Source organism: Enoplosus armatus, chromosome 16 (genome assembly GCF_043641665.1).
Source record: "Enoplosus armatus isolate fEnoArm2 chromosome 16, fEnoArm2.hap1, whole genome shotgun sequence".
NCBI lineage: Eukaryota > Metazoa > Chordata > Actinopteri > Centrarchiformes > Enoplosidae > Enoplosus > Enoplosus armatus.
The window spans coordinates 1-138,657 of NC_092195.1; the positions used below are offsets into that span (position 1 = coordinate 1).

The 138,657-nt window shown below is 42.1% G+C and overlaps 4 protein-coding genes and 1 pseudogene across 4 annotated transcripts; all 5 read right to left on the reverse strand.

Annotated features, from left to right (window-relative positions):
• Positions 1–10,493: 10,493 nt before the first annotated feature.
• On the reverse strand, positions 10,494–26,149 carry LOC139299194 (interleukin-17 receptor D-like; annotated as a pseudogene).
• Positions 26,150–32,899: 6,750 nt separating this feature from the next.
• On the reverse strand, positions 32,900–47,927 carry LOC139299195 (interleukin-17 receptor D-like). The gene is made up of 11 exons (XM_070922097.1): positions 47,687–47,927; positions 41,272–41,430; positions 40,632–40,750; positions 38,119–38,242; positions 37,801–37,839; positions 36,920–37,065; positions 36,729–36,803; positions 36,170–36,236; positions 35,596–35,742; positions 35,234–35,406; positions 32,900–33,781 (listed from the first exon to the last, which is right to left on the reverse strand). Exons 1-11 carry the CDS (start codon positions 47,925–47,927, stop codon positions 33,236–33,238), a joined length of 1,836 nt encoding a protein of 611 aa, XP_070778198.1. The 3' UTR covers positions 32,900–33,235.
• A 6,754-nt stretch (positions 47,928–54,681) lies between these two features.
• LOC139299196 (interleukin-17 receptor D-like) lies at positions 54,682–69,707 on the reverse strand. The gene is made up of 11 exons (XM_070922098.1): positions 69,467–69,707; positions 63,050–63,208; positions 62,410–62,528; positions 59,901–60,024; positions 59,583–59,621; positions 58,702–58,847; positions 58,511–58,585; positions 57,952–58,018; positions 57,378–57,524; positions 57,016–57,188; positions 54,682–55,563 (listed from the first exon to the last, which is right to left on the reverse strand). The coding sequence occupies exons 1-11, from the start codon at positions 69,705–69,707 to the stop codon at positions 55,018–55,020; spliced, it is 1,836 nt and encodes a 611-aa protein (XP_070778199.1). The 3' UTR covers positions 54,682–55,017.
• A 6,752-nt stretch (positions 69,708–76,459) lies between these two features.
• LOC139299197 (interleukin-17 receptor D-like) lies at positions 76,460–91,485 on the reverse strand. The gene is made up of 11 exons (XM_070922099.1): positions 91,245–91,485; positions 84,832–84,990; positions 84,192–84,310; positions 81,679–81,802; positions 81,361–81,399; positions 80,480–80,625; positions 80,289–80,363; positions 79,730–79,796; positions 79,156–79,302; positions 78,794–78,966; positions 76,460–77,341 (listed from the first exon to the last, which is right to left on the reverse strand). Exons 1-11 carry the CDS (start codon positions 91,483–91,485, stop codon positions 76,796–76,798), a joined length of 1,836 nt encoding a protein of 611 aa, XP_070778200.1. The 3' UTR covers positions 76,460–76,795.
• Positions 91,486–106,676: 15,191 nt separating this feature from the next.
• Positions 106,677–122,304, reverse strand: LOC139299199 (interleukin-17 receptor D-like). The gene is made up of 11 exons (XM_070922100.1): positions 122,064–122,304; positions 115,637–115,795; positions 114,997–115,115; positions 112,482–112,605; positions 112,166–112,204; positions 111,285–111,430; positions 111,094–111,168; positions 110,535–110,601; positions 109,961–110,107; positions 109,599–109,771; positions 106,677–108,144 (listed from the first exon to the last, which is right to left on the reverse strand). The coding sequence occupies exons 1-11, from the start codon at positions 122,302–122,304 to the stop codon at positions 107,599–107,601; spliced, it is 1,836 nt and encodes a 611-aa protein (XP_070778201.1). The 3' UTR covers positions 106,677–107,598.
• Between the last annotated feature and the right edge of the window lie 16,353 nt (positions 122,305–138,657).

Below are 138,657 nucleotides of genomic sequence, written 5' to 3' on the forward strand. Positions count from 1 at the left end.
AGGTTCTTGGTCACCTCCCTGACTAAGGCCCTTCTCCCCCGATTACTCAGTTTAGATGGCCGGCCAGCTCTAGGAAGAGTCCTGGTGGTTCCGAACTTCTTCCACTTACGGATGATGGAGGCCACTGTGCTCATTGGGACCTTCAAAGCAGCAGAAATTTTTCTGTAACCTTCCCCAGATTTGTGCCTCGAGACAATCCTGTCTCGGAGGTCTACAGACAATTCCTTTGACTTCATGCTTGGTTTGTGCTCTGACATGCACTGTCAACTGTGGGACCTTATATAGACAGGTGTGTGCCTTTCCAAATCATGTCCATGTCGTGGGAATTTCAGGAAAAACAGAAGACTGGCAACAAGGGAGTAGTTCTTGTGGTTTTATTCACGTCTGCAGACGGACGGTCCCGACAGCAACTCAATTGTCCCTGCCCGGCTGACCGTACTGCACCTCAGAGTGGTCTGCTTTTATACAGAATATACAGCAAAGAATGTGAACACTTGCAAGACATACGTCACTCTCTTTGACAGTCATTACCTTGTAAGGATCAAGACCCCAATAAATGGTAATTATAGACAGCTGAAAATACACCAAGATCATTCAGAAAAGGCTATGGTTCCTTGCTAGAGTCAAGGCGGCACCACAGCAAATACCTGTGACCTAAAATAGACCTTTAAGGGTGTTAAAGGGATGTGTTGTATTTTCCCACTACACTCCACCCTTTTGAGCATTCAATACTCACAACAGCAAAAATACAACACCAAACAAGTTAAAACCTAACCTAAACATAATCATGCTAAATATGAATAATTGAGATCTCAGCACATAAAATAAGACATGTCTAAACATCCAATAGTCAAGTAGTCAAATAGTCTCCGTATCGGAAAAAGGTGGAACCCATCCTGATGTTGGAAACACATCGTCGTCATATAGCATCTTTAACTGAACATATTGTTGAAGGTGTCCTCCTACAACACTATCAACCCATTTATTAACAAGCATAAAGTCAAAAGGCATGTGCAGAAACAAAGACATATACCCAAAATAAACAACACCGGTATCAACAATTGCACCATCATTACACCCCATGGTCCTAATTTGTCATTCAACCACATACTAAAACTATATCCTGCAGATTTAGATGGTCCATAGGCATCCCTGATTTGCTGTAAAGCTTCTATAACATTAGTGATATTATCTGAATTGTCAGGAATCAAAGTTACACATGCTTCCCCTGTTAAATTCAGAGTTAAACATAGTCCCCCAGTTTTTGCCATGAGAAAGTCCAATGCCATCTCATGTTTTAGTAACGTAAGTCTATGTGAGTTATCATTAGCTGACAAAAATTCAAATCCTTTAATAGTTTCATTTGCAAATGCTGACATAGTATAAGTAATGTTGTCAATATGATCTGCAAGAAAAGTTACACCATACCATGGAAGAAGCCCAAGACCCCATTTCTCACCAAGAGAAATGCGCCAATGGTATGACTGTATGGTGTGAAACTGAGCCATGTCACGTTTCTGTCGACCTGAAAGAAGCTTTTTGCCTCTCAACATTAGAACATTATGCACTTTTAACTTTATCAAGTAACAACATCCATTCCACTTAGTTGGTAACATCTCATAAGTGTTATTACCACATTGCCAATAATTAGAATACAGAAACCCAATACCAAGCTCAACATGATACCTAAGACTATTATTTGCAATAACGTATGTGTCCCCAATTGTCAGTGTAATATTCTTATCAACTGTATTATCTACTGCTAATGACATTCCTCCTTGTGCATACATCTGGAGTATCATCTGGCCTGTTACATATGTGTGGCATTGTGATTGTCCCATGTATTGTCCCGTACCATTGTTACATACACATATGAGATTGTCCAATGCTGCTATTCGTGTTGGTGCTTCCACTGGTGTTACATTTACCAAGTTAAAAAATGGTTGTGGACTAAGACTTTCTTCACAAAGCATGTCCCAACACAAACAAGATTTCTCCGATGGGTTATTGAGGTATGTTGCACTCAAATATGCCTTTGCAAATAACCTACAACCCTCTTTAGATAATACCCCCTTACGTCGTTCTCTAGGCTTTTTGATGTTGACATGTCCTGTAAATTCAACTGCTTCCCGAGTACAGCCTTCATCTTCCGCCGTCAAGTTGAATAACGGATTCCACTGTCTCAGAGGTTGGTACAGCACCAACATAGGCCCTGTACCTGGTGCCCCTCTGCTCAGAAATTCTAAGAATGACCACCATGAATTGTGTTGGATTGGATTGTCATCTTTCAGACCATCAGCATCGAAACCCCATGGTTTCCATTGGGTATGGTCAAACAATTCTCTCTTACGATGATGGAGCCCAGTCGTTGTGTATTCATCATCCTCTGGTGTGAACAATGATGGTCTCTCTTCATTGTCATCACTCCATCCTTCCAACCCCCACAGAATTGGAAGCACTATTATCACGCTGATGAGCACTAAACAACAAAGTCCCCTGCCTGGGCCGCACCCAAGTCGTCCAAACGGATGCCAGGGTGTAGACGACATTTCTTCTCCGCACCTGGTTACAGATAACAAACGCCTGCCCTAAAAGGTGCTGGGTTAGTTGATTTCTTCACCAGGTTTGAGACGAAGGTACCTAGTGTACAAACCCCTTTGTAGCCCGGACTTTCCCCAAACACCACAGTTTGGCAGTTGTTTGATACTGCTCCCCTTAGGTGACTTACTGAGGCTTTACTGTCGAATGGTCGTCTCTTAGATTAGGTATCTTCTTACAATGACTTGCATGTATCCAAGTAGCCCTCTCTGCAACCTTCACTGCTGATGCTGTCGTCAAGAGCACCTGGTATGGTCCTACCCATTTGGGAACTTTCCAGCCCTTCCTTCTGAAGTTCTTCACTACGATCCAATCACCGGGTTTCAGGCTATGTAGTTGTCCTTCAGCCTCCTGTGGCAAAGCGTCTTTCACCTGTCTGTGAATATCACAAAGCACAGTAGAAAGAGCAGCACAATAACGCAACATTTCATCTTCACAAGTTTCTGTAGATGGCAATTGTCGTTTCTGTGGTCCTATACCAGTATGCAACGGTCTTCCAAACAATATTTCATACGGGCTGAAACCATATTTATTTCTCACTCTTCCTCTCATATACATCAACACCAAAGGTAAAGCTTTTATCCAAGTCAATCCTGTTTCTTCACAACACTTTACCAGTTTATTCTTCAATGTACCATTTTCTCTTTCCACTGCTCCACCACTTGCAGGATGGTAAGCACAATGTGTTTTCATATTAATACCCAAATATTCACCTACTATCTTCAAAGCATTATTGACGAATGTGCTCCATTATCACTACTAATTTTCCTTGGAATTCCCCATCTTGGAATAATTTCTCTCGCCAAACTTCTAGCCACCGTACTCGCATCTGCCTTGGACGCTGGAAATGCTTCTACCCATTTACTAAACATATCCACAATCACAAGACAATATTTCTTCCCTTCACTTAATGTTAACTCAATAAAATCCATCTGTAAATGGTCAAAAGGCATCTCCGGTGGTGGGTGTGCACTCATAGGCATTTGCTGACCTCTTCCTGCATTATGTACAGCACAGACAAGACACTTTTGACAATAATTTTGTGCATATACCGAAAATCCCTTTGTAAACCAATGTCTGTTTATGTCTGCCTGCATCTGCCCCTTTGACGCATGGTCCAAGCCATGCGACAACTTAGCATAAACAGGATACAGATACTTAGGCAAACACGGTTTACCATCAGGCCCAAACCAAACGCCATCCCGAACATAAGCCTGTAATTTCTTCCACAAGGCCCGTTCCTCCGTCGTCGCTCTTTCCTGTAATTCACACAAATCAGCTGTAACTGTCACCCCAACGTCCTGAGGAACAGTAACAAGTTGTGATATAGCAAGAGATGATCGCGCTGCCCTCTTTGCTGCCGCATCTGCTTTGGCATTTCCCTGTGAAATAGGATCAACATTATTAGAATGAGCATCACATTTACAAATAGCAACCTGTTTAGGTAACAGAACAGCCTCCAGTAGTTCAGACACCAACTGATGATGCGCAATTGGCTTACCAGTAGATGTAAGAAATTGCCTATGTTTCCAAATTGCTCCAAAATCAAAAGCTACGCCAAAGGCGTATCGGCTATCCGTATAAATGTTAACAGTCTTCCCTGCCGCATATTTACATGCCTCAGTCAGAGCCATAAGTTCTGCTGCTTGTGCAGAGAAACTTGAAGAAAGTGGTTCTGCCAATATCGTCTCATATTGTGTCACTACAGCAAATCCTGCTAACACTTTGCCTGTGTCTGGGTCACGTGAGGCTGATCCGTCCACAAACAATTCCAACTCAGCATTGGGAAGAGGCGTATCCTGAAGGTCTGGTCTAGAAGAACAAATTTCATTTATTACTGCAACACAATCATGTGGTTCTCCCTCTTCCGCTGTAGGAAGAAGAGTCGCCGGATTAAGAACTGTACAACGTTTCATCGTAATGTTAGGCATCTCAAGCAAAACAGTATGGTATCTCAACCATCTTGCTGTCGACAAATGAGCTGTCTTCTGCTCCAACAGAATAACTGAAACTGCATGTGGTACTAAAAGGGTTAAATCTTGATAACCAACCAAATCCCGCGATGCAAGTACAGCCTTTTCTGCAGCTGCCACTGCTCTAAGACACCTTGGAAGTCCAACTGCCACTGTATCTAATTTCGAAGAAAAATAAGCTACTGGCCTTCGTTTACCTCCATGTTCCTGTAACAAAACTGATGTCATATAACCATTCTTTTCGTCAACCGTCTGTGTAAACGGCTTTGTCATGTCTGGCAGTCCCAAAGTTGGTGTGGTCTGTAAAGCCACTTTTAAATTTACAAAAGCTGCCACAGCGTCGTCAGTCCAAGTCACTTTTTGGTGCGCAGTCAGGCCTTTACCATGTATCATTGTTGAAAGTGGAGCCTCCATTTCCGCATAATTAGGTATCCACTGTCGACAATATGACGTCATTCCTAAAAAAGACAAAAGTTGTTTTTTCGTCAATGGTTTTGGAATATTTTGAATAGCAGCTACACGCTTGGGAGAAAGGGATTTGCCCTCTACTGTGATCACATGTCCCAAAAAAGTCACCTTTGGTTGAACCCATTGTAATTTATTAAAACTAACCTTGTGACCATTATCTGCTAAATGTTGCAACAACAATTTTGTATCTGTTTCACAAGCTTGTTTCGTTGGTGAACAAATCATCAAATCATCGACATACTGTAATAACGCACTTCCACCGCGTAATGTTAGTTTCTCCAAATTCTCTTTTAGTGCTGCATTATAAATGGCAGGACTCTCACAAAATCCCATAGGTAATCGCGTCCAAGTCCAAGTTTTACCTTTAAAGGAAAATGCAAACCAATATTGTGAGTCTTTATGCACCGGAACACTAAAGAATGCATTTGCCAAATCAACAACTGAAAACCATGTACTTTCTGGTGGAACTTGCGATAAAATAGTATGTGGATTCGGCACGTTTGGTACTCGTGCATGCACTGCTGAATTTACTGCCTGCAGGTCTTGTACAAATCTCCATTCCTCCGGCTGGCCAGCATCTCTAACCTTCCTGATTGGAAAGATAGGCGTACGCACTGGCGAAGTTTCGCATGGAACAATAATTTTAGCTTTTAACAGTGACTCAAATACAGGTGTTATTCCTTGCACTGCTTCTTGTTTTAATGGATATTGTTCCTTACAAGGGCGAAAACAAGATTTTGGCATCACCTCCACGGGAGCCACTCCTTCAATTAATCCCACATCGTACTTACTTTTAGCCCAAAGAGTATGTGGAATTCCTGCAAACTCAGGTGAATCTGGGGTACACCCTGCTTGCACAAAGATGTCAATCTCCTCTTTGGCCAATATTCTAACGCTCCTTTGAGCATTACAACACACCGACAAACGACACTTATACACATTCAGACTCGTATTATAATACACTCCTTCTTCTACTTCTCGCCACCGGTGGTCTTCTTTACACGTCCTCATCCACGGCCCAGTTTCACTCCCCTTCGCATGTTGAGTTTTACCTACTAAAATATGCGGACTTGAGTCATGAACCTGAAAAAACCTTCTTTGCACTTCCTGTGACAATATTACATTTGTAGCACACACATCCTTATTCCAATATACCCAATCTGTTGTCAAAACATCCGTCTCTTCCCCTTCTCCAAACCACACCGACTCATACTCAAAATCTGGTCCTAATGAAACATATGCTGTGCAGTAGAATTCAGGATTCTCCTCAATCTGTATGTGTTTATTAATCTGTTGTAACAAATATCTATTTGTAAAAACTGATCCCTTTGGAACAAACTTCCACTGGTACACATATAGCCATTCCTTTAACTGACACTGTACTAATTGCAGATCTTCTTTTTGTCTGAGAAGTTCCACCCCTGCTTCACTAGCAGCCAAAGTGAGTCCCAGTGCACACATAAGGTCACGTCCTAATAAATTTATTGGACAACAGGATGAAAGAAGAAATGAATGTTCAAAAGTACCATGTACCTCATCTTCAACTGTTAACGGAACTGTGTATTCTTCTTTCACGGTATTCCCCGTTACTCCCACAGCTTTCATAATTTTCCCATTCATTTTTGGTTTTGGTCTTAATTCTTTTTCCATTATTACCGACTCTGTTGCCCCTGAATCTACCAAAAAGGAGATTTGTTGGTTTGCGACCTTTAGTTTTAGCATAGGCATCACTTTGTATGCATCATGTGTCAACATAGCGTATGTCCCTCGTGCATTATTCAAACATCTCTGTTCTCTAATTTTAGGTGTTAGTGTTTGTATAGTGGTGTTCTCACGTGTCTGCAGATCGGTGCTTGTCCCCGGCTCCACCACCAGTCAGTCGGAACCCCCATATCTCATTTGTCGATGAGGACAGTCTTTGATCCAGTGATCAAATGCTCCACAATTGTAGCAGCCATCACTGCGTCCTCTACCTCTGCCCCTCATGCCTCTAGTGCGTCCTCTACCTCTTCCTCCTCCTCGGCCTCTCTGCCATCCTTCATAAAGTTGGAGCTGGGCCATCACAAGTCTGTCACTGGCATCTTCTTTCTTCTTATCCGCTTGCCTCTGTTTCTCTTTCTTCATCCCTTCTGCGTGGGCAGCATATTTCTCCACATCTAGTAGTCTGGCGGTTTCATAGCCAACACAATGTCTCTTCACATGTTCTTGAATATCAGGGAGCAAGCCTTGAATGAATCTGTCTCTTAGGTGTGCTTCCCATGGGCTCATGGGGATTTCTCCTCTACCGTCAGGCTGTGCCGGTGGTATCCCGCTGTTGTCATCATGGACTTTAGTTAATCTGGTCAAATAATCAACCACTGATTCATCAGGTAGTTGTTTGCAAGCTGCAATCTTCCCCAAGTCCATCCTGCGCTTGAATTTTGCTTCTATTCTGTCCATCAGAGTCTCAACACTCACTCTGTACTGACTTCCATGAGTCCAGTTATAATAAATGTCAACTATGGGCCATCCTGGTTCAACAAGACTCCACTTCAAACCCATCTGGATTCCCAACAAACGCTTGATTTCGTTTGTGGTCGGACGGAACTGTCCAATCAATTGTAGAAGTTGGATCGCATACTCTTCTCCTCCAACCTCATTCACATGTGGGAGACCTTGTGCCACCTCCTTTATGTCAGACACAGTCCATGGTCTGTACACATCTTGTATGCCCCCATAGCCATTTGCCACTTCTACCAGTGGAAACTGTAGGGTGCTGTCATGAGCAAGTTGAACTATCTGCTCTCTTCCTTCTGTATGCTGCCGATATCGCCGTATGCTGTTAATACTGTCTTGAATTTCTTGCAGTATTTGGCTGGTGTCGATGCTCTGACCTCCAACCTCAGGAGTTCTAGTCTGCTGTAGCTCACTGCCACCAGCTGTTATCGTCACTGATCTTGGACTCAGTGTATAAGATGGCGGTGGTAGCACTGAAGACATAGAAAAGGAAGGTTGTGCCGGTGGTGATGAAGGGGACGCTGGATACAAATCTGGATTGGCCATTGCCGGACTGGAGGGAATCTCACGTGAGGAACCTGTACTTGGTGTTGAGGCTTCTTGCTGGTGGTGTCTCATAAATCTGGGGCCAGTTGGTGGAGCCGAGTCCAAGTCTGCATCTGTATATTTAAGACACTGCACAGATTGATTAGGTTTTGCTAGCCCTGCCTGAGTTTTCCTTTCCCTATGTTTAGCTTCATCCAACCATTTTTCATATGCCTTCCATTCTGGTTTAAAGGGTGTATACTTTCTTTTTTGTTGTTTTGACATTGCATTATACTTTAATTCATCTATCGTTTCCTTGTCTTTTAACTTTCTTTTGAGCTCTCTGAGCTCTTTTATGCTGAAGCTGCCTCCAGCAGGGAACCCGCATTCTGTAACCCATACCAACAGCTGAACACAACTCTCAGTCCCATAATTTCTCAACATGTACATCACATTGGGGGCGCCTCTATTAGGCTCTGGCACCTGGATAGGATCGCGCAGTACTGTCTCTTTACTTTTACTGGTACCCATTTCAGGCGATTCTCTAGCGGTCCCGGACCTGCCCTAGTAACCCGTCGGTTATACAGAACCCCTCTTATTTCCGACCCTGATCTCTTCTCCCGAACCAGCCTATATTTGCTCGCAATTCTGGGAGTCACAGTGGAATTTCTCTTACCAGAAGAACATCTCTCTCGAACCTTCCCTCTAGTTTTCCACCTCGATTCCTGCCGTGAGCCGACCCCGGCTCAGACCTGCCAGGTCCCACGTCTCTACCCTGGTTTTCTGGGGAGGTTTTTGGGGGTGCACTCTTCCTCGCAGCACTGAGCCCGCTGTCGTCTCACGCCCAAGGAATCCCACTTCTGACACCAAAATTGTCGTGGGAATTTCAGGAAAAACAGAAGACTGGCAACAAGGGAGTAGTTCTTGTGGTTTTATTCACGTCTGCAGACGGACGGTCCCGACAGCAACTCAATTGTCCCTGCCCGGCTGACCGTCCTGCACCTCAGAGTGGTCTGCTTTTATACAGAATATACAGCAAAGAATGTGAACACTTGCAAGACATACGTCACTCTCTTTGACAGTCATTACCTTGTAAGGATCAAGACCCCAATAAATGGTAATTATAGACAGCTGAAAATACACCAAGATCATTCAGAAAAGGCTATGGTTCCTTGCTAGAGTCAAGGCGGCACCACAGCAAATACCTGTGACCTAAAATAGACCTTTAAGGGTGTTAAAGGGATGTGTTGTATTTTCCCACTACAGTCCAATCAACTGAATTTACCACAGGTGGACTCCAATTAAGCTGCAGAAACATCTCAAGGATGATCAGTGGAAACAGGATGCACCTGAGCTCAATTTTGAGTTTCATGGCAAAGGCTGTGAATACTTATGTACATGTGATTTCTTAGTTTTTTATTTTTAATAAATTTGCAAAAATTTCAAAAAAACTTTTTTCACATTGTCATTATGGGGTGTTGTGTGTAGAATTTTGAGGAAAAAAATTAATTTAATCCATTTTGGAATAAGGGTGTAACATAACAAAATGTGGAAAAAGTGAAGCGCCGTGAATACTTTCCGGATGCACTGTACATATGTATATATATATATATATATATATATATACACATACATACATATACATTGCTATTGTATATATTTTTTACTTTTATTTTTCATATTTGAAAATATTGTAAATGTGTATATTTTTATTTTCTATTTCTCATTTTTATATTTTTTACATACTTTCATTTCTAATTTATGCTGCTTTCTACTCTTGAATGGGAGCACCGGTACTGTACAATTTCCCCCTGGGGATCAATAAAGTATTTCTGATTCTGAATCTGATTCTGATATCCAATGTTATCCACATTCCTTTCAGTCCATTCTCTTTTCTGCTCCACAAGTGGCAAGTCCACATTGGGATGAAAATTACCCCACACAATATTTAGCCCATAATCTAACCCATTTAAACCATATTCGACTGCTACTGTATCAATATTCCAACCAAGTCCTTTACGTTGTTGTGAATATTCCCAACAACCACACAGCACATTTGTTGCAGGTTGTTCCTCATCAGATCCCTTTAACTTAACCCAATATGCTTTAAACAGTCTATGGCTCACAACGATGCCTCCTCCAACCGGGTTGCCAGACCTTGTTGCTCAAGTCACTAAACTGTAATTACAATTTGAATTGTTAATTATATATACACGCGAAAGGTTCATAATTAACAAACCAATCCTTCACTTAAAAACTAAAATGGCATCTAATCAACTGTATTCAGACATGGTTGATTACCAAAATTATTCTAGACAGATAGAGGTTTTTCTGCAGCCTGGCAACCTACAGCATCGACAATACCTCCCATTCAGTCATACACAAATGTCATGAATAAGCCATATATGACATATTTGATGAGCCAAAGAAAACTTGTTTTAATCTTATTTTATTAGATGATTAGATGCATAAAAGAAAATCTAAATTTCACAAAAATACAACACAAAATGCAAGACAACTCACATTTATCCACGTCACCTTACATCAGCATAACATTACAAATGATGGGACCTATTAATCCATTCTTGAATATATGAGATATGCACATGTATACATAAACTATAAGCATGACTGTAAACATACATGTATACAATGTTCAGTATGTACTTCAAGGCAAACATTCTCAAACGATAACTTCAATAACTCGCGTATGAGATTAATTGTTTATTTATGTACAATGCTTGTATTACAAGTTTTTCATTTCATAATAACTTCACATGACACTGCAAGAAAACAAACAGAAAATGTCTTTTGTAAGACTAAGATAGCTTTTTTGACCATTACACACATTACTGGACGTTCTTTTAACAAATCCTTCCTGTACACACACACACACACACACATATACCATGTTAACACATTTTAGAGGTCAAAGTGCACTGCTGCTGCCATTGCAGCACAACTGAGGCAGAGGTGATTAGTTGGTCAATTATTTAAGGGAACCGTTAAGTTTGTGGCCATCATCAGTGTCTATCTTCAGGTAGTCTGACTCACCGGATGTAGGCTGTTGGGATAAGACTGCCATTGGCCAACTATTTCAGTCTGCGTGTTACCGTTTTGCAAGGGCACAGTCACTGCATCCTGGGCTTAGCGCTGTCCAAGACGATTGTGATTGGTTTAAAGAAATACAAACAAGCCAGAGCGTTTTTTTCTCCTGTCCCAGAATGATAATGGGTTGAGCTAGACCTTTCTCCGAAGTGTGGAGATAGGTCTGGCTATGTAAGCCAACTATTCTCCTATACTGGGCTGAGGACCACCATTAAGTTAGGGCGTATTGGATTGCTTTTTTTAGTGTTTAGTTCCCTCCCTCCACAGAGTGATACCTTTTTGCCCTCATTGCCATCCCAGCCTCGTAGATTGCTAACTGCAGAGCTGCTCCGGCTGGTGACTTAGAAAAGCCCTCCTCTGAGATGTAGTTTATCTTCAGGTAACCCCCCGGCCTATGCAGAGCCACTCCATGGAGGTGGGAGAAGAGCAGCGGTAAGTCACTTGTCAGCGTGTAGTGAGATACCAGCCTCAGCTCAGTGGGAATGTCTGTTTCCTCAGAGTACTCAAAAATGGCCGCCATGTATTTGGACATGTCCTGGCCCCTGGCTTTGGCTCGTCCCACCTCCTCTCCGACAAGTCTGATGGCTACATCAGAGCTGAAGGCGTTGGACCCAAAGTCCAGCCCTCTGTCTGCCTCATCTTTGTTGTCACCCTCTGGCTCTGGCTTAGGTCTGCGATTGAAGCCCCAAGAACAGATCACCAAGATAAAGTCGCTCTCCCGGATCTGACGGCAGTGCCAGGCCATACTGCCCTCCTCAGCCACGCTCAGAGAGTCCCACAGGTCCAAGCACACCTGGGAAGAACAAAGGAGAACACTGTCACGACAAAGTGTTCTAATAACACATTTTACACACCCCTATTTCATATTAAAGAAAAGATTGAAACACAGAAATTGTCAATATAATAATTAGCTTTGTAAGATGACAGTTATCCTTTTTTGTATTTCCGTCCTAGCCTTGTGGACAGTGGACCCTTGGGGGCTTACTGGGGTGGGGGGTGGGGTTTCCCATCCAGTCTACATGTGTTTTGTGGACTTGGAGAAGGCTTATGACCGTGTCCCCGGGGGGTCCTGTGAGGGGTACTGTGGGAGTATGGGGTCATCGGGGCCGTTGCTACAAGCCACCTGGTCCTTATATGTATATGTGTATATATATATATATATATATACTGTATATATATATATATATAGTGCAAGCTGTATCTGTATATTCTGCACAAAAGTCAAATACGTTTTCGATGGGTGTCCCTTGTCACAGATTCTGTTTGTGATATTCATGGACAGGATCTCAAGGCACAGCCGGGAGAGGAGAGTGTTTGGTTTGGGGACTTCAGAATTGCTTCTCTGCTCTCTGCAGATGATGTGGCTCTGTTGGCTTCATCAGATTGTGACCCACAGCATGCACTGGGGCGGTTTGCAGCCGAGTGCAAAGTGGTCGTGATGAGAGTCAGCATCTCCAAGTCCGAGGACATGGTTCTCTCCTGGAAAAAGGTGGATTGCTCCCTGCCTGAGCAATCTGAGTTACTGCCTCAAGCAGGGAGTTCAAGTATCTCGGGGTCTTGTTCACGAGTGAGAGTAAAATAGAGCGTGAGATCGACCAGCGGATTGATGCGGTGTCAGCACTAATGCAGGTGTTGTATTGAACTGTTGTGGTGAAGAGGGAGCTAAGCCGGAAGGCAAAGCTTTTGATTTACCACTCGATCTACCTTCCAACCCCTAGCTATGGTCATGAGCTTTGGGTAAGGACCGAAAGAATGAGATTGGGTATACAAGCGACCGAAATGAGTTTCCTCATCAAGGTGGCTGGGGTCAGCCTTAGAGATAGGGGGAGGACCTCAAAAGGGATCCGAAGGGAGCTCGGAGTAGAGCCGCTGCTCCTTTGCATCGAAAGGAGCCAGTTGAGGTGGTTCGGGCATCTGATCAGGATGAATCCTGAGCGCCTTCCTTTGGAGGATTTCTGGACATGTCCAACTGGTAGGAGACCCCGGGTTAGACCCAGAACACGTTGGAGGGATTACATATCTCATCTGGCCTGGGAACGCCTCGAGATCTCCCTAGAAAACATTGCTAGGGAGAGGGATGTCTGGACCACCTTGGTTAGCCTGCTGCCACCGCGTGCCCGGCCCCGGATAAGCAGTAGAAAATGAATGGATGGATGTATTCATAATTTGTTTCTGCCTGTCCGATTCCACTGAATCAGCACACCTGTAGGAAAAGGCATTAGAGCCACGACATGTCATGTCCACTACCTGAGTGGCCATGTGTTGTTGTATGAAGGCCCCTAACTGCATGACAGCTTTGACATGAGCGGGCCCATCATAACTGCTGTAGCAAATCAGAAGACGAGGAGGGGTCAGCCTGTTTCTGGGCAATGCCATCACTTCCTCCTGAGTCCCGCTTTCTTGATGCTGCTTGATAACATCTGAATGGATGAAAATAAGAAATCTGGTTGTATTTCACATCATGCCAGTAATGGAAAAGACAGAACAGAGGTACAAGAAAGGTTCTCTGTCAAATGGTGTAAAATGGATTATTATCATGACTTATTTTGATTAGCTTTCATGAAATGCAAGCAGTGATTTTACATGAAGTATTTGGTTTGTCTTCGCACCTGGTTTTATGTCAAGTTTCTTCATCTGCAGCTTGGGCCTCCTCCTGGTGAGAGCAGCCAGTAAGACTACAAGTATGGCTACCACAGCCAGGCCCAGTGGAAGCATCAAAGCCCAGGAGAGAGTGACAGAGAGTTGCAAGGCACCTTCTGAGGAGTGGGGAGTTGTGATTACATGATAATTCAGTGACAGACCTTAAAGAAGTAGTTTGACATTTTGGAAAATGCGTTACTAATTACTGCCGAGAGTTAAAATGAGATGATTGATACCACTGTCATGCCTGTGTGCTAATTATGGAGCTAGAGCTGGGAGTAGATTATTTTAGTTTAGCATAAAGACTGGAAGCATAATAAGAATATTTCCCCAAATTCCAAAGTATTACTTAAAGGGATGAAAGACTGATGGGATTGATCACACATGTATTAAATATACACAGACTGTATTCATGGTCCAACAGACACTTAAATATTATATCACTTATATCTCCACAACAAAATGAAAAGAGAGGTTTGCATAGCACCTACTATGATGCATAGTGATTGTGTGGATCAGCAGCAATAAAACAACCTCCCCCACCTTTTTGAATGTGCATGACTTGAACACTGAATGTTTTCCTCACTGCATCCACTTCGTTAGCTGCAATCTGTGAAACAAGAAATGTTGAGCATGACAGTTCATTCTTGACCTTGTAGATTGACAAAATAAACTTCTTTTGGGGGCCACTTGGGGGCAGCGCAACAAGCTGTAAACAAAACACTGACACATCACCTTATAAAGTTGATATATCGACTGTGTTGGCTAACAGCCTATTTATCCAGAAGACATGGAGCAACATTAGCATTAATTTGGGGTTGTGATGATGAATGCAAGTCCAATATTCACTCTCCTTTTATCTCTGTTTTGCTCTCCACCAGCTCTTGAGGGGAAATATCTGGCTAAATGCTAAATGCCGATGGTTGAAAATTAATGCATAAAATATATAGATAGTCCATATAATACATATTTTTTGAGACTGGTATTTCAATATAATTTATTAAACACAAAGCCCCTGAGATTAGGTTGAAAACAGTTGTAGTTTTATATATTATGCAATCAGTGTTAAGGATAGAATAGTTATAATCCACTTTTATTTTACCTCACAAGTGTAATTGGTTCCTTCTTGAAGGCCATTCAGCTGATAGCTGTGATGAGTTTTGTTGTTGGTGGAATTCTAAGGAAATTAAATACAAGTATTCAGTTCACTTAATTATCAAATAGTTCCGTAATACACATAATAGAAGCAAGGCATTGGCAAAATATAAAGCTGCAGAAGTTGAAACAACTCACAGGTGTTATGTCTGTGTATTTCATTATGCCGTTTGCGTAACACAGTGAGAAGTAGCTTCTGATGCCCAGGTTCGGGGGAGCCAGGTTAAAGGTCACTATGATGGCAGTCCCTTCATGTTGGACCTCAATATATTTGGGATACCAGTCTACAACCAGACCATAAAATATTGACATGATGTCAAGCTGATCATAAGAAGAAACGGTAACGCTTCATTTTACAGGTCCGCAAATTTCATGATAAGTAGGTGATAATTACATGCATACATACATTTCAAGGAAAGTAATACGAAGTTAACTGATATCTAGATAGTTCCTACTAGCTAAACCCTGTTCCGTTGCCATCTCATCTGTCTCCGGTTCTGGTGCCCATTCCGGCGCCACTCCCCCACTGGGTCCCCCCACCCCGGACTTGAAAACCTTCTCCTCCTGCAGGGCCAAAGCTCCTGTGCTAGCTTCCAGACCCTTGTCGGTAGCACAGGGAAGACTTTGTTTTCCTCCTGGGCAGATCGACTTCAGGGCTAACCCCCTTCACTTTTACCCAACAGCTGGGAAGCAAAACGCAGGAATTTCTTGGTTATTGAAGAGCTGCAGCATTTATTCATGGATTGATAGATTTTCAGCAAGTTTAACTTTTGTGAAAAATCGAACCGCAACTGCTTATTAGGAAAGAGCACAATATAATTCTTAAATAATTTTGCAGTAATTTTGGACACATTTAGGGGTAATTTGGGGATAATTTCAAAGAAATTTCAAATACGTAACTTGCTAATTATCACCTACTTTCCATGAAATTTGTGGACCTGTAAATTGAAGCATTACCGAAGAAGGAAAACATTTATTGTTATACCAGACTTTATTTGGGAACTATGAGAAATTCTCACCTTTTTTGCACTGCTCAAGACCGTTCTTCTCTGCACATGCTGCAAAACCAGCGCATATTACTATAAATTCACCATTGTTTTGACAATAGTCTTACTGAAAGATATATGATGAAAAGGGCAAAGTTTAGAGAGCAGAGAGCTTTCTGGGGACAGAGCAGGAGATGTCATTATATGTACAGTAAATAAGCCAAGAGAAGGAGGGATTTAGATTTTGAAGGTTACCCTGAAGCAACCACAAAGTTCACTGAAACTGTGTGTGTGTGTGTGTGTGTGCTTTATGAGATAATATCTAGTCTAGAGCTTAAAGTAGTCTTACAGCGTGTGGAAAAGATCTTGCTGTGGTAGAACCTCTCCCACTCCTCAGGCACTGGCAGAGCCATGACGGTAACAGCATACTGGGACCCAAGGGAGAGGCCGGGGAAAGGGTCTGACTTGTACACCTGCAGAATTCAGTGGCAATTATGACTTCAAACACACTGCACACTTATCTGATAAGCTGAGATAAGAGTTTTTGACATATTCTTTATTAGTGGTTAAATAGAACGGCTTTCTCATACAAAGTCTCATATATATTGCTGTTATATATTATATATATTCATCCATCTATTTGCTATACCCACTTATCCTTGAGAGTCACAGGGGGGCTACAGCCAATCCCAGCTGACATATGTTTATCAACACTTTCCCCAAAGAATTGTTGAGTCGAGTTGCCATTTTATGTGATGTGACGTTGTGTGTTTTTGATTGAATTTGAACTTTTTACTTACTTTTTTGTAGGATGATTTGATTTGAGCATATGCAGATTTGGATATGAGACTTGGACTTGGTTATGGTCAGATTTGCCTCCCAGAGTACCAGAATACTAGTACAGAGTGGTCATTGCAGCCTGTAGCTCTGGTACTAACTTGTGGTTCTTTCATGAAACATTTACCATTAAATAGATATCACGTTTTTTAAAACATGATCCCTGTCTTTCATAGGCAACAATATGGTGTTTATGCATTGCAGTTCTTAAAAGTCACTTGTTGGTTTAACACTTGCTACACTTTAACAATTTCACACTTTTCTTTATTGTATGATGACGCCTCAAGGACATGTATGGATGTGTTAATGACCTTTGGTATGGTCCAGAATACTTAAATAATCTGTTGATTTCATGAGTCTGTTCTTAAAGCTGTGTTATTATTGGTTCTGTTAGTTAAATTATAAAGCTTGTATGTAAGGTGAAGCATGCTTTAGTGAAGTAATGCTAGATTAAAGCTGCATTTCATGTGTGATTTGTGCTATTTTCCAATGCTTTATGCGAATACATATTTCATATACATATTCTATAGGTGAGTTCAAATGCTCACCTATAGGACTCCATTAGAGATTGTCATTAAGTTGAGTTAAAAGGGTTAAAAAGTGGTATTTGAGTATAAATGATAGTAATGCTAATTCATTTTCAATCTAAAGCATATAATCCAAGGAAAATTGTAAAGCTATTGTGACATATTCCATCAGGATGTTAAAGTAAATGGACTCAAATGGTCTCACATATATAGTGCTTTTCAACCTTCATGGTTCCCACAGTTTTGGAGCTACAGCACTGTGTGTCATCTATAAAGGTTTTGTGAAGAGTTAGACCATCATTCAGCCAGGGATGCTATAGGACATAGTTTTTACATGTAAAACAATTAACACAATATACGTTATATTAACGTACATCACCCCTGTCCCCACTGCGTTACATTAACGCACCCACCCCCTACTGGACACTTTATCTGGACACTTTACTTTATTCTGGTCACTGCACTGTTGTTATTTATCTTATCTTATTTTTTATTTTTATTTTTATTCTTATTCTTATTTTAGCTTTTATATTCTACTTATTTGTTATCAAAACAATAGCACCTTCAGACCACAGCAAATTCCTTGTAATGTATGTTACTTGGCAATAAACAGTTTCTGATTCTGATTCTGATTCTGATTACAGAAACCGAAATGAAGCAGGTGGATAGCAACTTGTTGCCTAGTAATGGGCAAATTGCACTAATCTGTTTCTAATATGTCAGACATAAAATGCATCGTCGTGGGACATAGTGACGCAAATATCTCTTCTTTGAAACTGGCAGATTACATATAAAATTAGACAGATGAGTTGTGTACACAGGGTTGAGCAAAAATGATTTGTTTCAAAAACAAAATCAGCCCCATACAACCTATAGTTATCAAAATAAGGGTTATTAGAAACCTCACCGTTTTCATCGTTTACCAAGTCAAACACAGTAATGTGTGTTCCTTTCATTGGATTAAGTGTTAATGTGGTTTAAATGTATGCATGTGGAGTTCCCACCGTTGTGAGCATGTCCAATGGTGTATGGTGTCATAGTCCTTCAGGACATTCTCATAACAAAAGGCTAAATAACAGACTTCCTGTGACGTTGCCTCTCGTGTGATAATTACAGCTTTTGAATGATCTTGATGAGCTTGATAAAATCATAAGGGCATATTTTCAGTTTTTCTGAAGGATGATGTCACTGTTATCCCACCCAAAATATAACATAATTTCATAAACACCAGGTCATAATGTGAGAGTATGTCCAGAAGCTAAAAGATACTGGCTGCTGGTGTGTCTTCCCAGGGGAAAGTCTTTGGTCTTTGGGGTGGGAAAGATTTAAGATCCACTCCCTGATGAAATAATCTGTAATCAAAATGTAAATGTATTTATATTCAAAGTATTGCTTAGTTGTTTGTTGTTGAGAACTGCTTTTAACAAGAATTTGCGTTAAAAGTGGCATTCTAGGCAGAAAAAGAAGCACAGACCAAAGCGAGCGGGGCCCTTCCTACCCTTTAAGCATGTGAAGCCGGGATGGAGAGGTTACGGTGGAAGAGAAAGAGCTGACAGGCAACACCAGACCCTCCCAAAGCCTGGAGGGACACCTGAAAGCCTCGCAGGAAGGCGATGCCTGCAGCAAACATAAAAGGACAGCGTGAAGTCAGTGTCACGGACTCGGCAAGCCATCATCTAAGTTGCATACAAACTCCAAAGTCAAATGCATGTGTGTGCTGCTTGTGTTACACCAGTTCAGTGCATGCTCAATTAAACTTTTAACAAGAAAGTCTGTTATACTGTCACCTGTCAAAGCCTGGAATAATTCAACGAGCTGTCTCTCATACCTGTACTTAGAAGCATTCTCATAATGCAAGGCATAATTTTCGCCTTTCAAAAATAATTCACTGTATGTCACCTGAAGTAAATCTTCTTTATGTCAAACCCTGATATGACAAATTATTTGGGGGACGTAACTCCTGCCTGACATGGTATTTTAATTTCAAAACTGGCTACAGTCTTAAAAACTGACCAAACAACTGTATGACTTTCGCCCCAATTTAAAGACATGCTATGTATCCTTATCACAACCGCATACAGAAATTGGCTTTAGAATATAGGATGAGAGTATTTCGTTGTCAATCTGTATCAACATACCATAGTAACTGGGCTTCCAGGAGACAACCATTGTGTCATATTTGGGGTTTGGCTCATGTACAAACTCAATCTTCACATCATTTGGTGCTTGGACATAGTGCTGACAGATTTTAGGGTCTCCTTCTCCTAGCAACTCAAAACATGGCCATGGAATACAACCTGAGGAGAAATAACAATGACACATAGAATATCAAAGTGTTTTGCTGCAAAAGACATTCTCAGTACATGATGATTTCTTGACAGTGCACAAGTCAGCAATCAATACATTTCTGGATATCTAATATGAAAGGAAACAGGATGTTTTAGCAAGACCGGGCTACAGTCATGCTAACGGCTATGAGGTTGTACTTGTTAGCATGCATGGATAAGCGTAAATACAGTAAGATTGTTATTCACGTCGGCGGTAATGACTCCCGGTTACGCCAATCGGAGGTCACTAAAATTAACGTGGAGTCGGTGTGTTCGTTTGCAAAAACTATGTCGGACTCCGTAGTTTTCTCTGGGCCCCTTCCCAATTTGACCAGTGATGACATGTTTAGCCGCATGTCATCATTCAACCGCTGGCTGTCGAGGTGGTGTCCAGCAAACGATGTGGGCTTCGTAGATAATTGGCGGACTTTCTGGAGGAGACCTGGTCTGATGAGGAGAGACGGCATTCATCCCACTTTGGATGGAGCGGCTCTCATATCTAGAAATCTGACCGACTTTATTAGTGAACCAAAACCGTGACAACCCAGAGTCCAGACCAGGATGCAGAGTCGCAGTCCTACACGCTTCTCTGCGCTTCCATTAGAGCAGTTACCCACCCAAAACCCCATAATGACTGTGTCTCCCCCCCGACCACTTAAATTAATTCAATCAAAATTAAACAGGAGAGCAGTCATTAATAAAAACCTAATAAAAATTAAGACCACCACTGCTATAGGACAAAACAATAGGAAAATTAAGTGTGGACTGTTAAATATCAGATCTCTGTCATCTAAAGCTGTATTAGTAAACAAGCTAATATCAGATAATCATTTTGATCTACTGTGCTATTATTACAGCTATTATTACAGCTGTAACTACTATCATCAGTCATATTTCCATTATTATTATAATTATAGCTGCTATTTCTACTGCTAGTCCGTCTGTCGGTCTGTCTATCTGTGTCTTTATGTCTATCTCTCTCTCTGTCTCTTTCTGTCTGTCTGTCTGTCTCTCCCCCTCTCTCTTTCTCCCTCCCTCTCTATGTCTCTCTCTCTCTCCCTCTCTCTCTCTTTCTCAAACCCAACCGGTCAAAGCAGATGACCGCCCACCTAGAGTCTGGTTCTGCTTGAGGTTTCTGCCTCTTAAAAGGAAGTTTTTCCTTGCCATTGTCGCCAAAGTGCTTGCTCATGGTGGGAACTGTTGGGTCTCTGTAATAACATTATATTATTATTATTATCAAAGTGTTTTTATTGAATTTTCTGTTCAAACAACAAACATCCCATTCAAAAAAAAAAAATAAATAAAATAAAAAAAATAAAATAAAATAAAATAAAAAAATAAATTAAAAAAAAGACAGCAGGACTCAAAACATACATCTCAAATACAGGTCTAAACCACAGACAAAACAGTAACAAGACATACCATACTAATATCAGACATCAGACATACCCATCACCCATGTGGGAAGGGAAGGGAAGGAGGGGGGGGGGGTCAAAAGCTGCCATCTATGTTGGGGCTAATTAGAACTCATGTTCAAAGTAGGAAATAAAAGGCTGCCAGACCGTAGAGTACTTCTTAGTGTTGCCCTGCAAGGTGAATCTAATATGTTCTAATTTAAGGTGTGCCATCACCTCTTCTACCCATCGTTTATGGGATGGCGGTGTCGCCTTTATCCAGTTAAGTAGGATCAATCTCCTAGCCAGCAATGAAGAGAATGCTATTGTTTTCCTTTGAGAGATTGTTAGTGGCGCTTCCCTTGGTGTCACACCAAAGATGGCTGTCAGAGGGCCGGGCTCTATATCTTTGTTATAGATTGACGAGAAAGTTCTAAAAATTCTGGCCCAGAACTCTTTCAGCTTGGGACAGGACCAGAACATATGACCTATATTGGCTGGCACCTGTTTACATCTAGGGCAAGTCGGATCAGCCCCCTGATACATTCTTGCCAGTTTGTCCCTTGAGAAATGAAGTCTGTGTAAGACCTTAAACTGTATCAATCCATGTCTAACACATACAGAAGAAGAGTGTATTAGTTCCACTGCCCGTCTCCAGTCAACATCTGATATGTCCAATTCTAACTCTTCCTCCCACTTCCTTTGTAAGATATCAAGGGATGGGGAAGCCACCTTCTGGATGCTCACATAGAGCGTGGAAACCGTCCCTTTAAGAGTTGGATTCATGTCTAGCAGCCCATCTATCCATCCACTCCGCGGCAACTCAAGGGATGAGGCGAATGTCTTTTTCACAAAATCTCGAACCTGAAAATATCTTAAGTAATTCGTCTTTGAGGGGATTCCATATTCCTTCTCCAACTGAGCAGCAGACATGAAAACACCACCTTTAAAAAGATTTTTGACGCATTCCACCCCAGCTCTATACCATTCCCTAAATGCTGTTCCCCCAAGGGCCGGGGAGAATAAGTGATTGCCATAGACGGGAGCAGACAGGAGGGCGTTTCTATTTTTAAAATGTGTTCTGAATTGGACCCAGATTTTGATAGAGTCACATACAACAGGGTTGTTTGTGTAAAGGTGTTTGCTTAAGGGCAGAGGAGCGCAGACCAGGGAGCATAGGGACACCGGGCTAGATGCATATCTTTCCATATGTACCCACACTGGAGTTTCATCGTCATCCAACTTTGAGACCCAAAACAACACCTTATGTATATTAGCAGCCCAATAATAGTGCATATAATTTGGTAGGGCCAGGCCTCCCTCTTCCCTCTGTCTCTCAAGGAACTCCCTTCTTATCCGGGGGACTTTTTTTTCCCAGATAATGGTGGATGTACATTTATTCAGTTCTTTAAAAAATGACTTCGGTATGAAAATTGGTACCGTCTGGAATAAATAGAGGAACCGTGGCATTATGTTCATTTTAACAGAATTTATCTTCCCTGCTAATGATAGGGGGAGGGATGACCACCTTTCCATATCTAATTTTGCCGTATCCAATGTTACTTTAAAATTATGATTAAATAAATCTTTATACCTCCTTGTTACATTGATACCTAAATAGGTAAACTTATCCTTATTTGTTGTAAAGGGATAGGCCTGGAATGAAAGTTTCCTCGCCTGTTTATTAATTGGGAAAAGGACACTTTTTCCCAGGTTAATTGTATAACCCGACACCCTCCCATAGTCTTCGATAATACCAAGAGCTACCGGGATGTTCGTGACAGGATTCGACAGGAAGAGGAGGAGGTCATCAGCGTATAAAGACAACTTATGAATTTGCGTGCCCCTGTGTATTCCCCCGAGCTCAGCAGCATGCCTCAGCATTATTGCGAGGGGCTCAATTGCCACATCAAAGAGCATGGGCGACAAGGGGCAACCCTGCCTTGTCCCCCGAAACAGAGGAAAAGGTTCAGATATTATATTGTTTGTTCTTACCATAGCCTGGGGGTTCGCATAAATTATCTCAATCCACGAGCGAAATTTAGGACCGAATCCGAATCTCTCGAGGGCCGTGAACAGATAGAAATACTCTATTCTATCAAAGGCTTTGTGGGCATCCAGGGAGATCACAATCTCAGGCTCAATGTTATCTTCAGCAGTGTATATCACATTAAACAAGCGACGGAGATTACTGGAAAGTTGTCTACCAGCAACAAACCCTGTCTGGTCAGGATGAATTATTTTACTTATAACAAGCTCAATCCTAGCCGCCAATATTTTGGCCAATATCTTATAATCACAGCCAAGTAGACTCACTGGGCGGTATGATTCACATTTAAGTGGGTCTTTATTTTTCTTAAGGAGTACAGAGATCAAAGCCTGTGACATTGTTTGAGGCAAAGCTTTTTTATCAAGGACCTCCCTATATACTCCACAAAGCAGGGGTATCAGTTTAGAAGCGAATGTTTTATAAAACTCACTTGGGAACCCATCAGGGCCCGGCGCTTTGCCTGTCTTCATATTCCGAATCGCATTCTCTATCTCCCTAGCCGTCATGGGTCCCTCTAATATATCCCTATCTGCGTCATCTAGGGATGGTATTTCCAGATTTTCAAAAAAATTTTTCACTCGTTCCTTGTCATCTGTTTCTGAAGTATACAGATCCTTATAAAAAGATTTAAATTGGTCGTTAATACCCTTCTGATCTATAATTTTGTTTCCCAGGTTATCTCCTATCTGTACTATCCTGCCAGCAGCTGCTGATTGCTTCAACTGGTAGCTCAGGAGCTTACCCGCACGCTCACCATGCTCATAGAGATCCTGTCTTGACCTAAGATATAGATCCTCCTCACATTGACTTATCAAGACATCATATTCAGTTTGGAGCAAAATCCGCTTTCTATGTAGCTCCTCAGAGGGAGTCATAGAATTTGCCAGGTCAACTTCTTTTATTGCTTTTATTAATTCCGTGGTACGTTTCATCTTTCTCTTCCTTTCACCAGCACTGTATGAAATTATTTGTCCTCGTAAATAAGCTTTTAAGGATTCCCACAGAGTGCCATTACTTATATCAGGGGTATCATTAAGTTCTAAGAAAAAGACTATTTGCGAGTTTATGAATTTTGTAAAATCATCATCTGCCAATAGCCTGCTATTAAGGCGCCACATTCTCTGAGGTGGCGTATTCTCAGGAAAGTGAAGTTTCAACATGACCGGGCTGTGATCAGATATTACTATACCAGTGTATTCTACATCTGTTACTATAGAAGTCAGTTTATTATCTAATAAGAAATAGTCAATTCTAGTATATGTTTGATGTGGTGGGGAGTAAAAGGAGTACTGTCTGGAGGTTGGGTTTATGAATCTCCATGGATCAAACACACCATATGCTTTACAAAAAGAGTTAATGCATTGTGCTGATTTACTTAATACATTGGATGTTGGGCTAGAGCGGTCCAAGGTTGAGTCTAGGACACAGTTTAGGTCTCCCCCTAGAATCAGATTATGAGCGTCCAAATTAGGCAGTAATGAGAATAAGTCCTTAAAAAATTGAACATTATCCCAATTGGGTGCGTATATGTTTGCCAACACCACTGGCATATTGAATAATTTTCCAACCACAATAACATATCGACCATGTTTATCTTTTATAGTAGTTGTTTCTACGAATTGTACATTCCTGTGTATAAGGATGGCCACTCCTCGACTCTTACTATTGAAATTTGAGTGATAAATCTGATTGAATCCCCCCCTACAAAGCTTGAGGTGGTCCTTGTTCAACAAATGCGTCTCCTGTAAGTAAACTATCTCCGCTCCCTGGTCTCTCAAATGCGAAAATATCTTACTCCGTTTAGCCGGCTTATTGATCGCCCTTACGTTCCAGCTCATCAATTTTGTGTCCATTCTGCTCGCATCCATGTTTGGTGCCATGTCAGGAGTCCGCAGCCCGGAATCACCATTGCACCCCTATGATACCCACTTTCCGGATCACACCTTGAAGATTTGGCAGCAAAAACAAAAAGGTTAAAAGGAGAGGGTCTGGGGAGGGAGGGGGGGGTGTCACACACACAGACACAGCTAACACATAACACATTACATATATGAACGCTAACACAGTGCTCTTTAACGAGCTCTCTCGTGGCCAACCGGTCCATCATCCTCCTACACACCAAGCCTACCGTGTGCGGCTCCGTGTATATCACCCCCTAACCTTAAAAGTATAACATCACCCCTTTGACTTAATCACCTCATGGGAAAAACAAACAGAGGGAGCTCTCAAGAGCAAGATCCTAAATAATGTAAAATATTAAAAATAGAAATAAAAGGCAATACCATAGGCAGTAGGCAACAATAGCCAAGGGGGAAAAATCAATTCTTAAACCTTGAATAAGACAAAACAATAATATGACAGGGCAACCGTAGCTCCTAGGATGGGATGAGAATTATATATCTATATACAAAGAAAAAAAAAAAAAAAAAAAAAATATATATATATATATATATATATATACACATACACCCAGCAATATATGTGAGTGCATGTGCATATCCCCACTTAAATACACACTGAAACAAATATTTCTTTGTCAATATTGTCAAATCTAGTCAACAAAATCCTGCTTGCAGTAGTCATCCCATTTCAACAGTGTAAGCATGTGTACATTTCTACTTAGCCAAGCTGAAACCAGTCTATATGCTTCACCCAGGGTTCAGTTTCTTCTTGATGTAATCCACGGCGTCTTTTGGGCTCTCGAAGATTTTCGTTTGCCCTCCTTCTGGCGTAATCACCAGGGTTGCCGGGTAACGCAGCCCATATCTGATCCCCGTGCAGGCCCGCAGGAGGCTTCTTGCTTCTTTGAAGGCTGCTCTCTTACTGTTTACCTCCTGGGTGTAGTCCGGGAAGATGTGAATCTGTCCGCTCCGACCCTCCGGTGTTCTCTCCATTTCTCTCGCCTTCTTCATTATCTCCTCTTTCTCTGTAAAGTAGTGACATCTCACGACGAACGCTCTCGGCGGAACTCCGTTCCCGTCTCGTCTCGCGCCGAGTGTCCGGTGTGCTCGATCAAGCGTCGGTGTTACTGCTAGTCCCAACTTGTCTTTCAGCAAGCCCGCCATAAAGTCTGACGGCTTTTTGCCCGTCTCGGCCCCTTCTCTTACCCCCACGACACGTATGTTGTTGCGTCGTGATCGTGCCTCGAGGTCTTCACTCCGTCCCCTCAGCTTCAGTACCTCCTTCTCCATTTCTTTCAGTTTTGTCTCAATGTTGGTTATGCTGTCAGACTGACCATTCAATATTTCATCCACCTCTTTTTTCCGTTCGTCCATCCTATTAGCCAAACTGCTAGTATGATCGCTAATCAGCCTCACCTCCCCACGTAGCAACTCAAACTGAGCTTTAGCATTCTCTTCCACGCTCCTAGCCCATTTTTCCATCTCGGCCTTCGTCTCTTTCCTTCCTTTCTCTACTTCTTCTTTGCACCTCACGATCTCGGTCTTTGTCTCCTCCCTGTATTTCGTATTCTCAACGTTGCCGTTTTTAATCTCGGACATCATATCCTTAGCCCACTGAGGCATGTCGTCGGCACGTGTTAGGCTAATATCACCCTTGCTAGCCGAGGAGGTCAAGTTGCTAACCACCGGCGGCTTTTCTCCGCCCGTTCGAGTCGATCTGGAGGTCATTTTCGGTCGTAAACTGCACTGAGAACGCACTCGTTCACTCCCAAAACAGAATCTTATTCGTCCAGCCCCCCCAAAATGATACAAATATGGCGATATTAATATTTTTGACTACTTTTACACGGAGCCTCCGCACACACGTCTTCACACGGCAAAGCACATCCGGAAGTCTTCCTGTAATAACATTATAAAGAGTCGGTCTAGACCTGCTCTATTTGTAAAGTGTCATGAGATGACTTTTGTTGTGATTTGGCGCTATATAAATAAAATTGAATTGAATTGAATTGAAAAGAAATATTTCATTAAGAATATCTGTCCTAAATGATGATCTGCCAGATCTCATGCTTGTTAGTGCTGCAAAGCTGTCAGATGCAATAACAGTGTTATTTATTTCCTTCTCTTCTATCCACTGCAAGGCCAATAATATTGCCAATAGCTCTGAGGTATACTGACAAGTGGTCTGACACTCTTTTCCTAATATATGATTCAGTCACTCGGATATAAGCTGCTGCACCTGCACACCCTGTAACAGGATCTTTGGAGCCATCTGTGAATATGAACACAGAGTCTGAAAAATGCTGATCAAACTTTGCGGCATACTGAAAGTTGCTTTGACTTGTCCTTCAATTGCTGCTGTATATTGAGGTCTATACTTGGCAAGGAGAACAACCAGGGAAGAATGGAAGAAATTGAAACTGTGGGGCTGTACTGTAATTGATGGCCTTTGCATCACCAATCCACCCAAAACTTTTGTCTCATTATGTTCCCAGCATTCTGTTAAAACACTTTTGGCAGGATGTGTCATGTCTCGTCATTTACGTTAAGTTACCGTTTTTGTCTCGTTTAGTCATGTTGTCTTGTCATTTCCTGTTTTATTTTGTAGTATTGTGTGCCCTCTCGTTTCAGAACATTTTACTTCCTGCCCTCGTGTTTCCCGCCTTTGTGATTGTCAGTCCCCCTGATTGTTTCCACCTGTGTTCACTCACCTCATGTTTAAATAGTCTGCGTCTCCCTTTGTCTTGTGGCAGTTTGTCTTGTCCTCAGTGCCATGATAACCAGCGGTAATTCCATGTCAAGATTTCCTGTTAGTCCCTGTGTGAGTTGTTTCAGTGTTCTTGTTAATTTGTTCACTTTACTGTCTTGTTTTTCCTAGTTTTGTTCCTCCACTTTTTGGGAGTGATTTTCTGTTGTTAACTTTGTAGATATCTCTTGCTTTGTCAAGCTTCATATTTTGTTATAAATAAATACTCTTTATTATATATTTGTACTTTGTTTGAGTCGTGTGTGTGGGTTCATTTTTTGCCTTGCTCAGTCGTGACAAGATGCATATCAGAATCAGAAACTGTTTATTACTAAGTAACATACATTACAAGGAATTTGCCGTGGTCTGAAGGTGCTATTGTTTTGACAACAAATATGTAGAATATAAAAGGTAAAATAAAAATAAGATAAGATAAATAACAAACAGTGTAGTGACCAAAATAAAGTGTCCAGTAGGGGGTGGGTGCGTTAATGTAACGCAGGGGGGACAGGGGTGATGTACGTTAATATAACGTATAACTTGTGTTTGTGTTCGGGGGGGGGTCAATGTAAGTTCGTCAGGTTGACTGCAGAGGGGAAGAAACTGTTTTTGTGGTGGGAGGTTTTGGTCTTGATGGACCGCAGCCTCCTGCCAGAGGGGAGGGGGTCGAACAGATGGTGTCCAGGGTGGGAGGGGTCAGCAGCGATCTTCCCTGCTCTCCTCAGGGTCCTGGAGGAGTACAGGTCCTGAAGAGATGATGTTCAGCTCCCTCAGGAGCTTGACGGAGCTTGACGGACTGGTGACTGGAGGTGCAGCTGTTGGTGTACAGGGAGAAGAGTAGAGGAGAAAGAACACAGCCTTGAGGGGAGCCGATGCTGATCGTCCGCGAGTCTGAGACGTGTTTCCCCAGCTTCACGTGCTGCTTCCTGTCAGACAGGAAATCTGTGATCCACCTGCAGGTGGGGTCAGGCACGTTCAGCTGGGAGAGCTTGTCCTGAAGAAGAGCCGGGACGATCGTGTTGAAGGCAGAGCTGAAGTCCACGAACAGGATCCTGGCATAGGATCCTGCGGAGTCCAGGTGCTGGAGGATGAAGTGTAGGGCCAAGTTGACGGCGTCGTCTACAGACCTGTTGGCTCTGTAGGCGAACTGCAGGGGGTCCAGCAGAGGGTCGGTGATGGATTTGAGGTGGGACAAAACCAGGCGTTCAAATGATTTCATGACCACAGAGGTCAGGGCGACGGGTGTGTAGTCATTTAATCCTGTGGGCCCTGGTTTTTTGGGGACGGAGATGATGGTGGAGGCCTTGAAGCAGGCTGGCACGTGGCATGTCTCCAGTGAGGTGTTGAAGAGGCTCTTGGCTTGTAGTTGGTGATCTGTCTGAGCCCCCTCCACACAGAAGCAGAGTCGTTGGAGGAGAACTGGTCTTGTAGTCTCTCTGAGTACAGTCGTTTAGCTTCCCTCACCGCCTTGCTAAACTTGTACTTGGCTTCCTTAAACTCTGCTCTGTTGCCACTCTTAAACGCCTCTTCCTTTTCCAACCTCAGCTGTCGCAGTCTTTCTGTGAACCAGGGTTTGTCGTTGTTATAACTCACCCTGGTCCGAGTTGGTACGCAGCAGTCCTCACAGAAGCTGATATATGAAGTCACAACCTCTGTGTACTCATCCAGACTGTTGGTAGCAGTCCTGAAAACATCCCAGTCAGTACAGTCCAAACACGCCTTCAGGTCCTCTGCAGCTTCACTGGTCCACTTCTTCGAAGTTCTCGCAACAGACTTAGAAAGTTTTAATTTCTGCCTGTATGCAGGAATCAGGTGGACTATGTCATGGTCAGAGTGTCCCAATGCAGCGCGGGTGACGGCGTGAAAAGCGTTAATGACTGTGGTGTAACAGTGATCCAGAGTCCAAATATACAACTGAGCGCCACAGGAAATCATTCCTGCCTGTGGCCATCAAACTGTTCAACTCCTCCCTCAGAGTGTCAGACACTCAGAAGAAACAGACTGGAAATCTGGACCTGCTTCTACATATACTACCTCACTATTACTTATTCTTAAATGTCAGTGCAATACATATATGGTCAAACACAATAGTGCAATACATACAGTGCATCCGGAAAGTATTCACAGCGCTTCACTTTTTCCACATTTTGTTATGTTGCAGCCTTATACCAAAATGGATTAAATTCATTTTTTTCCTCAAAATTCTACACACAACACCCCATAATGACAACGTGAAAAAAGTTTATTTGAGATTTTTGCAAATTTATTAAAAATAAAAAACCTGAGAAATCACATGTACATAAGTATTCACAGCCTTTGCTCAATACTTTGTTGATGCACCTTTGGCAGCAATTACAGCCTCAAGTCTTTTTGAATATGATGCCACAAGCTTGGCACACCTATCTTTGGGCAGTTTCACCCATTCCTCTTTGCAGCACCTCTCAAGCTCCATCAGGTTGGATGGGAAGCGTCGGTGCACAGCCATTTTCAGATCTCTCCAGAGATGTTCAATCGGATTCAAGTCTGGGCTCTGGCTGGGCCACTCAAGGACATTCACAGAGTTGTCCTGAAGCCACTCCTTTGATATCTTGGCTGTGTGCTTAGGGTCGTTGTCCTGCTGAAAGATAAACCGTCGCCCCAGTCTGAGGTCAAGAGCGCTCTGGAGCAGGTTTTCATCCAGGATGTCTCTGTACTTTGCTGCATTCATCTTTCCCTCTATCCTGACTAGTCTCCCAGTTCCTGCCGCTGAAAAACATCCCCACAGCATGATGCTGCCACCACCATGCTTCACTGTAGGGATGGTATTGGCCTGGTGATGAGCGGTGCCTGGTTTCCTCCAAACGTGACGCCTGGCATTCACACCAAAGAGTTCAATCTTTGTCTCATCAGACCAGAGAATTTTGTTTCTCATGGTCTGAGAGTCCTTCAGGTGCCTTTTGGCAAACTCCAGGTGGGCTGCTATGTGCCTTTTACTAAGGAGTGGCTTCCGTCTGGCCACTCTACCATACAGGCCTGATTGGTGGATTGCTGCAGAGATGGTTGTCCTTCTGGAAGGTTCTCCTCTCTCCACAGAGGAACTCTGGAGCTCTGACAGAGTGACCATCAGGTTCTTGGTCACCTCCCTGACTAAGGCCCTTCTCCCCCGATTACTCAGTTTAGATGGCCGGCCAGCTCTAGGAAGAGTCCTGGTGGTTCCGAACTTCTTCCACTTACGGATGATGGAGGCCACTGTGCTCATTGGGACCTTCAAAGCAGCAGAAATTTTTCTGTAACCTTCCCCAGATTTGTGCCTCGAGACAATCCTGTCTCGGAGGTCTACAGACAATTCCTTTGACTTCATGCTTGGTTTGTGCTCTGACATGCACTGTCAACTGTGGGACCTTATATAGACAGGTGTGTGCCTTTCCAAATCATGTCCAATCAACTGAATTTACCACAGGTGGACTCCAATTAAGCTGCAGAAACATCTCAAGGATGATCAGTGGAAACAGGATGCACCTGAGCTCAATTTTGAGCTTCATGGCAAAGGCTGTGAATACTTATGTACATGTGATTTCTTAGTTTTTTATTTTTAATAAATTTGCAAAAATTTCAAAAAAACTTTTTTCACATTGTCATTATGGGGTGTTGTGTGTAGAATTTTGAGGAAAAAAATTAATTTAATCCATTTTGGAATAAGGGTGTAACATAACAAAATGTGGAAAAAGTGAAGCGCCGTGAATACTTTCCGGATGCACTGTACATATGTATATATATATATATATATATATATATATATATACACATACATACATATACATTGCTATTGTATATATTTTTTACTTTTATTTTTCATATTTGAAAATATTGTAAATGTGTATATTTTTATTTTCTATTTCTCATTTTTATATTTTTTACATACTTTCATTTCTAATTTATGCTGCTTTCTACTCTTGAATGGGAGCACCGGTACTGTACAATTTCCCCCTGGGGATCAATAAAGTATTTCTGATTCTGAATCTGATTCTGATATCCAATGTTATCCACATTCCTTTCAGTCCATTCTCTTTTCTGCTCCACAAGTGGCAAGTCCACATTGGGATGAAAATTACCCCACACAATATTTAGCCCATAATCTAACCCATTTAAACCATATTCGACTGCTACTGTATCAATATTCCAACCAAGTCCTTTACGTTGTTGTGAATATTCCCAACAACCACACAGCACATTTGTTGCAGGTTGTTCCTCATCAGATCCCTTTAACTTAACCCAATATGCTTTAAACAGTCTATGGCTCACAACGATGCCTCCTCCAACCGGGTTGCCAGACCTTGTTGCTCAAGTCACTAAACTGTAATTACAATTTGAATTGTTAATTATATATACACGCGAAAGGTTCATAATTAACAAACCAATCCTTCACTTAAAAACTAAAATGGCATCTAATCAACTGTATTCAGACATGGTTGATTACCAAAATTATTCTAGACAGATAGAGGTTTTTCTGCAGCCTGGCAACCTACAGCATCGACAATACCTCCCATTCAGTCATACACAAATGTCATGAATAAGCCATATATGACATATTTGATGAGCCAAAGAAAACTTGTTTTAATCTTATTTTATTAGATGATTAGATGCATAAAAGAAAATCTAAATTTCACAAAAATACAACACAAAATGCAAGACAACTCACATTTATCCACGTCACCTTACATCAGCATAACATTACAAATGATGGGACCTATTAATCCATTCTTGAATATATGAGATATGCACATGTATACATAAACTATAAGCATGACTGTAAACATACATGTATACAATGTTCAGTATGTACTTCAAGGCAAACATTCTCAAACGATAACTTCAATAACTCGCGTATGAGATTAATTGTTTATTTATGTACAATGCTTGTATTACAAGTTTTTCATTTCATAATAACTTCACATGACACTGCAAGAAAACAAACAGAAAATGTCTTTTGTAAGACTAAGATAGCTTTTTTGACCATTACACACATTACTGGACGTTCTTTTAACAAATCCTTCCTGTACACACACACACACATATACCATGTTAACACATTTTAGAGGTCAAAGTGCACTGCTGCTGCCATTGCAGCACAACTGAGGCAGAGGTGATTAGTTGGTCAATTATTTAAGGGAACCGTTAAGTTTGTGGCCATCATCAGTGTCTATCTTCAGGTAGTCTGACTCACCGGATGTAGGCTGTTGGGATAAGACTGCCATTGGCCAACTATTTCAGTCTGCGTGTTACCGTTTTGCAAGGGCACAGTCACTGCATCCTGGGCTTAGCGCTGTCCAAGACGATTGTGATTGGTTTAAAGAAATACAAACAAGCCAGAGCGTTTTTTTCTCCTGTCCCAGAATGATAATGGGTTGAGCTAGACCTTTCTCCGAAGTGTGGAGATAGGTCTGGCTATGTAAGCCAACTATTCTCCTATACTGGGCTGAGGACCACCATTAAGTTAGGGCGTATTGGATTGCTTTTTTTAGTGTTTAGTTCCCTCCCTCCACAGAGTGATACCTTTTTGCCCTCATTGCCATCCCAGCCTCGTAGATTGCTAACTGCAGAGCTGCTCCGGCTGGTGACTTAGAAAAGCCCTCCTCTGAGATGTAGTTTATCTTCAGGTAACCCCCCGGCCTATGCAGAGCCACTCCATGGAGGTGGGAGAAGAGCAGCGGTAAGTCACTTGTCAGCGTGTAGTGAGATACCAGCCTCAGCTCAGTGGGAATGTCTGTTTCCTCAGAGTACTCAAAAATGGCCGCCATGTATTTGGACATGTCCTGGCCCCTGGCTTTGGCTCGTCCCACCTCCTCTCCGACAAGTCTGATGGCTACATCAGAGCTGAAGGCGTTGGACCCAAAGTCCAGCCCTCTGTCTGCCTCATCTTTGTTGTCACCCTCTGGCTCTGGCTTAGGTCTGCGATTGAAGCCCCAAGAACAGATCACCAAGATAAAGTCGCTCTCCCGGATCTGACGGCAGTGCCAGGCCATACTGCCCTCCTCAGCCACGCTCAGAGAGTCCCACAGGTCCAAGCACACCTGGGAAGAACAAAGGAGAACACTGTCACGACAAAGTGTTCTAATAACACATTTTACACACCCCTATTTCATATTAAAGAAAAGATTGAAACACAGAAATTGTCAATATAATAATTAGCTTTGTAAGATGACAGTTATCCTTTTTTGTATTTCCGTCCTAGCCTTGTGGACAGTGGACCCTTGGGGGCTTACTGGGGTGGGGGGTGGGGTTTCCCATCCAGTCTACATGTGTTTTGTGGACTTGGAGAAGGCTTATGACCGTGTCCCCGGGGGGTCCTGTGAGGGGTACTGTGGGAGTATGGGGTCATCGGGGCCGTTGCTACAAGCCACCTGGTCCTTATATGTATATGTGTATATATATATATATATATACTGTATATATATATATATATAGTGCAAGCTGTATCTGTATATTCTGCACAAAAGTCAAATACGTTTTCGATGGGTGTCCCTTGTCACAGATTCTGTTTGTGATATTCATGGACAGGATCTCAAGGCACAGCCGGGAGAGGAGAGTGTTTGGTTTGGGGACTTCAGAATTGCTTCTCTGCTCTCTGCAGATGATGTGGCTCTGTTGGCTTCATCAGATTGTGACCCACAGCATGCACTGGGGCGGTTTGCAGCCGAGTGCAAAGTGGTCGTGATGAGAGTCAGCATCTCCAAGTCCGAGGACATGGTTCTCTCCTGGAAAAAGGTGGATTGCTCCCTGCCTGAGCAATCTGAGTTACTGCCTCAAGCAGGGAGTTCAAGTATCTCGGGGTCTTGTTCACAAGTGAGAGTAAAATAGAGCGTGAGATCGACCAGCGGATTGATGCGGTGTCAGCACTAATGCAGGTGTTGTATTGAACTGTTGTGGTGAAGAGGGAGCTAAGCCGGAAGGCAAAGCTTTTGATTTACCACTCGATCTACCTTCCAACCCCTAGCTATGGTCATGAGCTTTGGGTAAGGACCGAAAGAATGAGATTGGGTATACAAGCGACCGAAATGAGTTTCCTCATCAAGGTGGCTGGGGTCAGCCTTAGAGATAGGGGGAGGACCTCAAAAGGGATCCGAAGGGAGCTCGGAGTAGAGCCGCTGCTCCTTTGCATCGAAAGGAGCCAGTTGAGGTGGTTCGGGCATCTGATCAGGATGAATCCTGAGCGCCTTCCTTTGGAGGATTTCTGGACATGTCCAACTGGTAGGAGACCCCGGGTTAGACCCAGAACACGTTGGAGGGATTACATATCTCATCTGGCCTGGGAACGCCTCGAGATCTCCCTAGAAAACATTGCTAGGGAGAGGGATGTCTGGACCACCTTGGTTAGCCTGCTGCCACCGCGTGCCCGGCCCCGGATAAGCAGTAGAAAATGAATGGATGGATGTATTCATAATTTGTTTCTGCCTGTCCGATTCCACTGAATCAGCACACCTGTAGGAAAAGGCATTAGAGCCACGACATGTCATGTCCACTACCTGAGTGGCCATGTGTTGTTGTATGAAGGCCCCTAACTGCATGACAGCTTTGACATGAGCGGGCCCATCATAACTGCTGTAGCAAATCAGAAGACGAGGAGGGGTCAGCCTGTTTCTGGGCAATGCCATCACTTCCTCCTGAGTCCCGCTTTCTTGATGCTGCTTGATAACATCTGAATGGATGAAAATAAGAAATCTGGTTGTATTTCACATCATGCCAGTAATGGAAAAGACAGAACAGAGGTACAAGAAAGGTTCTCTGTCAAATGGTGTAAAATGGATTATTATCATGACTTATTTTGATTAGCTTTCATGAAATGCAAGCAGTGATTTTACATGAAGTATTTGGTTTGTCTTCGCACCTGGTTTTATGTCAAGTTTCTTCATCTGCAGCTTGGGCCTCCTCCTGGTGAGAGCAGCCAGTAAGACTACAAGTATGGCTACCACAGCCAGGCCCAGTGGAAGCATCAAAGCCCAGGAGAGAGTGACAGAGAGTTGCAAGGCACCTTCTGAGGAGTGGGGAGTTGTGATTACATGATAATTCAGTGACAGACCTTAAAGAAGTAGTTTGACATTTTGGAAAATGCGTTACTAATTACTGCCGAGAGTTAAAATGAGATGATTGATACCACTGTCATGCCTGTGTGCTAATTATGGAGCTAGAGCTGGGAGTAGATTATTTTAGTTTAGCATAAAGACTGGAAGCATAATAAGAATATTTCCCCAAATTCCAAAGTATTACTTAAAGGGATGAAAGACTGATGGGATTGATCACACATGTATTAAATATACACAGACTGTATTCATGGTCCAACAGACACTTAAATATTATATCACTTATATCTCCACAACAAAATGAAAAGAGAGGTTTGCATAGCACCTACTATGATGCATAGTGATTGTGTGGATCAGCAGCAATAAAACAACCTCCCCCACCTTTTTGAATGTGCATGACTTGAACACTGAATGTTTTCCTCACTGCATCCACTTCGTTAGCTGCAATCTGTGAAACAAGAAATGTTGAGCATGACAGTTCATTCTTGACCTTGTAGATTGACAAAATAAACTTCTTTTGGGGGCCACTTGGGGGCAGCGCAACAAGCTGTAAACAAAACACTGACACATCACCTTATAAAGTTGATATATCGACTGTGTTGGCTAACAGCCTATTTATCCAGAAGACATGGAGCAACATTAGCATTAATTTGGGGTTGTGATGATGAATGCAAGTCCAATATTCACTCTCCTTTTATCTCTGTTTTGCTCTCCACCAGCTCTTGAGGGGAAATATCTGGCTAAATGCTAAATGCCGATGGTTGAAAATTAATGCATAAAATATATAGATAGTCCATATAATACATATTTTTTGAGACTGGTATTTCAATATAATTTATTAAACACAAAGCCCCTGAGATTAGGTTGAAAACAGTTGTAGTTTTATATATTATGCAATCAGTGTTAAGGATAGAATAGTTATAATCCACTTTTATTTTACCTCACAAGTGTAATTGGTTCCTTCTTGAAGGCCATTCAGCTGATAGCTGTGATGAGTTTTGTTGTTGGTGGAATTCTAAGGAAATTAAATACAAGTATTCAGTTCACTTAATTATCAAATAGTTCCGTAATACACATAATAGAAGCAAGGCATTGGCAAAATATAAAGCTGCAGAAGTTGAAACAACTCACAGGTGTTATGTCTGTGTATTTCATTATGCCGTTTGCGTAACACAGTGAGAAGTAGCTTCTGATGCCCAGGTTCGGGGGAGCCAGGTTAAAGGTCACTATGATGGCAGTCCCTTCATGTTGGACCTCAATATATTTGGGATACCAGTCTACAACCAGACCATAAAATATTGACATGATGTCAAGCTGATCATAAGAAGAAATGGTAACGCTTCATTTTACAGGTCCGCAAATTTCATGATAAGTAGGTGATAATTACATGCATACATACATTTCAAGGAAAGTAATACGAAGTTAACTGATATCTAGATAGTTCCTACTAGCTAAACCCTGTTCCGTTGCCATCTCATCTGTCTCCGGTTCTGGTGCCCATTCCGGCGCCACTCCCCCACTGGGTCCCCCCACCCCGGACTTGAAAACCTTCTCCTCCTGCAGGGCCAAAGCTCCTGTGCTAGCTTCCAGACCCTTGTCGGTAGCACAGGGAAGACTTTGTTTTCCTCCTGGGCAGATCGACTTCAGGGCTAACCCCCTTCACTTTTACCCAACAGCTGGGAAGCAAAACGCAGGAATTTCTTGGTTATTGAAGAGCTGCAGCATTTATTCATGGATTGATAGATTTTCAGCAAGTTTAACTTTTGTGAAAAATCGAACCGCAACTGCTTATTAGGAAAGAGCACAATATAATTCTTAAATAATTTTGCAGTAATTTTGGACACATTTAGGGGTAATTTGGGGATAATTTCAAAGAAATTTCAAATACGTAACTTGCTAATTATCACCTACTTTCCATGAAATTTGTGGACCTGTAAATTGAAGCATTACCGAAGAAGGAAAACATTTATTGTTATACCAGACTTTATTTGGGAACTATGAGAAATTCTCACCTTTTTTGCACTGCTCAAGACCGTTCTTCTCTGCACATGCTGCAAAACCAGCGCATATTACTATAAATTCACCATTGTTTTGACAATAGTCTTACTGAAAGATATATGATGAAAAGGGCAAAGTTTAGAGAGCAGAGAGCTTTCTGGGGACAGAGCAGGAGATGTCATTATATGTACAGTAAATAAGCCAAGAGAAGGAGGGATTTAGATTTTGAAGGTTACCCTGAAGCAACCACAAAGTTCACTGAAACTGTGTGTGTGTGTGTGTGTGTGTGCTTTATGAGATAATATCTAGTCTAGAGCTTAAAGTAGTCTTACAGCGTGTGGAAAAGATCTTGCTGTGGTAGAACCTCTCCCACTCCTCAGGCACTGGCAGAGCCATGACGGTAACAGCATACTGGGACCCAAGGGAGAGGCCGGGGAAAGGGTCTGACTTGTACACCTGCAGAATTCAGTGGCAATTATGACTTCAAACACACTGCACACTTATCTGATAAGCTGAGATAAGAGTTTTTGACATATTCTTTATTAGTGGTTAAATAGAACGGCTTTCTCATACAAAGTCTCATATATATTGCTGTTATATATTATATATATTCATCCATCTATTTGCTATACCCACTTATCCTTGAGAGTCACAGGGGGGCTACAGCCAATCCCAGCTGACATATGTTTATCAACACTTTCCCCAAAGAATTGTTGAGTCGAGTTGCCATTTTATGTGATGTGACGTTGTGTGTTTTTGATTGAATTTGAACTTTTTACTTACTTTTTTGTAGGATGATTTGATTTGAGCATATGCAGATTTGGATATGAGACTTGGACTTGGTTATGGTCAGATTTGCCTCCCAGAGTACCAGAATACTAGTACAGAGTGGTCATTGCAGCCTGTAGCTCTGGTACTAACTTGTGGTTCTTTCATGAAACATTTACCATTAAATAGATATCACGTTTTTTAAAACATGATCCCTGTCTTTCATAGGCAACAATATGGTGTTTATGCATTGCAGTTCTTAAAAGTCACTTGTTGGTTTAACACTTGCTACACTTTAACAATTTCACACTTTTCTTTATTGTATGATGACGCCTCAAGGACATGTATGGATGTGTTAATGACCTTTGGTATGGTCCAGAATACTTAAATAATCTGTTGATTTCATGAGTCTGTTCTTAAAGCTGTGTTATTATTGGTTCTGTTAGTTAAATTATAAAGCTTGTATGTAAGGTGAAGCATGCTTTAGTGAAGTAATGCTAGATTAAAGCTGCATTTCATGTGTGATTTGTGCTATTTTCCAATGCTTTATGCGAATACATATTTCATATACATATTCTATAGGTGAGTTCAAATGCTCACCTATAGGACTCCATTAGAGATTGTCATTAAGTTGAGTTAAAAGGGTTAAAAAGTGGTATTTGAGTATAAATGATAGTAATGCTAATTCATTTTCAATCTAAAGCATATAATCCAAGGAAAATTGTAAAGCTATTGTGACATATTCCATCAGGATGTTAAAGTAAATGGACTCAAATGGTCTCACATATATAGTGCTTTTCAACCTTCATGGTTCCCACAGTTTTGGAGCTACAGCACTGTGTGTCATCTATAAAGGTTTTGTGAAGAGTTAGACCATCATTCAGCCAGGGATGCTATAGGACATAGTTTTTACATGTAAAACAATTAACACAATATACGTTATATTAACGTACATCACCCCTGTCCCCACTGCGTTACATTAACGCACCCACCCCCTACTGGACACTTTATCTGGACACTTTACTTTATTCTGGTCACTGCACTGTTGTTATTTATCTTATCTTATTTTTTATTTTTATTTTTATTCTTATTCTTATTTTAGCTTTTATATTCTACTTATTTGTTATCAAAACAATAGCACCTTCAGACCACAGCAAATTCCTTGTAATGTATGTTACTTGGCAATAAACAGTTTCTGATTCTGATTCTGATTCTGATTACAGAAACCGAAATGAAGCAGGTGGATAGCAACTTGTTGCCTAGTAATGGGCAAATTGCACTAATCTGTTTCTAATATGTCAGACATAAAATGCATCGTCGTGGGACATAGTGACGCAAATATCTCTTCTTTGAAACTGGCAGATTACATATAAAATTAGACAGATGAGTTGTGTACACAGGGTTGAGCAAAAATGATTTGTTTCAAAAACAAAATCAGCCCCATACAACCTATAGTTATCAAAATAAGGGTTATTAGAAACCTCACCGTTTTCATCGTTTACCAAGTCAAACACAGTAATGTGTGTTCCTTTCATTGGATTAAGTGTTAATGTGGTTTAAATGTATGCATGTGGAGTTCCCACCGTTGTGAGCATGTCCAATGGTGTATGGTGTCATAGTCCTTCAGGACATTCTCATAACAAAAGGCTAAATAACAGACTTCCTGTGACGTTGCCTCTCGTGTGATAATTACAGCTTTTGAATGATCTTGATGAGCTTGATAAAATCATAAGGGCATATTTTCAGTTTTTCTGAAGGATGATGTCACTGTTATCCCACCCAAAATATAACATAATTTCATAAACACCAGGTCATAATGTGAGAGTATGTCCAGAAGCTAAAAGATACTGGCTGCTGGTGTGTCTTCCCAGGGGAAAGTCTTTGGTCTTTGGGGTGGGAAAGATTTAAGATCCACTCCCTGATGAAATAATCTGTAATCAAAATGTAAATGTATTTATATTCAAAGTATTGCTTAGTTGTTTGTTGTTGAGAACTGCTTTTAACAAGAATTTGCGTTAAAAGTGGCATTCTAGGCAGAAAAAGAAGCACAGACCAAAGCGAGCGGGGCCCTTCCTACCCTTTGAGCATGTGAAGCCGGGATGGAGAGGTTACGGTGGAAGAGAAAGAGCTGACAGGCAACACCAGACCCTCCCAAAGCCTGGAGGGACACCTGAAAGCCTCGCAGGAAGGCGATGCCTGCAGCAAACACAAAAGGACAGCGTGAAGTCAGTGTCACGGACTCGGCAAGCCATCATCTAAGTTGCATACAAACTCCAAAGTCAAATGCATGTGTGTGCTGCTTGTGTTACACCAGTTCAGTGCATGCTCAATTAAACTTTTAACAAGAAAGTCTGTTATACTGTCACCTGTCAAAGCCTGGAATAATTCAACGAGCTGTCTCTCATACCTGTACTTAGAAGCATTCTCATAATGCAAGGCATAATTTTCGCCTTTCAAAAATAATTCACTGTATGTCACCTGAAGTAAATCTTCTTTATGTCAAACCCTGATATGACAAATTATTTGGGGGACGTAACTCCTGCCTGACATGGTATTTTAATTTCAAAACTGGCTACAGTCTTAAAAACTGACCAAACAACTGTATGACTTTCGCCCCAATTTAAAGACATGCTATGTATCCTTATCACAACCGCATACAGAAATTGGCTTTAGAATATAGGATGAGAGTATTTCGTTGTCAATCTGTATCAACATACCATAGTAACAGGGCTTCCAGGAGACAACCATTGTGTCATATTTGGGGTTTGGCTCATGTACAAACTCAATCTTCACATCATTTGGTGCTTGGACATAGTGCTGACAGATTTTAGGGTCTCCTTCTCCTAGCAACTCAAAACATGGCCATGGAATACAACCTGAGGAGAAATAACAATGACACATAGAATATCAAAGTGTTTTGCTGCAAAAGACATTCTCAGTACATGATGATTTCTTGACAGTGCACAAGTCAGCAATCAATACATTTCTGGATATCTAATATGAAAGGAAACAGGATGTTTTAGCAAGACCGGGCTACAGTCATGCTAACGGCTATGAGGTTGTACTTGTTAGCATGCATGGATAAGCGTAAATACAGTAAGATTGTTATTCACGTCGGCGGTAATGACTCCCGGTTACGCCAATCGGAGGTCACTAAAATTAACGTGGAGTCGGTGTGTTCGTTTGCAAAAACTATGTCGGACTCCGTAGTTTTCTCTGGGCCCCTTCCCAATTTGACCAGTGATGACATGTTTAGCCGCATGTCATCATTCAACCGCTGGCTGTCGAGGTGGTGTCCAGCAAACGATGTGGGCTTCGTAGATAATTGGCGGACTTTCTGGAGGAGACCTGGTCTGATGAGGAGAGACGGCATTCATCCCACTTTGGATGGAGCGGCTCTCATATCTAGAAATCTGACCGACTTTATTAGTGAACCAAAACCGTGACAACCCAGAGTCCAGACCAGGATGCAGAGTCGCAGTCCTACACGCTTCTCTGCGCTTCCATTAGAGCAGTTACCCACCCAAAACCCCATAATGACTGTGTCTCCCCCCCGACCACTTAAATTAATTCAATCAAAATTAAACAGGAGAGCAGTCATTAATAAAAACCTAATAAAAATTAAGACCACCACTGCTATAGGACAAAACAATAGGAAAATTAAGTGTGGACTGTTAAATATCAGATCTCTGTCATCTAAAGCTGTATTAGTAAACAAGCTAATATCAGATAATCATTTTGATCTACTGTGCTATTATTACAGCTATTATTACAGCTGTAACTACTATCATCAGTCATATTTCCATTATTATTATAATTATAGCTGCTATTTCTACTGCTAGTCCGTCTGTCGGTCTGTCTATCTGTGTCTTTATGTCTATCTCTCTCTCTGTCTCTTTCTGTCTGTCTGTCTGTCTCTCCCCCTCTCTCTTTCTCCCTCCCTCTCTATGTCTCTCTCTCTCTCCCTCTCTCTCTCTTTCTCAAACCCAACCGGTCAAAGCAGATGACCGCCCACCTAGAGTCTGGTTCTGCTTGAGGTTTCTGCCTCTTAAAAGGAAGTTTTTCCTTGCCATTGTCGCCAAAGTGCTTGCTCATGGTGGGAACTGTTGGGTCTCTGTAATAACATTATATTATTATTATTATCAAAGTGTTTTTATTGAATTTTCTGTTCAAACAACAAACATCCCATTCAAAAAAAAAAAATAAATAAAATAAAAAAAATAAAATAAAATAAAATAAAAAAAAGACAGCAGGACTCAAAACATACATCTCAAATACAGGTCTAAACCACAGACAAAACAGTAACAAGACATACCATACTAATATCAGACATCAGACATACCCATCACCCATGTGGGAAGGGAAGGGAAGGAGGGGGGGGGGGGTCAAAAGCTGCCATCTATGTTGGGGCTAATTAGAACTCATGTTCAAAGTAGGAAATAAAAGGCTGCCAGACCGTAGAGTACTTCTTAGTGTTGCCCTGCAAGGTGAATCTAATATGTTCTAATTTAAGGTGTGCCATCACCTCTTCTACCCATCGTTTATGGGATGGCGGTGTCGCCTTTATCCAGTTAAGTAGGATCAATCTCCTAGCCAGCAATGAAGAGAATGCTATTGTTTTCCTTTGAGAGATTGTTAGTGGCGCTTCCCTTGGTGTCACACCAAAGATGGCTGTCAGAGGGCCGGGCTCTATATCTTTGTTATAGATTGACGAGAAAGTTCTAAAAATTCTGGCCCAGAACTCTTTCAGCTTGGGACAGGACCAGAACATATGACCTATATTGGCTGGCACCTGTTTACATCTAGGGCAAGTCGGATCAGCCCCCTGATACATTCTTGCCAGTTTGTCCCTTGAGAAATGAAGTCTGTGTAAGACCTTAAACTGTATCAATCCATGTCTAACACATACAGAAGAAGAGTGTATTAGTTCCACTGCCCGTCTCCAGTCAACATCTGATATGTCCAATTCTAACTCTTCCTCCCACTTCCTTTGTAAGATATCAAGGGATGGGGAAGCCACCTTCTGGATGCTCACATAGAGCGTGGAAACCGTCCCTTTAAGAGTTGGATTCATGTCTAGCAGCCCATCTATCCATCCACTCCGCGGCAACTCAAGGGATGAGGCGAATGTCTTTTTCACAAAATCTCGAACCTGAAAATATCTTAAGTAATTCGTCTTTGAGGGGATTCCATATTCCTTCTCCAACTGAGCAGCAGACATGAAAACACCACCTTTAAAAAGATTTTTGACGCATTCCACCCCAGCTCTATACCATTCCCTAAATGCTGTTCCCCCAAGGGCCGGGGAGAATAAGTGATTGCCATAGACGGGAGCAGACAGGAGGGCGTTTCTATTTTTAAAATGTGTTCTGAATTGGACCCAGATTTTGATAGAGTCACATACAACAGGGTTGTTTGTGTAAAGGTGTTTGCTTAAGGGCAGAGGAGCGCAGACCAGGGAGCATAGGGACACCGGGCTAGATGCATATCTTTCCATATGTACCCACACTGGAGTTTCATCGTCATCCAACTTTGAGACCCAAAACAACACCTTATGTATATTAGCAGCCCAATAATAGTGCATATAATTTGGTAGGGCCAGGCCTCCCTCTTCCCTCTGTCTCTCAAGGAACTCCCTTCTTATCCGGGGGACTTTTTTTTCCCAGATAAAGGTGGATGTACATTTATTCAGTTCTTTAAAAAATGACTTCGGTATGAAAATTGGTACCGTCTGGAATAAATAGAGGAACCGTGGCATTATGTTCATTTTAACAGAATTTATCTTCCCTGCTAATGATAGGGGGAGGGATGACCACCTTTCCATATCTAATTTTGCCGTATCCAATGTTACTTTAAAATTATGATTAAATAAATCTTTATACCTCCTTGTTACATTGATACCTAAATAGGTAAACTTATCCTTATTTGTTGTAAAGGGATAGGCCTGGAATGAAAGTTTCCTCGCCTGTTTATTAATTGGGAAAAGGACACTTTTTCCCAGGTTAATTTTATAACCCGACACCCTCCCATAGTCTTCGATAATACCAAGAGCTACCGGGATGTTCGTGACAGGATTCGACAGGAAGAGGAGGAGGTCATCAGCGTATAAAGACAACTTATGAATTTGCGTGCCCCTGTGTATTCCCCCGAGCTCAGCAGCATGCCTCAGCATTATTGCGAGGGGCTCAATTGCCACATCAAAGAGCATGGGCGACAAGGGGCAACCCTGCCTTGTCCCCCGAAACAGAGGAAAAGGTTCAGATATTATATTGTTTGTTCTTACCATAGCCTGGGGGTTCGCATAAATTATCTCAATCCACGAGCGAAATTTAGGACCGAATCCGAATCTCTCGAGGGCCGTGAACAGATAGAAATACTCTATTCTATCAAAGGCTTTGTGGGCATCCAGGGAGATCACAATCTCAGGCTCAATGTTATCTTCAGCAGTGTATATCACATTAAACAAGCGACGGAGATTACTGGAAAGTTGTCTACCAGCAACAAACCCTGTCTGGTCAGGATGAATTATTTTACTTATAACAAGCTCAATCCTAGCCGCCAATATTTTGGCCAATATCTTATAATCACAGCCAAGTAGACTCACTGGGCGGTATGATTCACATTTAAGTGGGTCTTTATTTTTCTTAAGGAGTACAGAGATCAAAGCCTGTGACATTGTTTGAGGCAAAGCTTTTTTATCAAGGACCTCCCTATATACTCCACAAAGCAGGGGTATCAGTTTAGAAGCGAATGTTTTATAAAACTCACTTGGGAACCCATCAGGGCCCGGCGCTTTGCCTGTCTTCATATTCCGAATCGCATTCTCTATCTCCCTAGCCGTCATGGGTCCCTCTAATCTATCCCTATCTGCGTCATCTAGGGATGGTATTTCCAGATTTTCAAAAAAATTTTTCACTCGTTCCTTGTCATCTGTTTCTGAAGTATACAGATCCTTATAAAAAGATTTAAATTGGTCGTTAATACCCTTCTGATCTATAATTTTGTTTCCCAGGTTATCTCCTATCTGTACTATCCTGCCAGCAGCTGCTGATTGCTTCAACTGGTAGCTCAGGAGCTTACCCGCACGCTCACCATGCTCATAGAGATCCTGTCTTGACCTAAGATATAGATCCTCCTCACATTGACTTATCAAGACATCATATTCAGTTTGGAGCAAAATCCGCTTTCTATGTAGCTCCTCAGAGGGAGTCATAGAATTTGCCAGGTCAACTTCTTTTATTGCTTTTATTAATTCCGTGGTACGTTTCATCTTTCTCTTCCTTTCACCAGCACTGTATGAAATTATTTGTCCTCGTAAATAAGCTTTTAAGGATTCCCACAGAGTGCCATTACTTATATCAGGGGTATCATTAAGTTCTAAGAAAAAGACTATTTGCGAGTTTATGAATTTTGTAAAATCATCATCTGCCAATAGCCTGCTATTAAGGCGCCACATTCTCTGAGGTGGCGTATTCTCAGGAAAGTGAAGTTTCAACATGACCGGGCTGTGATCAGATATTACTATACCAGTGTATTCTACATCTGTTACTATAGAAGTCAGTTTATTATCTAATAAGAAATAGTCAATTCTAGTATATGTTTGATGTGGTGGGGAGTAAAAGGAGTACTGTCTGGAGGTTGGGTTTATGAATCTCCATGGATCAAACACACCATATGCTTTACAAAAAGAGTTAATGCATTGTGCTGATTTACTTAATACATTGGATGTTGGGCTAGAGCGGTCCAAGGTTGAGTCTAGGACACAGTTTAGGTCTCCCCCTAGAATCAGATTATGAGCGTCCAAATTAGGCAGTAATGAGAATAAGTCCTTAAAAAATTGAACATTATCCCAATTGGGTGCGTATATGTTTGCCAACACCACTGGCATATTGAATAATTTTCCAACCACAATAACATATCGACCATGTTTATCTTTTATAGTAGTTGTTTCTACGAATTGTACATTCCTGTGTATAAGGATGGCCACTCCTCGACTCTTACTATTGAAATTTGAGTGATAAATCTGATTGAATCCCCCCCTACAAAGCTTGAGGTGGTCCTTGTTCAACAAATGCGTCTCCTGTAAGTAAACTATCTCCGCTCCCTGGTCTCTCAAATGCGAAAATATCTTACTCCGTTTAGCCGGCTTATTGATCGCCCTTACGTTCCAGCTCATCAATTTTGTGTCCATTCTGCTCGCATCCATGTTTGGTGCCATGTCAGGAGTCCGCAGCCCGGAATCACCATTGCACCCCTATGATACCCACTTTCCGGATCACACCTTGAAGATTTGGCAGCAAAAACAAAAAGGTTAAAAGGAGAGGGTCTGGGGAGGGAGGGGGGGGTGTCACACACACAGACACAGCTAACACATAACACATTACATATATGAACGCTAACACAGTGCTCTTTAACGAGCTCTCTCGTGGCCAACCGGTCCATCATCCTCCTACACACCAAGCCTACCGTGTGCGGCTCCGTGTATATCACCCCCTAACCTTAAAAGTATAACATCACCCCTTTGACTTAATCACCTCATGGGAAAAACAAACAGAGGGAGCTCTCAAGAGCAAGATCCTAAATAATGTAAAATATTAAAAATAGAAATAAAAGGCAATACCATAGGCAGTAGGCAACAATAGCCAAGGGGGAAAAATCAATTCTTAAACCTTGAATAAGACAAAACAATAATATGACAGGGCAACCGTAGCTCCTAGGATGGGATGAGAATTATATATCTATATACAAAGAAAAAAAAAATATATATATACATACACCCAGCAATATATGTGAGTGCATGTGCATATCCCCACTTAAATACACACTGAAACAAATATTTCTTTGTCAATATTGTCAAATCTAGTCAACAAAATCCTGCTTGCAGTAGTCATCCCATTTCAACAGTGTAAGCATGTGTACATTTCTACTTAGCCAAGCTGAAACCAGTCTATATGCTTCACCCAGGGTTCAGTTTCTTCTTGATGTAATCCACGGCGTCTTTTGGGCTCTCGAAGATTTTCGTTTGCCCTCCTTCTGGCGTAATCACCAGGGTTGCCGGGTAACGCAGCCCATATCTGATCCCCGTGCAGGCCCGCAGGAGGCTTCTTGCTTCTTTGAAGGCTGCTCTCTTACTGTTTACCTCCTGGGTGTAGTCCGGGAAGATGTGAATCTGTCCGCTCCGACCCTCCGGTGTTCTCTCCATTTCTCTCGCCTTCTTCATTATCTCCTCTTTCTCTGTAAAGTAGTGACATCTCACGACGAACGCTCTCGGCGGAACTCCGTTCCCGTCTCGTCTCGCGCCGAGTGTCCGGTGTGCTCGATCAAGCGTCGGTGTTACTGCTAGTCCCAACTTGTCTTTCAGCAAGCCCGCCATAAAGTCTGACGGCTTTTTGCCCGTCTCGGCCCCTTCTCTTACCCCCACGACACGTATGTTGTTGCGTCGTGATCGTGCCTCGAGGTCTTCACTCCGTCCCCTCAGCTTCAGTACCTCCTTCTCCATTTCTTTCAGTTTTGTCTCAATGTTGGTTATGCTGTCAGACTGACCATTCAATATTTCATCCACCTCTTTTTTCCGTTCGTCCATCCTATTAGCCAAACTGCTAGTATGATCGCTAATCAGCCTCACCTCCCCACGTAGCAACTCAAACTGAGCTTTAGCATTCTCTTCCACGCTCCTAGCCCATTTTTCCATCTCGGCCTTCGTCTCTTTCCTTCCTTTCTCTACTTCTTCTTTGCACCTCACGATCTCGGTCTTTGTCTCCTCCCTGTATTTCGTATTCTCAACGTTGCCGTTTTTAATCTCGGACATCATATCCTTAGCCCACTGAGGCATGTCGTCGGCACGTGTTAGGCTAATATCACCCTTGCTAGCCGAGGAGGTCAAGTTGCTAACCACCGGCGGCTTTTCTCCGCCCGTTCGAGTCGATCTGGAGGTCATTTTCGGTCGTAAACTGCACTGAGAACGCACTCGTTCACTCCCAAAACAGAATCTTATTCGTCCAGCCCCCCCAAAATGATACAAATATGGCGATATTAATATTTTTGACTACTTTTACACGGAGCCTCCGCACACACGTCTTCACACGGCAAAGCACATCCGGAAGTCTTCCTGTAATAACATTATAAAGAGTCGGTCTAGACCTGCTCTATTTGTAAAGTGTCATGAGATGACTTTTGTTGTGATTTGGCGCTATATAAATAAAATTGAATTGAATTGAATTGAAAAGAAATATTTCATTAAGAATATCTGTCCTAAATGATGATCTGCCAGATCTCATGCTTGTTAGTGCTGCAAAGCTGTCAGATGCAATAACAGTGTTATTTATTTCCTTCTCTTCTATCCACTGCAAGGCCAATAATATTGCCAATAGCTCTGAGGTATATACTGACAAGTGGTCTGACACTCTTTTCCTAATATATGATTCAGTCACTCGGATATAAGCTGCTGCACCTGCACACCCTGTAACAGGATCTTTGGAGCCATCTGTGAATATGAACACAGAGTCTGAAAAATGCTGATCAAACTTTGCGGCATACTGAAAGTTGCTTTGACTTGTCCTTCAATTGCTGCTGTATATTGAGGTCTATACTTGGCAAGGAGAACAACCAGGGAAGAATGGAAGAAATTGAAACTGTGGGGCTGTACTGTAATTGATGGCCTTTGCATCACCAATCCACCCAAAACTTTTGTCTCATTATGTTCCCAGCATTCTGTTAAAACACTTTTGGCAGGATGTGTCATGTCTCGTCATTTACGTTAAGTTACCGTTTTTGTCTCGTTTAGTCATGTTGTCTTGTCATTTCCTGTTTTATTTTGTAGTATTGTGTGCCCTCTCGTTTCAGAACATTTTACTTCCTGCCCTCGTGTTTCCCGCCTTTGTGATTGTCAGTCCCCCTGATTGTTTCCACCTGTGTTCACTCACCTCATGTTTAAATAGTCTGCGTCTCCCTTTGTCTTGTGGCAGTTTGTCTTGTCCTCAGTGCCATGATAACCAGCGGTAATTCCATGTCAAGATTTCCTGTTAGTCCCTGTGTGAGTTGTTTCAGTGTTCTTGTTAATTTGTTCACTTTACTGTCTTGTTTTTCCTAGTTTTGTTCCTCCACTTTTTGGGAGTGATTTTCTGTTGTTAACTTTGTAGATATCTCTTGCTTTGTCAAGCTTCATATTTTGTTATAAATAAATACTCTTTATTATATATTTGTACTTTGTTTGAGTCGTGTGTGTGGGTTCATTTTTTGCCTTGCTCAGTCGTGACAAGATGCATATCAGAATCAGAAACTGTTTATTACTAAGTAACATACATTACAAGGAATTTGCCGTGGTCTGAAGGTGCTATTGTTTTGACAACAAATATGTAGAATATAAAAGGTAAAATAAAAATAAGATAAGATAAATAACAAACAGTGTAGTGACCAAAATAAAGTGTCCAGTAGGGGGTGGGTGCGTTAATGTAACGCAGGGGGGACAGGGGTGATGTACGTTAATATAACGTATAACTTGTGTTTGTGTTCGGGGGGGGGTCAATGTAAGTTCGTCAGGTTGACTGCAGAGGGGAAGAAACTGTTTTTGTGGTGGGAGGTTTTGGTCTTGATGGACCGCAGCCTCCTGCCAGAGGGGAGGGGGTCGAACAGATGGTGTCCAGGGTGGGAGGGGTCAGCAGCGATCTTCCCTGCTCTCCTCAGGGTCCTGGAGGAGTACAGGTCCTGAAGAGATGATGTTCAGCTCCCTCAGGAGCTTGACGGAGCTTGACGGACTGGTGACTGGAGGTGCAGCTGTTGGTGTACAGGGAGAAGAGTAGAGGAGAAAGAACACAGCCTTGAGGGGAGCCGATGCTGATCGTCCGCGAGTCTGAGACGTGTTTCCCCAGCTTCACGTGCTGCTTCCTGTCAGACAGGAAATCTGTGATCCACCTGCAGGTGGGGTCAGGCACGTTCAGCTGGGAGAGCTTGTCCTGAAGAAGAGCCGGGACGATCGTGTTGAAGGCAGAGCTGAAGTCCACGAACAGGATCCTGGCATAGGATCCTGCGGAGTCCAGGTGCTGGAGGATGAAGTGTAGGGCCAAGTTGACGGCGTCGTCTACAGACCTGTTGGCTCTGTAGGCGAACTGCAGGGGGTCCAGCAGAGGGTCGGTGATGGATTTGAGGTGGGACAAAACCAGGCGTTCAAATGATTTCATGACCACAGAGGTCAGGGCGACGGGTGTGTAGTCATTTAATCCTGTGGGCCCTGGTTTTTTGGGGACGGAGATGATGGTGGAGGCCTTGAAGCAGGCTGGCACGTGGCATGTCTCCAGTGAGGTGTTGAAGAGGCTCTTGGCTTGTAGTTGGTGATCTGTCTGAGCCCCCTCCACACAGAAGCAGAGTCGTTGGAGGAGAACTGGTCTTGTAGTCTCTCTGAGTACAGTCGTTTAGCTTCCCTCACCGCCTTGCTAAACTTGTACTTGGCTTCCTTAAACTCTGCTCTGTTGCCACTCTTAAACGCCTCTTCCTTTTCCAACCTCAGCTGTCGCAGTCTTTCTGTGAACCAGGGTTTGTCGTTGTTATAACTCACCCTGGTCCGAGTTGGTACGCAGCAGTCCTCACAGAAGCTGATATATGAAGTCACAACCTCTGTGTACTCATCCAGACTGTTGGTAGCAGTCCTGAAAACATCCCAGTCAGTACAGTCCAAACACGCCTTCAGGTCCTCTGCAGCTTCACTGGTCCACTTCTTCGAAGTTCTCGCAACAGACTTAGAAAGTTTTAATTTCTGCCTGTATGCAGGAATCAGGTGGACTATGTCATGGTCAGAGTGTCCCAATGCAGCGCGGGTGACGGCGTGAAAAGCGTTAATGACTGTGGTGTAACAGTGATCCAGAGTCCAAATATACAACTGAGCGCCACAGGAAATCATTCCTGCCTGTGGCCATCAAACTGTTCAACTCCTCCCTCAGAGTGTCAGACACTCAGAAGAAACAGACTGGAAATCTGGACCTGCTTCTACATATACTACCTCACTATTACTTATTCTTAAATGTCAGTGCAATACATATATGGTCAAACACAATAGTGCAATACATACAGTGCATCCGGAAAGTATTCACAGCGCTTCACTTTTTCCACATTTTGTTATGTTGCAGCCTTATACCAAAATGGATTAAATTCATTTTTTTCCTCAAAATTCTACACACAACACCCCATAATGACAACGTGAAAAAAGTTTATTTGAGATTTTTGCAAATTTATTAAAAATAAAAAACCTGAGAAATCACATGTACATAAGTATTCACAGCCTTTGCTCAATACTTTGTTGATGCACCTTTGGCAGCAATTACAGCCTCAAGTCTTTTTGAATATGATGCCACAAGCTTGGCACACCTATCTTTGGGCAGTTTCACCCATTCCTCTTTGCAGCACCTCTCAAGCTCCATCAGGTTGGATGGGAAGCGTCGGTGCACAGCCATTTTCAGATCTCTCCAGAGATGTTCAATCGGATTCAAGTCTGGGCTCTGGCTGGGCCACTCAAGGACATTCACAGAGTTGTCCTGAAGCCACTCCTTTGATATCTTGGCTGTGTGCTTAGGGTCGTTGTCCTGCTGAAAGATAAACCGTCGCCCCAGTCTGAGGTCAAGAGCGCTCTGGAGCAGGTTTTCATCCAGGATGTCTCTGTACTTTGCTGCATTCATCTTTCCCTCTATCCTGACTAGTCTCCCAGTTCCTGCCGCTGAAAAACATCCCCACAGCATGATGCTGCCACCACCATGCTTCACTGTAGGGATGGTATTGGCCTGGTGATGAGCGGTGCCTGGTTTCCTCCAAACGTGACGCCTGGCATTCACACCAAAGAGTTCAATCTTTGTCTCATCAGACCAGAGAATTTTGTTTCTCATGGTCTGAGAGTCCTTCAGGTGCCTTTTGGCAAACTCCAGGTGGGCTGCTATGTGCCTTTTACTAAGGAGTGGCTTCCGTCTGGCCACTCTACCATACAGGCCTGATTGGTGGATTGCTGCAGAGATGGTTGTCCTTCTGGAAGGTTCTCCTCTCTCCACAGAGGAACTCTGGAGCTCTGACAGAGTGACCATCAGGTTCTTGGTCACCTCCCTGACTAAGGCCCTTCTCCCCCGATTACTCAGTTTAGATGGCCGGCCAGCTCTAGGAAGAGTCCTGGTGGTTCCGAACTTCTTCCACTTACGGATGATGGAGGCCACTGTGCTCATTGGGACCTTCAAAGCAGCAGAAATTTTTCTGTAACCTTCCCCAGATTTGTGCCTCGAGACAATCCTGTCTCGGAGGTCTACAGACAATTCCTTTGACTTCATGCTTGGTTTGTGCTCTGACATGCACTGTCAACTGTGGGACCTTATATAGACAGGTGTGTGCCTTTCCAAATCATGTCCAATCAACTGAATTTACCACAGGTGGACTCCAATTAAGCTGCAGAAACATCTCAAGGATGATCAGTGGAAACAGGATGCACCTGAGCTCAATTTTGAGCTTCATGGCAAAGGCTGTGAATACTTATGTACATGTGATTTCTTAGTTTTTTATTTTTAATAAATTTGCAAAAATTTCAAAAAAACTTTTTTCACATTGTCATTATGGGGTGTTGTGTGTAGAATTTTGAGGAAAAAAATTAATTTAATCCATTTTGGAATAAGGGTGTAACATAACAAAATGTGGAAAAAGTGAAGCGCCGTGAATACTTTCCGGATGCACTGTACATATGTATATATATATATATATATATATATATATATATATACACATACATACATATACATTGCTATTGTATATATTTTTTACTTTTATTTTTCATATTTGAAAATATTGTAAATGTGTATATTTTTATTTTCTATTTCTCATTTTTATATTTTTTACATACTTTCATTTCTAATTTATGCTGCTTTCTACTCTTGAATGGGAGCACCGGTACTGTACAATTTCCCCCTGGGGATCAATAAAGTATTTCTGATTCTGAATCTGATTCTGATATCCAATGTTATCCACATTCCTTTCAGTCCATTCTCTTTTCTGCTCCACAAGTGGCAAGTCCACATTGGGATGAAAATTACCCCACACAATATTTAGCCCATAATCTAACCCATTTAAACCATATTCGACTGCTACTGTATCAATATTCCAACCAAGTCCTTTACGTTGTTGTGAATATTCCCAACAACCACACAGCACATTTGTTGCAGGTTGTTCCTCATCAGATCCCTTTAACTTAACCCAATATGCTTTAAACAGTCTATGGCTCACAACGATGCCTCCTCCAACCGGGTTGCCAGACCTTGTTGCTCAAGTCACTAAACTGTAATTACAATTTGAATTGTTAATTATATATACACGCGAAAGGTTCATAATTAACAAACCAATCCTTCACTTAAAAACTAAAATGGCATCTAATCAACTGTATTCAGACATGGTTGATTACCAAAATTATTCTAGACAGATAGAGGTTTTTCTGCAGCCTGGCAACCTACAGCATCGACAATACCTCCCATTCAGTCATACACAAATGTCATGAATAAGCCATATATGACATATTTGATGAGCCAAAGAAAACTTGTTTTAATCTTATTTTATTAGATGATTAGATGCATAAAAGAAAATCTAAATTTCACAAAAATACAACACAAAATGCAAGACAACTCACATTTATCCACGTCACCTTACATCAGCATAACATTACAAATGATGGGACCTATTAATCCATTCTTGAATATATGAGATATGCACATGTATACATAAACTATAAGCATGACTGTAAACATACATGTATACAATGTTCAGTATGTACTTCAAGGCAAACATTCTCAAACGATAACTTCAATAACTCGCGTATGAGATTAATTGTTTATTTATGTACAATGCTTGTATTACAAGTTTTTCATTTCATAATAACTTCACATGACACTGCAAGAAAACAAACAGAAAATGTCTTTTGTAAGACTAAGATAGCTTTTTTGACCATTACACACATTACTGGACGTTCTTTTAACAAATCCTTCCTGTACACACACACACACATATACCATGTTAACACATTTTAGAGGTCAAAGTGCACTGCTGCTGCCATTGCAGCACAACTGAGGCAGAGGTGATTAGTTGGTCAATTATTTAAGGGAACCGTTAAGTTTGTGGCCATCATCAGTGTCTATCTTCAGGTAGTCTGACTCACCGGATGTAGGCTGTTGGGATAAGACTGCCATTGGCCAACTATTTCAGTCTGCGTGTTACCGTTTTGCAAGGGCACAGTCACTGCATCCTGGGCTTAGCGCTGTCCAAGACGATTGTGATTGGTTTAAAGAAATACAAACAAGCCAGAGCGTTTTTTTCTCCTGTCCCAGAATGATAATGGGTTGAGCTAGACCTTTCTCCGAAGTGTGGAGATAGGTCTGGCTATGTAAGCCAACTATTCTCCTATACTGGGCTGAGGACCACCATTAAGTTAGGGCGTATTGGATTGCTTTTTTTAGTGTTTAGTTCCCTCCCTCCACAGAGTGATACCTTTTTGCCCTCATTGCCATCCCAGCCTCGTAGATTGCTAACTGCAGAGCTGCTCCGGCTGGTGACTTAGAAAAGCCCTCCTCTGAGATGTAGTTTATCTTCAGGTAACCCCCCGGCCTATGCAGAGCCACTCCATGGAGGTGGGAGAAGAGCAGCGGTAAGTCACTTGTCAGCGTGTAGTGAGATACCAGCCTCAGCTCAGTGGGAATGTCTGTTTCCTCAGAGTACTCAAAAATGGCCGCCATGTATTTGGACATGTCCTGGCCCCTGGCTTTGGCTCGTCCCACCTCCTCTCCGACAAGTCTGATGGCTACATCAGAGCTGAAGGCGTTGGACCCAAAGTCCAGCCCTCTGTCTGCCTCATCTTTGTTGTCACCCTCTGGCTCTGGCTTAGGTCTGCGATTGAAGCCCCAAGAACAGATCACCAAGATAAAGTCGCTCTCCCGGATCTGACGGCAGTGCCAGGCCATACTGCCCTCCTCAGCCACGCTCAGAGAGTCCCACAGGTCCAAGCACACCTGGGAAGAACAAAGGAGAACACTGTCACGACAAAGTGTTCTAATAACACATTTTACACACCCCTATTTCATATTAAAGAAAAGATTGAAACACAGAAATTGTCAATATAATAATTAGCTTTGTAAGATGACAGTTATCCTTTTTTGTATTTCCGTCCTAGCCTTGTGGACAGTGGACCCTTGGGGGCTTACTGGGGTGGGGGGTGGGGTTTCCCATCCAGTCTACATGTGTTTTGTGGACTTGGAGAAGGCTTATGACCGTGTCCCCGGGGGGTCCTGTGAGGGGTACTGTGGGAGTATGGGGTCATCGGGGCCGTTGCTACAAGCCACCTGGTCCTTATATGTATATGTGTATATATATATATATATATACTGTATATATATATATATATAGTGCAAGCTGTATCTGTATATTCTGCACAAAAGTCAAATACGTTTTCGATGGGTGTCCCTTGTCACAGATTCTGTTTGTGATATTCATGGACAGGATCTCAAGGCACAGCCGGGAGAGGAGAGTGTTTGGTTTGGGGACTTCAGAATTGCTTCTCTGCTCTCTGCAGATGATGTGGCTCTGTTGGCTTCATCAGATTGTGACCCACAGCATGCACTGGGGCGGTTTGCAGCCGAGTGCAAAGTGGTCGTGATGAGAGTCAGCATCTCCAAGTCCGAGGACATGGTTCTCTCCTGGAAAAAGGTGGATTGCTCCCTGCCTGAGCAATCTGAGTTACTGCCTCAAGCAGGGAGTTCAAGTATCTCGGGGTCTTGTTCACAAGTGAGAGTAAAATAGAGCGTGAGATCGACCAGCGGATTGATGCGGTGTCAGCACTAATGCAGGTGTTGTATTGAACTGTTGTGGTGAAGAGGGAGCTAAGCCGGAAGGCAAAGCTTTTGATTTACCACTCGATCTACCTTCCAACCCCTAGCTATGGTCATGAGCTTTGGGTAAGGACCGAAAGAATGAGATTGGGTATACAAGCGACCGAAATGAGTTTCCTCATCAAGGTGGCTGGGGTCAGCCTTAGAGATAGGGGGAGGACCTCAAAAGGGATCCGAAGGGAGCTCGGAGTAGAGCCGCTGCTCCTTTGCATCGAAAGGAGCCAGTTGAGGTGGTTCGGGCATCTGATCAGGATGAATCCTGAGCGCCTTCCTTTGGAGGATTTCTGGACATGTCCAACTGGTAGGAGACCCCGGGTTAGACCCAGAACACGTTGGAGGGATTACATATCTCATCTGGCCTGGGAACGCCTCGAGATCTCCCTAGAAAACATTGCTAGGGAGAGGGATGTCTGGACCACCTTGGTTAGCCTGCTGCCACCGCGTGCCCGGCCCCGGATAAGCAGTAGAAAATGAATGGATGGATGTATTCATAATTTGTTTCTGCCTGTCCGATTCCACTGAATCAGCACACCTGTAGGAAAAGGCATTAGAGCCACGACATGTCATGTCCACTACCTGAGTGGCCATGTGTTGTTGTATGAAGGCCCCTAACTGCATGACAGCTTTGACATGAGCGGGCCCATCATAACTGCTGTAGCAAATCAGAAGACGAGGAGGGGTCAGCCTGTTTCTGGGCAATGCCATCACTTCCTCCTGAGTCCCGCTTTCTTGATGCTGCTTGATAACATCTGAATGGATGAAAATAAGAAATCTGGTTGTATTTCACATCATGCCAGTAATGGAAAAGACAGAACAGAGGTACAAGAAAGGTTCTCTGTCAAATGGTGTAAAATGGATTATTATCATGACTTATTTTGATTAGCTTTCATGAAATGCAAGCAGTGATTTTACATGAAGTATTTGGTTTGTCTTCGCACCTGGTTTTATGTCAAGTTTCTTCATCTGCAGCTTGGGCCTCCTCCTGGTGAGAGCAGCCAGTAAGACTACAAGTATGGCTACCACAGCCAGGCCCAGTGGAAGCATCAAAGCCCAGGAGAGAGTGACAGAGAGTTGCAAGGCACCTTCTGAGGAGTGGGGAGTTGTGATTACATGATAATTCAGTGACAGACCTTAAAGAAGTAGTTTGACATTTTGGAAAATGCGTTACTAATTACTGCCGAGAGTTAAAATGAGATGATTGATACCACTGTCATGCCTGTGTGCTAATTATGGAGCTAGAGCTGGGAGTAGATTATTTTAGTTTAGCATAAAGACTGGAAGCATAATAAGAATATTTCCCCAAATTCCAAAGTATTACTTAAAGGGATGAAAGACTGATGGGATTGATCACACATGTATTAAATATACACAGACTGTATTCATGGTCCAACAGACACTTAAATATTATATCACTTATATCTCCACAACAAAATGAAAAGAGAGGTTTGCATAGCACCTACTATGATGCATAGTGATTGTGTGGATCAGCAGCAATAAAACAACCTCCCCCACCTTTTTGAATGTGCATGACTTGAACACTGAATGTTTTCCTCACTGCATCCACTTCGTTAGCTGCAATCTGTGAAACAAGAAATGTTGAGCATGACAGTTCATTCTTGACCTTGTAGATTGACAAAATAAACTTCTTTTGGGGGCCACTTGGGGGCAGCGCAACAAGCTGTAAACAAAACACTGACACATCACCTTATAAAGTTGATATATCGACTGTGTTGGCTAACAGCCTATTTATCCAGAAGACATGGAGCAACATTAGCATTAATTTGGGGTTGTGATGATGAATGCAAGTCCAATATTCACTCTCCTTTTATCTCTGTTTTGCTCTCCACCAGCTCTTGAGGGGAAATATCTGGCTAAATGCTAAATGCCGATGGTTGAAAATTAATGCATAAAATATATAGATAGTCCATATAATACATATTTTTTGAGACTGGTATTTCAATATAATTTATTAAACACAAAGCCCCTGAGATTAGGTTGAAAACAGTTGTAGTTTTATATATTATGCAATCAGTGTTAAGGATAGAATAGTTATAATCCACTTTTATTTTACCTCACAAGTGTAATTGGTTCCTTCTTGAAGGCCATTCAGCTGATAGCTGTGATGAGTTTTGTTGTTGGTGGAATTCTAAGGAAATTAAATACAAGTATTCAGTTCACTTAATTATCAAATAGTTCCGTAATACACATAATAGAAGCAAGGCATTGGCAAAATATAAAGCTGCAGAAGTTGAAACAACTCACAGGTGTTATGTCTGTGTATTTCATTATGCCGTTTGCGTAACACAGTGAGAAGTAGCTTCTGATGCCCAGGTTCGGGGGAGCCAGGTTAAAGGTCACTATGATGGCAGTCCCTTCATGTTGGACCTCAATATATTTGGGATACCAGTCTACAACCAGACCATAAAATATTGACATGATGTCAAGCTGATCATAAGAAGAAACGGTAACGCTTCATTTTACAGGTCCGCAAATTTCATGATAAGTAGGTGATAATTACATGCATACATACATTTCAAGGAAAGTAATACGAAGTTAACTGATATCTAGATAGTTCCTACTAGCTAAACCCTGTTCCGTTGCCATCTCATCTGTCTCCGGTTCTGGTGCCCATTCCGGCGCCACTCCCCCACTGGGTCCCCCCACCCCGGACTTGAAAACCTTCTCCTCCTGCAGGGCCAAAGCTCCTGTGCTAGCTTCCAGACCCTTGTCGGTAGCACAGGGAAGACTTTGTTTTCCTCCTGGGCAGATCGACTTCAGGGCTAACCCCCTTCACTTTTACCCAACAGCTGGGAAGCAAAACGCAGGAATTTCTTGGTTATTGAAGAGCTGCAGCATTTATTCATGGATTGATAGATTTTCAGCAAGTTTAACTTTTGTGAAAAATCGAACCGCAACTGCTTATTAGGAAAGAGCACAATATAATTCTTAAATAATTTTGCAGTAATTTTGGACACATTTAGGGGTAATTTGGGGATAATTTCAAAGAAATTTCAAATACGTAACTTGCTAATTATCACCTACTTTCCATGAAATTTGTGGACCTGTAAATTGAAGCATTACCGAAGAAGGAAAACATTTATTGTTATACCAGACTTTATTTGGGAACTATGAGAAATTCTCACCTTTTTTGCACTGCTCAAGACCGTTCTTCTCTGCACATGCTGCAAAACCAGCGCATATTACTATAAATTCACCATTGTTTTGACAATAGTCTTACTGAAAGATATATGATGAAAAGGGCAAAGTTTAGAGAGCAGAGAGCTTTCTGGGGACAGAGCAGGAGATGTCATTATATGTACAGTAAATAAGCCAAGAGAAGGAGGGATTTAGATTTTGAAGGTTACCCTGAAGCAACCACAAAGTTCACTGAAACTGTGTGTGTGTGTGTGTGTGTGTGCTTTATGAGATAATATCTAGTCTAGAGCTTAAAGTAGTCTTACAGCGTGTGGAAAAGATCTTGCTGTGGTAGAACCTCTCCCACTCCTCAGGCACTGGCAGAGCCATGACGGTAACAGCATACTGGGACCCAAGGGAGAGGCCGGGGAAAGGGTCTGACTTGTACACCTGCAGAATTCAGTGGCAATTATGACTTCAAACACACTGCACACTTATCTGATAAGCTGAGATAAGAGTTTTTGACATATTCTTTATTAGTGGTTAAATAGAACGGCTTTCTCATACAAAGTCTCATATATATTGCTGTTATATATTATATATATTCATCCATCTATTTGCTATACCCACTTATCCTTGAGAGTCACAGGGGGGCTACAGCCAATCCCAGCTGACATATGTTTATCAACACTTTCCCCAAAGAATTGTTGAGTCGAGTTGCCATTTTATGTGATGTGACGTTGTGTGTTTTTGATTGAATTTGAACTTTTTACTTACTTTTTTGTAGGATGATTTGATTTGAGCATATGCAGATTTGGATATGAGACTTGGACTTGGTTATGGTCAGATTTGCCTCCCAGAGTACCAGAATACTAGTACAGAGTGGTCATTGCAGCCTGTAGCTCTGGTACTAACTTGTGGTTCTTTCATGAAACATTTACCATTAAATAGATATCACGTTTTTTAAAACATGATCCCTGTCTTTCATAGGCAACAATATGGTGTTTATGCATTGCAGTTCTTAAAAGTCACTTGTTGGTTTAACGCTACACTTTAACAATTTCACACTTTTCTTTATTGTATGATGACGCCTCAAGGACATGTATGGATGTGTTAATGACCTTTGGTATGGTCCAGAATACTTAAATAATCTGTTGATTTCATGAGTCTGTTCTTAAAGCTGTGTTATTATTGGTTCTGTTAGTTAAATTATAAAGCTTGTATGTAAGGTGAAGCATGCTTTAGTGAAGTAATGCTAGATTAAAGCTGCATTTCATGTGTGATTTGTGCTATTTTCCAATGCTTTATGCGAATACATATTTCATATACATATTCTATAGGTGAGTTCAAATGCTCACCTATAGGACTCCATTAGAGATTGTCATTAAGTTGAGTTAAAAGGGTTAAAAAGTGGTATTTGAGTATAAATGATAGTAATGCTAATTCATTTTCAATCTAAAGCATATAATCCAAGGAAAATTGTAAAGCTATTGTGACATATTCCATCAGGATGTTAAAGTAAATGGACTCAAATGGTCTCACATATATAGTGCTTTTCAACCTTCATGGTTCCCACAGTTTTGGAGCTACAGCACTGTGTGTCATCTATAAAGGTTTTGTGAAGAGTTAGACCATCATTCAGCCAGGGATGCTATAGGACATAGTTTTTACATGTAAAACAATTAACACAATATACGTTATATTAACGTACATCACCCCTGTCCCCACTGCGTTACATTAACGCACCCACCCCCTACTGGACACTTTATCTGGACACTTTACTTTATTCTGGTCACTGCACTGTTGTTATTTATCTTATCTTATTTTTTATTTTTATTTTTATTCTTATTCTTATTTTAGCTTTTATATTCTACTTATTTGTTATCAAAACAATAGCACCTTCAGACCACAGCAAATTCCTTGTAATGTATGTTACTTGGCAATAAACAGTTTCTGATTCTGATTCTGATTCTGATTACAGAAACCGAAATGAAGCAGGTGGATAGCAACTTGTTGCCTAGTAATGGGCAAATTGCACTAATCTGTTTCTAATATGTCAGACATAAAATGCATCGTCGTGGGACATAGTGACGCAAATATCTCTTCTTTGAAACTGGCAGATTACATATAAAATTAGACAGATGAGTTGTGTACACAGGGTTGAGCAAAAATGATTTGTTTCAAAAACAAAATCAGCCCCATACAACCTATAGTTATCAAAATAAGGGTTATTAGAAACCTCACCGTTTTCATCGTTTACCAAGTCAAACACAGTAATGTGTGTTCCTTTCATTGGATTAAGTGTTAATGTGGTTTAAATGTATGCATGTGGAGTTCCCACCGTTGTGAGCATGTCCAATGGTGTATGGTGTCATAGTCCTTCAGGACATTCTCATAACAAAAGGCTAAATAACAGACTTCCTGTGACGTTGCCTCTCGTGTGATAATTACAGCTTTTGAATGATCTTGATGAGCTTGATAAAATCATAAGGGCATATTTTCAGTTTTTCTGAAGGATGATGTCACTGTTATCCCACCCAAAATATAACATAATTTCATAAACACCAGGTCATAATGTGAGAGTATGTCCAGAAGCTAAAAGATACTGGCTGCTGGTGTGTCTTCCCAGGGGAAAGTCTTTGGTCTTTGGGGTGGGAAAGATTTAAGATCCACTCCCTGATGAAATAATCTGTAATCAAAATGTAAATGTATTTATATTCAAAGTATTGCTTAGTTGTTTGTTGTTGAGAACTGCTTTTAACAAGAATTTGCGTTAAAAGTGGCATTCTAGGCAGAAAAAGAAGCACAGACCAAAGCGAGCGGGGCCCTTCCTACCCTTTGAGCATGTGAAGCCGGGATGGAGAGGTTACGGTGGAAGAGAAAGAGCTGACAGGCAACACCAGACCCTCCCAAAGCCTGGAGGGACACCTGAAAGCCTCGCAGGAAGGCGATGCCTGCAGCAAACACAAAAGGACAGCGTGAAGTCAGTGTCACGGACTCGGCAAGCTATCATCTAAGTTGCATACAAACTCCAAAGTCAAATGCATGTGTGTGCTGCTTGTGTTACACCAGTTCAGTGCATGCTCAATTAAACTTTTAACAAGAAAGTCTGTTATACTGTCACCTGTCAAAGCCTGGAATAATTCAACGAGCTGTCTCTCATACCTGTACTTAGAAGCATTCTCATAATGCAAGGCATAATTTTCGCCTTTCAAAAATAATTCACTGTATGTCACCTGAAGTAAATCTTCTTTATGTCAAACCCTGATATGACAAATTATTTGGGGGACGTAACTCCTGCCTGACATGGTATTTTAATTTCAAAACTGGCTACAGTCTTAAAAACTGACCAAACAACTGTATGACTTTCGCCCCAATTTAAAGACATGCTATGTATCCTTATCACAACCGCATACAGAAATTGGCTTTAGAATATAGGATGAGAGTATTTCGTTGTCAATCTGTATCAACATACCATAGTAACAGGGCTTCCAGGAGACAACCATTGTGTCATATTTGGGGTTTGGCTCATGTACAAACTCAATCTTCACATCATTTGGTGCTTGGACATAGTGCTGACAGATTTTAGGGTCTCCTTCTCCTAGCAACTCAAAACATGGCCATGGAATACAACCTGAGGAGAAATAACAATGACACATAGAATATCAAAGTGTTTTGCTGCAAAAGACATTCTCAGTACATGATGATTTCTTGACAGTGCACAAGTCAGCAATCAATACATTTCTGGATATCTAATATGAAAGGAAACAGGATGTTTTAGCAAGACCGGGCTACAGTCATGCTAACGGCTATGAGGTTGTACTTGTTAGCATGCATGGATAAGCGTAAATACAGTAAGATTGTTATTCACGTCGGCGGTAATGACTCCCGGTTACGCCAATCGGAGGTCACTAAAATTAACGTGGAGTCGGTGTGTTCGTTTGCAAAAACTATGTCGGACTCCGTAGTTTTCTCTGGGCCCCTTCCCAATTTGACCAGTGATGACATGTTTAGCCGCATGTCATCATTCAACCGCTGGCTGTCGAGGTGGTGTCCAGCAAACGATGTGGGCTTCGTAGATAATTGGCGGACTTTCTGGAGGAGACCTGGTCTGATGAGGAGAGACGGCATTCATCCCACTTTGGATGGAGCGGCTCTCATATCTAGAAATCTGACCGACTTTATTAGTGAACCAAAACCGTGACAACCCAGAGTCCAGACCAGGATGCAGAGTCGCAGTCCTACACGCTTCTCTGCGCTTCCATTAGAGCAGTTACCCACCCAAAACCCCATAATGACTGTGTCTCCCCCCCGACCACTTAAATTAATTCAATCAAAATTAAACAGGAGAGCAGTCATTAATAAAAACCTAATAAAAATTAAGACCACCACTGCTATAGGACAAAACAATAGGAAAATTAAGTGTGGACTGTTAAATATCAGATCTCTGTCATCTAAAGCTGTATTAGTAAACAAGCTAATATCAGATAATCATTTTGATCTACTGTGCTATTATTACAGCTATTATTACAGCTGTAACTACTATCATCAGTCATATTTCCATTATTATTATAATTATAGCTGCTATTTCTACTGCTAGTCCGTCTGTCGGTCTGTCTATCTGTGTCTTTATGTCTATCTCTCTCTCTGTCTCTTTCTGTCTGTCTGTCTGTCTCTCCCCCTCTCTCTTTCTCCCTCCCTCTCTATGTCTCTCTCTCTCTCCCTCTCTCTCTCTTTCTCAAACCCAACCGGTCAAAGCAGATGACCGCCCACCTAGAGTCTGGTTCTGCTTGAGGTTTCTGCCTCTTAAAAGGAAGTTTTTCCTTGCCATTGTCGCCAAAGTGCTTGCTCATGGTGGGAACTGTTGGGTCTCTGTAATAACATTATATTATTATTATTATCAAAGTGTTTTTATTGAATTTTCTGTTCAAACAACAAACATCCCATTCAAAAAAAATAAATAAATAAAATAAAAAAAATAAAATAAAATAAAATAAAAAAAAGACAGCAGGACTCAAAACATACATCTCAAATACAGGTCTAAACCACAGACAAAACAGTAACAAGACATACCATACTAATATCAGACATCAGACATACCCATCACCCATGTGGGAAGGGAAGGGAAGGAGGGGGGGGGGGTCAAAAGCTGCCATCTATGTTGGGGCTAATTAGAACTCATGTTCAAAGTAGGAAATAAAAGGCTGCCAGACCGTAGAGTACTTCTTAGTGTTGCCCTGCAAGGTGAATCTAATATGTTCTAATTTAAGGTGTGCCATCACCTCTTCTACCCATCGTTTATGGGATGGCGGTGTCGCCTTTATCCAGTTAAGTAGGATCAATCTCCTAGCCAGCAATGAAGAGAATGCTATTGTTTTCCTTTGAGAGATTGTTAGTGGCGCTTCCCTTGGTGTCACACCAAAGATGGCTGTCAGAGGGCCGGGCTCTATATCTTTGTTATAGATTGACGAGAAAGTTCTAAAAATTCTGGCCCAGAACTCTTTCAGCTTGGGACAGGACCAGAACATATGACCTATATTGGCTGGCACCTGTTTACATCTAGGGCAAGTCGGATCAGCCCCCTGATACATTCTTGCCAGTTTGTCCCTTGAGAAATGAAGTCTGTGTAAGACCTTAAACTGTATCAATCCATGTCTAACACATACAGAAGAAGAGTGTATTAGTTCCACTGCCCGTCTCCAGTCAACATCTGATATGTCCAATTCTAACTCTTCCTCCCACTTCCTTTGTAAGATATCAAGGGATGGGGAAGCCACCTTCTGGATGCTCACATAGAGCGTGGAAACCGTCCCTTTAAGAGTTGGATTCATGTCTAGCAGCCCATCTATCCATCCACTCCGCGGCAACTCAAGGGATGAGGCGAATGTCTTTTTCACAAAATCTCGAACCTGAAAATATCTTAAGTAATTCGTCTTTGAGGGGATTCCATATTCCTTCTCCAACTGAGCAGCAGACATGAAAACACCACCTTTAAAAAGATTTTTGACGCATTCCACCCCAGCTCTATACCATTCCCTAAATGCTGTTCCCCCAAGGGCCGGGGAGAATAAGTGATTGCCATAGACGGGAGCAGACAGGAGGGCGTTTCTATTTTTAAAATGTGTTCTGAATTGGACCCAGATTTTGATAGAGTCACATACAACAGGGTTGTTTGTGTAAAGGTGTTTGCTTAAGGGCAGAGGAGCGCAGACCAGGGAGCATAGGGACACCGGGCTAGATGCATATCTTTCCATATGTACCCACACTGGAGTTTCATCGTCATCCAACTTTGAGACCCAAAACAACACCTTATGTATATTAGCAGCCCAATAATAGTGCATATAATTTGGTAGGGCCAGGCCTCCCTCTTCCCTCTGTCTCTCAAGGAACTCCCTTCTTATCCGGGGGACTTTTTTTTCCCAGATAAAGGTGGATGTACATTTATTCAGTTCTTTAAAAAATGACTTCGGTATGAAAATTGGTACCGTCTGGAATAAATAGAGGAACCGTGGCATTATGTTCATTTTAACAGAATTTATCTTCCCTGCTAATGATAGGGGGAGGGATGACCACCTTTCCATATCTAATTTTGCCGTATCCAATGTTACTTTAAAATTATGATTAAATAAATCTTTATACCTCCTTGTTACATTGATACCTAAATAGGTAAACTTATCCTTATTTGTTGTAAAGGGATAGGCCTGGAATGAAAGTTTCCTCGCCTGTTTATTAATTGGGAAAAGGACACTTTTTCCCAGGTTAATTTTATAACCCGACACCCTCCCATAGTCTTCGATAATACCAAGAGCTACCGGGATGTTCGTGACAGGATTCGACAGGAAGAGGAGGAGGTCATCAGCGTATAAAGACAACTTATGAATTTGCGTGCCCCTGTGTATTCCCCCGAGCTCAGCAGCATGCCTCAGCATTATTGCGAGGGGCTCAATTGCCACATCAAAGAGCATGGGCGACAAGGGGCAACCCTGCCTTGTCCCCCGAAACAGAGGAAAAGGTTCAGATATTATATTGTTTGTTCTTACCATAGCCTGGGGGTTCGCATAAATTATCTCAATCCACGAGCGAAATTTAGGACCGAATCCGAATCTCTCGAGGGCCGTGAACAGATAGAAATACTCTATTCTATCAAAGGCTTTGTGGGCATCCAGGGAGATCACAATCTCAGGCTCAATGTTATCTTCAGCAGTGTATATCACATTAAACAAGCGACGGAGATTACTGGAAAGTTGTCTACCAGCAACAAACCCTGTCTGGTCAGGATGAATTATTTTACTTATAACAAGCTCAATCCTAGCCGCCAATATTTTGGCCAATATCTTATAATCACAGCCAAGTAGACTCACTGGGCGGTATGATTCACATTTAAGTGGGTCTTTATTTTTCTTAAGGAGTACAGAGATCAAAGCCTGTGACATTGTTTGAGGCAAAGCTTTTTTATCAAGGACCTCCCTATATACTCCACAAAGCAGGGGTATCAGTTTAGAAGCGAATGTTTTATAAAACTCACTTGGGAACCCATCAGGGCCCGGCGCTTTGCCTGTCTTCATATTCCGAATCGCATTCTCTATCTCCCTAGCCGTCATGGGTCCCTCTAATCTATCCCTATCTGCGTCATCTAGGGATGGTATTTCCAGATTTTCAAAAAAAATTTTCACTCGTTCCTTGTCATCTGTTTCTGAAGTATACAGATCCTTATAAAAAGATTTAAATTGGTCGTTAATACCCTTCTGATCTATAATTTTGTTTCCCAGGTTATCTCCTATCTGTACTATCCTGCCAGCAGCTGCTGATTGCTTCAACTGGTAGCTCAGGAGCTTACCCGCACGCTCACCATGCTCATAGAGATCCTGTCTTGACCTAAGATATAGATCCTCCTCACATTGACTTATCAAGACATCATATTCAGTTTGGAGCAAAATCCGCTTTCTATGTAGCTCCTCAGAGGGAGTCATAGAATTTGCCAGGTCAACTTCTTTTATTGCTTTTATTAATTCCGTGGTACGTTTCATCTTTCTCTTCCTTTCACCAGCACTGTATGAAATTATTTGTCCTCGTAAATAAGCTTTTAAGGATTCCCACAGAGTGCCATTACTTATATCAGGGGTATCATTAAGTTCTAAGAAAAAGACTATTTGCGAGTTTATGAATTTTGTAAAATCATCATCTGCCAATAGCCTGCTATTAAGGCGCCACATTCTCTGAGGTGGCGTATTCTCAGGAAAGTGAAGTTTCAACATGACCGGGCTGTGATCAGATATTACTATACCAGTGTATTCTACATCTGTTACTATAGAAGTCAGTTTATTATCTAATAAGAAATAGTCAATTCTAGTATATGTTTGATGTGGTGGGGAGTAAAAGGAGTACTGTCTGGAGGTTGGGTTTATGAATCTCCATGGATCAAACACACCATATGCTTTACAAAAAGAGTTAATGCATTGTGCTGATTTACTTAATACATTGGATGTTGGGCTAGAGCGGTCCAAGGTTGAGTCTAGGACACAGTTTAGGTCTCCCCCTAGAATCAGATTATGAGCGTCCAAATTAGGCAGTAATGAGAATAAGTCCTTAAAAAATTGAACATTATCCCAATTGGGTGCGTATATGTTTGCCAACACCACTGGCATATTGAATAATTTTCCAACCACAATAACATATCGACCATGTTTATCTTTTATAGTAGTTGTTTCTACGAATTGTACATTCCTGTGTATAAGGATGGCCACTCCTCGACTCTTACTATTGAAATTTGAGTGATAAATCTGATTGAATCCCCCCCTACAAAGCTTGAGGTGGTCCTTGTTCAACAAATGCGTCTCCTGTAAGTAAACTATCTCCGCTCCCTGGTCTCTCAAATGCGAAAATATCTTACTCCGTTTAGCCGGCTTATTGATCGCCCTTACGTTCCAGCTCATCAATTTTGTGTCCATTCTGCTCGCATCCATGTTTGGTGCCATGTCAGGAGTCCGCAGCCCGGAATCACCATTGCACCCCTATGATACCCACTTTCCGGATCACACCTTGAAGATTTGGCAGCAAAAACAAAAAGGTTAAAAGGAGAGGGTCTGGGGAGGGAGGGGGGGGTGTCACACACACAGACACAGCTAACACATAACACATTACATATATGAACGCTAACACAGTGCTCTTTAACGAGCTCTCTCGTGGCCAACCGGTCCATCATCCTCCTACACACCAAGCCTACCGTGTGCGGCTCCGTGTATATCACCCCCTAACCTTAAAAGTATAACATCACCCCTTTGACTTAATCACCTCATGGGAAAAACAAACAGAGGGAGCTCTCAAGAGCAAGATCCTAAATAATGTAAAATATTAAAAATAGAAATAAAAGGCAATACCATAGGCAGTAGGCAACAATAGCCAAGGGGGAAAAATCAATTCTTAAACCTTGAATAAGACAAAACAATAATATGACAGGGCAACCGTAGCTCCTAGGATGGGATGAGAATTATATATCTATATACAAAGAAAAAAAAAAATATATATATATACATACACCCAGCAATATATGTGAGTGCATGTGCATATCCCCACTTAAATACACACTGAAACAAATATTTCTTTGTCAATATTGTCAAATCTAGTCAACAAAATCCTGCTTGCAGTAGTCATCCCATTTCAACAGTGTAAGCATGTGTACATTTCTACTTAGCCAAGCTGAAACCAGTCTATATGCTTCACCCAGGGTTCAGTTTCTTCTTGATGTAATCCACGGCGTCTTTTGGGCTCTCGAAGATTTTCGTTTGCCCTCCTTCTGGCGTAATCACCAGGGTTGCCGGGTAACGCAGCCCATATCTGATCCCCGTGCAGGCCCGCAGGAGGCTTCTTGCTTCTTTGAAGGCTGCTCTCTTACTGTTTACCTCCTGGGTGTAGTCCGGGAAGATGTGAATCTGTCCGCTCCGACCCTCCGGTGTTCTCTCCATTTCTCTCGCCTTCTTCATTATCTCCTCTTTCTCTGTAAAGTAGTGACATCTCACGACGAACGCTCTCGGCGGAACTCCGTTCCCGTCTCGTCTCGCGCCGAGTGTCCGGTGTGCTCGATCAAGCGTCGGTGTTACTGCTAGTCCCAACTTGTCTTTCAGCAAGCCCGCCATAAAGTCTGACGGCTTTTTGCCCGTCTCGGCCCCTTCTCTTACCCCCACGACACGTATGTTGTTGCGTCGTGATCGTGCCTCGAGGTCTTCACTCCGTCCCCTCAGCTTCAGTACCTCCTTCTCCATTTCTTTCAGTTTTGTCTCAATGTTGGTTATGCTGTCAGACTGACCATTCAATATTTCATCCACCTCTTTTTTCCGTTCGTCCATCCTATTAGCCAAACTGCTAGTATGATCGCTAATCAGCCTCACCTCCCCACGTAGCAACTCAAACTGAGCTTTAGCATTCTCTTCCACGCTCCTAGCCCATTTTTCCATCTCGGCCTTCGTCTCTTTCCTTCCTTTCTCTACTTCTTCTTTGCACCTCACGATCTCGGTCTTTGTCTCCTCCCTGTATTTCGTATTCTCAACGTTGCCGTTTTTAATCTCGGACATCATATCCTTAGCCCACTGAGGCATGTCGTCGGCACGTGTTAGGCTAATATCACCCTTGCTAGCCGAGGAGGTCAAGTTGCTAACCACCGGCGGCTTTTCTCCGCCCGTTCGAGTCGATCTGGAGGTCATTTTCGGTCGTAAACTGCACTGAGAACGCACTCGTTCACTCCCAAAACAGAATCTTATTCGTCCAGCCCCCCCAAAATGATACAAATATGGCGATATTAATATTTTTGACTACTTTTACACGGAGCCTCCGCACACACGTCTTCACACGGCAAAGCACATCCGGAAGTCTTCCTGTAATAACATTATAAAGAGTCGGTCTAGACCTGCTCTATTTGTAAAGTGTCATGAGATGACTTTTGTTGTGATTTGGCGCTATATAAATAAAATTGAATTGAATTGAATTGAAAAGAAATATTTCATTAAGAATATCTGTCCTAAATGATGATCTGCCAGATCTCATGCTTGTTAGTGCTGCAAAGCTGTCAGATGCAATAACAGTGTTATTTATTTCCTTCTCTTCTATCCACTGCAAGGCCAATAATATTGCCAATAGCTCTGAGGTATACTGACAAGTGGTCTGACACTCTTTTCCTAATATATGATTCAGTCACTCGGATATAAGCTGCTGCACCTGCACACCCTGTAACAGGATCTTTGGAGCCATCTGTGAATATGAACACAGAGTCTGAAAAATGCTGATCAAACTTTGCGGCATACTGAAAGTTGCTTTGACTTGTCCTTCAATTGCTGCTGTATATTGAGGTCTATACTTGGCAAGGAGAACAACCAGGGAAGAATGGAAGAAATTGAAACTGTGGGGCTGTACTGTAATTGATGGCCTTTGCATCACCAATCCACCCAAAACTTTTGTCTCATTATGTTCCCAGCATTCTGTTAAAACACTTTTGGCAGGATGTGTCATGTCTCGTCATTTACGTTAAGTTACCGTTTTTGTCTCATTTAGTCATGTTGTCTTGTCATTTCCTGTTTTATTTTGTAGTATTGTGTGCCCTCTCGTTTCAGAACATTTTACTTCCTGCCCTCGTGTTTCCCGCCTTTGTGATTGTCAGTCCCCCTGATTGTTTCCACCTGTGTTCACTCACCTCATGTTTAAATAGTCTGCGTCTCCCTTTGTCTTGTGGCAGTTTGTCTTGTCCTCAGTGCCATGATAACCAGCGGTAATTCCATGTCAAGATTTCCTGTTAGTCCCTGTGTGAGTTGTTTCAGTGTTCTTGTTAATTTGTTCACTTTACTGTCTTGTTTTTCCTAGTTTTGTTCCTCCACTTTTTGGGAGTGATTTTCTGTTGTTAACTTTGTAGATATCTCTTGCTTTGTCAAGCTTCATATTTTGTTATAAATAAATACTCTTTATTATATATTTGTACTTTGTTTGAGTCGTGTGTGTGGGTTCATTTTTTGCCTTGCTCAGTCGTGACAAGATGCATATCAGAATCAGAAACTGTTTATTACTAAGTAACATACATTACAAGGAATTTGCCGTGGTCTGAAGGTGCTATTGTTTTGACAACAAATATGTAGAATATAAAAGGTAAAATAAAAATAAGATAAGATAAATAACAAACAGTGTAGTGACCAAAATAAAGTGTCCAGTAGGGGGTGGGTGCGTTAATGTAACGCAGGGGGGACAGGGGTGATGTACGTTAATATAACGTATAACTTGTGTTTGTGTTCGGGGGGGGGTCAATGTAAGTTCGTCAGGTTGACTGCAGAGGGGAAGAAACTGTTTTTGTGGTGGGAGGTTTTGGTCTTGATGGACCGCAGCCTCCTGCCAGAGGGGAGGGGGTCGAACAGATGGTGTCCAGGGTGGGAGGGGTCAGCAGCGATCTTCCCTGCTCTCCTCAGGGTCCTGGAGGAGTACAGGTCCTGAAGAGATGATGTTCAGCTCCCTCAGGAGCTTGACGGAGCTTGACGGACTGGTGACTGGAGGTGCAGCTGTTGGTGTACAGGGAGAAGAGTAGAGGAGAAAGAACACAGCCTTGAGGGGAGCCGATGCTGATCGTCCGCGAGTCTGAGACGTGTTTCCCCAGCTTCACGTGCTGCTTCCTGTCAGACAGGAAATCTGTGATCCACCTGCAGGTGGGGTCAGGCACGTTCAGCTGGGAGAGCTTGTCCTGAAGAAGAGCCGGGACGATCGTGTTGAAGGCAGAGCTGAAGTCCACGAACAGGATCCTGGCATAGGATCCTGCGGAGTCCAGGTGCTGGAGGATGAAGTGTAGGGCCAAGTTGACGGCGTCGTCTACAGACCTGTTGGCTCTGTAGGCGAACTGCAGGGGGTCCAGCAGAGGGTCGGTGATGGATTTGAGGTGGGACAAAACCAGGCGTTCAAATGATTTCATGACCACAGAGGTCAGGGCGACGGGTGTGTAGTCATTTAATCCTGTGGGCCCTGGTTTTTTGGGGACGGAGATGATGGTGGAGGCCTTGAAGCAGGCTGGCACGTGGCATGTCTCCAGTGAGGTGTTGAAGAGGCTCTTGGCTTGTAGTTGGTGATCTGTCTGAGCCCCCTCCACACAGAAGCAGAGTCGTTGGAGGAGAACTGGTCTTGTAGTCTCTCTGAGTACAGTCGTTTAGCTTCCCTCACCGCCTTGCTAAACTTGTACTTGGCTTCCTTAAACTCTGCTCTGTTGCCACTCTTAAACGCCTCTTCCTTTTCCAACCTCAGCTGTCGCAGTCTTTCTGTGAACCAGGGTTTGTCGTTGTTATAACTCACCCTGGTCCGAGTTGGTACGCAGCAGTCCTCACAGAAGCTGATATATGAAGTCACAACCTCTGTGTACTCATCCAGACTGTTGGTAGCAGTCCTGAAAACATCCCAGTCAGTACAGTCCAAACACGCCTTCAGGTCCTCTGCAGCTTCACTGGTCCACTTCTTCGAAGTTCTCGCAACAGACTTAGAAAGTTTTAATTTCTGCCTGTATGCAGGAATCAGGTGGACTATGTCATGGTCAGAGTGTCCCAATGCAGCGCGGGTGACGGCGTGAAAAGCGTTAATGACTGTGGTGTAACAGTGATCCAGAGTCCAAATATACAACTGAGCGCCACAGGAAATCATTCCTGCCTGTGGCCATCAAACTGTTCAACTCCTCCCTCAGAGTGTCAGACACTCAGAAGAAACAGACTGGAAATCTGGACCTGCTTCTACATATACTACCTCACTATTACTTATTCTTAAATGTCAGTGCAATACATATATGGTCAAACACAATAGTGCAATACATACAGTGCATCCGGAAAGTATTCACAGCGCTTCACTTTTTCCACATTTTGTTATGTTGCAGCCTTATACCAAAATGGATTAAATTCATTTTTTTCCTCAAAATTCTACACACAACACCCCATAATGACAACGTGAAAAAAGTTTATTTGAGATTTTTGCAAATTTATTAAAAATAAAAAACCTGAGAAATCACATGTACATAAGTATTCACAGCCTTTGCTCAATACTTTGTTGATGCACCTTTGGCAGCAATTACAGCCTCAAGTCTTTTTGAATATGATGCCACAAGCTTGGCACACCTATCTTTGGGCAGTTTCACCCATTCCTCTTTGCAGCACCTCTCAAGCTCCATCAGGTTGGATGGGAAGCGTCGGTGCACAGCCATTTTCAGATCTCTCCAGAGATGTTCAATCGGATTCAAGTCTGGGCTCTGGCTGGGCCACTCAAGGACATTCACAGAGTTGTCCTGAAGCCACTCCTTTGATATCTTGGCTGTGTGCTTAGGGTCGTTGTCCTGCTGAAAGATAAACCGTCGCCCCAGTCTGAGGTCAAGAGCGCTCTGGAGCAGGTTTTCATCCAGGATGTCTCTGTACTTTGCTGCATTCATCTTTCCCTCTATCCTGACTAGTCTCCCAGTTCCTGCCGCTGAAAAACATCCCCACAGCATGATGCTGCCACCACCATGCTTCACTGTAGGGATGGTATTGGCCTGGTGATGAGCGGTGCCTGGTTTCCTCCAAACGTGACGCCTGGCATTCACACCAAAGAGTTCAATCTTTGTCTCATCAGACCAGAGAATTTTGTTTCTCATGGTCTGAGAGTCCTTCAGGTGCCTTTTGGCAAACTCCAGGTGGGCTGCTATGTGCCTTTTACTAAGGAGTGGCTTCCGTCTGGCCACTCTACCATACAGGCCTGATTGGTGGATTGCTGCAGAGATGGTTGTCCTTCTGGAAGGTTCTCCTCTCTCCACAGAGGAACTCTGGAGCTCTGACAGAGTGACCATCAGGTTCTTGGTCACCTCCCTGACTAAGGCCCTTCTCCCCCGATTACTCAGTTTAGATGGCCGGCCAGCTCTAGGAAGAGTCCTGGTGGTTCCGAACTTCTTCCACTTACGGATGATGGAGGCCACTGTGCTCATTGGGACCTTCAAAGCAGCAGAAATTTTTCTGTAACCTTCCCCAGATTTGTGCCTCGAGACAATCCTGTCTCGGAGGTCTACAGACAATTCCTTTGACTTCATGCTTGGTTTGTGCTCTGACATGCACTGTCAACTGTGGGACCTTATATAGACAGGTGTGTGCCTTTCCAAATCATGTCCAATCAACTGAATTTACCACAGGTGGACTCCAATTAAGCTGCAGAAACATCTCAAGGATGATCAGTGGAAACAGGATGCACCTGAGCTCAATTTTGAGCTTCATGGCAAAGGCTGTGAATACTTATGTACATGTGATTTCTTAGTTTTTTATTTTTAATAAATTTGCAAAAATTTCAAAAAAACTTTTTTCACATTGTCATTATGGGGTGTTGTGTGTAGAATTTTGAGGAAAAAAATTAATTTAATCCATTTTGGAATAAGGGTGTAACATAACAAAATGTGGAAAAAGTGAAGCGCCGTGAATACTTTCCGGATGCACTGTACATATGTATATATATATATATATATATATATATATATATATACACATACATACATATACATTGCTATTGTATATATTTTTTACTTTTATTTTTCATATTTGAAAATATTGTAAATGTGTATATTTTTATTTTCTATTTCTCATTTTTATATTTTTTACATACTTTCATTTCTAATTTATGCTGCTTTCTACTCTTGAATGGGAGCACCGGTACTGTACAATTTCCCCCTGGGGATCAATAAAGTATTTCTGATTCTGAATCTGATTCTGATATCCAATGTTATCCACATTCCTTTCAGTCCATTCTCTTTTCTGCTCCACAAGTGGCAAGTCCACATTGGGATGAAAATTACCCCACACAATATTTAGCCCATAATCTAACCCATTTAAACCATATTCGACTGCTACTGTATCAATATTCCAACCAAGTCCTTTACGTTGTTGTGAATATTCCCAACAACCACACAGCACATTTGTTGCAGGTTGTTCCTCATCAGATCCCTTTAACTTAACCCAATATGCTTTAAACAGTCTATGGCTCACAACGATGCCTCCTCCAACCGGGTTGCCAGACCTTGTTGCTCAAGTCACTAAACTGTAATTACAATTTGAATTGTTAATTATATATACACGCGAAAGGTTCATAATTAACAAACCAATCCTTCACTTAAAAACTAAAATGGCATCTAATCAACTGTATTCAGACATGGTTGATTACCAAAATTATTCTAGACAGATAGAGGTTTTTCTGCAGCCTGGCAACCTACAGCATCGACAATACCTCCCATTCAGTCATACACAAATGTCATGAATAAGCCATATATGACATATTTGATGAGCCAAAGAAAACTTGTTTTAATCTTATTTTATTAGATGATTAGATGCCTAAAAGAAAATCTAAATTTCACAAAAATACAACACAAAATGCAAGACAACTCACATTTATCCACGTCACCTTACATCAGCATAACATTACAAATGATGGGACCTATTAATCCATTCTTGAATATATGAGATATGCACATGTATACATAAACTATAAGCATGACTGTAAACATACATGTATACAATGTTCAGTATGTACTTCAAGGCAAACATTCTCAAACGATAACTTCAATAACTCGCGTATGAGATTAATTGTTTATTTATGTACAATGCTTGTATTACAAGTTTTTCATTTCATAATAACTTCACATGACACTGCAAGAAAACAAACAGAAAATGTCTTTTGTAAGACTAAGATAGCTTTTTTGACCATTACACACATTACTGGACGTTCTTTTAACAAATCCTTCCTGTACACACACACACACATATACCATGTTAACACATTTTAGAGGTCAAAGTGCACTGCTGCTGCCATTGCAGCACAACTGAGGCAGAGGTGATTAGTTGGTCAATTATTTAAGGGAACCGTTAAGTTTGTGGCCATCATCAGTGTCTATCTTCAGGTAGTCTGACTCACCGGATGTAGGCTGTTGGGATAAGACTGCCATTGGCCAACTATTTCAGTCTGCGTGTTACCGTTTTGCAAGGGCACAGTCACTGCATCCTGGGCTTAGCGCTGTCCAAGACGATTGTGATTGGTTTAAAGAAATACAAACAAGCCAGAGCGTTTTTTTCTCCTGTCCCAGAATGATAATGGGTTGAGCTAGACCTTTCTCCGAAGTGTGGAGATAGGTCTGGCTATGTAAGCCAACTATTCTCCTATACTGGGCTGAGGACCACCATTAAGTTAGGGCGTATTGGATTGCTTTTTTTAGTGTTTAGTTCCCTCCCTCCACAGAGTGATACCTTTTTGCCCTCATTGCCATCCCAGCCTCGTAGATTGCTAACTGCAGAGCTGCTCCGGCTGGTGACTTAGAAAAGCCCTCCTCTGAGATGTAGTTTATCTTCAGGTAACCCCCCGGCCTATGCAGAGCCACTCCATGGAGGTGGGAGAAGAGCAGCGGTAAGTCACTTGTCAGCGTGTAGTGAGATACCAGCCTCAGCTCAGTGGGAATGTCTGTTTCCTCAGAGTACTCAAAAATGGCCGCCATGTATTTGGACATGTCCTGGCCCCTGGCTTTGGCTCGTCCCACCTCCTCTCCGACAAGTCTGATGGCTACATCAGAGCTGAAGGCGTTGGACCCAAAGTCCAGCCCTCTGTCTGCCTCATCTTTGTTGTCACCCTCTGGCTCTGGCTTAGGTCTGCGATTGAAGCCCCAAGAACAGATCACCAAGATAAAGTCGCTCTCCCGGATCTGACGGCAGTGCCAGGCCATACTGCCCTCCTCAGCCACGCTCAGAGAGTCCCACAGGTCCAAGCACACCTGGGAAGAACAAAGGAGAACACTGTCACGACAAAGTGTTCTAATAACACATTTTACACACCCCTATTTCATATTAAAGAAAAGATTGAAACACAGAAATTGTCAATATAATAATTAGCTTTGTAAGATGACAGTTATCCTTTTTTGTATTTCCGTCCTAGCCTTGTGGACAGTGGACCCTTGGGGGCTTACTGGGGTGGGGGGTGGGGTTTCCCATCCAGTCTACATGTGTTTTGTGGACTTGGAGAAGGCTTATGACCGTGTCCCCGGGGGGTCCTGTGAGGGGTACTGTGGGAGTATGGGGTCATCGGGGCCGTTGCTACAAGCCACCTGGTCCTTATATGTATATGTGTATATATATATATATATATACTGTATATATATATATATATAGTGCAAGCTGTATCTGTATATTCTGCACAAAAGTCAAATACGTTTTCGATGGGTGTCCCTTGTCACAGATTCTGTTTGTGATATTCATGGACAGGATCTCAAGGCACAGCCGGGAGAGGAGAGTGTTTGGTTTGGGGACTTCAGAATTGCTTCTCTGCTCTCTGCAGATGATGTGGCTCTGTTGGCTTCATCAGATTGTGACCCACAGCATGCACTGGGGCGGTTTGCAGCCGAGTGCAAAGTGGTCGTGATGAGAGTCAGCATCTCCAAGTCCGAGGACATGGTTCTCTCCTGGAAAAAGGTGGATTGCTCCCTGCCTGAGCAATCTGAGTTACTGCCTCAAGCAGGGAGTTCAAGTATCTCGGGGTCTTGTTCACAAGTGAGAGTAAAATAGAGCGTGAGATCGACCAGCGGATTGATGCGGTGTCAGCACTAATGCAGGTGTTGTATTGAACTGTTGTGGTGAAGAGGGAGCTAAGCCGGAAGGCAAAGCTTTTGATTTACCACTCGATCTACCTTCCAACCCCTAGCTATGGTCATGAGCTTTGGGTAAGGACCGAAAGAATGAGATTGGGTATACAAGCGACCGAAATGAGTTTCCTCATCAAGGTGGCTGGGGTCAGCCTTAGAGATAGGGGGAGGACCTCAAAAGGGATCCGAAGGGAGCTCGGAGTAGAGCCGCTGCTCCTTTGCATCGAAAGGAGCCAGTTGAGGTGGTTCGGGCATCTGATCAGGATGAATCCTGAGCGCCTTCCTTTGGAGGATTTCTGGACATGTCCAACTGGTAGGAGACCCCGGGTTAGACCCAGAACACGTTGGAGGGATTACATATCTCATCTGGCCTGGGAACGCCTCGAGATCTCCCTAGAAAACATTGCTAGGGAGAGGGATGTCTGGACCACCTTGGTTAGCCTGCTGCCACCGCGTGCCCGGCCCCGGATAAGCAGTAGAAAATGAATGGATGGATGTATTCATAATTTGTTTCTGCCTGTCCGATTCCACTGAATCAGCACACCTGTAGGAAAAGGCATTAGAGCCACGACATGTCATGTCCACTACCTGAGTGGCCATGTGTTGTTGTATGAAGGCCCCTAACTGCATGACAGCTTTGACATGAGCGGGCCCATCATAACTGCTGTAGCAAATCAGAAGACGAGGAGGGGTCAGCCTGTTTCTGGGCAATGCCATCACTTCCTCCTGAGTCCCGCTTTCTTGATGCTGCTTGATAACATCTGAATGGATGAAAATAAGAAATCTGGTTGTATTTCACATCATGCCAGTAATGGAAAAGACAGAACAGAGGTACAAGAAAGGTTCTCTGTCAAATGGTGTAAAATGGATTATTATCATGACTTATTTTGATTAGCTTTCATGAAATGCAAGCAGTGATTTTACATGAAGTATTTGGTTTGTCTTCGCACCTGGTTTTATGTCAAGTTTCTTCATCTGCAGCTTGGGCCTCCTCCTGGTGAGAGCAGCCAGTAAGACTACAAGTATGGCTACCACAGCCAGGCCCAGTGGAAGCATCAAAGCCCAGGAGAGAGTGACAGAGAGTTGCAAGGCACCTTCTGAGGAGTGGGGAGTTGTGATTACATGATAATTCAGTGACAGACCTTAAAGAAGTAGTTTGACATTTTGGAAAATGCGTTACTAATTACTGCCGAGAGTTAAAATGAGATGATTGATACCACTGTCATGCCTGTGTGCTAATTATGGAGCTAGAGCTGGGAGTAGATTATTTTAGTTTAGCATAAAGACTGAAAGCATAATAAGAATATTTCCCCAAATTCCAAAGTATTACTTAAAGGGATGAAAGACTGATGGGATTGATCACACATGTATTAAATATACACAGACTGTATTCATGGTCCAACAGACACTTAAATATTATATCACTTATATCTCCACAACAAAATGAAAAGAGAGGTTTGCATAGCACCTACTATGATGCATAGTGATTGTGTGGATCAGCAGCAATAAAACAACCTCCCCCACCTTTTTGAATGTGCATGACTTGAACACTGAATGTTTTCCTCACTGCATCCACTTCGTTAGCTGCAATCTGTGAAACAAGAAATGTTGAGCATGACAGTTCATTCTTGACCTTGTAGATTGACAAAATAAACTTCTTTTGGGGGCCACTTGGGGGCAGCGCAACAAGCTGTAAACAAAACACTGACACATCACCTTATAAAGTTGATATATCGACTGTGTTGGCTAACAGCCTATTTATCCAGAAGACATGGAGCAACATTAGCATTAATTTGGGGTTGTGATGATGAATGCAAGTCCAATATTCACTCTCCTTTTATCTCTGTTTTGCTCTCCACCAGCTCTTGAGGGGAAATATCTGGCTAAATGCTAAATGCCGATGGTTGAAAATTAATGCATAAAATATATAGATAGTCCATATAATACATATTTTTTGAGACTGGTATTTCAATATAATTTATTAAACACAAAGCCCCTGAGATTAGGTTGAAAACAGTTGTAGTTTTATATATTATGCAATCAGTGTTAAGGATAGAATAGTTATAATCCACTTTTATTTTACCTCACAAGTGTAATTGGTTCCTTCTTGAAGGCCATTCAGCTGATAGCTGTGATGAGTTTTGTTGTTGGTGGAATTCTAAGGAAATTAAATACAAGTATTCAGTTCACTTAATTATCAAATAGTTCCGTAATACACATAATAGAAGCAAGGCATTGGCAAAATATAAAGCTGCAGAAGTTGAAACAACTCACAGGTGTTATGTCTGTGTATTTCATTATGCCGTTTGCGTAACACAGTGAGAAGTAGCTTCTGATGCCCAGGTTCGGGGGAGCCAGGTTAAAGGTCACTATGATGGCAGTCCCTTCATGTTGGACCTCAATATATTTGGGATACCAGTCTACAACCAGACCATAAAATATTGACATGATGTCAAGCTGATCATAAGAAGAAACGGTAACGCTTCATTTTACAGGTCCGCAAATTTCATGATAAGTAGGTGATAATTACATGCATACATACATTTCAAGGAAAGTAATACGAAGTTAACTGATATCTAGATAGTTCCTACTAGCTAAACCCTGTTCCGTTGCCATCTCATCTGTCTCCGGTTCTGGTGCCCATTCCGGCGCCACTCCCCCACTGGGTCCCCCCACCCCGGACTTGAAAACCTTCTCCTCCTGCAGGGCCAAAGCTCCTGTGCTAGCTTCCAGACCCTTGTCGGTAGCACAGGGAAGACTTTGTTTTCCTCCTGGGCAGATCGACTTCAGGGCTAACCCCCTTCACTTTTACCCAACAGCTGGGAAGCAAAACGCAGGAATTTCTTGGTTATTGAAGAGCTGCAGCATTTATTCATGGATTGATAGATTTTCAGCAAGTTTAACTTTTGTGAAAAATCGAACCGCAACTGCTTATTAGGAAAGAGCACAATATAATTCTTAAATAATTTTGCAGTAATTTTGGACACATTTAGGGGTAATTTGGGGATAATTTCAAAGAAATTTCAAATACGTAACTTGCTAATTATCACCTACTTTCCATGAAATTTGTGGACCTGTAAATTGAAGCATTACCGAAGAAGGAAAACATTTATTGTTATACCAGACTTTATTTGGGAACTATGAGAAATTCTCACCTTTTTTGCACTGCTCAAGACCGTTCTTCTCTGCACATGCTGCAAAACCAGCGCATATTACTATAAATTCACCATTGTTTTGACAATAGTCTTACTGAAAGATATATGATGAAAAGGGCAAAGTTTAGAGAGCAGAGAGCTTTCTGGGGACAGAGCAGGAGATGTCATTATATGTACAGTAAATAAGCCAAGAGAAGGAGGGATTTAGATTTTGAAGGTTACCCTGAAGCAACCACAAAGTTCACTGAAACTGTGTGTGTGTGTGTGTGTGTGTGCTTTATGAGATAATATCTAGTCTAGAGCTTAAAGTAGTCTTACAGCGTGTGGAAAAGATCTTGCTGTGGTAGAACCTCTCCCACTCCTCAGGCACTGGCAGAGCCATGACGGTAACAGCATACTGGGACCCAAGGGAGAGGCCGGGGAAAGGGTCTGACTTGTACACCTGCAGAATTCAGTGGCAATTATGACTTCAAACACACTGCACACTTATCTGATAAGCTGAGATAAGAGTTTTTGACATATTCTTTATTAGTGGTTAAATAGAACGGCTTTCTCATACAAAGTCTCATATATATTGCTGTTATATATTATATATATTCATCCATCTATTTGCTATACCCACTTATCCTTGAGAGTCACAGGGGGGCTACAGCCAATCCCAGCTGACATATGTTTATCAACACTTTCCCCAAAGAATTGTTGAGTCGAGTTGCCATTTTATGTGATGTGACGTTGTGTGTTTTTGATTGAATTTGAACTTTTTACTTACTTTTTTGTAGGATGATTTGATTTGAGCATATGCAGATTTGGATATGAGACTTGGACTTGGTTATGGTCAGATTTGCCTCCCAGAGTACCAGAATACTAGTACAGAGTGGTCATTGCAGCCTGTAGCTCTGGTACTAACTTGTGGTTCTTTCATGAAACATTTACCATTAAATAGATATCACGTTTTTTAAAACATGATCCCTGTCTTTCATAGGCAACAATATGGTGTTTATGCATTGCAGTTCTTAAAAGTCACTTGTTGGTTTAACACTTGCTACACTTTAACAATTTCACACTTTTCTTTATTGTATGATGACGCCTCAAGGACATGTATGGATGTGTTAATGACCTTTGGTATGGTCCAGAATACTTAAATAATCTGTTGATTTCATGAGTCTGTTCTTAAAGCTGTGTTATTATTGGTTCTGTTAGTTAAATTATAAAGCTTGTATGTAAGGTGAAGCATGCTTTAGTGAAGTAATGCTAGATTAAAGCTGCATTTCATGTGTGATTTGTGCTATTTTCCAATGCTTTATGCGAATACATATTTCATATACATATTCTATAGGTGAGTTCAAATGCTCACCTATAGGACTCCATTAGAGATTGTCATTAAGTTGAGTTAAAAGGGTTAAAAAGTGGTATTTGAGTATAAATGATAGTAATGCTAATTCATTTTCAATCTAAAGCATATAATCCAAGGAAAATTGTAAAGCTATTGTGACATATTCCATCAGGATGTTAAAGTAAATGGACTCAAATGGTCTCACATATATAGTGCTTTTCAACCTTCATGGTTCCCACAGTTTTGGAGCTACAGCACTGTGTGTCATCTATAAAGGTTTTGTGAAGAGTTAGACCATCATTCAGCCAGGGATGCTATAGGACATAGTTTTTACATGTAAAACAATTAACACAATATACGTTATATTAACGTACATCACCCCTGTCCCCACTGCGTTACATTAACGCACCCACCCCCTACTGGACACTTTATCTGGACACTTTACTTTATTCTGGTCACTGCACTGTTGTTATTTATCTTATCTTATTTTTTATTTTTATTTTTATTCTTATTCTTATTTTAGCTTTTATATTCTACTTATTTGTTATCAAAACAATAGCACCTTCAGACCACAGCAAATTCCTTGTAATGTATGTTACTTGGCAATAAACAGTTTCTGATTCTGATTCTGATTCTGATTACAGAAACCGAAATGAAGCAGGTGGATAGCAACTTGTTGCCTAGTAATGGGCAAATTGCACTAATCTGTTTCTAATATGTCAGACATAAAATGCATCGTCGTGGGACATAGTGACGCAAATATCTCTTCTTTGAAACTGGCAGATTACATATAAAATTAGACAGATGAGTTGTGTACACAGGGTTGAGCAAAAATGATTTGTTTCAAAAACAAAATCAGCCCCATACAACCTATAGTTATCAAAATAAGGGTTATTAGAAACCTCACCGTTTTCATCGTTTACCAAGTCAAACACAGTAATGTGTGTTCCTTTCATTGGATTAAGTGTTAATGTGGTTTAAATGTATGCATGTGGAGTTCCCACCGTTGTGAGCATGTCCAATGGTGTATGGTGTCATAGTCCTTCAGGACATTCTCATAACAAAAGGCTAAATAACAGACTTCCTGTGACGTTGCCTCTCGTGTGATAATTACAGCTTTTGAATGATCTTGATGAGCTTGATAAAATCATAAGGGCATATTTTCAGTTTTTCTGAAGGATGATGTCACTGTTATCCCACCCAAAATATAACATAATTTCATAAACACCAGGTCATAATGTGAGAGTATGTCCAGAAGCTAAAAGATACTGGCTGCTGGTGTGTCTTCCCAGGGGAAAGTCTTTGGTCTTTGGGGTGGGAAAGATTTAAGATCCACTCCCTGATGAAATAATCTGTAATCAAAATGTAAATGTATTTATATTCAAAGTATTGCTTAGTTGTTTGTTGTTGAGAACTGCTTTTAACAAAAATTTGCGTTAAAAGTGGCATTCTAGGCAGAAAAAGAAGCACAGACCAAAGCGAGCGGGGCCCTTCCTACCCTTTGAGCATGTGAAGCCGGGATGGAGAGGTTACGGTGGAAGAGAAAGAGCTGACAGGCAACACCAGACCCTCCCAAAGCCTGGAGGGACACCTGAAAGCCTCGCAGGAAGGCGATGCCTGCAGCAAACACAAAAGGACAGCGTGAAGTCAGTGTCACGGACTCGGCAAGCCATCATCTAAGTTGCATACAAACTCCAAAGTCAAATGCATGTGTGTGCTGCTTGTGTTACACCAGTTCAGTGCATGCTCAATTAAACTTTTAACAAGAAAGTCTGTTATACTGTCACCTGTCAAAGCCTGGAATAATTCAACGAGCTGTCTCTCATACCTGTACTTAGAAGCATTCTCATAATGCAAGGCATAATTTTCGCCTTTCAAAAATAATTCACTGTATGTCACCTGAAGTAAATCTTCTTTATGTCAAACCCTGATATGACAAATTATTTGGGGGACGTAACTCCTGCCTGACATGGTATTTTAATTTCAAAACTGGCTACAGTCTTAAAAACTGACCAAACAACTGTATGACTTTCGCCCCAATTTAAAGACATGCTATGTATCCTTATCACAACCGCATACAGAAATTGGCTTTAGAATATAGGATGAGAGTATTTCGTTGTCAATCTGTATCAACATACCATAGTAACTGGGCTTCCAGGAGACAACCATTGTGTCATATTTGGGGTTTGGCTCATGTACAAACTCAATCTTCACATCATTTGGTGCTTGGACATAGTGCTGACAGATTTTAGGGTCTCCTTCTCCTAGCAACTCAAAACATGGCCATGGAATACAACCTGAGGAGAAATAACAATGACACATAGAATATCAAAGTGTTTTGCTGCAAAAGACATTCTCAGTACATGATGATTTCTTGACAGTGCACAAGTCAGCAATCAATACATTTCTGGATATCTAATATGAAAGGAAACAGGATGTTTTAGCAAGACCGGGCTACAGTCATGCTAACGGCTATGAGGTTGTACTTGTTAGCATGCATGGATAAGCGTAAATACAGTAAGATTGTTATTCACGTCGGCGGTAATGACTCCCGGTTACGCCAATCGGAGGTCACTAAAATTAACGTGGAGTCGGTGTGTTCGTTTGCAAAAACTATGTCGGACTCCGTAGTTTTCTCTGGGCCCCTTCCCAATTTGACCAGTGATGACATGTTTAGCCGCATGTCATCATTCAACCGCTGGCTGTCGAGGTGGTGTCCAGCAAACGATGTGGGCTTCGTAGATAATTGGCGGACTTTCTGGAGGAGACCTGGTCTGATGAGGAGAGACGGCATTCATCCCACTTTGGATGGAGCGGCTCTCATATCTAGAAATCTGACCGACTTTATTAGTGAACCAAAACCGTGACAACCCAGAGTCCAGACCAGGATGCAGAGTCGCAGTCCTACACGCTTCTCTGCGCTTCCATTAGAGCAGTTACCCACCCAAAACCCCATAATGACTGTGTCTCCCCCCCGACCACTTAAATTAATTCAATCAAAATTAAACAGGAGAGCAGTCATTAATAAAAACCTAATAAAAATTAAGACCACCACTGCTATAGGACAAAACAATAGGAAAATTAAGTGTGGACTGTTAAATATCAGATCTCTGTCATCTAAAGCTGTATTAGTAAACAAGCTAATATCAGATAATCATTTTGATCTACTGTGCTATTATTACAGCTATTATTACAGCTGTAACTACTATCATCAGTCATATTTCCATTATTATTATAATTATAGCTGCTATTTCTACTGCTAGTCCGTCTGTCGGTCTGTCTATCTGTGTCTTTATGTCTATCTCTCTCTCTGTCTCTTTCTGTCTGTCTGTCTGTCTCTCCCCCTCTCTCTTTCTCCCTCCCTCTCTATGTCTCTCTCTCTCTCCCTCTCTCTCTCTTTCTCAAACCCAACCGGTCAAAGCAGATGACCGCCCACCTAGAGTCTGGTTCTGCTTGAGGTTTCTGCCTCTTAAAAGGAAGTTTTTCCTTGCCATTGTCGCCAAAGTGCTTGCTCATGGTGGGAACTGTTGGGTCTCTGTAATAACATTATATTATTATTATTATCAAAGTGTTTTTATTGAATTTTCTGTTCAAACAACAAACATCCCATTCAAAAAAAAAAAATAAATAAAATAAAAAAAATAAAATAAAATAAAATAAAAAAAAGACAGCAGGACTCAAAACATACATCTCAAATACAGGTCTAAACCACAGACAAAACAGTAACAAGACATACCATACTAATATCAGACATCAGACATACCCATCACCCATGTGGGAAGGGAAGGGAAGGAGGGGGGGGGGGTCAAAAGCTGCCATCTATGTTGGGGCTAATTAGAACTCATGTTCAAAGTAGGAAATAAAAGGCTGCCAGACCGTAGAGTACTTCTTAGTGTTGCCCTGCAAGGTGAATCTAATATGTTCTAATTTAAGGTGTGCCATCACCTCTTCTACCCATCGTTTATGGGATGGCGGTGTCGCCTTTATCCAGTTAAGTAGGATCAATCTCCTAGCCAGCAATGAAGAGAATGCTATTGTTTTCCTTTGAGAGATTGTTAGTGGCGCTTCCCTTGGTGTCACACCAAAGATGGCTGTCAGAGGGCCGGGCTCTATATCTTTGTTATAGATTGACGAGAAAGTTCTAAAAATTCTGGCCCAGAACTCTTTCAGCTTGGGACAGGACCAGAACATATGACCTATATTGGCTGGCACCTGTTTACATCTAGGGCAAGTCGGATCAGCCCCCTGATACATTCTTGCCAGTTTGTCCCTTGAGAAATGAAGTCTGTGTAAGACCTTAAACTGTATCAATCCATGTCTAACACATACAGAAGAAGAGTGTATTAGTTCCACTGCCCGTCTCCAGTCAACATCTGATATGTCCAATTCTAACTCTTCCTCCCACTTCCTTTGTAAGATATCAAGGGATGGGGAAGCCACCTTCTGGATGCTCACATAGAGCGTGGAAACCGTCCCTTTAAGAGTTGGATTCATGTCTAGCAGCCCATCTATCCATCCACTCCGCGGCAACTCAAGGGATGAGGCGAATGTCTTTTTCACAAAATCTCGAACCTGAAAATATCTTAAGTAATTCGTCTTTGAGGGGATTCCATATTCCTTCTCCAACTGAGCAGCAGACATGAAAACACCACCTTTAAAAAGATTTTTGACGCATTCCACCCCAGCTCTATACCATTCCCTAAATGCTGTTCCCCCAAGGGCCGGGGAGAATAAGTGATTGCCATAGACGGGAGCAGACAGGAGGGCGTTTCTATTTTTAAAATGTGTTCTGAATTGGACCCAGATTTTGATAGAGTCACATACAACAGGGTTGTTTGTGTAAAGGTGTTTGCTTAAGGGCAGAGGAGCGCAGACCAGGGAGCATAGGGACACCGGGCTAGATGCATATCTTTCCATATGTACCCACACTGGAGTTTCATCGTCATCCAACTTTGAGACCCAAAACAACACCTTATGTATATTAGCAGCCCAATAATAGTGCATATAATTTGGTAGGGCCAGGCCTCCCTCTTCCCTCTGTCTCTCAAGGAACTCCCTTCTTATCCGGGGGACTTTTTTTTCCCAGATAAAGGTGGATGTACATTTATTCAGTTCTTTAAAAAATGACTTCGGTATGAAAATTGGTACCGTCTGGAATAAATAGAGGAACCGTGGCATTATGTTCATTTTAACAGAATTTATCTTCCCTGCTAATGATAGGGGGAGGGATGACCACCTTTCCATATCTAATTTTGCCGTATCCAATGTTACTTTAAAATTATGATTAAATAAATCTTTATACCTCCTTGTTACATTGATACCTAAATAGGTAAACTTATCCTTATTTGTTGTAAAGGGATAGGCCTGGAATGAAAGTTTCCTCGCCTGTTTATTAATTGGGAAAAGGACACTTTTTCCCAGGTTAATTTTATAACCCGACACCCTCCCATAGTCTTCGATAATACCAAGAGCTACCGGGATGTTCGTGACAGGATTCGACAGGAAGAGGAGGAGGTCATCAGCGTATAAAGACAACTTATGAATTTGCGTGCCCCTGTGTATTCCCCCGAGCTCAGCAGCATGCCTCAGCATTATTGCGAGGGGCTCAATTGCCACATCAAAGAGCATGGGCGACAAGGGGCAACCCTGCCTTGTCCCCCGAAACAGAGGAAAAGGTTCAGATATTATATTGTTTGTTCTTACCATAGCCTGGGGGTTCGCATAAATTATCTCAATCCACGAGCGAAATTTAGGACCGAATCCGAATCTCTCGAGGGCCGTGAACAGATAGAAATACTCTATTCTATCAAAGGCTTTGTGGGCATCCAGGGAGATCACAATCTCAGGCTCAATGTTATCTTCAGCAGTGTATATCACATTAAACAAGCGACGGAGATTACTGGAAAGTTGTCTACCAGCAACAAACCCTGTCTGGTCAGGATGAATTATTTTACTTATAACAAGCTCAATCCTAGCCGCCAATATTTTGGCCAATATCTTATAATCACAGCCAAGTAGACTCACTGGGCGGTATGATTCACATTTAAGTGGGTCTTTATTTTTCTTAAGGAGTACAGAGATCAAAGCCTGTGACATTGTTTGAGGCAAAGCTTTTTTATCAAGGACCTCCCTATATACTCCACAAAGCAGGGGTATCAGTTTAGAAGCGAATGTTTTATAAAACTCACTTGGGAACCCATCAGGGCCCGGCGCTTTGCCTGTCTTCATATTCCGAATCGCATTCTCTATCTCCCTAGCCGTCATGGGTCCCTCTAATCTATCCCTATCTGCGTCATCTAGGGATGGTATTTCCAGATTTTCAAAAAAAATTTTCACTCATTCCTTGTCATCTGTTTCTGAAGTATACAGATCCTTATAAAAAGATTTAAATTGGTCGTTAATACCCTTCTGATCTATAATTTTGTTTCCCAGGTTATCTCCTATCTGTACTATCCTGCCAGCAGCTGCTGATTGCTTCAACTGGTAGCTCAGGAGCTTACCCGCACGCTCACCATGCTCATAGAGATCCTGTCTTGACCTAAGATATAGATCCTCCTCACATTGACTTATCAAGACATCATATTCAGTTTGGAGCAAAATCCGCTTTCTATGTAGCTCCTCAGAGGGAGTCATAGAATTTGCCAGGTCAACTTCTTTTATTGCTTTTATTAATTCCGTGGTACGTTTCATCTTTCTCTTCCTTTCACCAGCACTGTATGAAATTATTTGTCCTCGTAAATAAGCTTTTAAGGATTCCCACAGAGTGCCATTACTTATATCAGGGGTATCATTAAGTTCTAAGAAAAAGACTATTTGCGAGTTTATGAATTTTGTAAAATCATCATCTGCCAATAGCCTGCTATTAAGGCGCCACATTCTCTGAGGTGGCGTATTCTCAGGAAAGTGAAGTTTCAACATGACCGGGCTGTGATCAGATATTACTATACCAGTGTATTCTACATCTGTTACTATAGAAGTCAGTTTATTATCTAATAAGAAATAGTCAATTCTAGTATATGTTTGATGTGGTGGGGAGTAAAAGGAGTACTGTCTGGAGGTTGGGTTTATGAATCTCCATGGATCAAACACACCATATGCTTTACAAAAAGAGTTAATGCATTGTGCTGATTTACTTAATACATTGGATGTTGGGCTAGAGCGGTCCAAGGTTGAGTCTAGGACACAGTTTAGGTCTCCCCCTAGAATCAGATTATGAGCGTCCAAATTAGGCAGTAATGAGAATAAGTCCTTAAAAAATTGAACATTATCCCAATTGGGTGCGTATATGTTTGCCAACACCACTGGCATATTGAATAATTTTCCAACCACAATAACATATCGACCATGTTTATCTTTTATAGTAGTTGTTTCTACGAATTGTACATTCCTGTGTATAAGGATGGCCACTCCTCGACTCTTACTATTGAAATTTGAGTGATAAATCTGATTGAATCCCCCCCTACAAAGCTTGAGGTGGTCCTTGTTCAACAAATGCGTCTCCTGTAAGTAAACTATCTCCGCTCCCTGGTCTCTCAAATGCGAAAATATCTTACTCCGTTTAGCCGGCTTATTGATCGCCCTTACGTTCCAGCTCATCAATTTTGTGTCCATTCTGCTCGCATCCATGTTTGGTGCCATGTCAGGAGTCCGCAGCCCGGAATCACCATTGCACCCCTATGATACCCACTTTCCGGATCACACCTTGAAGATTTGGCAGCAAAAACAAAAAGGTTAAAAGGAGAGGGTCTGGGGAGGGAGGGGGGGGTGTCACACACACAGACACAGCTAACACATAACACATTACATATATGAACGCTAACACAGTGCTCTTTAACGAGCTCTCTCGTGGCCAACCGGTCCATCATCCTCCTACACACCAAGCCTACCGTGTGCGGCTCCGTGTATATCACCCCCTAACCTTAAAAGTATAACATCACCCCTTTGACTTAATCACCTCATGGGAAAAACAAACAGAGGGAGCTCTCAAGAGCAAGATCCTAAATAATGTAAAATATTAAAAATAGAAATAAAAGGCAATACCATAGGCAGTAGGCAACAATAGCCAAGGGGGAAAAATCAATTCTTAAACCTTGAATAAGACAAAACAATAATATGACAGGGCAACCGTAGCTCCTAGGATGGGATGAGAATTATATATCTATATACAAAGAAAAAAAAAAATATATATACATACACCCAGCAATATATGTGAGTGCATGTGCATATCCCCACTTAAATACACACTGAAACAAATATTTCTTTGTCAATATTGTCAAATCTAGTCAACAAAATCCTGCTTGCAGTAGTCATCCCATTTCAACAGTGTAAGCATGTGTACATTTCTACTTAGCCAAGCTGAAACCAGTCTATATGCTTCACCCAGGGTTCAGTTTCTTCTTGATGTAATCCACGGCGTCTTTTGGGCTCTCGAAGATTTTCGTTTGCCCTCCTTCTGGCGTAATCACCAGGGTTGCCGGGTAACGCAGCCCATATCTGATCCCCGTGCAGGCCCGCAGGAGGCTTCTTGCTTCTTTGAAGGCTGCTCTCTTACTGTTTACCTCCTGGGTGTAGTCCGGGAAGATGTGAATCTGTCCGCTCCGACCCTCCGGTGTTCTCTCCATTTCTCTCGCCTTCTTCATTATCTCCTCTTTCTCTGTAAAGTAGTGACATCTCACGACGAACGCTCTCGGCGGAACTCCGTTCCCGTCTCGTCTCGCGCCGAGTGTCCGGTGTGCTCGATCAAGCGTCGGTGTTACTGCTAGTCCCAACTTGTCTTTCAGCAAGCCCGCCATAAAGTCTGACGGCTTTTTGCCCGTCTCGGCCCCTTCTCTTACCCCCACGACACGTATGTTGTTGCGTCGTGATCGTGCCTCGAGGTCTTCACTCCGTCCCCTCAGCTTCAGTACCTCCTTCTCCATTTCTTTCAGTTTTGTCTCAATGTTGGTTATGCTGTCAGACTGACCATTCAATATTTCATCCACCTCTTTTTTCCGTTCGTCCATCCTATTAGCCAAACTGCTAGTATGATCGCTAATCAGCCTCACCTCCCCACGTAGCAACTCAAACTGAGCTTTAGCATTCTCTTCCACGCTCCTAGCCCATTTTTCCATCTCGGCCTTCGTCTCTTTCCTTCCTTTCTCTACTTCTTCTTTGCACCTCACGATCTCGGTCTTTGTCTCCTCCCTGTATTTCGTATTCTCAACGTTGCCGTTTTTAATCTCGGACATCATATCCTTAGCCCACTGAGGCATGTCGTCGGCACGTGTTAGGCTAATATCACCCTTGCTAGCCGAGGAGGTCAAGTTGCTAACCACCGGCGGCTTTTCTCCGCCCGTTCGAGTCGATCTGGAGGTCATTTTCGGTCGTAAACTGCACTGAGAACGCACTCGTTCACTCCCAAAACAGAATCTTATTCGTCCAGCCCCCCCAAAATGATACAAATATGGCGATATTAATATTTTTGACTACTTTTACACGGAGCCTCCGCACACACGTCTTCACACGGCAAAGCACATCCGGAAGTCTTCCTGTAATAACATTATAAAGAGTCGGTCTAGACCTGCTCTATTTGTAAAGTGTCATGAGATGACTTTTGTTGTGATTTGGCGCTATATAAATAAAATTGAATTGAATTGAATTGAAAAGAAATATTTCATTAAGAATATCTGTCCTAAATGATGATCTGCCAGATCTCATGCTTGTTAGTGCTGCAAAGCTGTCAGATGCAATAACAGTGTTATTTATTTCCTTCTCTTCTATCCACTGCAAGGCCAATAATATTGCCAATAGCTCTGAGGTATATACTGACAAGTGGTCTGACACTCTTTTCCTAATATATGATTCAGTCACTCGGATATAAGCTGCTGCACCTGCACACCCTGTAACAGGATCTTTGGAGCCATCTGTGAATATGAACACAGAGTCTGAAAAATGCTGATCAAACTTTGCGGCATACTGAAAGTTGCTTTGACTTGTCCTTCAATTGCTGCTGTATATTGAGGTCTATACTTGGCAAGGAGAACAACCAGGGAAGAATGGAAAAAATTGAAACTGTGGGGCTGTACTGTAATTGATGGCCTTTGCATCACCAATCCACCCAAAACTTTTGTCTCATTATGTTCCCAGCATTCTGTTAAAACACTTTTGGCAGGATGTGTCATGTCTCGTCATTTACGTTAAGTTACCGTTTTTGTCTCATTTAGTCATGTTGTCTTGTCATTTCCTGTTTTATTTTGTAGTATTGTGTGCCCTCTCGTTTCAGAACATTTTACTTCCTGCCCTCGTGTTTCCCGCCTTTGTGATTGTCAGTCCCCCTGATTGTTTCCACCTGTGTTCGCTCACCTCATGTTTAAATAGTCTGCGTCTCCCTTTGTCTTGTGGCAGTTTGTCTTGTCCTCAGTGCCATGATAACCAGCGGTAATTCCATGTCAAGATTTCCTGTTAGTCCCTGTGTGAGTTGTTTCAGTGTTCTTGTTAATTTGTTCACTTTACTGTCTTGTTTTTCCTAGTTTTGTTCCTCCACTTTTTGGGAGTGATTTTCTGTTGTTAACTTTGTAGATATCTCTTGCTTTGTCAAGCTTCATATTTTGTTATAAATAAATACTCTTTATTATATATTTGTACTTTGTTTGAGTCGTGTGTGTGGGTTCATTTTTTGCCTTGCTAAGTCGTGACAAGATGCATATCAGAATCAGAAACTGTTTATTACTAAGTAACATACATTACAAGGAATTTGCTGTGGTCTGAAGGTGCTATTGTTTTGACAACAAATATGTAGAATATAAAAGGTAAAATAAAAATAAGATAAGATAAATAACAAACAGTGTAGTGACCAAAATAAAGTGTCCAGTAGGGGGTGGGTGCGTTAATGTAACGCAGGGGGGACAGGGGTGATGTACGTTAATATAACGTATAACTTGTGTTTGTGTTCGGGGGGGGGTCAATGTAAGTTCGTCAGGTTGACTGCAGAGGGGAAGAAACTGTTTTTGTGGTGGGAGGTTTTGGTCTTGATGGACCGCAGCCTCCTGCCAGAGGGGAGGGGGTCGAACAGATGGTGTCCAGGGTGGGAGGGGTCAGCAGCGATCTTCCCTGCTCTCCTCAGGGTCCTGGAGGAGTACAGGTCCTGAAGAGATGATGTTCAGCTCCCTCAGGAGCTTGACGGAGCTTGACGGACTGGTGACTGGAGGTGCAGCTGTTGGTGTACAGGGAGAAGAGTAGAGGAGAAAGAACACAGCCTTGAGGGGAGCCGATGCTGATCGTCCGCGAGTCTGAGACGTGTTTCCCCAGCTTCACGTGCTGCTTCCTGTCAGACAGGAAATCTGTGATCCACCTGCAGGTGGGGTCAGGCACGTTCAGCTGGGAGAGCTTGTCCTGAAGAAGAGCCGGGACGATCGTGTTGAAGGCAGAGCTGAAGTCCACGAACAGGATCCTGGCATAGGATCCTGCGGAGTCCAGGTGCTGGAGGATGAAGTGTAGGGCCAAGTTGACGGCGTCGTCTACAGACCTGTTGGCTCTGTAGGCGAACTGCAGGGGGTCCAGCAGAGGGTCGGTGATGGATTTGAGGTGGGACAAAACCAGGCGTTCAAATGATTTCATGACCACAGAGGTCAGGGCGACGGGTGTGTAGTCATTTAATCCTGTGGGCCCTGGTTTTTTGGGGACGGAGATGATGGTGGAGGCCTTGAAGCAGGCTGGCACGTGGCATGTCTCCAGTGAGGTGTTGAAGAGGCTCTTGGCTTGTAGTTGGTGATCTGTCTGAGCCCCCTCCACACAGAAGCAGAGTCGTTGGAGGAGAACTGGTCTTGTAGTCTCTCTGAGTACAGTCGTTTAGCTTCCCTCACCGCCTTGCTAAACTTGTACTTGGCTTCCTTAAACTCTGCTCTGTTGCCACTCTTAAACGCCTCTTCCTTTTCCAACCTCAGCTGTCGCAGTCTTTCTGTGAACCAGGGTTTGTCGTTGTTATAACTCACCCTGGTCCGAGTTGGTACGCAGCAGTCCTCACAGAAGCTGATATATGAAGTCACAACCTCTGTGTACTCATCCAGACTGTTGGTAGCAGTCCTGAAAACATCCCAGTCAGTACAGTCCAAACACGCCTTCAGGTCCTCTGCAGCTTCACTGGTCCACTTCTTCGAAGTTCTCGCAACAGACTTAGAAAGTTTTAATTTCTGCCTGTATGCAGGAATCAGGTGGACTATGTCATGGTCAGAGTGTCCCAATGCAGCGCGGGTGACGGCGTGAAAAGCGTTAATGACTGTGGTGTAACAGTGATCCAGAGTCCAAATATACAACTGAGCGCCACAGGAAATCATTCCTGCCTGTGGCCATCAAACTGTTCAACTCCTCCCTCAGAGTGTCAGACACTCAGAAGAAACAGACTGGAAATCTGGACCTGCTTCTACATATACTACCTCACTATTACTTATTCTTAAATGTCAGTGCAATACATATATGGTCAAACACAATAGTGCAATACATACAGTGCATCCGGAAAGTATTCACAGCGCTTCACTTTTTCCACATTTTGTTATGTTGCAGCCTTATACCAAAATGGATTAAATTCATTTTTTTCCTCAAAATTCTACACACAACACCCCATAATGACAACGTGAAAAAAGTTTATTTGAGATTTTTGCAAATTTATTAAAAATAAAAAACCTGAGAAATCACATGTACATAAGTATTCACAGCCTTTGCTCAATACTTTGTTGATGCACCTTTGGCAGCAATTACAGCCTCAAGTCTTTTTGAATATGATGCCACAAGCTTGGCACACCTATCTTTGGGCAGTTTCACCCATTCCTCTTTGCAGCACCTCTCAAGCTCCATCAGGTTGGATGGGAAGCGTCGGTGCACAGCCATTTTCAGATCTCTCCAGAGATGTTCAATCGGATTCAAGTCTGGGCTCTGGCTGGGCCACTCAAGGACATTCACAGAGTTGTCCTGAAGCCACTCCTTTGATATCTTGGCTGTGTGCTTAGGGTCGTTGTCCTGCTGAAAGATAAACCGTCGCCCCAGTCTGAGGTCAAGAGCGCTCTGGAGCAGGTTTTCATCCAGGATGTCTCTGTACTTTGCTGCATTCATCTTTCCCTCTATCCTGACTAGTCTCCCAGTTCCTGCCGCTGAAAAACATCCCCACAGCATGATGCTGCCACCACCATGCTTCACTGTAGGGATGGTATTGGCCTGGTGATGAGCGGTGCCTGGTTTCCTCCAAACGTGACGCCTGGCATTCACACCAAAGAGTTCAATCTTTGTCTCATCAGACCAGAGAATTTTGTTTCTCATGGTCTGAGAGTCCTTCAGGTGCCTTTTGGCAAACTCCAGGTGGGCTGCTATGTGCCTTTTACTAAGGAGTGGCTTCCGTCTGGCCACTCTACCATACAGGCCTGATTGGTGGATTGCTGCAGAGATGGTTGTCCTTCTGGAAGGTTCTCCTCTCTCCACAGAGGAACTCTGGAGCTCTGACAGAGTGACCATCAGGTTCTTGGTCACCTCCCTGACTAAGGCCCTTCTCCCCCGATTACTCAGTTTAGATGGCCGGCCAGCTCTAGGAAGAGTCCTGGTGGTTCCGAACTTCTTCCACTTACGGATGATGGAGGCCACTGTGCTCATTGGGACCTTCAAAGCAGCAGAAATTTTTCTGTAACCTTCCCCAGATTTGTGCCTCGAGACAATCCTGTCTCGGAGGTCTACAGACAATTCCTTTGACTTCATGCTTGGTTTGTGCTCTGACATGCACTGTCAACTGTGGGACCTTATATAGACAGGTGTGTGCCTTTCCAAATCATGTCCATGTCGTGGGAATTTCAGGAAAAACAGAAGACTGGCAACAAGGGAGTAGTTCTTGTGGTTTTATTCACGTCTGCAGACGGACGGTCCCGACAGCAACTCAATTGTCCCTGCCCGGCTGACCGTACTGCACCTCAGAGTGGTCTGCTTTTATACAGAATATACAGCAAAGAATGTGAACACTTGCAAGACATACGTCACTCTCTTTGACAGTCATTACCTTGTAAGGATCAAGACCCCAATAAATGGTAATTATAGACAGCTGAAAATACACCAAGATCATTCAGAAAAGGCTATGGTTCCTTGCTAGAGTCAAGGCGGCACCACAGCAAATACCTGTGACCTAAAATAGACCTTTAAGGGTGTTAAAGGGATGTGTTGTATTTTCCCACTACACTCCACCCTTTTGAGCATTCAATACTCACAACAGCAAAAATACAACACCAAACAAGTTAAAACCTAACCTAAACATAATCATGCTAAATATGAATAATTGAGATCTCAGCACATAAAATAAGACATGTCTAAACATCCAATAGTCAAGTAGTCAAATAGTCTCCGTATCGGAAAAAGGTGGAACCCATCCTGATGTTGGAAACACATCGTCGTCATATAGCATCTTTAACTGAACATATTGTTGAAGGTGTCCTCCTACAACACTATCAACCCATTTATGTAACAATGCTTTCATACAAGTCAAAAGGCATGTGCAGAAACAAAGACATATACCCAAAATAAACAACACCGGTATCAACAATTGCACCATCATTACACCCCATGGTCCTAATTTGTCATTCAACCACATACTAAAACTATATCCTGCAGATTTAGATGGTCCATAGGCATCCCTGATTTGCTGTAAAGCTTCTATAACATTAGTGATATTATCTGAATTGTCAGGAATCAAAGTTACACATGCTTCCCCTGTTAAATTCAGAGTTAAACATAGTCCCCCAGTTTTTGCCATGAGAAAGTCCAATGCCATCTCATGTTTTAGTAACGTAAGTCTATGTGAGTTATCATTAGCTGACAAAAATTCAAATCCTTTAATAGTTTCATTTGCAAATGCTGACATAGTATAAGTAATGTTGTCAATATGATCTGCAAGAAAAGTTACACCATACCATGGAAGAAGCCCAAGACCCCATTTCTCACCAAGAGAAATGCGCCAATGGTATGACTGTATGGTGTGAAACTGAGCCATGTCACGTTTCTGTCGACCTGAAAGAAGCTTTTTGCCTCTCAACATTAGAACATTATGCACTTTTAACTTTATCAAGTAACAACATCCATTCCACTTAGTTGGTAACATCTCATAAGTGTTATTACCACATTGCCAATAATTAGAATACAGAAACCCAATACCAAGCTCAACATGATACCTAAGACTATTATTTGCAATAACGTATGTGTCCCCAATTGTCAGTGTAATATTCTTATCAACTGTATTATCTACTGCTAATGACATTCCTCCTTGTGCATACATCTGGAGTATCATCTGGCCTGTTACATATGTGTGGCATTGTGATTGTCCCATGTATTGTCCCGTACCATTGTTACATACACATATGAGATTGTCCAATGCTGCTATTCGTGTTGGTGCTTCCACTGGTGTTACATTTACCAAGTTAAAAAATGGTTGTGGACTAAGACTTTCTTCACAAAGCATGTCCCAACACAAACAAGATTTCTCCGATGGGTTATTGAGGTATGTTGCACTCAAATATGCCTTTGCAAATAACCTACAACCCTCTTTAGATAATACCCCCTTACGTCGTTCTCTAGGCTTTTTGATGTTGACATGTCCTGTAAATTCAACTGCTTCCCGAGTACAGCCTTCATCTTCCGCCGTCAAGTTGAATAACGGATTCCACTGTCTCAGAGGTTGGTACAGCACCAACATAGGCCCTGTACCTGGTGCCCCTCTGCTCAGAAATTCTAAGAATGACCACCATGAATTGTGTTGGATTGGATTGTCATCTTTCAGACCATCAGCATCGAAACCCCATGGTTTCCATTGGGTATGGTCAAACAATTCTCTCTTACGATGATGGAGCCCAGTCGTTGTGTATTCATCATCCTCTGGTGTGAACAATGATGGTCTCTCTTCATTGTCATCACTCCATCCTTCCAACCCCCACAGAATTGGAAGCACTATTATCACGCTGATGAGCACTAAACAACAAAGTCCCCTGCCTGGGCCGCACCCAAGTCGTCCAAACGGATGCCAGGGTGTAGACGACATTTCTTCTCCGCACCTGGTTACAGATAACAAACGCCTGCCCTAAAAGGTGCTGGGTTAGTTGATTTCTTCACCAGGTTTGAGACGAAGGTACCTAGTGTACAAACCCCTTTGTAGCCCGGACTTTCCCCAAACACCACAGTTTGGCAGTTGTTTGATACTGCTCCCCTTAGGTGACTTACTGAGGCTTTACTGTCGAATGGTCGTCTCTTAGATTAGGTATCTTCTTACAATGACTTGCATGTATCCAAGTAGCCCTCTCTGCAACCTTCACTGCTGATGCTGTCGTCAAGAGCACCTGGTATGGTCCTACCCATTTGGGAACTTTCCAGCCCTTCCTTCTGAAGTTCTTCACTACGATCCAATCACCGGGTTTCAGGCTATGTAGTTGTCCTTCAGCCTCCTGTGGCAAAGCGTCTTTCACCTGTCTGTGAATATCACAAAGCACAGTAGAAAGAGCAGCACAATAACGCAACATTTCATCTTCACAAGTTTCTGTAGATGGCAATTGTCGTTTCTGTGGTCCTATACCAGTATGCAACGGTCTTCCAAACAATATTTCATACGGGCTGAAACCATATTTATTTCTCACTCTTCCTCTCATATACATCAACACCAAAGGTAAAGCTTTTATCCAAGTCAATCCTGTTTCTTCACAACACTTTACCAGTTTATTCTTCAATGTACCATTTTCTCTTTCCACTGCTCCACCACTTGCAGGATGGTAAGCACAATGTGTTTTCATATTAATACCCAAATATTCACCTACTATCTTCAAAGCATTATTGACGAAATGTGCTCCATTATCACTACTAATTTTCCTTGGAATTCCCCATCTTGGAATAATTTCTCTCGCCAAACTTCTAGCCACCGTACTCGCATCTGCCTTGGACGCTGGAAATGCTTCTACCCATTTACTAAACATATCCACAATCACAAGACAATATTTCTTCCCTTCACTTAATGTTAACTCAATAAAATCCATCTGTAAATGGTCAAAAGGCATCTCCGGTGGTGGGTGTGCACTCATAGGCATTTGCTGACCTCTTCCTGCATTATGTACAGCACAGACAAGACACTTTTGACAATAATTTTGTGCATATACCGAAAATCCCTTTGTAAACCAATGTCTGTTTATGTCTGCCTGCATCTGCCCCTTTGACGCATGGTCCAAGCCATGCGACAACTTAGCATAAACAGGATACAGATACTTAGGCAAACACGGTTTACCATCAGGCCCAAACCAAACGCCATCCCGAACATAAGCCTGTAATTTCTTCCACAAGGCCCGTTCCTCCGTCGTCGCTCTTTCCTGTAATTCACACAAATCAGCTGTAACTGTCACCCCAACGTCCTGAGGAACAGTAACAAGTTGTGATATAGCAAGAGATGATCGCGCTGCCCTCTTTGCTGCCGCATCTGCTTTGGCATTTCCCTGTGAAATAGGATCAACATTATTAGAATGAGCATCACATTTACAAATAGCAACCTGTTTAGGTAACAGAACAGCCTCCAGTAGTTCAGACACCAACTGATGATGCGCAATTGGCTTACCAGTAGATGTAAGAAATTGCCTATGTTTCCAAATTGCTCCAAAATCAAAAGCTACGCCAAAGGCGTATCGGCTATCCGTATAAATGTTAACAGTCTTCCCTGCCGCATATTTACATGCCTCAGTCAGAGCTCTAAGTTCTGCTGCTTGTGCAGAGAAACTTGAAGAAAGTGGTTCTGCCAATATCGTCTCATATTGTGTCACTACAGCAAATCCTGCTAACACTTTGCCTGTGTCTGGGTCACGTGAGGCTGATCCGTCCACAAACAATTCCAACTCAGCATTGGGAAGAGGCGTATCCTGAAGGTCTGGTCTAGAAGAACAAATTTCATTTATTACTGCAACACAATCATGTGGTTCTCCCTCTTCCGCTGTAGGAAGAAGAGTCGCCGGATTAAGAACTGTACAACGTTTCATCGTAATGTTAGGCATCTCAAGCAAAACAGTATGGTATCTCAACCATCTTGCTGTCGACAAATGAGCTGTCTTCTGCTCCAACAGAATAACTGAAACTGCATGTGGTACTAAAAGGGTTAAATCTTGATAACCAACCAAATCCCGCGATGCAAGTACAGCCTTTTCTGCAGCTGCCACTGCTCTAAGACACCTTGGAAGTCCAACTGCCACTGTATCTAATTTCGAAGAAAAATAAGCTACTGGCCTTCGTTTACCTCCATGTTCCTGTAACAAAACTGATGTCATATAACCATTCTTTTCGTCAACCGTCTGTGTAAACGGCTTTGTCATGTCTGGCAGTCCCAAAGTTGGTGTGGTCTGTAAAGCCACTTTTAAATTTACAAAAGCTGCCACAGCGTCGTCAGTCCAAGTCACTTTTTGGTGCGCAGTCAGGCCTTTACCATGTATCATTGTTGAAAGTGGAGCCTCCATTTCCGCATAATTAGGTATCCACTGTCGACAATATGACGTCATTCCTAAAAAAGACAAAAGTTGTTTTTTCGTCAATGGTTTTGGAATATTTTGAATAGCAGCTACACGCTTGGGAGAAAGGGATTTGCCCTCTACTGTGATCACATGTCCCAAAAAAGTCACCTTTGGTTGAACCCATTGTAATTTATTAAAACTAACCTTGTGACCATTATCTGCTAAATGTTGCAACAACAATTTTGTATCTGTTTCACAAGCTTGTTTCGTTGGTGAACAAATCATCAAATCATCGACATACTGTAATAACGCACTTCCACCGCGTAATGTTAGTTTCTCCAAATTCTCTTTTAGTGCTGCATTATAAATGGCAGGACTCTCACAAAATCCCATAGGTAATCGCGTCCAAGTCCAAGTTTTACCTTTAAAGGAAAATGCAAACCAATATTGTGAGTCTTTATGCACCGGAACACTAAAGAATGCATTTGCCAAATCAACAACTGAAAACCATGTACTTTCTGGTGGAACTTGCGATAAAATAGTATGTGGATTCGGCACGTTTGGTACTCGTGCATGCACTGCTGAATTTACTGCCTGCAGGTCTTGTACAAATCTCCATTCCTCCGGCTGGCCAGCATCTCTAACCTTCCTGATTGGAAAGATAGGCGTACGCACTGGCGAAGTTTCGCATGGAACAATAATTTTAGCTTTTAACAGTGACTCAAATACAGGTGTTATTCCTTGCACTGCTTCTTGTTTTAATGGATATTGTTCCTTACAAGGGCGAAAACAAGATTTTGGCATCACCTCCACGGGAGCCACTCCTTCAATTAATCCCACATCGTACTTACTTTTAGCCCAAAGAGTATGTGGAATTCCTGCAAACTCAGGTGAATCTGGGGTACACCCTGCTTGCACAAAGATGTCAATCTCCTCTTTGGCCAATATTCTAACGCTCCTTTGAGCATTACAACACACCGACAAACGACACTTATACACATTCAGACTCGTATTATAATACACTCCTTCTTCTACTTCTCGCCACCGGTGGTCTTCTTTACACGTCCTCATCCACGGCCCAGTTTCACTCCCCTTCGCATGTTGAGTTTTACCTACTAAAATATGCGGACTTGAGTCATGAACCTGAAAAAACCTTCTTTGCACTTCCTGTGACAATATTACATTTGTAGCACACACATCCTTATTCCAATATACCCAATCTGTTGTCAAAACATCCGTCTCTTCCCCTTCTCCAAACCACACCGACTCATACTCAAAATCTGGTCCTAATGAAACATATGCTGTGCAGTAGAATTCAGGATTCTCCTCAATCTGTATGTGCTTATTAATCTGTTGTAACAAATATCTATTTGTAAAAACTGATCCCTTTGGAACAAACTTCCACTGGTACACATATAGCCATTCCTTTAACTGACACTGTACTAATTGCAGATCTTCTTTTTGTCTGAGAAGTTCCACCCCTGCTTCACTAGCAGCCAAAGTGAGTCCCAGTGCACACATAAGGTCACGTCCTAATAAATTTATTGGACAACAGGATGAAAGAAGAAATGAATGTTCAAAAGTACCATGTACCTCATCTTCAACTGTTAACGGAACTGTGTATTCTTCTTTCACGGTATTCCCCGTTACTCCCACAGCTTTCATAATTTTCCCATTCATTTTTGGTTTTGGTCTTAATTCTTTTTCCATTATTACCGACTCTGTTGCCCCTGAATCTACCAAAAAGGAGATTTGTTGGTTTGCGACCTTTAGTTTTAGCATAGGCATCACTTTGTATGCATCATGTGTCAACATAGCGTATGTCCCTCGTGCATTATTCAAACATCTCTGTTCTCTAATTTTAGGTGTTAGTGTTTGTATAGTGGTGTTCTCACGTGTCTGCAGATCGGTGCTTGTCCCCGGCTCCACCACCAGTCAGTCGGAACCCCCATATCTCATTTGTCGATGAGGACAGTCTTTGATCCAGTGATCAAATGCTCCACAATTGTAGCAGCCATCACTGCGTCCTCTACCTCTGCCCCTCATGCCTCTAGTGCGTCCTCTACCTCTTCCTCCTCCTCGGCCTCTCTGCCATCCTTCATAAAGTTGGAGCTGGGCCATCACAAGTCTGTCACTGGCATCTTCTTTCTTCTTATCCGCTTGCCTCTGTTTCTCTTTCTTCATCCCTTCTGCGTGGGCAGCATATTTCTCCACATCTAGTAGTCTGGCGGTTTCATAGCCAACACAATGTCTCTTCACATGTTCTTGAATATCAGGGAGCAAGCCTTGAATGAATCTGTCTCTTAGGTGTGCTTCCCATGGGCTCATGGGGATTTCTCCTCTACCGTCAGGCTGTGCCGGTGGTATCCCGCTGTTGTCATCATGGACTTTAGTTAATCTGGTCAAATAATCAACCACTGATTCATCAGGTAGTTGTTTGCAAGCTGCAATCTTCCCCAAGTCCATCCTGCGCTTGAATTTTGCTTCTATTCTGTCCATCAGAGTCTCAACACTCACTCTGTACTGACTTCCATGAGTCCAGTTATAATAAATGTCAACTATGGGCCATCCTGGTTCAACAAGACTCCACTTCAAACCCATCTGGATTCCCAACAAACGCTTGATTTCGTTTGTGGTCGGACGGAACTGTCCAATCAATTGTAGAAGTTGGATCGCATACTCTTCTCCTCCAACCTCATTCACATGTGGGAGACCTTGTGCCACCTCCTTTATGTCAGACACAGTCCATGGTCTGTACACATCTTGTATGCCCCCATAGCCATTTGCCACTTCTACCAGTGGAAACTGTAGGGTGCTGTCATGAGCAAGTTGAACTATCTGCTCTCTTCCTTCTGTATGCTGCCGATATCGCCGTATGCTGTTAATACTGTCTTGAATTTCTTGCAGTATTTGGCTGGTGTCGATGCTCTGACCTCCAACCTCAGGAGTTCTAGTCTGCTGTAGCTCACTGCCACCAGCTGTTATCGTCACTGATCTTGGACTCAGTGTATAAGATGGCGGTGGTAGCACTGAAGACATAGAAAAGGAAGGTTGTGCCGGTGGTGATGAAGGGGACGCTGGATACAAATCTGGATTGGCCATTGCCGGACTGGAGGGAATCTCACGTGAGGAACCTGTACTTGGTGTTGAGGCTTCTTGCTGGTGGTGTCTCATAAATCTGGGGCCAGTTGGTGGAGCCGAGTCCAAGTCTGCATCTGTATATTTAAGACACTGCACAGATTGATTAGGTTTTGCTAGCCCTGCCTGAGTTTTCCTTTCCCTATGTTTAGCTTCATCCAACCATTTTTCATATGCCTTCCATTCTGGTTTAAAGGGTGTATACTTTCTTTTTTGTTGTTTTGACATTGCATTATACTTTAATTCATCTATCGTTTCCTTGTCTTTTAACTTTCTTTTGAGCTCTCTGAGCTCTTTTATGCTGAAGCTGCCTCCAGCAGGGAACCCGCATTCTGTAACCCATACCAACAGCTGAACACAACTCTCAGTCCCATAATTTCTCAACATGTACATCACATTGGGGGCGCCTCTATTAGGCTCTGGCACCTGGATAGGATCGCGCAGTACTGTCTCTTTACTTTTACTGGTACCCATTTCAGGCGATTCTCTAGCGGTCCCGGACCTGCCCTAGTAACCCGTCGGTTATACAGAACCCCTCTTATTTCCGACCCTGATCTCTTCTCCCGAACCAGCCTATATTTGCTCGCAATTCTGGGAGTCACAGTGGAATTTCTCTTACCAGAAGAACATCTCTCTCGAACCTTCCCTCTAGTTTTCCACCTCGATTCCTGCCGTGAGCCGACCCCGGCTCAGACCTGCCAGGTCCCACGTCTCTACCCTGGTTTTCTGGGGAGGTTTTTGGGGGTGCACTCTTCCTCGCAGCACTGAGCCCGCTGTCGTCTCACGCCCAAGGAATCCCACTTCTGACACCAAAATTGTCGTGGGAATTTCAGGAAAAACAGAAGACTGGCAACAAGGGAGTAGTTCTTGTGGTTTTATTCACGTCTGCAGACGGACGGTCCCGACAGCAACTCAATTGTCCCTGCCCGGCTGACCGTCCTGCACCTCAGAGTGGTCTGCTTTTATACAGAATATACAGCAAAGAATGTGAACACTTGCAAGACATACGTCACTCTCTTTGACAGTCATTACCTTGTAAGGATCAAGACCCCAATAAATGGTAATTATAGACAGCTGAAAATACACCAAGATCATTCAGAAAAGGCTATGGTTCCTTGCTAGAGTCAAGGCGGCACCACAGCAAATACCTGTGACCTAAAATAGACCTTTAAGGGTGTTAAAGGGATGTGTTGTATTTTCCCACTACAGTCCAATCAACTGAATTTACCACAGGTGGACTCCAATTAAGCTGCAGAAACATCTCAAGGATGATCAGTGGAAACAGGATGCACCTGAGCTCAATTTTGAGCTTCATGGCAAAGGCTGTGAATACTTATGTACATGTGATTTCTTAGTTTTTTATTTTTAATAAATTTGCAAAAATTTCAAAAAAACTTTTTTCACATTGTCATTATGGGGTGTTGTGTGTAGAATTTTGAGGAAAAAAATTAATTTAATCCATTTTGGAATAAGGGTGTAACATAACAAAATGTGGAAAAAGTGAAGCGCCGTGAATACTTTCCGGATGCACTGTACATATGTATATATATATATATATATATATATATATACACATACATACATATACATTGCTATTGTATATATTTTTTACTTTTATTTTTCATATTTGAAAATATTGTAAATGTGTATATTTTTATTTTCTATTTCTCATTTTTATATTTTTTACATACTTTCATTTCTAATTTATGCTGCTTTCTACTCTTGAATGGGAGCACCGGTACTGTACAATTTCCCCCTGGGGATCAATAAAGTATTTCTGATTCTGAATCTGATTCTGATATCCAATGTTATCCACATTCCTTTCAGTCCATTCTCTTTTCTGCTCCACAAGTGGCAAGTCCACATTGGGATGAAAATTACCCCACACAATATTTAGCCCATAATCTAACCCATTTAAACCATATTCGACTGCTACTGTATCAATATTCCAACCAAGTCCTTTACGTTGTTGTGAATATTCCCAACAACCACACAGCACATTTGTTGCAGGTTGTTCCTCATCAGATCCCTTTAACTTAACCCAATATGCTTTAAACAGTCTATGGCTCACAACGATGCCTCCTCCAACCGGGTTGCCAGACCTTGTTGCTCAAGTCACTAAACTGTAATTACAATTTGAATTGTTAATTATATATACACGCGAAAGGTTCATAATTAACAAACCAATCCTTCACTTAAAAACTAAAATGGCATCTAATCAACTGTATTCAGACATGGTTGATTACCAAAATTATTCTAGACAGATAGAGGTTTTTCTGCAGCCTGGCAACCTACAGCATCGACAATACCTCCCATTCAGTCATACACAAATGTCATGAATAAGCCATATATGACATATTTGATGAGCCAAAGAAAACTTGTTTTAATCTTATTTTATTAGATGATTAGATGCATAAAAGAAAATCTAAATTTCACAAAAATACAACACAAAATGCAAGACAACTCACATTTATCCACGTCACCTTACATCAGCATAACATTACAAATGATGGGACCTATTAATCCATTCTTGAATATATGAGATATGCACATGTATACATAAACTATAAGCATGACTGTAAACATACATGTATACAATGTTCAGTATGTACTTCAAGGCAAACATTCTCAAACGATAACTTCAATAACTCGCGTATGAGATTAATTGTTTATTTATGTACAATGCTTGTATTACAAGTTTTTCATTTCATAATAACTTCACATGACACTGCAAGAAAACAAACAGAAAATGTCTTTTGTAAGACTAAGATAGCTTTTTTGACCATTACACACATTACTGGACGTTCTTTTAACAAATCCTTCCTGTACACACACACACACACACACATATACCATGTTAACACATTTTAGAGGTCAAAGTGCACTGCTGCTGCCATTGCAGCACAACTGAGGCAGAGGTGATTAGTTGGTCAATTATTTAAGGGAACCGTTAAGTTTGTGGCCATCATCAGTGTCTATCTTCAGGTAGTCTGACTCACCGGATGTAGGCTGTTGGGATAAGACTGCCATTGGCCAACTATTTCAGTCTGCGTGTTACCGTTTTGCAAGGGCACAGTCACTGCATCCTGGGCTTAGCGCTGTCCAAGACGATTGTGATTGGTTTAAAGAAATACAAACAAGCCAGAGCGTTTTTTTCTCCTGTCCCAGAATGATAATGGGTTGAGCTAGACCTTTCTCCGAAGTGTGGAGATAGGTCTGGCTATGTAAGCCAACTATTCTCCTATACTGGGCTGAGGACCACCATTAAGTTAGGGCGTATTGGATTGCTTTTTTTAGTGTTTAGTTCCCTCCCTCCACAGAGTGATACCTTTTTGCCCTCATTGCCATCCCAGCCTCGTAGATTGCTAACTGCAGAGCTGCTCCGGCTGGTGACTTAGAAAAGCCCTCCTCTGAGATGTAGTTTATCTTCAGGTAACCCCCCGGCCTATGCAGAGCCACTCCATGGAGGTGGGAGAAGAGCAGCGGTAAGTCACTTGTCAGCGTGTAGTGAGATACCAGCCTCAGCTCAGTGGGAATGTCTGTTTCCTCAGAGTACTCAAAAATGGCCGCCATGTATTTGGACATGTCCTGGCCCCTGGCTTTGGCTCGTCCCACCTCCTCTCCGACAAGTCTGATGGCTACATCAGAGCTGAAGGCGTTGGACCCAAAGTCCAGCCCTCTGTCTGCCTCATCTTTGTTGTCACCCTCTGGCTCTGGCTTAGGTCTGCGATTGAAGCCCCAAGAACAGATCACCAAGATAAAGTCGCTCTCCCGGATCTGACGGCAGTGCCAGGCCATACTGCCCTCCTCAGCCACGCTCAGAGAGTCCCACAGGTCCAAGCACACCTGGGAAGAACAAAGGAGAACACTGTCACGACAAAGTGTTCTAATAACACATTTTACACACCCCTATTTCATATTAAAGAAAAGATTGAAACACAGAAATTGTCAATATAATAATTAGCTTTGTAAGATGACAGTTATCCTTTTTTGTATTTCCGTCCTAGCCTTGTGGACAGTGGACCCTTGGGGGCTTACTGGGGTGGGGGGTGGGGTTTCCCATCCAGTCTACATGTGTTTTGTGGACTTGGAGAAGGCTTATGACCGTGTCCCCGGGGGGTCCTGTGAGGGGTACTGTGGGAGTATGGGGTCATCGGGGCCGTTGCTACAAGCCACCTGGTCCTTATATGTATATGTGTATATATATATATATATATATACTGTATATATATATATATATAGTGCAAGCTGTATCTGTATATTCTGCACAAAAGTCAAATACGTTTTCGATGGGTGTCCCTTGTCACAGATTCTGTTTGTGATATTCATGGACAGGATCTCAAGGCACAGCCGGGAGAGGAGAGTGTTTGGTTTGGGGACTTCAGAATTGCTTCTCTGCTCTCTGCAGATGATGTGGCTCTGTTGGCTTCATCAGATTGTGACCCACAGCATGCACTGGGGCGGTTTGCAGCCGAGTGCAAAGTGGTCGTGATGAGAGTCAGCATCTCCAAGTCCGAGGACATGGTTCTCTCCTGGAAAAAGGTGGATTGCTCCCTGCCTGAGCAATCTGAGTTACTGCCTCAAGCAGGGAGTTCAAGTATCTCGGGGTCTTGTTCACGAGTGAGAGTAAAATAGAGCGTGAGATCGACCAGCGGATTGATGCGGTGTCAGCACTAATGCAGGTGTTGTATTGAACTGTTGTGGTGAAGAGGGAGCTAAGCCGGAAGGCAAAGCTTTTGATTTACCACTCGATCTACCTTCCAACCCCTAGCTATGGTCATGAGCTTTGGGTAAGGACCGAAAGAATGAGATTGGGTATACAAGCGACCGAAATGAGTTTCCTCATCAAGGTGGCTGGGGTCAGCCTTAGAGATAGGGGGAGGACCTCAAAAGGGATCCGAAGGGAGCTCGGAGTAGAGCCGCTGCTCCTTTGCATCGAAAGGAGCCAGTTGAGGTGGTTCGGGCATCTGATCAGGATGAATCCTGAGCGCCTTCCTTTGGAGGATTTCTGGACATGTCCAACTGGTAGGAGACCCCGGGTTAGACCCAGAACACGTTGGAGGGATTACATATCTCATCTGGCCTGGGAACGCCTCGAGATCTCCCTAGAAAACATTGCTAGGGAGAGGGATGTCTGGACCACCTTGGTTAGCCTGCTGCCACCGCGTGCCCGGCCCCGGATAAGCAGTAGAAAATGAATGGATGGATGTATTCATAATTTGTTTCTGCCTGTCCGATTCCACTGAATCAGCACACCTGTAGGAAAAGGCATTAGAGCCACGACATGTCATGTCCACTACCTGAGTGGCCATGTGTTGTTGTATGAAGGCCCCTAACTGCATGACAGCTTTGACATGAGCGGGCCCATCATAACTGCTGTAGCAAATCAGAAGACGAGGAGGGGTCAGCCTGTTTCTGGGCAATGCCATCACTTCCTCCTGAGTCCCGCTTTCTTGATGCTGCTTGATAACATCTGAATGGATGAAAATAAGAAATCTGGTTGTATTTCACATCATGCCAGTAATGGAAAAGACAGAACAGAGGTACAAGAAAGGTTCTCTGTCAAATGGTGTAAAATGGATTATTATCATGACTTATTTTGATTAGCTTTCATGAAATGCAAGCAGTGATTTTACATGAAGTATTTGGTTTGTCTTCGCACCTGGTTTTATGTCAAGTTTCTTCATCTGCAGCTTGGGCCTCCTCCTGGTGAGAGCAGCCAGTAAGACTACAAGTATGGCTACCACAGCCAGGCCCAGTGGAAGCATCAAAGCCCAGGAGAGAGTGACAGAGAGTTGCAAGGCACCTTCTGAGGAGTGGGGAGTTGTGATTACATGATAATTCAGTGACAGACCTTAAAGAAGTAGTTTGACATTTTGGAAAATGCGTTACTAATTACTGCCGAGAGTTAAAATGAGATGATTGATACCACTGTCATGCCTGTGTGCTAATTATGGAGCTAGAGCTGGGAGTAGATTATTTTAGTTTAGCATAAAGACTGGAAGCATAATAAGAATATTTCCCCAAATTCCAAAGTATTACTTAAAGGGATGAAAGACTGATGGGATTGATCACACATGTATTAAATATACACAGACTGTATTCATGGTCCAACAGACACTTAAATATTATATCACTTATATCTCCACAACAAAATGAAAAGAGAGGTTTGCATAGCACCTACTATGATGCATAGTGATTGTGTGGATCAGCAGCAATAAAACAACCTCCCCCACCTTTTTGAATGTGCATGACTTGAACACTGAATGTTTTCCTCACTGCATCCACTTCGTTAGCTGCAATCTGTGAAACAAGAAATGTTGAGCATGACAGTTCATTCTTGACCTTGTAGATTGACAAAATAAACTTCTTTTGGGGGCCACTTGGGGGCAGCGCAACAAGCTGTAAACAAAACACTGACACATCACCTTATAAAGTTGATATATCGACTGTGTTGGCTAACAGCCTATTTATCCAGAAGACATGGAGCAACATTAGCATTAATTTGGGGTTGTGATGATGAATGCAAGTCCAATATTCACTCTCCTTTTATCTCTGTTTTGCTCTCCACCAGCTCTTGAGGGGAAATATCTGGCTAAATGCTAAATGCCGATGGTTGAAAATTAATGCATAAAATATATAGATAGTCCATATAATACATATTTTTTGAGACTGGTATTTCAATATAATTTATTAAACACAAAGCCCCTGAGATTAGGTTGAAAACAGTTGTAGTTTTATATATTATGCAATCAGTGTTAAGGATAGAATAGTTATAATCCACTTTTATTTTACCTCACAAGTGTAATTGGTTCCTTCTTGAAGGCCATTCAGCTGATAGCTGTGATGAGTTTTGTTGTTGGTGGAATTCTAAGGAAATTAAATACAAGTATTCAGTTCACTTAATTATCAAATAGTTCCGTAATACACATAATAGAAGCAAGGCATTGGCAAAATATAAAGCTGCAGAAGTTGAAACAACTCACAGGTGTTATGTCTGTGTATTTCATTATGCCGTTTGCGTAACACAGTGAGAAGTAGCTTCTGATGCCCAGGTTCGGGGGAGCCAGGTTAAAGGTCACTATGATGGCAGTCCCTTCATGTTGGACCTCAATATATTTGGGATACCAGTCTACAACCAGACCATAAAATATTGACATGATGTCAAGCTGATCATAAGAAGAAACGGTAACGCTTCATTTTACAGGTCCGCAAATTTCATGATAAGTAGGTGATAATTACATGCATACATACATTTCAAGGAAAGTAATACGAAGTTAACTGATATCTAGATAGTTCCTACTAGCTAAACCCTGTTCCGTTGCCATCTCATCTGTCTCCGGTTCTGGTGCCCATTCCGGCGCCACTCCCCCACTGGGTCCCCCCACCCCGGACTTGAAAACCTTCTCCTCCTGCAGGGCCAAAGCTCCTGTGCTAGCTTCCAGACCCTTGTCGGTAGCACAGGGAAGACTTTGTTTTCCTCCTGGGCAGATCGACTTCAGGGCTAACCCCCTTCACTTTTACCCAACAGCTGGGAAGCAAAACGCAGGAATTTCTTGGTTATTGAAGAGCTGCAGCATTTATTCATGGATTGATAGATTTTCAGCAAGTTTAACTTTTGTGAAAAATCGAACCGCAACTGCTTATTAGGAAAGAGCACAATATAATTCTTAAATAATTTTGCAGTAATTTTGGACACATTTAGGGGTAATTTGGGGATAATTTCAAAGAAATTTCAAATACGTAACTTGCTAATTATCACCTACTTTCCATGAAATTTGTGGACCTGTAAATTGAAGCATTACCGAAGAAGGAAAACATTTATTGTTATACCAGACTTTATTTGGGAACTATGAGAAATTCTCACCTTTTTTGCACTGCTCAAGACCGTTCTTCTCTGCACATGCTGCAAAACCAGCGCATATTACTATAAATTCACCATTGTTTTGACAATAGTCTTACTGAAAGATATATGATGAAAAGGGCAAAGTTTAGAGAGCAGAGAGCTTTCTGGGGACAGAGCAGGAGATGTCATTATATGTACAGTAAATAAGCCAAGAGAAGGAGGGATTTAGATTTTGAAGGTTACCCTGAAGCAACCACAAAGTTCACTGAAACTGTGTGTGTGTGTGTGTGTGTGCTTTATGAGATAATATCTAGTCTAGAGCTTAAAGTAGTCTTACAGCGTGTGGAAAAGATCTTGCTGTGGTAGAACCTCTCCCACTCCTCAGGCACTGGCAGAGCCATGACGGTAACAGCATACTGGGACCCAAGGGAGAGGCCGGGGAAAGGGTCTGACTTGTACACCTGCAGAATTCAGTGGCAATTATGACTTCAAACACACTGCACACTTATCTGATAAGCTGAGATAAGAGTTTTTGACATATTCTTTATTAGTGGTTAAATAGAACGGCTTTCTCATACAAAGTCTCATATATATTGCTGTTATATATTATATATATTCATCCATCTATTTGCTATACCCACTTATCCTTGAGAGTCACAGGGGGGCTACAGCCAATCCCAGCTGACATATGTTTATCAACACTTTCCCCAAAGAATTGTTGAGTCGAGTTGCCATTTTATGTGATGTGACGCGTTGTGTGTTTTTGATTGAATTTGAACTTTTTACTTACTTTTTTGTAGGATGATTTGATTTGAGCATATGCAGATTTGGATATGAGACTTGGACTTGGTTATGGTCAGATTTGCCTCCCAGAGTACCAGAATACTAGTACAGAGTGGTCATTGCAGCCTGTAGCTCTGGTACTAACTTGTGGTTCTTTCATGAAACATTTACCATTAAATAGATATCACGTTTTTTAAAACATGATCCCTGTCTTTCATAGGCAACAATATGGTGTTTATGCATTGCAGTTCTTAAAAGTCACTTGTTGGTTTAACACTTGCTACACTTTAACAATTTCACACTTTTCTTTATTGTATGATGACGCCTCAAGGACATGTATGGATGTGTTAATGACCTTTGGTATGGTCCAGAATACTTAAATAATCTGTTGATTTCATGAGTCTGTTCTTAAAGCTGTGTTATTATTGGTTCTGTTAGTTAAATTATAAAGCTTGTATGTAAGGTGAAGCATGCTTTAGTGAAGTAATGCTAGATTAAAGCTGCATTTCATGTGTGATTTGTGCTATTTTCCAATGCTTTATGCGAATACATATTTCATATACATATTCTATAGGTGAGTTCAAATGCTCACCTATAGGACTCCATTAGAGATTGTCATTAAGTTGAGTTAAAAGGGTTAAAAAGTGGTATTTGAGTATAAATGATAGTAATGCTAATTCATTTTCAATCTAAAGCATATAATCCAAGGAAAATTGTAAAGCTATTGTGACATATTCCATCAGGATGTTAAAGTAAATGGACTCAAATGGTCTCACATATATAGTGCTTTTCAACCTTCATGGTTCCCACAGTTTTGGAGCTACAGCACTGTGTGTCATCTATAAAGGTTTTGTGAAGAGTTAGACCATCATTCAGCCAGGGATGCTATAGGACATAGTTTTTACATGTAAAACAATTAACACAATATACGTTATATTAACGTACATCACCCCTGTCCCCACTGCGTTACATTAACGCACCCACCCCCTACTGGACACTTTATCTGGACACTTTACTTTATTCTGGTCACTGCACTGTTGTTATTTATCTTATCTTATTTTTTATTTTTATTTTTATTCTTATTCTTATTTTAGCTTTTATATTCTACTTATTTGTTATCAAAACAATAGCACCTTCAGACCACAGCAAATTCCTTGTAATGTATGTTACTTGGCAATAAACAGTTTCTGATTCTGATTCTGATTCTGATTACAGAAACCGAAATGAAGCAGGTGGATAGCAACTTGTTGCCTAGTAATGGGCAAATTGCACTAATCTGTTTCTAATATGTCAGACATAAAATGCATCGTCGTGGGACATAGTGACGCAAATATCTCTTCTTTGAAACTGGCAGATTACATATAAAATTAGACAGATGAGTTGTGTACACAGGGTTGAGCAAAAATGATTTGTTTCAAAAACAAAATCAGCCCCATACAACCTATAGTTATCAAAATAAGGGTTATTAGAAACCTCACCGTTTTCATCGTTTACCAAGTCAAACACAGTAATGTGTGTTCCTTTCATTGGATTAAGTGTTAATGTGGTTTAAATGTATGCATGTGGAGTTCCCACCGTTGTGAGCATGTCCAATGGTGTATGGTGTCATAGTCCTTCAGGACATTCTCATAACAAAAGGCTAAATAACAGACTTCCTGTGACGTTGCCTCTCGTGTGATAATTACAGCTTTTGAATGATCTTGATGAGCTTGATAAAATCATAAGGGCATATTTTCAGTTTTTCTGAAGGATGATGTCACTGTTATCCCACCCAAAATATAACATAATTTCATAAACACCAGGTCATAATGTGAGAGTATGTCCAGAAGCTAAAAGATACTGGCTGCTGGTGTGTCTTCCCAGGGGAAAGTCTTTGGTCTTTGGGGTGGGAAAGATTTAAGATCCACTCCCTGATGAAATAATCTGTAATCAAAATGTAAATGTATTTATATTCAAAGTATTGCTTAGTTGTTTGTTGTTGAGAACTGCTTTTAACAAGAATTTGCGTTAAAAGTGGCATTCTAGGCAGAAAAAGAAGCACAGACCAAAGCGAGCGGGGCCCTTCCTACCCTTTGAGCATGTGAAGCCGGGATGGAGAGGTTACGGTGGAAGAGAAAGAGCTGACAGGCAACACCAGACCCTCCCAAAGCCTGGAGGGACACCTGAAAGCCTCGCAGGAAGGCGATGCCTGCAGCAAACACAAAAGGACAGCGTGAAGTCAGTGTCACGGACTCGGCAAGCCATCATCTAAGTTGCATACAAACTCCAAAGTCAAATGCATGTGTGTGCTGCTTGTGTTACACCAGTTCAGTGCATGCTCAATTAAACTTTTAACAAGAAAGTCTGTTATACTGTCACCTGTCAAAGCCTGGAATAATTCAACGAGCTGTCTCTCATACCTGTACTTAGAAGCATTCTCATAATGCAAGGCATAATTTTCGCCTTTCAAAAATAATTCACTGTATGTCACCTGAAGTAAATCTTCTTTATGTCAAACCCTGATATGACAAATTATTTGGGGGACGTAACTCCTGCCTGACATGGTATTTTAATTTCAAAACTGGCTACAGTCTTAAAAACTGACCAAACAACTGTATGACTTTCGCCCCAATTTAAAGACATGCTATGTATCCTTATCACAACCGCATACAGAAATTGGCTTTAGAATATAGGATGAGAGTATTTCGTTGTCAATCTGTATCAACATACCATAGTAACTGGGCTTCCAGGAGACAACCATTGTGTCATATTTGGGGTTTGGCTCATGTACAAACTCAATCTTCACATCATTTGGTGCTTGGACATAGTGCTGACAGATTTTAGGGTCTCCTTCTCCTAGCAACTCAAAACATGGCCATGGAATACAACCTGAGGAGAAATAACAATGACACATAGAATATCAAAGTGTTTTGCTGCAAAAGACATTCTCAGTACATGATGATTTCTTGACAGTGCACAAGTCAGCAATCAATACATTTCTGGATATCTAATATGAAAGGAAACAGGATGTTTTAGCAAGACCGGGCTACAGTCATGCTAACGGCTATGAGGTTGTACTTGTTAGCATGCATGGATAAGCGTAAATACAGTAAGATTGTTATTCACGTCGGCGGTAATGACTCCCGGTTACGCCAATCGGAGGTCACTAAAATTAACGTGGAGTCGGTGTGTTCGTTTGCAAAAACTATGTCGGACTCCGTAGTTTTCTCTGGGCCCCTTCCCAATTTGACCAGTGATGACATGTTTAGCCGCATGTCATCATTCAACCGCTGGCTGTCGAGGTGGTGTCCAGCAAACGATGTGGGCTTCGTAGATAATTGGCGGACTTTCTGGAGGAGACCTGGTCTGATGAGGAGAGACGGCATTCATCCCACTTTGGATGGAGCGGCTCTCATATCTAGAAATCTGACCGACTTTATTAGTGAACCAAAACCGTGACAACCCAGAGTCCAGACCAGGATGCAGAGTCGCAGTCCTACACGCTTCTCTGCGCTTCCATTAGAGCAGTTACCCACCCAAAACCCCATAATGACTGTGTCTCCCCCCCGACCACTTAAATTAATTCAATCAAAATTAAACAGGAGAGCAGTCATTAATAAAAACCTAATAAAAATTAAGACCACCACTGCTATAGGACAAAACAATAGGAAAATTAAGTGTGGACTGTTAAATATCAGATCTCTGTCATCTAAAGCTGTATTAGTAAACAAGCTAATATCAGATAATCATTTTGATCTACTGTGCTATTATTACAGCTATTATTACAGCTGTAACTACTATCATCAGTCATATTTCCATTATTATTATAATTATAGCTGCTATTTCTACTGCTAGTCCGTCTGTCGGTCTGTCTATCTGTGTCTTTATGTCTATCTCTCTCTCTGTCTCTTTCTGTCTGTCTGTCTGTCTCTCCCCCTCTCTCTTTCTCCCTCCCTCTCTATGTCTCTCTCTCTCTCCCTCTCTCTCTCTTTCTCAAACCCAACCGGTCAAAGCAGATGACCGCCCACCTAGAGTCTGGTTCTGCTTGAGGTTTCTGCCTCTTAAAAGGAAGTTTTTCCTTGCCATTGTCGCCAAAGTGCTTGCTCATGGTGGGAACTGTTGGGTCTCTGTAATAACATTATATTATTATTATTATCAAAGTGTTTTTATTGAATTTTCTGTTCAAACAACAAACATCCCATTCAAAAAAAAAAAATAAATAAAATAAAAAAAATAAAATAAAATAAAATAAAAAAATAAATTAAAAAAAAGACAGCAGGACTCAAAACATACATCTCAAATACAGGTCTAAACCACAGACAAAACAGTAACAAGACATACCATACTAATATCAGACATCAGACATACCCATCACCCATGTGGGAAGGGAAGGGAAGGAGGGGGGGGGGGTCAAAAGCTGCCATCTATGTTGGGGCTAATTAGAACTCATGTTCAAAGTAGGAAATAAAAGGCTGCCAGACCGTAGAGTACTTCTTAGTGTTGCCCTGCAAGGTGAATCTAATATGTTCTAATTTAAGGTGTGCCATCACCTCTTCTACCCATCGTTTATGGGATGGCGGTGTCGCCTTTATCCAGTTAAGTAGGATCAATCTCCTAGCCAGCAATGAAGAGAATGCTATTGTTTTCCTTTGAGAGATTGTTAGTGGCGCTTCCCTTGGTGTCACACCAAAGATGGCTGTCAGAGGGCCGGGCTCTATATCTTTGTTATAGATTGACGAGAAAGTTCTAAAAATTCTGGCCCAGAACTCTTTCAGCTTGGGACAGGACCAGAACATATGACCTATATTGGCTGGCACCTGTTTACATCTAGGGCAAGTCGGATCAGCCCCCTGATACATTCTTGCCAGTTTGTCCCTTGAGAAATGAAGTCTGTGTAAGACCTTAAACTGTATCAATCCATGTCTAACACATACAGAAGAAGAGTGTATTAGTTCCACTGCCCGTCTCCAGTCAACATCTGATATGTCCAATTCTAACTCTTCCTCCCACTTCCTTTGTAAGATATCAAGGGATGGGGAAGCCACCTTCTGGATGCTCACATAGAGCGTGGAAACCGTCCCTTTAAGAGTTGGATTCATGTCTAGCAGCCCATCTATCCATCCACTCCGCGGCAACTCAAGGGATGAGGCGAATGTCTTTTTCACAAAATCTCGAACCTGAAAATATCTTAAGTAATTCGTCTTTGAGGGGATTCCATATTCCTTCTCCAACTGAGCAGCAGACATGAAAACACCACCTTTAAAAAGATTTTTGACGCATTCCACCCCAGCTCTATACCATTCCCTAAATGCTGTTCCCCCAAGGGCCGGGGAGAATAAGTGATTGCCATAGACGGGAGCAGACAGGAGGGCGTTTCTATTTTTAAAATGTGTTCTGAATTGGACCCAGATTTTGATAGAGTCACATACAACAGGGTTGTTTGTGTAAAGGTGTTTGCTTAAGGGCAGAGGAGCGCAGACCAGGGAGCATAGGGACACCGGGCTAGATGCATATCTTTCCATATGTACCCACACTGGAGTTTCATCGTCATCCAACTTTGAGACCCAAAACAACACCTTATGTATATTAGCAGCCCAATAATAGTGCATATAATTTGGTAGGGCCAGGCCTCCCTCTTCCCTCTGTCTCTCAAGGAACTCCCTTCTTATCCGGGGGACTTTTTTTTCCCAGATAAAGGTGGATGTACATTTATTCAGTTCTTTAAAAAATGACTTCGGTATGAAAATTGGTACCGTCTGGAATAAATAGAGGAACCGTGGCATTATGTTCATTTTAACAGAATTTATCTTCCCTGCTAATGATAGGGGGAGGGATGACCACCTTTCCATATCTAATTTTGCCGTATCCAATGTTACTTTAAAATTATGATTAAATAAATCTTTATACCTCCTTGTTACATTGATACCTAAATAGGTAAACTTATCCTTATTTGTTGTAAAGGGATAGGCCTGGAATGAAAGTTTCCTCGCCTGTTTATTAATTGGGAAAAGGACACTTTTTCCCAGGTTAATTTTATAACCCGACACCCTCCCATAGTCTTCGATAATACCAAGAGCTACCGGGATGTTCGTGACAGGATTCGACAGGAAGAGGAGGAGGTCATCAGCGTATAAAGACAACTTATGAATTTGCGTGCCCCTGTGTATTCCCCCGAGCTCAGCAGCATGCCTCAGCATTATTGCGAGGGGCTCAATTGCCACATCAAAGAGCATGGGCGACAAGGGGCAACCCTGCCTTGTCCCCCGAAACAGAGGAAAAGGTTCAGATATTATATTGTTTGTTCTTACCATAGCCTGGGGGTTCGCATAAATTATCTCAATCCACGAGCGAAATTTAGGACCGAATCCGAATCTCTCGAGGGCCGTGAACAGATAGAAATACTCTATTCTATCAAAGGCTTTGTGGGCATCCAGGGAGATCACAATCTCAGGCTCAATGTTATCTTCAGCAGTGTATATCACATTAAACAAGCGACGGAGATTACTGGAAAGTTGTCTACCAGCAACAAACCCTGTCTGGTCAGGATGAATTATTTTACTTATAACAAGCTCAATCCTAGCCGCCAATATTTTGGCCAATATCTTATAATCACAGCCAAGTAGACTCACTGGGCGGTATGATTCACATTTAAGTGGGTCTTTATTTTTCTTAAGGAGTACAGAGATCAAAGCCTGTGACATTGTTTGAGGCAAAGCTTTTTTATCAAGGACCTCCCTATATACTCCACAAAGCAGGGGTATCAGTTTAGAAGCGAATGTTTTATAAAACTCACTTGGGAACCCATCAGGGCCCGGCGCTTTGCCTGTCTTCATATTCCGAATCGCATTCTCTATCTCCCTAGCCGTCATGGGTCCCTCTAATCTATCCCTATCTGCGTCATCTAGGGATGGTATTTCCAGATTTTCAAAAAAATTTTTCACTCGTTCCTTGTCATCTGTTTCTGAAGTATACAGATCCTTATAAAAAGATTTAAATTGGTCGTTAATACCCTTCTGATCTATAATTTTGTTTCCCAGGTTATCTCCTATCTGTACTATCCTGCCAGCAGCTGCTGATTGCTTCAACTGGTAGCTCAGGAGCTTACCCGCACGCTCACCATGCTCATAGAGATCCTGTCTTGACCTAAGATATAGATCCTCCTCACATTGACTTATCAAGACATCATATTCAGTTTGGAGCAAAATCCGCTTTCTATGTAGCTCCTCAGAGGGAGTCATAGAATTTGCCAGGTCAACTTCTTTTATTGCTTTTATTAATTCCGTGGTACGTTTCATCTTTCTCTTCCTTTCACCAGCACTGTATGAAATTATTTGTCCTCGTAAATAAGCTTTTAAGGATTCCCACAGAGTGCCATTACTTATATCAGGGGTATCATTAAGTTCTAAGAAAAAGACTATTTGCGAGTTTATGAATTTTGTAAAATCATCATCTGCCAATAGCCTGCTATTAAGGCGCCACATTCTCTGAGGTGGCGTATTCTCAGGAAAGTGAAGTTTCAACATGACCGGGCTGTGATCAGATATTACTATACCAGTGTATTCTACATCTGTTACTATAGAAGTCAGTTTATTATCTAATAAGAAATAGTCAATTCTAGTATATGTTTGATGTGGTGGGGAGTAAAAGGAGTACTGTCTGGAGGTTGGGTTTATGAATCTCCATGGATCAAACACACCATATGCTTTACAAAAAGAGTTAATGCATTGTGCTGATTTACTTAATACATTGGATGTTGGGCTAGAGCGGTCCAAGGTTGAGTCTAGGACACAGTTTAGGTCTCCCCCTAGAATCAGATTATGAGCGTCCAAATTAGGCAGTAATGAGAATAAGTCCTTAAAAAATTGAACATTATCCCAATTGGGTGCGTATATGTTTGCCAACACCACTGGCATATTGAATAATTTTCCAACCACAATAACATATCGACCATGTTTATCTTTTATAGTAGTTGTTTCTACGAATTGTACATTCCTGTGTATAAGGATGGCCACTCCTCGACTCTTACTATTGAAATTTGAGTGATAAATCTGATTGAATCCCCCCCTACAAAGCTTGAGGTGGTCCTTGTTCAACAAATGCGTCTCCTGTAAGTAAACTATCTCCGCTCCCTGGTCTCTCAAATGCGAAAATATCTTACTCCGTTTAGCCGGCTTATTGATCGCCCTTACGTTCCAGCTCATCAATTTTGTGTCCATTCTGCTCGCATCCATGTTTGGTGCCATGTCAGGAGTCCGCAGCCCGGAATCACCATTGCACCCCTATGATACCCACTTTCCGGATCACACCTTGAAGATTTGGCAGCAAAAACAAAAAGGTTAAAAGGAGAGGGTCTGGGGAGGGAGGGGGGGGTGTCACACACACAGACACAGCTAACACATAACACATTACATATATGAACGCTAACACAGTGCTCTTTAACGAGCTCTCTCGTGGCCAACCGGTCCATCATCCTCCTACACACCAAGCCTACCGTGTGCGGCTCCGTGTATATCACCCCCTAACCTTAAAAGTATAACATCACCCCTTTGACTTAATCACCTCATGGGAAAAACAAACAGAGGGAGCTCTCAAGAGCAAGATCCTAAATAATGTAAAATATTAAAAATAGAAATAAAAGGCAATACCATAGGCAGTAGGCAACAATAGCCAAGGGGGAAAAATCAATTCTTAAACCTTGAATAAGACAAAACAATAATATGACAGGGCAACCGTAGCTCCTAGGATGGGATGAGAATTATATATCTATATACAAAGAAAAAAAAAAAATATATATACATACACCCAGCAATATATGTGAGTGCATGTGCATATCCCCACTTAAATACACACTGAAACAAATATTTCTTTGTCAATATTGTCAAATCTAGTCAACAAAATCCTGCTTGCAGTAGTCATCCCATTTCAACAGTGTAAGCATGTGTACATTTCTACTTAGCCAAGCTGAAACCAGTCTATATGCTTCACCCAGGGTTCAGTTTCTTCTTGATGTAATCCACGGCGTCTTTTGGGCTCTCGAAGATTTTCGTTTGCCCTCCTTCTGGCGTAATCACCAGGGTTGCCGGGTAACGCAGCCCATATCTGATCCCCGTGCAGGCCCGCAGGAGGCTTCTTGCTTCTTTGAAGGCTGCTCTCTTACTGTTTACCTCCTGGGTGTAGTCCGGGAAGATGTGAATCTGTCCGCTCCGACCCTCCGGTGTTCTCTCCATTTCTCTCGCCTTCTTCATTATCTCCTCTTTCTCTGTAAAGTAGTGACATCTCACGACGAACGCTCTCGGCGGAACTCCGTTCCCGTCTCGTCTCGCGCCGAGTGTCCGGTGTGCTCGATCAAGCGTCGGTGTTACTGCTAGTCCCAACTTGTCTTTCAGCAAGCCCGCCATAAAGTCTGACGGCTTTTTGCCCGTCTCGGCCCCTTCTCTTACCCCCACGACACGTATGTTGTTGCGTCGTGATCGTGCCTCGAGGTCTTCACTCCGTCCCCTCAGCTTCAGTACCTCCTTCTCCATTTCTTTCAGTTTTGTCTCAATGTTGGTTATGCTGTCAGACTGACCATTCAATATTTCATCCACCTCTTTTTTCCGTTCGTCCATCCTATTAGCCAAACTGCTAGTATGATCGCTAATCAGCCTCACCTCCCCACGTAGCAACTCAAACTGAGCTTTAGCATTCTCTTCCACGCTCCTAGCCCATTTTTCCATCTCGGCCTTCGTCTCTTTCCTTCCTTTCTCTACTTCTTCTTTGCACCTCACGATCTCGGTCTTTGTCTCCTCCCTGTATTTCGTATTCTCAACGTTGCCGTTTTTAATCTCGGACATCATATCCTTAGCCCACTGAGGCATGTCGTCGGCACGTGTTAGGCTAATATCACCCTTGCTAGCCGAGGAGGTCAAGTTGCTAACCACCGGCGGCTTTTCTCCGCCCGTTCGAGTCGATCTGGAGGTCATTTTCGGTCGTAAACTGCACTGAGAACGCACTCGTTCACTCCCAAAACAGAATCTTATTCGTCCAGCCCCCCCAAAATGATACAAATATGGCGATATTAATATTTTTGACTACTTTTACACGGAGCCTCCGCACACACGTCTTCACACGGCAAAGCACATCCGGAAGTCTTCCTGTAATAACATTATAAAGAGTCGGTCTAGACCTGCTCTATTTGTAAAGTGTCATGAGATGACTTTTGTTGTGATTTGGCGCTATATAAATAAAATTGAATTGAATTGAATTGAAAAGAAATATTTCATTAAGAATATCTGTCCTAAATGATGATCTGCCAGATCTCATGCTTGTTAGTGCTGCAAAGCTGTCAGATGCAATAACAGTGTTATTTATTTCCTTCTCTTCTATCCACTGCAAGGCCAATAATATTGCCAATAGCTCTGAGGTATACTGACAAGTGGTCTGACACTCTTTTCCTAATATATGATTCAGTCACTCGGATATAAGCTGCTGCACCTGCACACCCTGTAACAGGATCTTTGGAGCCATCTGTGAATATGAACACAGAGTCTGAAAAATGCTGATCAAACTTTGCGGCATACTGAAAGTTGCTTTGACTTGTCCTTCAATTGCTGCTGTATATTGAGGTCTATACTTGGCAAGGAGAACAACCAGGGAAGAATGGAAGAAATTGAAACTGTGGGGCTGTACTGTAATTGATGGCCTTTGCATCACCAATCCACCCAAAACTTTTGTCTCATTATGTTCCCAGCATTCTGTTAAAACACTTTTGGCAGGATGTGTCATGTCTCGTCATTTACGTTAAGTTACCGTTTTTGTCTCATTTAGTCATGTTGTCTTGTCATTTCCTGTTTTATTTTGTAGTATTGTGTGCCCTCTCGTTTCAGAACATTTTACTTCCTGCCCTCGTGTTTCCCGCCTTTGTGATTGTCAGTCCCCCTGATTGTTTCCACCTGTGTTCACTCACCTCATGTTTAAATAGTCTGCGTCTCCCTTTGTCTTGTGGCAGTTTGTCTTGTCCTCAGTGCCATGATAACCAGCGGTAATTCCATGTCAAGATTTCCTGTTAGTCCCTGTGTGAGTTGTTTCAGTGTTCTTGTTAATTTGTTCACTTTACTGTCTTGTTTTTCCTAGTTTTGTTCCTCCACTTTTTGGGAGTGATTTTCTGTTGTTAACTTTGTAGATATCTCTTGCTTTGTCAAGCTTCATATTTTGTTATAAATAAATACTCTTTATTATATATTTGTACTTTGTTTGAGTCGTGTGTGTGGGTTCATTTTTTGCCTTGCTCAGTCGTGACAAGATGCATATCAGAATCAGAAACTGTTTATTACTAAGTAACATACATTACAAGGAATTTGCCGTGGTCTGAAGGTGCTATTGTTTTGACAACAAATATGTAGAATATAAAAGGTAAAATAAAAATAAGATAAGATAAATAACAAACAGTGTAGTGACCAAAATAAAGTGTCCAGTAGGGGGTGGGTGCGTTAATGTAACGCAGGGGGGACAGGGGTGATGTACGTTAATATAACGTATAACTTGTGTTTGTGTTCGGGGGGGGGTCAATGTAAGTTCGTCAGGTTGACTGCAGAGGGGAAGAAACTGTTTTTGTGGTGGGAGGTTTTGGTCTTGATGGACCGCAGCCTCCTGCCAGAGGGGAGGGGGTCGAACAGATGGTGTCCAGGGTGGGAGGGGTCAGCAGCGATCTTCCCTGCTCTCCTCAGGGTCCTGGAGGAGTACAGGTCCTGAAGAGATGATGTTCAGCTCCCTCAGGAGCTTGACGGAGCTTGACGGACTGGTGACTGGAGGTGCAGCTGTTGGTGTACAGGGAGAAGAGTAGAGGAGAAAGAACACAGCCTTGAGGGGAGCCGATGCTGATCGTCCGCGAGTCTGAGACGTGTTTCCCCAGCTTCACGTGCTGCTTCCTGTCAGACAGGAAATCTGTGATCCACCTGCAGGTGGGGTCAGGCACGTTCAGCTGGGAGAGCTTGTCCTGAAGAAGAGCCGGGACGATCGTGTTGAAGGCAGAGCTGAAGTCCACGAACAGGATCCTGGCATAGGATCCTGCGGAGTCCAGGTGCTGGAGGATGAAGTGTAGGGCCAAGTTGACGGCGTCGTCTACAGACCTGTTGGCTCTGTAGGCGAACTGCAGGGGGTCCAGCAGAGGGTCGGTGATGGATTTGAGGTGGGACAAAACCAGGCGTTCAAATGATTTCATGACCACAGAGGTCAGGGCGACGGGTGTGTAGTCATTTAATCCTGTGGGCCCTGGTTTTTTGGGGACGGAGATGATGGTGGAGGCCTTGAAGCAGGCTGGCACGTGGCATGTCTCCAGTGAGGTGTTGAAGAGGCTCTTGGCTTGTAGTTGGTGATCTGTCTGAGCCCCCTCCACACAGAAGCAGAGTCGTTGGAGGAGAACTGGTCTTGTAGTCTCTCTGAGTACAGTCGTTTAGCTTCCCTCACCGCCTTGCTAAACTTGTACTTGGCTTCCTTAAACTCTGCTCTGTTGCCACTCTTAAACGCCTCTTCCTTTTCCAACCTCAGCTGTCGCAGTCTTTCTGTGAACCAGGGTTTGTCGTTGTTATAACTCACCCTGGTCCGAGTTGGTACGCAGCAGTCCTCACAGAAGCTGATATATGAAGTCACAACCTCTGTGTACTCATCCAGACTGTTGGTAGCAGTCCTGAAAACATCCCAGTCAGTACAGTCCAAACACGCCTTCAGGTCCTCTGCAGCTTCACTGGTCCACTTCTTCGAAGTTCTCGCAACAGACTTAGAAAGTTTTAATTTCTGCCTGTATGCAGGAATCAGGTGGACTATGTCATGGTCAGAGTGTCCCAATGCAGCGCGGGTGACGGCGTGAAAAGCGTTAATGACTGTGGTGTAACAGTGATCCAGAGTCCAAATATACAACTGAGCGCCACAGGAAATCATTCCTGCCTGTGGCCATCAAACTGTTCAACTCCTCCCTCAGAGTGTCAGACACTCAGAAGAAACAGACTGGAAATCTGGACCTGCTTCTACATATACTACCTCACTATTACTTATTCTTAAATGTCAGTGCAATACATATATGGTCAAACACAATAGTGCAATACATACAGTGCATCCGGAAAGTATTCACAGCGCTTCACTTTTTCCACATTTTGTTATGTTGCAGCCTTATACCAAAATGGATTAAATTCATTTTTTTCCTCAAAATTCTACACACAACACCCCATAATGACAACGTGAAAAAAGTTTATTTGAGATTTTTGCAAATTTATTAAAAATAAAAAACCTGAGAAATCACATGTACATAAGTATTCACAGCCTTTGCTCAATACTTTGTTGATGCACCTTTGGCAGCAATTACAGCCTCAAGTCTTTTTGAATATGATGCCACAAGCTTGGCACACCTATCTTTGGGCAGTTTCACCCATTCCTCTTTGCAGCACCTCTCAAGCTCCATCAGGTTGGATGGGAAGCGTCGGTGCACAGCCATTTTCAGATCTCTCCAGAGATGTTCAATCGGATTCAAGTCTGGGCTCTGGCTGGGCCACTCAAGGACATTCACAGAGTTGTCCTGAAGCCACTCCTTTGATATCTTGGCTGTGTGCTTAGGGTCGTTGTCCTGCTGAAAGATAAACCGTCGCCCCAGTCTGAGGTCAAGAGCGCTCTGGAGCAGGTTTTCATCCAGGATGTCTCTGTACTTTGCTGCATTCATCTTTCCCTCTATCCTGACTAGTCTCCCAGTTCCTGCCGCTGAAAAACATCCCCACAGCATGATGCTGCCACCACCATGCTTCACTGTAGGGATGGTATTGGCCTGGTGATGAGCGGTGCCTGGTTTCCTCCAAACGTGACGCCTGGCATTCACACCAAAGAGTTCAATCTTTGTCTCATCAGACCAGAGAATTTTGTTTCTCATGGTCTGAGAGTCCTTCAGGTGCCTTTTGGCAAACTCCAGGTGGGCTGCTATGTGCCTTTTACTAAGGAGTGGCTTCCGTCTGGCCACTCTACCATACAGGCCTGATTGGTGGATTGCTGCAGAGATGGTTGTCCTTCTGGAAGGTTCTCCTCTCTCCACAGAGGAACTCTGGAGCTCTGACAGAGTGACCATCAGGTTCTTGGTCACCTCCCTGACTAAGGCCCTTCTCCCCCGATTACTCAGTTTAGATGGCCGGCCAGCTCTAGGAAGAGTCCTGGTGGTTCCGAACTTCTTCCACTTACGGATGATGGAGGCCACTGTGCTCATTGGGACCTTCAAAGCAGCAGAAATTTTTCTGTAACCTTCCCCAGATTTGTGCCTCGAGACAATCCTGTCTCGGAGGTCTACAGACAATTCCTTTGACTTCATGCTTGGTTTGTGCTCTGACATGCACTGTCAACTGTGGGACCTTATATAGACAGGTGTGTGCCTTTCCAAATCATGTCCAATCAACTGAATTTACCACAGGTGGACTCCAATTAAGCTGCAGAAACATCTCAAGGATGATCAGTGGAAACAGGATGCACCTGAGCTCAATTTTGAGCTTCATGGCAAAGGCTGTGAATACTTATGTACATGTGATTTCTTAGTTTTTTATTTTTAATAAATTTGCAAAAATTTCAAAAAAACTTTTTTCACATTGTCATTATGGGGTGTTGTGTGTAGAATTTTGAGGAAAAAAATTAATTTAATCCATTTTGGAATAAGGGTGTAACATAACAAAATGTGGAAAAAGTGAAGCGCCGTGAATACTTTCCGGATGCACTGTACATATGTATATATATATATATATATATATATATATATATATACACATACATACATATACATTGCTATTGTATATATTTTTTACTTTTATTTTTCATATTTGAAAATATTGTAAATGTGTATATTTTTATTTTCTATTTCTCATTTTTATATTTTTTACATACTTTCATTTCTAATTTATGCTGCTTTCTACTCTTGAATGGGAGCACCGGTACTGTACAATTTCCCCCTGGGGATCAATAAAGTATTTCTGATTCTGAATCTGATTCTGATATCCAATGTTATCCACATTCCTTTCAGTCCATTCTCTTTTCTGCTCCACAAGTGGCAAGTCCACATTGGGATGAAAATTACCCCACACAATATTTAGCCCATAATCTAACCCATTTAAACCATATTCGACTGCTACTGTATCAATATTCCAACCAAGTCCTTTACGTTGTTGTGAATATTCCCAACAACCACACAGCACATTTGTTGCAGGTTGTTCCTCATCAGATCCCTTTAACTTAACCCAATATGCTTTAAACAGTCTATGGCTCACAACGATGCCTCCTCCAACCGGGTTGCCAGACCTTGTTGCTCAAGTCACTAAACTGTAATTACAATTTGAATTGTTAATTATATATACACGCGAAAGGTTCATAATTAACAAACCAATCCTTCACTTAAAAACTAAAATGGCATCTAATCAACTGTATTCAGACATGGTTGATTACCAAAATTATTCTAGACAGATAGAGGTTTTTCTGCAGCCTGGCAACCTACAGCATCGACAATACCTCCCATTCAGTCATACACAAATGTCATGAATAAGCCATATATGACATATTTGATGAGCCAAAGAAAACTTGTTTTAATCTTATTTTATTAGATGATTAGATGCCTAAAAGAAAATCTAAATTTCACAAAAATACAACACAAAATGCAAGACAACTCACATTTATCCACGTCACCTTACATCAGCATAACATTACAAATGATGGGACCTATTAATCCATTCTTGAATATATGAGATATGCACATGTATACATAAACTATAAGCATGACTGTAAACATACATGTATACAATGTTCAGTATGTACTTCAAGGCAAACATTCTCAAACGATAACTTCAATAACTCGCGTATGAGATTAATTGTTTATTTATGTACAATGCTTGTATTACAAGTTTTTCATTTCATAATAACTTCACATGACACTGCAAGAAAACAAACAGAAAATGTCTTTTGTAAGACTAAGATAGCTTTTTTGACCATTACACACATTACTGGACGTTCTTTTAACAAATCCTTCCTGTACACACACACACACATATACCATGTTAACACATTTTAGAGGTCAAAGTGCACTGCTGCTGCCATTGCAGCACAACTGAGGCAGAGGTGATTAGTTGGTCAATTATTTAAGGGAACCGTTAAGTTTGTGGCCATCATCAGTGTCTATCTTCAGGTAGTCTGACTCACCGGATGTAGGCTGTTGGGATAAGACTGCCATTGGCCAACTATTTCAGTCTGCGTGTTACCGTTTTGCAAGGGCACAGTCACTGCATCCTGGGCTTAGCGCTGTCCAAGACGATTGTGATTGGTTTAAAGAAATACAAACAAGCCAGAGCGTTTTTTTCTCCTGTCCCAGAATGATAATGGGTTGAGCTAGACCTTTCTCCGAAGTGTGGAGATAGGTCTGGCTATGTAAGCCAACTATTCTCCTATACTGGGCTGAGGACCACCATTAAGTTAGGGCGTATTGGATTGCTTTTTTTAGTGTTTAGTTCCCTCCCTCCACAGAGTGATACCTTTTTGCCCTCATTGCCATCCCAGCCTCGTAGATTGCTAACTGCAGAGCTGCTCCGGCTGGTGACTTAGAAAAGCCCTCCTCTGAGATGTAGTTTATCTTCAGGTAACCCCCCGGCCTATGCAGAGCCACTCCATGGAGGTGGGAGAAGAGCAGCGGTAAGTCACTTGTCAGCGTGTAGTGAGATACCAGCCTCAGCTCAGTGGGAATGTCTGTTTCCTCAGAGTACTCAAAAATGGCCGCCATGTATTTGGACATGTCCTGGCCCCTGGCTTTGGCTCGTCCCACCTCCTCTCCGACAAGTCTGATGGCTACATCAGAGCTGAAGGCGTTGGACCCAAAGTCCAGCCCTCTGTCTGCCTCATCTTTGTTGTCACCCTCTGGCTCTGGCTTAGGTCTGCGATTGAAGCCCCAAGAACAGATCACCAAGATAAAGTCGCTCTCCCGGATCTGACGGCAGTGCCAGGCCATACTGCCCTCCTCAGCCACGCTCAGAGAGTCCCACAGGTCCAAGCACACCTGGGAAGAACAAAGGAGAACACTGTCACGACAAAGTGTTCTAATAACACATTTTACACACCCCTATTTCATATTAAAGAAAAGATTGAAACACAGAAATTGTCAATATAATAATTAGCTTTGTAAGATGACAGTTATCCTTTTTTGTATTTCCGTCCTAGCCTTGTGGACAGTGGACCCTTGGGGGCTTACTGGGGTGGGGGGTGGGGTTTCCCATCCAGTCTACATGTGTTTTGTGGACTTGGAGAAGGCTTATGACCGTGTCCCCGGGGGGTCCTGTGAGGGGTACTGTGGGAGTATGGGGTCATCGGGGCCGTTGCTACAAGCCACCTGGTCCTTATATGTATATGTGTATATATATATATATATATACTGTATATATATATATATATAGTGCAAGCTGTATCTGTATATTCTGCACAAAAGTCAAATACGTTTTCGATGGGTGTCCCTTGTCACAGATTCTGTTTGTGATATTCATGGACAGGATCTCAAGGCACAGCCGGGAGAGGAGAGTGTTTGGTTTGGGGACTTCAGAATTGCTTCTCTGCTCTCTGCAGATGATGTGGCTCTGTTGGCTTCATCAGATTGTGACCCACAGCATGCACTGGGGCGGTTTGCAGCCGAGTGCAAAGTGGTCGTGATGAGAGTCAGCATCTCCAAGTCCGAGGACATGGTTCTCTCCTGGAAAAAGGTGGATTGCTCCCTGCCTGAGCAATCTGAGTTACTGCCTCAAGCAGGGAGTTCAAGTATCTCGGGGTCTTGTTCACAAGTGAGAGTAAAATAGAGCGTGAGATCGACCAGCGGATTGATGCGGTGTCAGCACTAATGCAGGTGTTGTATTGAACTGTTGTGGTGAAGAGGGAGCTAAGCCGGAAGGCAAAGCTTTTGATTTACCACTCGATCTACCTTCCAACCCCTAGCTATGGTCATGAGCTTTGGGTAAGGACCGAAAGAATGAGATTGGGTATACAAGCGACCGAAATGAGTTTCCTCATCAAGGTGGCTGGGGTCAGCCTTAGAGATAGGGGGAGGACCTCAAAAGGGATCCGAAGGGAGCTCGGAGTAGAGCCGCTGCTCCTTTGCATCGAAAGGAGCCAGTTGAGGTGGTTCGGGCATCTGATCAGGATGAATCCTGAGCGCCTTCCTTTGGAGGATTTCTGGACATGTCCAACTGGTAGGAGACCCCGGGTTAGACCCAGAACACGTTGGAGGGATTACATATCTCATCTGGCCTGGGAACGCCTCGAGATCTCCCTAGAAAACATTGCTAGGGAGAGGGATGTCTGGACCACCTTGGTTAGCCTGCTGCCACCGCGTGCCCGGCCCCGGATAAGCAGTAGAAAATGAATGGATGGATGTATTCATAATTTGTTTCTGCCTGTCCGATTCCACTGAATCAGCACACCTGTAGGAAAAGGCATTAGTGCCACGACATGTCATGTCCACTACCTGAGTGGCCATGTGTTGTTGTATGAAGGCCCCTAACTGCATGACAGCTTTGACATGAGCGGGCCCATCATAACTGCTGTAGCAAATCAGAAGACGAGGAGGGGTCAGCCTGTTTCTGGGCAATGCCATCACTTCCTCCTGAGTCCCGCTTTCTTGATGCTGCTTGATAACATCTGAATGGATGAAAATAAGAAATCTGGTTGTATTTCACATCATGCCAGTAATGGAAAAGACAGAACAGAGGTACAAGAAAGGTTCTCTGTCAAATGGTGTAAAATGGATTATTATCATGACTTATTTTGATTAGCTTTCATGAAATGCAAGCAGTGATTTTACATGAAGTATTTGGTTTGTCTTCGCACCTGGTTTTATGTCAAGTTTCTTCATCTGCAGCTTGGGCCTCCTCCTGGTGAGAGCAGCCAGTAAGACTACAAGTATGGCTACCACAGCCAGGCCCAGTGGAAGCATCAAAGCCCAGGAGAGAGTGACAGAGAGTTGCAAGGCACCTTCTGAGGAGTGGGGAGTTGTGATTACATGATAATTCAGTGACAGACCTTAAAGAAGTAGTTTGACATTTTGGAAAATGCGTTACTAATTACTGCCGAGAGTTAAAATGAGATGATTGATACCACTGTCATGCCTGTGTGCTAATTATGGAGCTAGAGCTGGGAGTAGATTATTTTAGTTTAGCATAAAGACTGGAAGCATAATAAGAATATTTCCCCAAATTCCAAAGTATTACTTAAAGGGATGAAAGACTGATGGGATTGATCACACATGTATTAAATATACACAGACTGTATTCATGGTCCAACAGACACTTAAATATTATATCACTTATATCTCCACAACAAAATGAAAAGAGAGGTTTGCATAGCACCTACTATGATGCATAGTGATTGTGTGGATCAGCAGCAATAAAACAACCTCCCCCACCTTTTTGAATGTGCATGACTTGAACACTGAATGTTTTCCTCACTGCATCCACTTCGTTAGCTGCAATCTGTGAAACAAGAAATGTTGAGCATGACAGTTCATTCTTGACCTTGTAGATTGACAAAATAAACTTCTTTTGGGGGCCACTTGGGGGCAGCGCAACAAGCTGTAAACAAAACACTGACACATCACCTTATAAAGTTGATATATCGACTGTGTTGGCTAACAGCCTATTTATCCAGAAGACATGGAGCAACATTAGCATTAATTTGGGGTTGTGATGATGAATGCAAGTCCAATATTCACTCTCCTTTTATCTCTGTTTTGCTCTCCACCAGCTCTTGAGGGGAAATATCTGGCTAAATGCTAAATGCCGATGGTTGAAAATTAATGCATAAAATATATAGATAGTCCATATAATACATATTTTTTGAGACTGGTATTTCAATATAATTTATTAAACACAAAGCCCCTGAGATTAGGTTGAAAACAGTTGTAGTTTTATATATTATGCAATCAGTGTTAAGGATAGAATAGTTATAATCCACTTTTATTTTACCTCACAAGTGTAATTGGTTCCTTCTTGAAGGCCATTCAGCTGATAGCTGTGATGAGTTTTGTTGTTGGTGGAATTCTAAGGAAATTAAATACAAGTATTCAGTTCACTTAATTATCAAATAGTTCCGTAATACACATAATAGAAGCAAGGCATTGGCAAAATATAAAGCTGCAGAAGTTGAAACAACTCACAGGTGTTATGTCTGTGTATTTCATTATGCCGTTTGCGTAACACAGTGAGAAGTAGCTTCTGATGCCCAGGTTCGGGGGAGCCAGGTTAAAGGTCACTATGATGGCAGTCCCTTCATGTTGGACCTCAATATATTTGGGATACCAGTCTACAACCAGACCATAAAATATTGACATGATGTCAAGCTGATCATAAGAAGAAACGGTAACGCTTCATTTTACAGGTCCGCAAATTTCATGATAAGTAGGTGATAATTACATGCATACATACATTTCAAGGAAAGTAATACGAAGTTAACTGATATCTAGATAGTTCCTACTAGCTAAACCCTGTTCCGTTGCCATCTCATCTGTCTCCGGTTCTGGTGCCCATTCCGGCGCCACTCCCCCACTGGGTCCCCCCACCCCGGACTTGAAAACCTTCTCCTCCTGCAGGGCCAAAGCTCCTGTGCTAGCTTCCAGACCCTTGTCGGTAGCACAGGGAAGACTTTGTTTTCCTCCTGGGCAGATCGACTTCAGGGCTAACCCCCTTCACTTTTACCCAACAGCTGGGAAGCAAAACGCAGGAATTTCTTGGTTATTGAAGAGCTGCAGCATTTATTCATGGATTGATAGATTTTCAGCAAGTTTAACTTTTGTGAAAAATCGAACCGCAACTGCTTATTAGGAAAGAGCACAATATAATTCTTAAATAATTTTGCAGTAATTTTGGACACATTTAGGGGTAATTTGGGGATAATTTCAAAGAAATTTCAAATACGTAACTTGCTAATTATCACCTACTTTCCATGAAATTTGTGGACCTGTAAATTGAAGCATTACCGAAGAAGGAAAACATTTATTGTTATACCAGACTTTATTTGGGAACTATGAGAAATTCTCACCTTTTTTGCACTGCTCAAGACCGTTCTTCTCTGCACATGCTGCAAAACCAGCGCATATTACTATAAATTCACCATTGTTTTGACAATAGTCTTACTGAAAGATATATGATGAAAAGGGCAAAGTTTAGAGAGCAGAGAGCTTTCTGGGGACAGAGCAGGAGATGTCATTATATGTACAGTAAATAAGCCAAGAGAAGGAGGGATTTAGATTTTGAAGGTTACCCTGAAGCAACCACAAAGTTCACTGAAACTGTGTGTGTGTGTGTGTGTGTGTGCTTTATGAGATAATATCTAGTCTAGAGCTTAAAGTAGTCTTACAGCGTGTGGAAAAGATCTTGCTGTGGTAGAACCTCTCCCACTCCTCAGGCACTGGCAGAGCCATGACGGTAACAGCATACTGGGACCCAAGGGAGAGGCCGGGGAAAGGGTCTGACTTGTACACCTGCAGAATTCAGTGGCAATTATGACTTCAAACACACTGCACACTTATCTGATAAGCTGAGATAAGAGTTTTTGACATATTCTTTATTAGTGGTTAAATAGAACGGCTTTCTCATACAAAGTCTCATATATATTGCTGTTATATATTATATATATTCATCCATCTATTTGCTATACCCACTTATCCTTGAGAGTCACAGGGGGGCTACAGCCAATCCCAGCTGACATATGTTTATCAACACTTTCCCCAAAGAATTGTTGAGTCGAGTTGCCATTTTATGTGATGTGACGTTGTGTGTTTTTGATTGAATTTGAACTTTTTACTTACTTTTTTGTAGGATGATTTGATTTGAGCATATGCAGATTTGGATATGAGACTTGGACTTGGTTATGGTCAGATTTGCCTCCCAGAGTACCAGAATACTAGTACAGAGTGGTCATTGCAGCCTGTAGCTCTGGTACTAACTTGTGGTTCTTTCATGAAACATTTACCATTAAATAGATATCACGTTTTTTAAAACATGATCCCTGTCTTTCATAGGCAACAATATGGTGTTTATGCATTGCAGTTCTTAAAAGTCACTTGTTGGTTTAACACTTGCTACACTTTAACAATTTCACACTTTTCTTTATTGTATGATGACGCCTCAAGGACATGTATGGATGTGTTAATGACCTTTGGTATGGTCCAGAATACTTAAATAATCTGTTGATTTCATGAGTCTGTTCTTAAAGCTGTGTTATTATTGGTTCTGTTAGTTAAATTATAAAGCTTGTATGTAAGGTGAAGCATGCTTTAGTGAAGTAATGCTAGATTAAAGCTGCATTTCATGTGTGATTTGTGCTATTTTCCAATGCTTTATGCGAATACATATTTCATATACATATTCTATAGGTGAGTTCAAATGCTCACCTATAGGACTCCATTAGAGATTGTCATTAAGTTGAGTTAAAAGGGTTAAAAAGTGGTATTTGAGTATAAATGATAGTAATGCTAATTCATTTTCAATCTAAAGCATATAATCCAAGGAAAATTGTAAAGCTATTGTGACATATTCCATCAGGATGTTAAAGTAAATGGACTCAAATGGTCTCACATATATAGTGCTTTTCAACCTTCATGGTTCCCACAGTTTTGGAGCTACAGCACTGTGTGTCATCTATAAAGGTTTTGTGAAGAGTTAGACCATCATTCAGCCAGGGATGCTATAGGACATAGTTTTTACATGTAAAACAATTAACACAATATACGTTATATTAACGTACATCACCCCTGTCCCCACTGCGTTACATTAACGCACCCACCCCCTACTGGACACTTTATCTGGACACTTTACTTTATTCTGGTCACTGCACTGTTGTTATTTATCTTATCTTATTTTTATTTTTATTCTTATTCTTATTTTAGCTTTTATATTCTACTTATTTGTTATCAAAACAATAGCACCTTCAGACCACAGCAAATTCCTTGTAATGTATGTTACTTGGCAATAAACAGTTTCTGATTCTGATTCTGATTCTGAATTTATGCTGCTCGGCAAAACGGGGGACAAAATGAAAGTGAAAGCACTGAAACAGATAACAAGAAATTGGCTCCAAAAAATATGTCCCGTGATAGACAAATGGAGAGAAACGGTTCAACAAATCTACCAGATGGAGGAAGTAAGCTATAAAATAAGGGGAAACTTGAAACTATTTGAAAAAATAGTCTAAGTGGTCAATGTATTATCAAACGGTTGAAGCACAATGAACTGAAATTAATGGAGTGTGATTCTTCATATTAGGGCTGACAGTCAATTTGGGGAGCACTACATGAACTTTTTCTTGTAGTCTTTTTTTTTTTACTTATATATTTATTTATTTATTTGCAGGTGTATATACATTTTTTTGTGTTCATTTGTTTGTTTTTTTCTTTCTTTTTTTGTTCGCTTTGTCATACTTCTCAGAAGGTGTGAAAACTTAGGTGAAAAAACATAAAACTTAAAATACTGTAATAACCTAAACCCGTACGGTAAATATTGTTATTACCTATTTTAACTCACATCAACTGTCACTATGATGAAGGCTATCACTGGGTGATACACCTACTCACTCACTCACTCACTCACTGTTTATGAATAAAAAATGTTGTCATCTTTGCATAGAATACATTTAGAAATTAACTTAACCAGGAATGACTTTCTTTTTATTGGAGATGTTTTTCTGCAAATTAAAGGTACACCCATGGGCAAGAAATTTGCTCCTGCATATGCTAACATTTTCATTGCTGAATGGGAACATCTCAGCTTTAGCAGCATGCATAAAAAGGCCCACATATAATTGTAGGTTTCTTGATGATATCTGGGGTGTGTGGACATACTCTACAGGCTTTGAGGTATTTTTAACACTTCTGACAACAATGCATCCATCAAACTCAAATCTTCCACCAGTTGAACCTCTGTGGACTTTTTGGACACTACAACTTTTAAAGGGGTGAATTTTCTAGAAACCCACAGATTGGACATCAAGGTATTTTTCAAGGAGACAGACACTCGTGCTCCACTCCATAGAACAAGTTACCACCTATGCACTCTTATGCTGGACTGGTTAAATCACAATTGTTAAGATTTTACAGAATATGCAGTGAACAGGAGGACTTTCAGCTGGCCAGTAAAGTGTTGTCTTCAGAGCTGAAGATATTGGACCCACCTCCTCATCTTTGTTGTCACTCTCTGGCTCTGGAGACTTAGGTCTGTGATTGAAGGCCAAAGAACATATCACCAAGATGAAGTCGCTCTCCCGGATCTGGCGGCAGTGCTAGACCATACTACCCTCCTCAGCCACGCTTAAGAGTCCCACAAGTCCAAGCACTCCTGGGAAGAACAAAAAAGACAAACTGTTCTATTAACACATTTAACCCCACCCCTATCTCATATTAAAGAAAAGAAGAAACAGAAATTGGCAATATAATCTTTAGCTTTGCAAGATGTTCCGGACATTTATACTTTGTTTCTGCCTGTCTGATTCGACTGAAACTGTACACCTGTACCATTTATTGGAGCCATGAGAAGTCATGTCCACTACCTGAGTGGCCATGTGCCATTGTATGAAGGCCCCTAACTGCATGACTGCTTTGACATGATATGGCCATCATAACTGCTGTAGCACAGCAGAAGACGAGTAGGGGTCAGCCTGTTTCTGGGCAATACCATCACTTCCTCCTGAGTCCCGCTTTCTTGATGTTGCTTGATAACATCTGAATTGATGACAAAAAGAAATCTAGTTGAAATCTAGTAATGGCAAAGACAGACTGGAGGTACAAGAAAGGTTCTTTAATTGAATCAGAATCAGCATCAGAAATACTTTATTGATCCCCGGGGGGAAATTATACAATATTATACAATTATACAAAGAGACTTATTTTAATTAGCCCTTTGTCTGACATCATGTGTTGTGAACTTTATCCCCCAATTCAGAAGGTGGCGGTAATGCACTTAAAAGCAGTTTGCCAACTCCCGCTAAACGACCAAAGAGAAGAAGAAGAGCTTTAACATTAACCCCTGACCTGGGCCTTATCCTCGATTTTCTTTCCGTGAACTCAAACAAATAGACACAAACAAAAAGAAGCTTCTTGCGATAGACTGCAAGCCAGACACAGAAGTCAAAGCTAGGTACACAAAATAAACCAAGCGAGGACACAACTGGGAGAGTATCATCGTTTGGTCCATGAAGTCTGCCTGGATAGTGCGCAGGCCAAGAGAGCCAAGAGAGCACCACCTGTACTACTACTACCGGCTGACACATGCTAGGAGGCTTGTGGAGTGTGCCTTCGGCATACTCGCCAGCCAGTTCCGAATCTTTCACCTGGTGATGGGCATTGGACTAGAGAGAGCCGGTTGTTAAGGCCACTTGCATTAAGCACAATTTCATGTGATGTGATGGGACATGACATAGGACATCAAAAATTCCATCAGCGGTGATGGAGCTGGTGAGGGATTTTTGCCTGCTCAGCTGCTTAAAGCAATCCAACGCTTGGTGAAATCTACCTATAGGAGGAGCCGACATCGAGGGATCAAAAAGCGATTAAGCGAAAAACCATTTATCCCTGTGGTAACTTTTCTGACACCTCCAAACCCATCATGATGCCCGCTTTCACAGTCTGTATTAATACTATAAATAAGAATAGTTTCTGGGCAGAAATCCTGCAAAAAAAAAGTAGATATTTTTTGACAAAATCTGTTGAACGGTTGATTTTTGATCATTTTGTACATGTTTTCAGG

Excerpts from the sequence above, each read along its gene's own strand:
- LOC139299195 (XM_070922097.1), bottom strand. The coding sequence starts at position 47,927 with ATGGCGGGCTTGCTGAAAGACAAGTTGGGACTAGCAGTAACACCGACG. Across the intron at positions 40,751-41,271 it reads CTGGAAGCCCTGTTACTATG|GCATCGCCTTCCTGCGAGGC; the intron begins GTATGTTGATAC and ends TGTTTGCTGCAG. Across the intron at positions 36,237-36,728 it reads GAACCAATTACACTTGTGAG|ATTGCAGCTAACGAAGTGGA; the intron begins GTAAAATAAAAG and ends CTTGTTTCACAG.
- LOC139299197 (XM_070922099.1), bottom strand. The coding sequence starts at position 91,485 with ATGGCGGGCTTGCTGAAAGACAAGTTGGGACTAGCAGTAACACCGACG. Across the intron at positions 81,400-81,678 it reads CAAGATCTTTTCCACACGCT|CATGTGCAGAGAAGAACGGT; the intron begins GTAAGACTACTT and ends CTGGTTTTGCAG. Across the intron at positions 77,342-78,793 it reads AACAACACATGGCCACTCAG|GTGTGCTTGGACCTGTGGGA; the intron begins GTAGTGGACATG and ends TGTTCTTCCCAG.
- LOC139299199 (XM_070922100.1), bottom strand. The coding sequence starts at position 122,304 with ATGGCGGGCTTGCTGAAAGACAAGTTGGGACTAGCAGTAACACCGACG. Across the intron at positions 111,169-111,284 it reads AATACACAGACATAACACCT|AATTCCACCAACAACAAAAC; the intron begins GTGAGTTGTTTC and ends TAATTTCCTTAG. Across the intron at positions 108,145-109,598 it reads AACAACACATGGCCACTCAG|GTGTGCTTGGACCTGTGGGA; the intron begins GTAGTGGACATG and ends TGTTCTTCCCAG.
- LOC139299196 (XM_070922098.1), bottom strand. The coding sequence starts at position 69,707 with ATGGCGGGCTTGCTGAAAGACAAGTTGGGACTAGCAGTAACACCGACG. Across the intron at positions 60,025-62,409 it reads CGGCTTCACATGCTCAAAGG|GTGTACAAGTCAGACCCTTT; the intron begins GTAGGAAGGGCC and ends TGAATTCTGCAG. Across the intron at positions 58,848-59,582 it reads TCTTGAGCAGTGCAAAAAAG|ACTGGTATCCCAAATATATT; the intron begins GTGAGAATTTCT and ends GTCTGGTTGTAG.